At 37.3% G+C, this 121896-nt stretch overlaps 1 protein-coding gene across 3 annotated transcripts; it reads right to left on the bottom strand.

The window, feature by feature from the left end:
- Positions 1 to 5474: 5474 nt before the first annotated feature.
- LOC114149497 (leucine-rich repeat transmembrane neuronal protein 4-like) lies at positions 5475 to 84750 on the bottom strand. Of its 3 annotated transcripts, XM_028025423.1 has the most exons (4): positions 84044 to 84750; positions 47666 to 49296; positions 35231 to 35351; positions 5475 to 7869 (listed from the first exon to the last, which is right to left on the bottom strand). In XM_028025423.1, exons 1-4 carry the CDS (start codon positions 84045 to 84047, stop codon positions 7781 to 7783), a joined length of 1845 nt encoding a protein of 614 aa, XP_027881224.1. In that variant the 5' UTR covers positions 84048 to 84750; the 3' UTR covers positions 5475 to 7780. The 3 variants fall into 3 exon arrangements, 2 of the variants coding, with proteins under 2 accessions (XP_027881224.1, XP_027881226.1); XM_028025425.1 differs by lacking the exon at positions 35231 to 35351 and having other exon boundaries at positions 84044 to 84746; XR_003596518.1 differs by lacking the exon at positions 35231 to 35351 and having other exon boundaries at positions 7753 to 7869; positions 47602 to 49296; positions 84044 to 84748.
- Positions 84751 to 121896: the final 37146 nt, after the last annotated feature.

The following is a 121896-nucleotide window of genomic DNA, read 5'->3' as shown; positions in this document are numbered from 1 at the left end:
AATCTTTTGCAGTGTTCAGCAGTGCCTTTAAATTATCCCAGAGTGAAAACTCAATTTGGTAAAATAACTTTTTTCTCCTTTGGCCAATTCTTTGGTACAGGGTTCAGGATATCATCAATCTTCAGTGCTTAATATTTTCATGTCTTCTTAAATTTACTCTCAAGGACAAATTCTTTCAAAACCATTTTAACTTCATTTCATATTCTGTTAGCAAAACACTTCATCTCCATGTCCTTAAAATGCTCTGTATCAGTGCAGTTCTCTGGACAGGCAAGTATGTTTGACAAATTATGGGGAGAAATATTCTATCCAAATCTCACATATGATCAAAACTTAACAGTATAGCAGAAAAAATTGCATTTTCTGCGAAAATGCAACAGGAATGCTTTAAGTTGAAAACTTTCAATTAAAAAATCCCACCAAAAGATAACTAAAAATTGGTGCAGAGCACTGATTACAAAGCTAATCTGGACGCTTAAACTCATGAGCTAAGATTAGCTAAAAAGCTAAAGCTTGCTAACCTTAACCGGAACTACTGATGATACCCTCTAGCTTAGGACTAGCGTCTTAGCATTAACAATGGGGGGAAAAACCATGTAAACGCTAAAAATAGCTAAAAAGCTAAAACAAGCGACAATGATGTTGATAGCAGGTACATGGAATGATTGTTGGAATTAAGATTTTATTGTTTTAAAATATGAGTAAAACTTTCAAGAGTATTTTTATGAAATCTGTAAGAGGTAGGAAAAAATTTAAATCAGCAGATGTACGTCTACATTTTATATATTCATATATTCCACATAAATCTTCATAAAGTCTTGGGAATGGCCATTCTTTCACTCAGCCAGGTAGAAACGGTCATCTGCTGCTAGCCAACACCATGGATGTAATTTCATAAAAAGGATCTCCAAGGCTCCAAGGCTCGGGTCTTAGGAAGGCGTTGGATGATAATTATCAGCTGCTGCCACGCCGTACAGGCTGCTGCTTCCTCTCAGGTGGATTATATAGTTTGGATTTATCTTTTCCAGTTCATGGTGTCGCAGATAACATTTCCCCTGCAGCGGATGCTGTTGCTTTGTTGAGGCCATATGGAGGCTAGTGATGATGGTTCAAAGATAACTGATACAGTATGTGCTAACGTTGCTTTATCTTGATTCGACCAACTACATTATCTGTGTTAACCTTATCTTTTCAGTGAGAAGTTCCTATCTGATTTTTTTTATTGCTGCTGATATGGTATGTTAAGCCAAAAATAAACGTGACTTGATAAATCGTGCTGCTAACAGAGCAGCAGTTGGTTGGCAAATGGTCACCACACAAACCCCTCTGTCCGTGTTTTAGGAGCAGATGGAGGAAGCAGATGATCTGATGAACAGTTCTCCTGTCATGTGACTGGTTTTAAAAAATGACGAACGCTTACAGAAGGAGTAGCAGTTTGTTCTCTCCTGACATATCATGTTTGATAGAGGTGGGTAAAGTGTTTTGGATAAAGTGGAATCCGTACTCTAAAAATGGAGATGTGTTTAGGTAACATATAAAAAAAATATAAGAGGTGATTAGAAATGGCACCAACCTGGAGTGCTGTAGCAAATTTCTGCGGCTTCCATAAAAAGAATGAATCGGTTGTGAGTCAGCTGCAGAGATGCTGGGTAAAGTTATTAGAGGAACATTTTGTTTGAAGCGAAGGCCAGCAGGAGGGGGAGGAGTAGGAGGAGGAACACGGGGAATCGAAACGGGTTGCTTTGCTTTTTTCCTGCCAATCAGAAAAACCTTCCAGGAGATAAAACAATATACTTCAAGGTTTGCCTTCTCTTCCCACAAAGTCTGTAGGTCTGAAAGTTTGAATTTTTTTTCTGCTGACTTACTTTTTGTTCGTTTCAAATTTTTACTAATAAACTTCTGCTATCTGTCCTGCAAATTACCGTGTTAACTTCAAGGTCCCCGGAACGTCGTAAATCGTGCTTTTGTTGTCTTCCAAGAGACGCCGGATGACGATGGTATCTCGGTTGCTTTGTTTACAGAGTCGCAGGAGTGTCTTGATGAATCTTAGATTAGTTTATTTTCATTTTCAGTTAAACACCGTCTTCCTGGGGTCTATCTGTGCGAGTATTGTGGGCTGCCAACTGTTTGGACTCAGGTCAACTGGGAGCCTGAACGCCATGAATTATGCATGAGGTCCGCTCACAGGCAGACAACAGCGCTGTCTGTGCTGCCGCGGCTCAGCCACGCTGATTTGCAGAGATCATAGGGAACAGCGGAGGATAAGACAGATACAGGAGGAGGGAGGAGGAGGGAGACGTGGGAAACACGAGAAGATAAAAGGCACACATCGGGAAATATCTGAAGCACAGGTTCAGTCAACTTGTAAGAAAGAAGAAACCCTTTTTTTGCTCTGCAAAGCTGGCGTCCCATGAATATTTCTAATTCTGTCTTAATAACTTCTTGAGTTACCTGCTTTTTGTTAAGATTTCAAAACTAAAAATGTATTTTACAGTCAGAAACCTGGTCAGGGTGCATATGTGTGCGTCGACTTAGATGCCACAACCTAAGAATATTTGTGGAAACAAGAGATTCAACCATTTAAAGTGAATTCTCTTGCATGTATCATAATTGTTTGAGATGTGTTTTTCATTAGACAAAAATAACTTAAAAGTAAATTGTCAACAAAATAAAGGAGCTTTTTTTTATGTCAATAATTTCTTAATATTGATGAAAAAGTAGTTTCTAGTTCCATTGGTAGATAAATTTACTTTTAACAAGACAATTTCCTCATGTTATAAATGAAATACTCTGCCAGTGGAATTAGAACTGGGTTGCTAGGTGACGGCCTGGGCGTGGCTGGGGTTGCTAGGCAACGAGAAGTGGAATATTCTACCAATGGAACTCGAACCTTTTCATCAATATTAAGGGATTTTTGACTTAAAATAATATTTCTGTCTAATTTTAAGTGTATTGAGATATTTGCAGTAGAAGCCAAACAGAAACTACTTGGTAAGATTTTGTGTTTTTGCAGTGCTTCTGCTTATTTCCAATTTACTGGCTCGGAAAAACTAGTTTTAAGTTACTGAAATAATCTTTAAGTCAAATTAATTTTCTTTAATTCAATAAGACCAACACAGTTAACACTAAAAGTAGTGTTCAAGGTCAGCTTTTCTGAGAACAATGCAAAGTACAGTATGCACTTCTCTACTTTCACTCAAAGGATCTTGGAAGATCTGCTCACAAAAGCTAGGAAGAAAAGTTTCAGAAATGAGACATTTTTCCAGGAGCACATTCATGAGGTCAGACACTGATGTTGGACAATCTTTCATCCCAGAGGAGTTGCTCTGGATTGAAGTCAGCACTCTCTATAAGTTATTCCTCTGTAAACTTTCTCATTTATATTTTTATGGACTTTTTGAGTGCAGTTTGTCAGTCATGGAGCTCCGTACGCTTTGTGGCTAAGCTAATCTGAAGGCGACCTTCATGTACCATAATCCTCAGCTTTTTCAGACTCAGCTCTATGATTTTATTTAAATTAGGTGACTGAGGTCCTGTTATTTTTAGTTACCTCTCATTATCATTCTCGTAAAATTATGGCCATCATGCTTAGTCGCTGAATTTTTATGACTTAAGTAAAAAAACTTAATCATTCAGCATTACTTTTTACTACGGATACTTTAGGGTCACAAATTTTCAACTGAGCTAAATTTCTATCAAAGCACTTTGCAGCAAAAGTCAAAGAAATCCATTTATAGTGTTGTTCCAGTGTGGGAGCAGAACTTTATAACCTTGACACAAACAATAAGCTTCTGTCTGGCTTTTTAAAGTACTTTCAGCTCCAACTGCTGCAGTCTGACAGACCTGCAATAAAATGTACTTTTATTACACGTTTTATAGAAAATGTCCACGATTTTATAGGCAGCTGAGTCTAAAAGTGCAGCCATTTGCTCGGGTTGATGGAGAATCATGGCAAATTCTCTTTAGTAGCGTCGGTGAGCTGATACTTAAGGAGGGAAGAACGAGCGGAAAGAAATGATTTTATGAAATTAAAAAACTCAAGAGGAAACTACATTGTTTTCTTTTCCCGTTTTTCACATCACAAACACAAACTTTTGTGTATTTTATGCAATAAATCAACTCAAAGTTACAAAGTGTTTCTGTTTTCAGACGATGTATTGAAAAATGTTTTTTTATTTTGGGGAACTTTTCAGATCTTATTTTCCGTCCACCTCATAAACGCCTTTTTTGGTTTTGAAAACAAAAAAAATTTAATTATGAGAATAAAGTCAAAATTATACCGGAATAAAGTTTAAATAATATCAGAATAAAATCAAAATCATAACATTATGTTATTCTGATATGTTGACTTTATTCTCTAAATAATGACATTTTTCTCATTGTCTTGACTATTCATACGACTTTATTTTCAGAATATTACAACTTTTGTGTTATTTCAACTTTATTCTCATATTTTTACTAATCATACGACTTTATTCTTGTAACAAATATTTTGTAATGCTATGACTTTTTTCTCGTATTATTTCCACTTTATTCTTGTGCAACTTTATTCTCATAATGCTACGATCTTATTCTCAAGTAATTCTAATACAATAATACAAGTAACTCTTGTATTACTTTATTTTCGTAATACTGCAACATTCTACTTTAGTCTCATTTTTTGACTTTATTCTTGCAATACTATGTCTTTTTTCAGTTTTTGACTGTTTATATGACTATTTTTGTAACATTAGCACTTTCATATTATTTCTACCTTATTCTCATATATATATATGCTTGTAAAACTTAATACTACCACTTTATCATTTTTGACTTATTCTTGCAATAATACAACTATTACTTTGACTATTCAATACAAGTTTATTCTCGTAATTTGAATTTATCCTTGTATTAGTTCCACTTTATTCTTGTACAACTTTATTTTCATGATACTGCTTTATTTCTATATGTCGTTGTTTTAGTAATACTTTGACATTCTTATGATATTTTGAATTTATTCTCATAGTTTTAGAACATTCTTGTAATTTTATGTGCTTTATTCTCTTATCATTGTTGGAAAAGCACGCGAACCCACCTCCAACCCCCCAACAAAACACATTGTGGTTAAAACCTAAAAGGTGTGAATACTTTTGCAAGGCATTGTGGGTGGAGAGGAGCAAGCAAAGAGGGAGAGGTCGCTGGACAGACTGGCCATCTGGGCCTGTGAGCCGACAGCTTGACATGTTCCAAGAACAGCAAACATAGAGCAAACGATCCGAGCGCGGCTCCCTCCTGCGACCCGCGACACGGTACACGGGGAGCGTGATTAGAGGGGCCCGCCACGAGTGTCACCGTGAACAGGCCGGTCGAACAGAGATCAATGTTCTGCTCTCTAAATTAATGAGGCTAATGTGGATTTGACAGCCTCTTCATGGGAGATCTGCGTGGAAAACCCGACGAGAGAGAGAGACTCACAGAGAACAGAGACGTGTGGATCTGTAACACACAAAAGGGTCAATGGAGGTTTTTAATTTGACCAATTACTATTGCTCACCAGTAAAGTCATCATTTTAATTATAAAACATACTGTTGAAAGTGAACAAAGAATACCGCAACAAATCCAAATGGGGAGAAGAAGAAGAAGAAGAAGAAGAAGTAGAGATTTACATTAAAAAAGTATTCTTCTTCTTCTTCTTCTTGTGTAGAAAGAGTACAGGTTAAAACAATCCACAACTCAGTGGGTTTCAAATACAATAAAAACCAAAAAAATAAAGAGCAACACAAGCCCACGCAGAACCGTGCACAGCAACATTATGCAGTCTGTTGAAGGGGGGCGAGCAGGGTGATTGTTTTTGAAGTAAGCATGATTTTTACTTTTTTTAAATTAATTCTGGTTTAAGAAAAGTTTTACAATGTAAAGCAGTGCTGAGAGTTTTCTTTCCGACAAGATCTTCCTGCCGCTGCAAGGTCGTTTATTCACAAAGACACACACGTTGCACACATGATGGAAAGAAAAAAGGAGAAAGAAAAGAAAGAAAAGCAGCTTCAGCAGCAAAGCACTGCTGGACCTGCAGGGAGTCGAGGCCTTTTTTAATATTTAATCTGTAAAGAAAACAAATACCAGATTTGTCGTGAACTATAGGTGCATCTCATTTAAAGTTTATTTATTTCAGTAATACCGCTTAAGACATATTTAAAGCTTTTATTTCTGTTGATTTTGATAAATAAGCCTTATGACTAATTTGTTTTTTTACATGAAATCTCCCTTTAAAAAAGAAGTTATTACAGAAATGTCATAACATGGAGAAACTTCCCCATTGTCCCTTTACTTTCCTCTATAGACAGAAGATAAGCCACAATTTGTTATAAATGGCCGCTCAGAGTCATGTATCCAAGCATATTGGGGGAAAGTTTAGTGGAAGGAAAACATGCAGTGGGAAACAAATTGCACAAACAAAATGGATAACCAATTTCTTGGCAGGATTACAGTTATTTTTGTTAGTTTTCATAAATCTAACTTAGAAGTAAAAAAAGAATTTATATTTTAAACTAAATTAAAATATTTAATTAAATATTATTTAAATATATATGTATTTATATTTTAAGAAATAAATTATATATGAGCGAATAAACTAATTAAATATTTTGTTCTTAAATGCTTTTGGAACTTTTTCCACTACAGTTTTTCCTTTCACTAAACTTTAATTTGCTTGGATTCAAGGAGGATGCTGGATAACTGTCAAGTCACTAGTCTGATTCCATAGCATTTCTGTTTTAAATATATATTTCTCAAAGTTCCTGTGTAATATTTTAACTTTCTAGGAAACTGTTTATGTTTCGTTTAAATTTGGTTTAAGCTGTAATCATCACAACTAACAGAAATAAACGACTTTCTGAAGCTCCAGTTTCACTGAAGTAAATTAACTTTATGTTTGACACAGAAATGTTTTGAGATGCGCCTGTATGTTAAGGTGAGCCAAAAATAAAGAAGGATTCATTTGGCTCTTTGGTATCTGTTGCTCAAAACACACATTTTTGTTTCTTAAAAAATAAAATTAAAGAAAATAAAAACACAACATTAACAACAGCAGAACTTCTGGAAATCACAATTTTTCCTTGATTGGAGCATCTGTCCTCATTTCTGTTTTTTGTTGTTTTTTTTTGTCTCCCTTATTAAAAGTTGTCCTTGAAATTTCATTTTATTTGGAAAGAATTTAGAAAACTCTCCGAACAAAACAAAATACTTCAAAACAACCACAGCGGATTCCTCTTTTTGTACTTTCTGCGAGGAACCATCGCAGCTCATGATTAGTCTTTCTTTTTTTTTTAAAAATGTACTGAAAGATTATATAATGATGCTTCACAGGAGTTGAAAACATGGAAACCCATTTTAAATTACACACCCCCGTGTTGTAGGAACAGCTTGTCCTTTCTGTACGACGCCATGTTGTCCTGAAGGAGACAATAAGCCATTAGGGTCCCTGCAGTGGGCGGCCATCTTTATTGTATCCATCCCTTGGCTCTCATTAGTCCGCACAACAGGAATCCTCAACCATCGGTGCGTGTGTTTGTGAGGTGAGCATCATGAGAAATGCCAACGACCAAATGATAATAATAATAAAAAAAAGATGTTATAAAATCTTAAGAAAAAAGAGAGAAGCCACCACATTATCTCCTCTTTTTCTACTGGATCGATTGAATCCGTTTGCATGGAGGACGACTGAAGCGTCTCCTCCGATCTGAGCGATGAGAGAGGAATCCTGGCGGGCTCGCGGGACGGGCTTTGATTTGTTGCATCATCTCAAACAGTCCTTTCTCTGAGAGTTAATGGATTGTAGGCACATCTCCCAGCCAGGCACCAGGTAGGGGGCGTGGACACGTGTACTCGTTCTGCAGAGAACAGAAAAGAAAGAAAGAAAAACAGAACGCCGTTAAGGCCGCGCAGCTGGTGGTTACGAAGTGAAATTAATTGCAGTTCCAGGTGATGGGATAACAGCACAGTGGGCCTGTGACGGCGCCAGCAATGCAAATAAGGATAAGCAATTAAGTGGTTGATAAACTCCCATGTGGGCCGACATGATGTAAGAGAAAGCTGTAGATTAAATTTCAATTACACGACGTCATATCTGTTTAGAACAGCTGGAGTTTGATAAGCCACTGTTTCACTGTAACCCAGCATCTCCAACAGCATCGCCTGCGGGATTTACTGGTCAGACCAGCACAAAACAAAACGTAATAATCAAGAAGTTGGACATTTATTCATGACTTGACAAGTTTCCAAAGTGAAAAGTGGAAAAATTGTTGCTTATTGTTTATCACTTCCTCAAACTTCCAACTGTAGTTTGGTGAAACTTTTGGCGCTACTGAGTCAAAAGCGATGTTTGCACCCAATCATCATGCAAATTTTGAGACATGTTTAGAAATATTGCAGAAAAAACCATCAACAAATTTAAAGAAGGCAAACGCTGGTTCGGAGCGAATGCAATGCAGAGCGTAACTTTGTCAGGTGTTGCTTCTTCATATGGCTGTAGCAAACAAGATGTAAAGGTTGCAAACTAGAATGGGCCTCTCTTTGTTTGGTAATGAACTCTTTTTCCAGAAAGCCTCATGAGCATAAAAACGTTTCTGCAAAATTGAGGACGTTCTTTCAAATTTTGTTGTTTCCATCAACAATTTCTAATGGAATACTTCAAAATTGACATAAAACCATCACCACGGCTACATTAACCTTAGCAACTGACCACAAATACGCTAAGTGGCGTCAAACTCAATTTCATTTTGGGCCACATCGAAAAGCTGAATGTTCTTAAAGGGCCGGTTGTGCCAGAATGTATTAATAAAACCCAGGAAACTGTTAAAATATCATTAAATAGCTGTTTTTTCAGCATTCAATAAGTGTTTTTTTCAATCAAAATCACAGATTTTGTGGTGCTAATTTAGGAATATTTGTAAGGGATTTATTACAATATTTGTGTTCATTGTAACAGCCGTAGTGTTTGATGTTAAATGTGACTTTTTATTAATCGCTGTGTCACAGACATGACACCAAGTAAGGCTGAGGTAGCGGTCAATTAAACCCAATGATTTTGATCAAATTTGAGAAAGATTGGCAGTAAAAATCTGAAAAAATGTGGGGATCTCTTGATTTTGTGTGAATTTTGAGGATTTGTAGAACTTTGCTGACTTTAAGATGCACCAAATAATTTAGACGTATGATATGTTCGTTTCTGTGATAAAATGTCAATTTCCTTACAAAATATAATAATTATTGGACATTCTTTTCTGATATATTGTTTGAACAGATGAATGAATGATTGTACCATCTCTTAGCCAATTTCTCTAGTTTATTTTTTTCCAACATACCCTTTTTTTTTTAGGTTAAAGTGGTGTGAATATGTATTTGTGTCACTTTCCTTCCTCTTCTCAAATATGTGCCGTCAATTTTCTGTGTTTAAAATCCATTAAAACTACAAGGTGAAAATGTGTGAAAAGTGCAAAAGGCATAAAAAGTCAAAGTGTCACTGAGAGAGAGAAAGTATTTTCTGTTTTTACTGACAAAGCTTTAAAAATAAGAGCATCCATCAGCATTCCCTCACTCACTCTTAACAATCCCACATTCATGCTCCCTGCTCTGACCTCTTTTCTCTAATTTTTAATAATGTTGCTCTTCTCTACTCTCTCAATTAATTTTTCACCCATAACAGTTTTATAACGAGACACGTATTGTCACCGCGCCATGTTTTGGAAAAAATAGACCGCAGGCAGCTAAACGCAATAGATATAATGAAATACTTTGGGGAAATAATTATTTGATCCGCTACAATTTGGGGAGAGTTTGGGTTTTGTGTCCGTGTGGTAAATAAATCAGTCAGCTGCAGATAATCCTGAGCTCAACTCATTGCCTACACAAAGCACGCCTGTCTGAAAAATCCATTTTCTCCCATTCCAGCCGATCCTCCACCGAAAAGGAGGACCAAAGGTCAAAATGTGACCTCAGAATATGTCAGGAACAAAACAGTAGACCGGCGCCGGGGGCAATGGGCAAAAAGACGATCAGCAAGTAGCAGCAATCGAGCTCTCAAGGCAGCGACAGTTCAAAAAGAATAACCAGATCTGAATGGTTTAAATACTGCAGAGTGCCGTGAGAAAGTCTTCCTTGAGCAGATGGGCTATACAAAACATCTTTTGTACTAAATCATTCTTAGATAATGGGATTTTAACCTAATCTGTTCTGCCTATTTTGATCTGTTTTAGGGCTTCTTGTCATTTTAAATCTAAATAAGCTGCTGGTGACGCCCTCCTTCCCTCCCCTCCCACAAACTCAACGTTTACACTCGCACGTGAAAATGGCTGCAAACAGATGCACAATTATGCAACTGTGCGTCTTTGAAAAGCAGAAGTGGCGCCTCCTGCACAAAAAATAAGAAAACACTTGTCTTTTCCAGCAGCCATTGTACAGCGAATGTCAATTTGGGTTTTGGTTTTTTCTTTCCTGGAGTTACTTGGTGAGGGGCAGTGCCTGCTGAGATGTGATGCTACATTTAGGAAGCTTTTGAAACGGGTCATTTTTCCAGACACCAAAAATCATAAACTCAACGCCAAAAACTAGCTGGGTGGGGTTTTCTTTAAGCACTTTGGCTGTTTGTAGAACCAATGGAAAACCAAATGGAAGTACAAAAACGTGCAAAATGTAAACTTCGCATAATACCTCACCTTTAAGTGTATCAAATTTTTAAATACATTTTATTATAAAACAAAGATAATGAAGTAAAAACAAAATACACTTGCCTCTCTTGTGAAATCATGATTAATGTTCTTTTTTTTCCCTTGATAAGATCAACTTTATGTCACTAGACAAACTTTTACCTATAAAACAGTCGAGACGAACGTGAAACTTCATGTTTCTCATTACATCTGACATAAAAACAAGCAGCTTTTAGGAAAAGGACGGCTGCAATGTGTTGTTTTTGGGGGTTTTTGCAAACACAAACAAAACAATGGCATCTGCATTGAGCTGGAAAACATATAAACTCTTCACCTTCGTGAAAAGCTGTGCATATGTGGAGACAACAGAAAAATAAAAAGTTGTAGCACTTGATGAAATGAGCCTGTAGATGTTCAATGAAAGTGACCTGGAGATCTGAAGAGTTGGCAAATGACAGAAGTGCCAACAATACATACTGTGCACAAAATATTTAACAATTAAAAAACAAAGGAACTTTCCAAGTAAATCGATAAGTAGACAGAGCAGGTAATTTATGTACAGCATCAACTCCAGCAGCGTACAATGGATTGATTTGAGGAACTAATTTTCCAACAGAACATAATACATTCAGGAGAAAGAGTCAATTATGCATCTTGACGGGTGAGCAACCCCAACACATCTAAATGTCAAGGATTTCCCCACAGGACAAGTCACGCTTGTTAAAATGTTGTTGCAAATTAGTGCAACATTTTGACATTTTCCCCTCATTCAAGAGCTTGCAAGCCTCGAACTGTTCTGCACTCCAAAACAGACAGAGCGGCACTCAGCTCGCTTTCCGAGTGTTTTTAACCGTACTGTGACATGGCAACAAGTCCTTATTGATTTAGCAACACAAACGCTCAACTTAAGCAGTCTCAAAAGCTTTTCAAATATGCTCCAAACTGTCCCTGGCTCAGCTTTTTGCTGCTGAAGCTGAGATCGTTGTCAGTGCTGAAGCACATCTCTTCGGCGAACGGCTCAGGCGAACGCGCCCTGAGCAGAACTTTGATTTAGGCGTTATCAAATGGGCTGAGGAGTCTTCAATCAGCCCTTTATCTCCCTCTCAGGTAGAAGTGAGCGAGGAAAACTCTGCAGCACAAATTGTCATACAGAAGACAATTTGTGTGAGAGCAAATCACAGCAAATGCAGATGCACACAAAAACAGACAAAAGTTAAATCTGTAAAGGCAGATATCATAAAAAAAAGAAATCTTCCTGTCAGGTAATGAAAAATTTGTTATTTTAATTTTCTGCAGATGATTTATTAAAGTATTTGATCAGTTAGTTCTACATCTGATTGCTGAAACGTTCATTTCTTTTTTGTCTTGCGAGTCCTTGTGTCAGTGCTGCAAAAAAATATCATTTTTTAAAATACTTTCCATAAAATAAACAATTGTGTGCATTTATATTCAAAACATTTTGTTTGATACCTCTAAATAATCCAGTCAGCCAGTATATTGTCCTTAAAAGTCACCTAATTATTCAAAACCTGAATGGTGCTGAAAGCAACGGCTCACTTTCGCTGCAATAAGAGCTCCCACTCTTTCTGGGTTTGTTTTTAACAGCTTCGAACTTCTAAAGAATACAGATCTTTGCAAAATAGCTTGAGGTCAGTCAGGAAGAATAGAAAATGTCTATGAAAAGCAATTTTCTGCTCTTGCAACAGACTCTCAATTGAATTAGCGACTTTGATTGGGCCATTCTAACACGAGGCTCTAATTTGATTTAAGCCATTCCTTTGTGGCTCTGGCTGTATGTTCAGGGTCTTTGTCCCGCTGGAAGGTGAACCTCCACCACTGTTTAAAGTCTTCTCCAGCTTCTAACAGGTTTTTTTTCCATCTTTCACTTAATTGAGGAGGCAGCAACCTTTAGGGGCGTGCTGTGGTGGCGCAGGGGGTTAGCACGCCCCACATTTGGAGGCCTTAGACCCGCGGACGTCGCGGGTTCGACTCCCGACGACCTTTGCCGCATGTCCTCCTTCAAAAATGGTGCCGGCTCAGCTGGCTGCCTGCAGTCGCAGCTCCTGTCGTGTGTGTTAATCTGTGTATAAAAAATTCTGGCTGTAACTGCGAAATAATTTCCCTGCTGGGATGAATAAAGTAATTCTTCTTCTTCAACCTCCAGCTGCTTGGGCCTGCTCCTCCGGGGGCATCTCAAGGCATCTCTGGTCTCCTCCCAGTGCAAAGTGTCCAAAAGCCAATCTAGAACCCAGAAACTCACTTTGGTCTCTTGAATCCATGATCTTGTTCTTTCAGTCTCTACCCAGAGCTTTGGGGTCGTAGGTGAGGGCAATAGATTTCTTCACTATGACAGACCGGTACATTCCTCGCATCGCTGCAGCACTCCTCATATTCTCCCTCTCTGTTTTCCCCTTATTTCTGAATATTACAACAAGGTTCTTAACAACAAGGTTCTTCATCTGAACAGTTGACATGCAGTCACATGGTTTCGGCACGTGCAAGAGTTATTCATCATTCGCCTGTCTTGTTGATATGGTAGTTATTTAGTGAAGAATTGTACAAATGTACACAGTTCCTCACTGCGTAAGATACTCGTTCCTCAGAAGTATCCATGTCTCCTGCTGATACATAAACCAGATAGTGGGAGGCGACTAGTTTAAGAGAAATACTGACATTGCTTTCATATTTTGGCATTACGATGTCACCAGGTGACTCTGAACACATCCAATCAATGAACAGAGGCTTGGAATAGATAAATGAGTGGATGTGCCATAAACTTCTTCAACTGAACAGAAACAAAACTGAAGTTATCATCTTTGGACCTAAAGATGAACAATCTAGAGTCAACAAACAGCTTCAGTTATTACAACTGAAAACCAGCGATCAGCCCGAAACCTAGGATTAGTGATGGACTCTGACCTGAACCTCCAGAGTCACATAAAGACAGTTACAAAGTCGGCCTTCTAGCACCTGAAGAACATTTCCAGGATTAGATTAATGTTTCAGCAAGATCTGGAAAAACTCATCCATGCATTCATCTTTAGACGCATTGATTAATGCAACAGTGTCTTTACAAGCCTGTCTAAAAAAAATAAAAAATAAATCAGAGCCAGAACGCTGCTGCTCGCGTTCTGACTAAAACCAAGAAAACAGAGCACATCTCACCAGTTCTAACATCCTTAAACTGTTTCAGTTTTGTTCTGCTCAGAGAATGGACTTTAAAATACTGTTAGTTTATAAATCACCGAACACATCAGCACCACGATACATTAAAGATCTGCTGCTGCTGTTGTATCAACCTTCTGGACCTCTCAGGTCTTCTGGTTCTGCTCTGTATCCCCAGAACCAGAACCAAACATGGAGACGCAGCATTAAACTTCTACGCACCACAAATCTGGAACAAACTTCCAGAAAACTACAAAACAGCTGAAACACTGACTTCCTTTAAATCTAGACTAAAAACCCAGCTGTTTACAGTTACTTTTGAAACATCATAAATGAAACAATAATCAACAATCTGATGTGTAACGGTAGCACTTGACAAATATGCTATACAAATAAACTTAAAGTAAATAAATAAAACACAGCAACAAACTTCTGACCAATCACACGACACAGCACAGAAATAGTTCGAACTCACCGGGGGCCGAGTTCGGCAGGTGGATGACTCTCTACTGACAAAATTAGACTTAGACTTAGACTTAGACTGACTTTATTGTCATTTTGCATGCACAGGGTGAATACAGAACGAAATTTCGTTGCATATGGCTCAGGACAATGTTTTGAGCTTTCAATGTTGTGAGGTTACTCCAGAATAAAATAAAATACAGTATAAAATATGAATATAAATATAGAATATAAAGTGCAGTAATGACAGTAAAATAGAAGTTATTTAGCTCTGTACATGTGCAAGGTATAAAGTGGAGACCAGATTTTAAGTGCAGTCCAGTTAAGAGTTCAGCAGTCTGATGGCAAGTGGGAAAAAGCTGTTTCGGAACCTGGTGGTCCTGCACCGGATGCTGCGGAACCTCTTTCCAGAGGGCAGCAGGGAGAACAGTCCATGGTGGGGGTGTGTGTGACACAACAGTCATCACTAGTCAATAAAAGTTGATTTCAGCACTTTGGATGAAGTATGTAGAAACCTTTAAACTCCCCGATCTGAGGCAGGACCTTGTCTCCAAAACAGAGAAGGTAGTTCTTTTATAATTATACTCTACTTTGTGTTTATCTCTCAGAAAAATAAAAGTTAATGGCATACACTTTTGCGAGGCACTATACACTTACGAAAAGTAACTACTTTTTCACATTTTTGGGGTGAATAAAGAGCATTTTATTGTACATCTCTGCTTGCAGTTCTTTAAACACTAAACAGACAGTTGTTCAGTTGCTTGCCAAAACGCTTTAATGATGTTATAAGGTGTTTTACAAGAAGCGGTGAGTGGTTTAGGTCACAATGAGGTTTACAAGACTACAACAAAAACAAAGGCGTAATGAATATACAAGAAAAACCTTGAAAATGCAACATTGGAGACGCTGGAGCTGAATAATCACTAAGCTTGAGTTCAGTGGGCAGAGAGGCTTCGTGGAACGGCAGCTCTAAAAACCCGGTGTCGCAAACTGTGACCTGGGAATAGTTAGCAGAGCATTGTGTGGAGATGGTAGTGGTCAGGTTGGGTACGTTCCCGGTCAATAGGTCTGAGAGGCAGCCAGAGGCAAGACCATTACAGGCTGCGGATGTGTGCGAGGGTTCAGAATCACTGCCAAACAACAAGAAGCCTGCACAGGGAGGTGAGCACAGAGGTGACGGGTTCAGCGCTGGGTTCTGGTAATGAGCGTGGCTGCAACATTTTGTACCAATTGGAGATGGCTGAGGGTGCCTTCTTCCTCCCTAAACATTGAGTATAATCTAGACAACAATAGATTTTGTAAGAAGGTAGATTTAGAAATCTACTTCTCCATGCAGATTTTACAAGCATCTTACGTGACAAAAAAACGTCTGAGATGCACTAATGGGGTTAAGATAAATCTATTCGTAATAATAGTATGTAGAGTTACAGAGTGTCTATCTCCAGGGGTCAGAGGTCAAAATCTCATTACAGAGACAGTGCCCTGAGTTTAATGACGCTGGCTTTACTTGAAATCCTGGAGTTAATACTGGAAAAAAATGTGTCTAAATAGTTAAAAACGCTGTTAGGACCTGTTGCTATGCCAACCATGTAATGGTCATTTACAAGAATGGAAAAGTTTTAATCTGGCAACGTGCAATTAAATAACGCAATGTTTTTTCTTTAAGAAAGTGAAGTTGAAGAATGGTGAGACTGTTCACCTTCATTATTCCATCAGCTTTCTTTGGTGCATTGTTGCTTTTGGCAGTGAAACAGACACTCAGCATGATGCTGCCACCACCATGCTCCACACTTGGTACATTACACAGTTACTACACCCAAAGTAGATCTTATTTGTGACATCTAGTGCTAAATTTATGTAGTCTTTACACTTACAGAGCGTTGAAAGCTACAGTATCTAATAATAACAGTATCATTGTCTCAACACATAATGGTGTAAATTATATAAGCACGTCCAAAGTAGTTTTTTTCTTATCAGGTTAAAGAATATTTCCCCAAAGGTTTGGGCTCATCATGACATTGTTATCATTTTAGTGATCTTTGCCTTTAAACTCTCCCATAGATGTTCTTTTTGCTCATTTTCTCTTATTGTTGAATCATAAATACTCATCTTAACTAAGAGAAGTAAGGCCTGCAGTGCTTTAGATATTTTGTGACCTACTGAATGAATCATTCATGGAATAATTGTGGCAGGTTGACCACTCCTGGGTATATGTTGTCTTCTGAATCAACTAGGGTTTTGACCCCTTTTAAACTAATACATGTCAAAGGTTAATTCAAACCTTCCAGGAGTCAGTAATGCCCCACAACTTCCCAACATGTTCAAAATTGTAAAAGAGCTATATCTAGCTTATAACTGCCTACAGTTATGAGCTGCTCCTTAACGACGTTCGTAATGAGGTAAGAAGAACAGCACCTCTTCTCGCCTAAAGTGATTTCTTCACTCTGCGTGTCTGGCAGTAATCATAACTTGGATATATCAAAGTGAAGTTGAACCAAAAAGAGGTGATTAGTCAGTTAATTCATGATTCAACAAGGGAGGCAATTACGCATGAGTTTGGATAACGTTTTCCTTTCATAAAATACTAAGTCACGTGTAATCTTATTCAGATATTGTTTTAAATGTGGAAAAATAGAACAAATAATTTATACTGCAGTTAAAGGCTTAATTCATTTGTTCATTTGTCTGAAATGACATCAGTTTAAAGCAATTCGCACATCAATAAGTCCACGTTTAGACCGAATGCATCTAAATAAATGCTACTGCTTAGTGTCGTCTTCCTGCTACATAGAAAAAAGTACAGAGCAATTACTATCTGCCACAGGTTATACGTCCCTGTCTCTACTCTGTTCCACCCCCTCTAACATCTTTAATGTGCTTTTAATTAGGTTAGTAATTAGCATGAGCCCAAAGTTGATGTAATTAATCTCCTCTTTGTCCAGACAGCTGGAACGAACACAAACACAGTGCATGCCTGCCACTCTCACAGAGATCTCAAGCTTGTTCCTCCACTCAGAGACCCAATCACCCTGCTCCGATTCTCCGCCCCATCCGTGTGAAGTTGATGTTCCCCTTTTTTCTTTCTTTCCCACAGACCAAAAGAAAACACGCAGACAACAAGAGCTGGACTGATTATGTCAATTCTTTGTGAAATTTTTGGCTAATGAGACAAGCAAGACCCATCTTTGATCTGATGATATTAGCGTAGCATGTTCTGTGGTTGTGCTGAAATGATTACAGCGTCAAGGTGTATGTCTGATCTGAGGCTCTTTTATCTTCATCTGTCGCTGGCACAGCTCTCATCTTCATAAATATCACAGACAAGGAATTACAAAAATGAAACGCTATCTGAGGAGGCTAATTTATGCTCACAGACGAGAGAAATAATTAAAAAATGAAAACTTTTTTTTCATGGAAACTAATTCCTGCTTAAGCTCTTGATCCCTGCAAAACAGACCGACTTACAATTCATTTTAAGCTCTAGTTCTTTCTCAGAACACACATTTAATCCTATTATGACTTCAGACAGGGATTTTTTCTTGTTTCTCATTTTTTTTAAAAAGCCAATAAATGTTAATTTAGAGAAATTAGATTCTTTTGTTTTTAGATTGTAGAAACAAAAAAGTAAAATGTTGATCTCTTAGCTACAGCTAGGTCAAAGCCTGATGAATAATCCCACATCACCCATTATCTTGATTGCCCTTTTAAATAAAACCAGAGGCTTTAAGTGGTTACCACTGCAAACATCTGGAAGGTGATATGATAAAATGCAATGCACTGAATACTTTTCCTTATTTGGCACTTCCATTTCTTTTTCAAATGCATAAATAATAGTACCCAGATTAATATTTGTGCTGAGAGCATGAATACATGAATACGTAATCTTGACAGCATGGGCACTATTTTGCCTCCAGCAACGCTTTATACTGTATGACTTCGATTTGAAATGCTAACTTTCCAATTAAAGCATTTAGAAATTTTGGGGTTATCAATAATAAAATAATAAGATGTTACTGTATTGCTAACCCTTGTCTACAGGCTTTTTTAACAACCCTGGAAAAAAATTAAGAGACCACTGAACTGAATTGAAAACCTCATGGTTATTCCACCAAATATTGATATCTGAGTTAAAACATTAGTATTGTTGTTTCTAAATGAATATGAACTTGTTTTCTTTGCATTATTTGAGGTCTGAAAGCCCTGCATCCTTTTGTTATTTTGGTCATTTCTCCTTTTCTGCAAATAAATATTACATTTCTGTTTGGAAATTTCAGCCATGTCAGTAGTTCACAGAATAACAGAACAATGTTCATTTTACTCAAACATATAAATGTAAAATGTAAAATCAGATCATTTTATAAGATCTCAATTTTTTTCCAGAGCTTCCTTCCATTAATCTGAGTGAAGTGCATTTACATTTCAGTTTCAGCTTGTTCCTCCCACAGTTAAATACTGAAGTATCAGACTTAGGATAGCCCGAGTTAATACATAATGCGGATTTATGTGAAACAATATTCACCATCATCAATTAGCCATATTTTTCAATTAAGCTAATCCAGTTTCCGTGGCAACGCCCAGCCCTTATTGCTGTTTACAAGTTTACAATCAAGAAATATTTTTGACTGGAACCCGACATGGAGTAGACTCAAAAAGACATGAGAAAAAATGATCAAGTGGAAAGAGTCACAAAGACTTTTCTGGCATTGGGAAAACATAGCGAGAGACGTCATCCAGAGAGGAAGAGTTCCACGACTGCTAATCACAAACAAAACCAGAAACGTCTTCATGATTCCCAAGACTTTTATAAAAAAAAAATATTCTGTGGACAGATGAGAAAGAAGTAGAAATGTTTTGGAAGATGTTTGTCTTCCAAAACATGGTGGGTGTGGTGTAATAGTTTGCTTTGGTGGTTCAGGAACCTGGTTGACTCCAGTCTGTTTGTGTGGAAAGTCCAATCCGTTTGAGGAGCTGTGAATGCGAAATCAAACTCCGGTGAAGACCAAAAACGCAAAATCTGGTTTGCCTTTCAACCTCAATTCAGTTTAAATGAACTCTGGTTCGATTCAAACGCATATGTGAACGCCAAGCAGGAAGTAGACTACAATGCAGGGCATTCTGGGTAGATACAACCAAAACAAAGGCAGGAGTCTAGTCCTTGTGGGAGAAATGGTTTGTGGTATTTTGCCAAAAACAAAAGAGAAATCTTACAACCACTAAAATCTGATGCCACTCCCTTTCTGTTTACATTTTGTGAAGAAGGAAGTTTAACTCAATGTCTTCTTAAGAGCTTTTCGTGTCATTTCCTTCAGTGGTTTTTGGTGCAGAACCACCACAGGTGAGGGGAGAAAATGGTTTTGAAAGACTTTGGATCATTTGACACAATCCAGTGTGAAAGAGATTAACACCAGCTGAAAATGGACCAATGCTAATCTCAAATCAAACCGAATCTAGCGGAATATAAGGTATGAAAACATCCTTAGTCTTTTGATAGAACCATAAGTTCTGGTCTCAAGGAGAAAATCCATAAAGAGATCATCCAGTTCAGGCTATCTGAATAGCCTTCAGATTGTTGTTACAAACTCACCGCAAACCAAGGTGTTACCCCTAATGTCTATCGCTGCGTATTTAACACAAACCAAGAGCCATTTTGGAAGCACGTTTTCCACCATTTACTGGCAGAAGCTATCTAATATGATTTGCTAGAATCAAATAACTATATCTACCAAACTGAGGATGAATAATAACTTTGGTGTGAACTTATTTCAGGCATTAAGAGTTTAAACTCAAGAGCAGCATCACGATCATGTTTGAAAACTCTCCAAAACGGCTGAACTTGGGAGGCCAACATTCCTAAACAGGGACTCACTGCCAGTTATTACAGACACTCAAGCATAAAATGCCAGCTTTGTAAAAGCAGAATAATAGTTTATACGGTGGAATCCTATTTGGTCACATTTACCTCGATTTGCCTCCACAGTGCAGAGGGGTTAAAAACAGCAACGGTTTCTGTGGAGTAATGTGAGTTTTTATGCTCATCACTGCACATCAGAGTGAAAAAAAGAAACAAATTATTTGGCCTGAAGTGGGTTTGGCCTTTACACCTCCCCATCTATCTCTCTTGTAGCACTAAATGTGTTTCAGCAGCAAGGGGAGGATATACTCAACCACAACTAAGTGGGCCAGTGAGAGCACGCCGCTCTCTCGCCATTTGAAGTTAAAAAGAGAGCAATTTTCAGAGCCGATGCATTAAGCGAGACATGAACAGCGTGGTCCAAAGGTAGCGCACCGAGATCTCCCCGAGGAAATCTGGACCGGCGAATGAACACTGGGAGCAAACCGAGCACATCCCTGATGACACGTCTCAACACGCAAGTTTATTTATGGGCGTGCATGATCATGCATTCTTATCTGTGCTTGAGTGTTATGACTTATGATTGCTGTGATTTAGGTAGGTGATGGATGGCACCATTAGGAGCAGCAGATCCTTCCCCTTAAGTCACTCTCTGTGTATATCACCTTGGCTGCTACAAATTATGCTTGATGCATAAACAAAGTGTTTCTCACCATTTGTAAAGGACATCAGTTTCTTCACACTTCAGGTCTGCCGGGGACATAGAACCTAAATAATACCTGTTATACTTTATTTAGCTCTGGTTCTGGGGAATGCAGTATAAAGGACTCTGTGGGAACCAAAAGTATCATTTTAAATTGTATTCTTTGACAAACAGAGAGTCAGTGGAGAGATTTAATCTAGTCTTCTGTTTCTGGCAGCAGGGCTTTAAATGAGCTGCAGATGCATGCTAGATTTGTTTAGATTAGATCAGGAACCTAAACTAACTAAAATCACAAGATTTTCTGTGACATGCTCAGCAACAGTAGGATGTTGCATTTAAACAATGTTTAATTGCTACTAAAGTGCTTAAGGAAAAGAAGACCTAGCATAGCATTGTGCTATAGATTTTGGCATCTACAGCACGTGTCAAACTCAAGGTTTGTGGGCCAAATCTGGGCTGCCGTAGCTTTTCATGAGTCCCTTTAGTCTAGATTCTAGACTAAACACTAAGTGTGCTTAAATATTATGTTACCAATCAAATCAATATAGTTTTTATCTGTTTACTGCCAAATTATATCAATCAGTCCCTCCAGTTTCTTAAGAATTACGGTGGAAAGTCACGCAAAATCAAGAAATCCTCCACTTTTTTGCGCCAGTACTTAATTGGGAGTTTATTGCAGATTTTTCTCAGAAATTGTCAAAAATTTTCTTACTTGTTCTAATCAGCTGCCTCAGCCTTAACTGATGTCAGATTGTAGTCCATGCTCTATACAGTGAGTAATAAAAAGTGGCATTTACTGTCATAAATAGGGGCAAATATTTTAAATATTGGCTGCACAGTGGTGCAGTTGGTAGCGCTGTTGCCTTGCAGCAAGAAGGTCCTGGGTTCAATTCCCGGCCCGGGGGCTTTAAGACATTTGTTAAGAAGTAAATGTTGTAAATAGTACGCTGGTTGAGAATCTAGTAGCTTCAAGATCTGCACTAATTGTTCATTCTTGCCAACCCAAATAGGTAATTGTTTAAGCTTAGCAACAACTGAGGCAATTCATTAGCATAAAACAAAAACAAAGAACCATCATACATACAAATATAATTTGCTGATAAAGAACCACAAGAAAAATAATCCACTGAGTTTGTCATTATAGTAGAATGAGCCCTAAAAACAGTTCAGTAAACAGATTTTAACTATTATTCACCATAAAAGTGCAGCAAATATCTTCGATACACCTGTCTCAAAGAAAGAGCAGATTTAAGGAGCCTTGCCAAACTTATCCTAATTATCATATTATCTTCCAACATGCACAATATATGCCAATTGTGCTAAATAAGTGAAAACCTCCAATTAGGAAAAGAAAGTACAGCTATGCCAACATTTAGAGCTTTACTTATACATGTGTAGATTCAGGCTTTAGTGGTTTGCTCATCTTTTAAGAAAATTATGAGTTACTTTTCTCCAACAGTGGCACGGTTTTTCTTGTGAAGTAATTATTCTAAATCTGTCGAGCAAGGAGTGTGAAAAAGGGTGATTAACGCACCGGTACAGCCTGACAAACAGGAATTATTCCCAAACTATCGCCCTGGTTTAAACACAAAAATGTATAACGCTGAGAATAGCATGTTCTATAATTACAAATCTCATCAGATCAATGTTGTTAAAAATTGATTTTGCTCTTTGAGCAAAATATGCTCATTAGGCTCCTGAATATCTCAGAAAAAGCCCATTTCTTTCCCGTAAACTAAAGCGGCTTTAATGTGATGATGCATTCGAAACCAGTGCCAGGTGTTTTGCCGCTGGGGAGACTACAAATGAAGTCAGAGTTCAGTGTCGTCATCTCTTGCCCCATTTCTCGTGTGCATTCAGTTTTTCAACAGTCTTCAAAGTACAGTGCACAGAAGTAGTTTCAAACATTTCAGTGAATTTGGCTCAGCTCTTTAGAGAACTCCAGCTGTCTCTGCTGCTTCTGTCACTTCATGTGGTGTCAGACAGACTACATAATGTTCAGATCGGGTCTCTGTTGGTCGGAGCATCTGTTGCAGGATTTCTATCTGTAAAGTATCTATCAATGTCTGAACTGAAAGCTGTTCATTGTTGGGACCTGTGGGTTTATTCGCAGCAAAATTATTGGCTAAATTTTGCCAGAACAAACAAAATTACAGAATAATTTTAAAGAATCCCACATCTTACTGTTACAGGTTTTTTTTTACAGTAATTAGCTGTATTTACATGATATTTTATCGTACCCACATGTATAACGTGTCATAGTACAACATATTACATTATACTTTTGAAATGTGCTCCCTATTTACAGAAAATTACTAAAACAAAAACCTGAATATCTTCAAGAATAGATCTATTTTTACAACACTTTACAGTAGGACTGCATGAAATAAATGGTATACGGTAGAAATGATAGAAATTTGGCTTACGATAATAATCTGTAGTCTATCGGCTAACCACGGTAATGCTTGTCGATGACATAACTGGCTGATATCAAAACAGAGGAAGTGGGAAGCAGCATGGATGAGAGGGAAAAGGAAGAGCTCGTTAAAAAGTCAGATGCAAAAACGTAAATTATCTGGATCTGGTCTGGGTTTAACTTCCTGCGGTCTCAGCGCGTTGCTCAGGAGGAGCGCGGCAGGTGTCACAGTCAGACAGCGGGGAAATGAGGGGTAAAAAGCGCATGCGGGATTGATGCAACCTCCGCATGGACGTGCATGGAGTAAAGCTTGCTGAATCCAATGAACGCCATCTCTTAACCCTCCAGCAGCTGTAGCACGATGCTCAAGAGGAGCGCAGCAGATATCACGGTCGGAGCTGGGTGACAGCCTGACGGTCTTTCCGAAACTACAAAAAGAAAACCTTGACTCGTAAAAGCGCACATGGGTTCAGTGTGACCCCACTGTAACATGCATAAAGTGAAAAAGAATGTGGGGTTTAAATGACCCCGTCTTTTAAGACTAGAGGAGAGGTGAACACTCAGACCAGGAGCAGAAAAATTTTATTTGCAAAGTGCGAGGAAGGGAGGAAATACAAGCAGTTCTTTTTAACAACTGGAAACGAATCATCTGCTTGAATACCAGCAATGCTGCTGACTACAAGTTCCAGTCACAACACTGGGAAGAAAAGGCAGGATTTGATGCAGACATCCATTACATTAATGTTATTGTTTTCTATATAGAGATATATTTTTAGTTTCTTTATTTAAGTTTGATTTAACCATTATTGAGATCATGCTGCTGCCTATGATTGCCAATGATAGGCAGCATATTGCACATTCCTACTTTATAGTAAAATTCATTGTGAAAAACTGTGAAAGTATAAAAGTATAAAAGCTGTGCCTGGGTTCGGATTAGACGTTTCTGTGAACCCTGTAGAAAGCGGATCAACCCGGGGGTTCTGCCTGCAAGTTCCCTCCAGACATTTAGATTCTTCTGCTTCTGCACTTTTTAACAATAAATATTCAAAGTCTACAAATTACTTTCTGTGCCCCTTAAAAGAAGTTCTCCACCAGTCATTAGAACCACGTCACTTGCATTTTTATTTTCACATTTTTTAGATTTTTCTCTTACTCTTTCAACTAAACCAATACCACTGATGCAAGGCAAAGACTTTCTGCATGAAAAATAATCATGGAATTAAATAAGAAGTTGTCAAGGGAGGAGAAAGTCACCCTGAATTAGAGTTCACGGGCTGTAATTCTGCGGCCGGAGACTGTCCAATTAATCAACCTTCTGTGGGCATGAATAACTCATTATCAAAGTCCCACAGAGGAACCAAACATGTTATTAGTGATTTTATGTAATATTGAGCAAAACGGTGCAGTCCTCTGAGCATATGCTCGTTCCTATTTCTAATCCCACTGATGCGGGGAGCTGAAACTGTAATTTTTGGGGAGGTCGACTCTGGCTCATTAGATCTGTACAAGAAATCAAACCCCGCACTCGCTGACCTACTGAAATACAATTCAGTCTCGCTGTTCAAGAATACAATGTAGTGTGAAATGATGAAGTGTGATGGAGGTGCTATAAACACTTGGGAGGCAGTTTGGCCAATGAAGGGTTTGGCAACAGCTGGAAGGAAAGATTTAAATTAAAATGTTCCATTTGGCAATGTAATGGTCATAATAAAAACCTTCTTGGATGAATAATTACATTCTGTAAAGACATATATTAGTGCGGTCTTATTGTATTAAAAGTTAAATATAAGCCAAATTAGCAGAAGCCTTTTAAACTGGCAATTCTTCATCCATAATGTCTTTCTTCTGTGGGTTATAGAGTGTCTTAGTCATTTATGCGACTATGCCTGAACTGTGGGGAGGCATTTGGCCAGAGCAAAAAGCTAGATTGTATTTGGCAAACCTTGAATAAATATGATGCAGTAAGAAGAACACAAAACAGCTCTTTAAATATTGATTTAAAAACAGCAATTGATTGGCTGACTGGTCACTCATAGAGGAAGAAGCCATGACTCCAAAAGGTCAGAAAGACGTTAGATTTTTTGAGAAATGTCCTGTCGTCTTTTGAAACTAAAACCGAAGTGGTTGGAGAAAAAATAAGTTAAAAACTTGAGAAAACCAACAATTTGTGCACTCAACAGATTAGATGCAACATCTCAAGAAATCACTCAGGATGATAAAGCTTGAGTACAAATGGAAAATTATCCTAAGTTTATATTTTATGTAAAGATTGTCAAAAAAGTAGAAAAAAGATTTTTGTGAGTTGTACAGTGGACAGTTCAGAACTCGCAGGTGTTTCTGTGATTTTATTCACTGAAAATTCACCTTTTTCTGTAGAGAAAATCTGAGATATTCAACAATGTAACTCAGCTTGGGAAGCTACTTGACATGCTAGTGGCTGGGATTTGAAAAGCTGCCAATCCAAGAGCAGCATTTATTTTATTTGCAGCTGAAAAGTGAAGATTAGGAAGACTGTAGATGTTCTTCTCTAGAGCTAAGACGGTTTCCACAGTGTATAAATATTGAGGCATATTTGGTGTTTGAACAAATAAAATAGACACTTCTAAGTGTTTTATGCGGGATTTTAAGTATTCACCGACTTCAGCTGTTTGCTGTGGCTGTAATCGCTAAAATCTGTAAAACTGAAATCGGCTCAAATCGGCATTTCATTAGGACTGCAGAATAGGTTATCAGATATTTGCAGAAAAAGGACAAAATGTGAGTAAATCTAATGCAGTTGAATCTAATTTCAGGCTTCTTTAAAAGTCAACATTTTAAAAAAATGATTGTACTTGTATTTCTCATTCATCTTGCTCTTACCAGCTCCATTTTTTATGAATGTGCTTCCTGGCATCAAATTGCAGACTTATTTACACGTTTTTAAAAAAACCCCCTTCCCACGTAACACTCTTCCATCTCGTGAGATGGCTGGTGGTGGTGTCTCTACCTTTAATCATGATTTAGGCTAATGAAATGCAGCTCAGTCACATTGAAATCTAGTGATCGGGTCGTTTAAGTCGCACCCCCATTCGGTCTGAAAAGCCCCTGTGGGCGCCCTGGAGGCGTTCTGTCTTACTGACGGGTGAAAAATTGTTAGACACAGCTGGTTGAAGCTGAGCACACACCTCTGACTTCATTTTGTTGCTGCCCTCAGCACTGAAGTTTACAACAAATGCCAGCGTGCCACTTCCATTACAAGCCATGCATGTCTGTGCCATAATGGGAGCGCCTCCATGTTTGACAGATAAGGTGATCCAGGGCCATGTGCTCGTCATATTTATTCATTCATTCAGAGGATGGGCAGACCTTAACAGAACATTCCAGAATAATAATGTCGCTTTGCAGCTTTGAATGGCAAGATATGTCATTATTTACAATTATTATTTTACCAAATTCTGCTGTGAAGGGCAACTGATCTTCTGGTGTTTCTTGAAGACATTTCAGGTTTCATCCAATATGCTACTTCAGTTCTGATCCTGGTTTGGGAATTTCTGGCCTATAAATCTTTCAAAGTCCAAACGAATAAGTTACTGACCAACCCATCTGTCCTGTGAGTCATTTGGGTCGAGGGACGTCTTCAAGAGTAGAGTTAGGTAAAAACAAAACATCCCAATGGCTTGCTTTCTACTCTTAAACTAATCTGAAATGTCATTTTTAATATTTCTATTTGACAGTTAGTCTGGTTTTATCTCATAAATGATAAATATAAAGCTGTAAAATATCCCTATCTGGGTTTTGAAGAGTTTTGCAGCTAATCAAATGTATTCTTTCGAAATAGTTTTAATAATTTACAAGCAAGGACAAGGACTACATGGACTACATGTTCAGCATTGATACCTGAATGTTTTTTCCCCTCATAATCATAAAAACACAAACGTTAATTTAAATGGCGACTCTAAATGATCATTGGAAACGACTGTGTGCATGATTATGTCTTTCGTAGATTTCTAATTTACTGACAGCTTGTCCATGGTGTATCTTGACTTTTGAACATTGTCTACTTGTTTTGGCTTCAACATAACCATCCAAAAATTATGAATTCTGGTAGTCAAATGATCCCAAATTTTGATTAAAACCTTCCTGACCTCTAGAAAAAACATGAGCCAACAAAAGCTGAGTTACCTTCAGCTATACAGGCATGTTCTGCAAAAATGCAAAATCTTACCAAATATTTTTGATCTAATTTCTTGTGCAAATATTTTAGTACACATGAATTCAGGCTAAAGTAACTTTGAAGTAACATTTCAGCAAGATACAGAAGCTTGTTTTAAGTAAATAATTCCTTAATATTGATGAAAAACATGGGCAAATTGTCTTGTTTACTTAAAACAAGCTTCTATATACTTCTTACAAGTATGCTGAAAAGATACTTGTAAGTTAGTTTTGTCTTATTTTAAGATATTTGCACTAGAAATGAGGCCAAAAACACTTGGTAAAATTCTGTGTTTCTGCAGTGTAGGATTGTCATTTTCTCTGCGAATAAAAATCTACACCAATGTATCTTGAAAATCTACATTTCTAGTGGCTTTTTGTTCTTTTCTAGGGGTTTATGATAAACCATGATGTGGTTGCTAACGTACATTAGCAATGTGATTCCTGGTGTTGTCCCAACTTGTTTAGTTGTTGGGTGAGCTTTATTTGTTTAATATTTTTAATTTTCATTTACTTTGTCCATTCTTGCTATTCTAATTAATTCGATCTTGAAGAAAAAAATAGGACTTCTTCACACTTTCTGTCAATAGCTTTCCTCTTGCCACACTTCCAGAACTTGGTGAGGTGCTTAAACTTGGAATGTGAGTTTTACCTAACGCTACTCTAACTATATGTACTTAAGTTGTGTCTTTCTTAGGAGAAATAGTAGTTGAACCACCATGTGTTAATGTTAGCTTAAGACTAAATCTGGCCATTGAGGTCTCAAAAATGAGTTTTCAACTTTAAAATCGCAGATAAGTTCCATCAAATAGTTTGAGAAACAGAAGTTATCAACGCCACTGTTGCAGCATTTAGCCAAATCCTTAATCATTCCGGTTTCCTCGTTGAAACATGCATATTAATTTGAGGCTGTGAATAACAGCTTCACCTCATTTCCAGTCTACAAACACCATTTCTAGGTGTGAGTTTGCTCATTTAAAGGTATCTGACGGCTTGCAACCCTGATTAAACTTTAGCAGCTGTGATTACACTGCTGCAAAACAGGCCAGAGATTAAAAAAAGCTTAACACATTTTGGTATATTATCACCACATAGACAAACAGCATAGGGAGAGTGCGACTGCAAAGTGCAATAATATTGTGTGTGACTTTCATGTACATGAATCCCTGTTCAAATTTAGCTTCAAATTATTTGAATTTGGACTTCAGATTAGCTAATCAAGCAAGTAAACAACAGGAAATTCTGAAAATAAAGCTCTCCTTACAATAAATATGGTATTTACACTTTAAAACAATGCAAAAAGTTCAGTTAAATCCTTGAAGAAAACCTGCTATATAAAGTTTCTCTCTATTCTGAAAAAACTGGAAATTTGTGAGATACGACAAAAAAATTGTAGCTAAAGTTTCAGCAAACAGGTTTATTTATGGTGCATGTTACATTTTTAAGATATTTATTTCTAAAAAATAAGTTTCATTTTCCTTTTCTAACCAGTTCATCACATAAAATCCTGATAAAATGCTTTTGAGTTTCATGATTGCAATGTGTGAAAATGTTCAATGGTTCTGAACATTTCTGCAAAGTATGTCACACAGTATACAACAAAAGCAAAGGTGCTTTTCCCTTCTTTTTTTTACTATTTCTATACACCAACATCTTTGACATCTCAAAAAACGAGTCCTGATTTTATCTGACATAGGAATATATTCTCAATATTTAGTTCATGTTATCTAGATATTTGATGGATGCATGCAGAGATGTATATTTTGTGCATTACTGATTTTTCACCAATGTGTGATTTGCAGATTTGTTTGGATTTTAACTCTTTAGTTTGTTCCTTTTTCACTTTAGGAATTTAGTTGTGCAAAATTTTAGTTTTGCAATTAATTCTTTGCCAAATAAATTAACAGACCCGTTCAGTTGCCATGCTCCTGTGACGATGTTCAGTGTCTTTGAATGTCAATAAAGCCCGCAGGACAGATGAATATACATTTTAAGCCTTTTAAAATAGTTTGAGGCAATTTGCTCCTAATTAGTTGGGACTGTTTGACATAATACGATCTGATATTAAATAACTTGAAGAGACCTGCAGGAAACATTATTCTTATTTTCTTCTTACTCCTCATGGCTGGTTGCTGACAGTTGCCAGAGGGGGCATTTGTGCAACTGATGCCAGTGCTGTGTCTGCTGGTGACGGTGTCATATGCAGCTGTTGGTAAATGATGTTTGGGATGTGACATGCAACAGAAAGCTGAATGTAAACAATATGATGTCGGGGATTTGAACTCTAACACTGTGTTATTTTTAAACAAGACAAACTGGGAAAAACAAATAATTATATCGTAGAACTTTGTTCTAAGCTGTATTTTAAAAGTAATTATGGATAATCCTTGCAGTTCCTCAGATAGTTTGATGTAAATTTTGTCCTGTTCCTCCTGACAGGACTGGTTTGAGGGGCTCCTGCACCTGACCCACAAGAGCACAACCAAATTTCTTTTTCACAAATTACACTAAATAAAAAAGACAGGAATGCAAAGTCCTCCCCTCGCGTGATGCAAGACAAGTGGAGGATGGAGATTCCCAGGTTCATTAGGTATGTGTGAGACTTCCAGAGGAAGTGAAGCAACCATGTTTGCTTCATTTCTACTCATTCAGCAAACGTTTCGACTAGATTTAACCATTTAACCCGCAGTCTTAGCGCAACACTCAGGACGAGTGCAGCAGATGCCACGGTCAGCCAACCGGAAACATTATTCTTAGTTTCTTCTTACTCCTCAGCTCTTCAGTTCATGAAACCACAAGGGGAAAAAAAAAAAAGCTGACAAACCGGCGAGCCTACCAGCACTGCACACACTGTAAAAAGCTCTAACGGGGGTTTACGCAACCCCTCTTAGAACTACAAGAGGATTCAAACGCCACTTATTCGTTTTTAGCCATTTAGCTTACAGAAAGAGCGCCAAGCCGCCAAATAAACAAAAGTAAACTGAGCAATCAGATTTAGCTTTAGTATGTACACGTGTTCACCTTCACAGACTCACATGGCTGTGGGCTACATACAGGATGTAAAATTTTTTTAATGTAAAGAGAGTTAGATAATAAAAAGTCCAATAACTTTTTTACTCAAAGGAAGGTATGCACAGTGCGCACAGCCATACAGCAGCAGGCGTTGCTGACTGGCAGTGTATGGGACTTAGATCAGGGTTTTGGAACGGTCGCTTCAAAATATTAACTTAGTTGTTCTTTAGCCACTTTTTAGCTAATTAAGCAGTATGGTTAGCATCATGCCACATCTGGAAAACCTGTTTGCCTCCTAACTTTAACCTTGCATTGAAACAACACCCACATTACAAGATGCTGTCCAATTAAGTCAGGAAAAGAACCAATGTTTTTCCTACCAAGTCATAAACTGATGAATTTCTCAAAATTAAGTCGGAATAAATGGTTTGTTTGCATTTGTATATTTAGCCCCAGATTCGGTGTTAGTTTTGTGGAGATAATATGGCTTTGTTGGCTTCCTTAGATCGTGATCAAGTGAATCTTGAAGAGAATCAGCATCTTAAAACGAGGGTGGAACCTTTTGTTTTGTCTTGAGCCAGAAAAGGTAGAATCAGGGACGAAGTCCAGCCCAAAGTGCTCCAGTTCACGAAAGAGGGAAAAATAAAGGCATTGAAAAGCCTTCAGGTTCTCCCAGGAAAACTTAGTCTGTGAATAAACCACAATACTCCAGAAACCTCTGTTATGGTCAACCATGTTTGGAGAAAATCAGACCCAAAACAAAACCACAAAAAGCTGAGACCAAACGTTAGGCACAGTGACGGAGGAACTTCTTTGGACAGATAAATGAAGCCTTTAAAATATTTATCCTGTTTCCCTGCACAGTTTGAAGGTTCATTAAGTTGGGGGCCATAAGAAGACCTAAGGACTCTGGATGAAAGAGATTTAATAATAGTGCTTTTCGACTGAAACCGTGAGTCACAACCCTTTCAATAACGCATGCAGGTCTTGCAATGGCTTGCTTTCAAGTATCATTTCCACTGAGGCACGACACCTTTTCTGTTGTTTTACAGTCTAAATCTGAGCTTTTTTTAAACTCAGAAACACTGAAACTCATCTGAAATGTCATTTTGAATATTTCTATTTAACAGTTAGTCAGATTTTATCTCATAAATGATCAATTAAAGATGTAAAATATCTCTATCTGGGTTTTTAAAATGTTTTGCATTTCTTTTGAAATAGTTTTAATAATTTACAAGCCTTGGGCTACGTGTTTAGCATCGATACCTAAATGGGTTTTTTTCCCCTCATCTTCATAACACAAAGGTAAATTTAAATGGCGACTCTAAATGACCCTTAGGAATAAGTGTGTGTGCATAATTATGTCTCTGTTAGCCCTCTAATAGACTGCCAGCTTGTCCTGACTCTTGAACATTGCCTGCTTGTTTTGGTTTCATCTTTTCTGCAATCCTAAACATAACCACTGAAAAAGTATGTATAATTCTGGTAATCAAACGATCCAAAATTAAGATTAAAACCATTCCTAAACTCTAGAATAAAACACGAGCCAGCACTATAAAGTGCAGACTGATTCGGCTGCTACACGTTCTTCTGTCTTGAAACATTTTTAAGTCTCAATAAAATGAATTCAATGGACTGACATGCTTGTCCGCCTTTCGCCCAATAAACGCTGGAGATAGACACCAGCTCCCCTCGCGACCCTGCAAGGATAAACGTGTTCAGATAATGGATGGATGGATGGAAAATGCATGATGTTGAAAATAGAAGAGCCCAATCCATCACTCTTACTAAGATGACACTGTAAAGTAAAGTTGGTGTGCTTTGAGTGGCCTGTCTGTTAGGCAACTGACTGCAGACTATTAGACGTCCAGTCCATAAATCTGTCCTGAAGAAAGCCATAAGAAGATCCACCGACTGCTGAGCATAAACCATCTGAGGGGGACAGCAGATGTTGAAAAGGGCTTATTGCTCCTTATTTTAATAGTTCAAACAACAAATATACCTTAATATGCAGGAATACACACAGTGGAAACCGTCTTAGCATTGGCGCAGAAGCTACGCTCTAAGACTTTCTTATCTCCAATCTTTGGGGTTTAACCGAGGAAAGTTAATGTTTTTCCTGAATTGAAAGCATTGGAAACACCAGCTAATAGCGTCTCAGTTAGCACTGGATCTGCATTTTCACTGAAATATTTTACAAACATAAATCTGCAATCAGGTGAATTTTCCATGAATATTAAGCTTCTTGTGTTTTCCACAAAAAAATCTTTTACAAATCCAAAAATACCACACTGGGAATTGCAGAGGGTCGTCTGTACGTCATGCCATGCGTTTGGTGGAAAACTGCCAACACGCCAACCCAGTGGTCAAACCAGTGGTGGCAGCATCATGCTGTATTAGTCTGCTGTAACAGTGGAAGAAAACTTGCTGGAGGCTTTAAAATCTGGGAGAGTGAGAGATCCAAAGTCAAATCCTATTCATATGTTAAATCAAATTGATGATCTGCAGCCAGACTTAAAAATGATCTTCAAATATGACTGAAGTTAAGAGTAATGTGTCAAACTCCAGGGCTGGAGGCCAAATCTGGCCCACCGTAGATTTTCATGTGGCCCTCTGGACTCCAAATGACATCAATAAGTTGCTTCAGTTTTTCACAAATCCACAAAATCAGCAGATATACAAATTGTTTCTCCTTTTACTAAAATTTGTTTTTAATCAAAATTGGCCAAAATAACGCCTGGATGGACAGATCAGTGTGAGAAAATGTTCAATATTTAATTTTAAGAAGCAACTTATTTAATGTTGAAACAGCTATTTATTGATATTTAGTAACTTAATGAGTTTTATCAATACATTCTGGCACAACCGGCCCTTTAAGAGCATTCAGATTTTTGATGAGGCCCAAAATGAAAATGAGTTTGACACTCAACACAAAAAAACACTTGAATGGCGGTTCTGCAACAAACTGACTCATGAAGGATTAACAGATATTCCATCCAACTAGCAAACAAAACTTTCCAATCAGTCCTCTGTGATATAATTAATGAACACACCATGGGTGCTAATGTAACTAAATATGGCTGCCTTCAAAATAGCTAATATATTTGGATTACCATAAAGAAATCAATGCTTTTGAGTATTTTTAAGCAAACTTTTGACTGAATGTTTTATTTTATTTTGGACTGGAAATGAGATAAGATCCAACACAGGTCGCAAGGTCACTACATGGAAACATAGATACACACACACCCACACACACGCATTCATATCTAAGGGCAATTTTTGAGAAACCAATGAACCCATCAGTCAGGTTTTCATGCTGTGGGAGGAAGAGCACACACTCCTCGCAGAAAGACCCCAGGCTGCGATCCGAACCCAGGACCTGCTACCAACTGTTCCAACATGAAAGCAGTCGTTAAATACAACACAAATATCTTTAAAGTAAAATACAGTTTAATACAGCTCAAAAAATAGTGAAAGCTAAAGATCAGCTTATAAACACCAAGCCTCCTCACTTTAGCTGAAGTATGGAAAAAATATATGTCTTTTACACATTTGTTGAAGCTGTCACTATGATATATCAGTATGGTATGAGACAGTCTGTAAAAAAATAAAAATCTAGCTCTTCTGTCTTCTCCAGTGCTAATTAGAAACAACCAATCAGAGAAAGGAGGCTGGTCTTAGCGCTGTCAATCACCTGTAACTGTAATAAATGGTTTTCCTGGAACAGTAAGTTGTTTCTCCATCATCCGCACATTTAGCAGTGTGTACACAATGCTGATTGACAGTGCTAAGACCCTCCTTTGGGCTCTGATTGGTTGTTTTTGAATTGTGGATTTCTTCAGATGGTAGTAGCTCAGGGAGGAAGTGGAGGAAATCGCTCTATTCACAGATTATCTGTCACATACTAAACTAGACCCTTGAATATGTAAAACATATTTTTATAAGCATATGGCATGTAATAAAACACCAAATCTAACACTTTTCTTTTATATACGTCATAATCTAAAGCTGTGAATCCCAACATAGAAGTTTCTGCTCTTCATTAAAGCACTTATGAAGCTTAAAAGAAAATGTTTTTCCATGTCAGATCATTATAAACGAGTCTTTTCCATTCTGTGCCATGTGTTTACTGTAATAACCTAAACATCCTGCTGTACAGTTGGCAGGTTTGCTGCTCAGTTTAATTGTAATGTCATGACAAAGTGACTAATTTGTTCCCACATCCGCTACATGAATCTACATGAGCTTTGAAGTTATTAAAACTGTGGCAGATTTAAGTATTTCTGTTTTTCCAGGGCGAACAACTAAAGGTGGGTGGGTAGATGCCACTGTTATCAGAGGATAAAGTACACAGCGGCTGCCAAAGCCCACAGCAAGGGGAGCAACGGAGGAAAAGGGGGGCAAGTAGAAGATTAGAAAATTCAATTTAGGGCAAAAGAGGGGGCGGATCTTTTATATAAGGTGCCACTGAGATGTTTTTCCCTTCTCTGTCTAAGATGCACACACACATATACACACACATGCTTTTAAGAGTTTGTCATAGAATCTTTTCTCCGTATTTTGGTCGTGTTATCTGGTAGCACAGAGGATCCCTGTTTGTCTTAGCTGCAGGGCCAAAGCCAGCTCCGGATGCAGCTAATAATACGCAACTCACCGAGGTTCGGGTTGACTATGTATGACTGTATTTCAGTGTGGGAGACAAGGCGGTGTGCCTGGGGCAAAAAAAAAAAAAGAGCTATCTTACCATTTTTCAGTACATGCATCATCATCTGGCGCACCCTCGGTGGGATGCCGTTTGGAGAATGACCCAGCAGTCGAGGGAAGAGGGCATGAAATTGGACCTCTGAGAAAGTGAAAAGGTTGCGCTGTGGAAACAGAAGTAGCTCTCACTCAGGGCTGTTACTGACTCGGCGGTCAGTCCGAGTGGCTTTTCTGACCCTCCATACTTTTGAATCAATAAGGTACAGATTTGTTTTGTCAGCCTGAAAATAGCAGCTGCATCTCTGCTATATCAACGATTGGAATACATGGTATGTCGTATTGTAATATCACAGTAATGTATTAGATATAAAATTACTACAGTAATAATAAGTTAAAGCTAGCTCTCTTTTTATGGAGCTAGCTTGTTCTCCCTGTGCTTATCGAGGTTCTCTGCTTTCTTCCCTTAAAGAAATTTAAACTTCTTCCATCCTTATTATTACATTTATTAACCTCTACAATTTAAAGGTGCATTATTATGTGATTTGCAGGCATATTATAGCACAATCAAGTAATTATGCTACCATCAGTTGTTATAAAAATGCTATATATATAAAATATGACTTTTGAAATTGGGCCTCTGTATCTTTAAGAAACTCCGCCTTCAGGAAGTCATCACAACACTCCTTATTAACCCTTTAACAATGTTTTTACCAGAATTTCACTGAGAAGTAGCTCATATAATGAGCTCAACAATTCCACCAGAAGTCTGCTGATTACTGCTGACTAGTCTGAAGGAGCTGAGTGGGAGAGTCATGATGCGTTCACACCAATTGCGTCTTGAGCATCAGGTGTGTCTGGTTTACATTCAAAGTCTATGTGGAGGCACGTTGAGGGTCCATCGCGGTGCGTTTCACACGACAAGCAAGGTGCAATTTGAAGCGTTTGACGCGTTTTTGACAAGCGATGGATGTGAACGCACCAACACAGGGGATAGCCGCTCTGGAAGGTAAAACCTTGGAAAGCTCCCAGGAGGAGCTTCGTCCTGGGAGGCGGGGCTAGGTCCACCCAGGCATTTTGCACAGCTGCACGGTTGACATGGAGATTAAAGGATTCCTCAAGCATGCCTGAAAGAGTCAAGACAACACTCCAGGTATGTTTATTGAAGAGGGAACATCATTATAACGTATAGCTCAAAAACATCGATTTTACATACTACCGCCTTTTAACTGTAAAATAAACAAACCAGTCAGGGAGGCAAAGTCTAAAAATAAATACTAATAAAATTTTAAATGATCTATTTCTGGGTAGATGACCATCTGGTTTTGAGGACCAATAGTTAAAGTGACTAAATCCTATAACTACCCATTTTAAAAGTTCAAACAGCAAATATTTATTAATACGTACAGTGGAAACCGTCTTAGCGCTACCACAGAAGCTATCATCTACAGTCTTTCTTATCTCCACCAATCAGTAGCAAGGAAAACTGATGTTGCTGCTGGATTAGTTACAATTTAGTTACATTTCAGAAAAATCCACAAGTAGGTGAATCTGGAAACGCTGGACTGGACTAACTTTTCTGAAGCACTTTAGATTTACTCCCAGGATAATATCTGATTTTGTTAGGTTTTTTTTTTTAAGTGTCAAAGTTGTGGAAATTTACCCATACTGCATTTCTGTGAATTACTGTCTGCTTTCAGTTACCATGGCATCACTGTGCTTTAATGTTGGGCCCCTTGGATGTCTAGGAAAGACACTAGTCTTGAATTATTACTTTTCCGATAAACTCCCGATGTTACTGAGCCGCACTAGTTTATTCTCTGAAGGCAGGATGTCACTTCATGCCATCAGTACTGACGAGTTTCTGGTTTAAAAGCCAGATTTTATCATCACTGAATGGTTTCTAAAAGCCTTTTAATTACTCAAGCTTAAAAACTTGCTCCGTTTTTAGTGAGAAATTTACAATTCAGATTCCATTCAAGAGCGAATGAGTTGGGAAAAAAGAGAGCAAATGAAATAAGCAGCACCTGGAGTGTGAGACTCTTCGTGAAACATATTGTGTTTTCTTTTTCTCCTGAGTACGCCTTCCTGCGTTTAATCTCCTAATAGTTATGATGAGTTAGAGGGGAGCAGGAGCAGAAAATGGAAGTCTACCTCTAAATGGTTTTTGGAGCAACGCCTGTCAAGTGGAACAGGACTGAAGGGAAAATTTGCCAGAGGCTCATGCAAAGGGAGCACTGTGGGAGATTTCTGCAAACCCGTTTGGGGAAAACGGATACAGTTTAGTCTTCCAGAGAATTTCAGGGAACACCAAAGAGACACAGTGAACTGCCAATGCTACTTCTCCCTTTTTATCTCATAAGAAACAACCATGACAGGATTGACTTGAGGCTGACTTACAGAAATATACATATATTTATACTGTCAGGGGTTTTACTTCAATTTGGAGAAAGCCTTGCAGAAGTTTCCCTTTGAGATGTTTCCCATTTTGTCATATTGCAGCTACAAACTTTATAGTTTCATTTGGATGTTTTTGTGGCAAATTGAATGGTTTTAATAAGAAATATCAGTCAATTTTGCACAGAATTTGAATAAACATAATTTTTCTCTAATTAAACTAGCCAATTGTGACAAATGTGAAGCTTTTCTTGAGTTTTTACACGTGATTTAGTATAATCTAAATCAGATGTGTCAAACTCAAAGCCTGGGGGCCAAATTTGGCCCGCCATAGCTTTTTGTGTGGTCCTCAAGTTTCCAGGTGCCAAATTACATCAACCTATGGAAATTCTCATATTTTCTCACTAATGCGTAACTGCAAATTTTCCTTAAAAATGGTCGAAAACATTGGGTTTAACTGACCACTAACTCCCTCCAATAGGGGGCAGTATTGTGTACTTTCACAACACCCGGGCCTCAGCTTTATTTCATGTTATTAGTCTATGATTGATGTGACAATAAACAAAGTCATAGCTAAATGTAAATATTGCAAAATTCCTTGAGAATATTTCACAAAATTTGTGATTTTATTGTTAAAAAAAAATAAATCAATAAAAAAAATCCTAGAGGAACGCAACATTGTGAAAAGATGTTTAATTTTAATTACTTCTTATTTAGACAGATATTTATTCAGATTTTAATGGGTTTTATGAAAACATTCTGGCATTCATGGTCTTGATTTGGCCATTAAAACAAAAATTTGAATGGTTTTGCCTTTTCAAAAAAGTACCAACCACAAAATAAGACAAATAATTAGTTATTTTAAATCTTAAGGGTACTGTAACAATAGTATTACTGCTAAGTAGATTAATGTCCCATAATGTTCCCTCAGCAGCAGTAAACACAAGCAGTGGAGTATTTTGGAGCACAGCCTACCCACAGCTGTGACTTCTCTTATTTTGTATTTTAATAAATGTGTGGGTGTTGATAACGGAATATGTTAATAAATCGGAGCGCTGCTGATTGTTACTGTTTGGCAGGAAGTCAAAAACAAAGTTGATTTATGATGGTTACTTCCAATTCGGTCTCTCCGTTAAGACAATACAAACGGTGCCAAAGGTCGAAGGTTAAGACTGCTTTTAGTCAACGAGATAAATCACTTTTTTCTGTTTTAATACCTTCAAAGTGTTTCACAAACGTGTTCATACTTTTTATTGAAGCCGACTTACTGAAATAAGCATATGAGAGTAATGTGCACTGAACAAAAACTTCTTTAATTATTATTATTATTATTTCACATTAAACATCTGCAATCATATCAAACTTCTAGACCATCCAGGTGTCCTAGTTCAAGTTTAAACTTATTTTAATCAAATTAACTTAGATTAAGTTAATTTAAAATTAGCTTAAGTAAATATGTTTATTAATAAATGTAATAAATGTATACATTTACAAATACTTAATTTATTAAGTACATTTATTTACTTAAATAAATGTATTTATTTAATAAATGCATTTAAGTAAATTTATTTACTTATTAAATAAATGTAAGCAAATTTTTTTATTTAAATACATTCACTAAGTAAATTTTTAATTAATAAAAATTTACTTACATTTTTATTACAGTTTGTTGTAAATGTTTTATTTTTACCTAATGAAATCATCTAAGTAAAAGTTTACTTAATAAAATGTTACTTTTAAGTAAAAAATATTTTACTTAATAAATTAAGTTGGTTTAACTAAACTGAATTAGTTACCAAGTGAAGCAATTGAATTAAGTTGGTTCAACTAAATTTTTTCAGTGCAGCTTTCGGTTGTTGTGCTCCAATAATCTGTAACAAACTTCCAGAAAACTGCAAAGATGCTGAAACCCTGAGTTCCTTTGAGTAAAGGCCAAAATCCCATTTAGAGTTTTTTTTTACTAATATTAGCTGGAACATCATTAATTTCAGTCTGTCTTCCAATTTTTCATTACTTTCTGTAATTTTGCCACCATAATGTCATTGTTTTGGATTTGCAGCTGCATTTGCAACAAACTAAAGTCCTATGCATCCTGACTCTTTCCTCTGAGAACCATAATCCTATATTTCTGCAGATTTAAATTGAAAACATCCAGCAACATAATTTCCGTGTGGGTTAAATCAAGTTTTCTGATCAATCCTTTCACTGGTTTCTTTCTTTCTTGGTCCACTTTTAATAGAAACCGACAGCAGCTGCTTAAACGCAACTCTGTGCAACTCGAGGTGAATTTTAGAAAAAGTTTTGGATTTCGGTCACGTCGGCATCCTGTCAGTAAAGCAACACGTATCTGGATTTGCAGGGCGGCTTATGGGGGGATGTTTGTGTTCTTCCTGCTCTGAAAATCTTTTAGTAATGAAGCGAAAGTGAACAGTGAACTGTTTCTCGCTGTGCTCAGACACCATTGTGCGTCAGTCTCTTTCCGAACCTCTCAGAAGTCTTTCCGCAGCAGGGGAAATGTGTTCTGCTGGCTTTTGTTCCCTCACATTGCCATCCGCCGGGATTGATGGTGCTACGCTGAGCCGTAATGAAAAGCCACAAAGCCAGCTGTGCAGACCTGCAAAATGGCACTTTCATCAAACTAAACAAGGCTGGCGCCAGCTTCTCAATTATTTAAGGTTTGAAATAAGCAACGGCGTGGAACGCTTTTGAATCAATGCCTCTGACACCCATCAGTGATGTTAAAAAGACGGGAATGTTATTCAGAAGATGAGATTTGGCTTATGGTTATGTAGCGAGAGACAATCCTCCAACACTGATTGTTACTGAAATGTCAGAGCATTAACTTTTTTCCCCCTGACAAGCTGCCATTAAACTACGTATGTATGTCTGAGTATCACGCCAGGCTAAAACTCTCTTCACATTACTTCAGTCATCACTTGATCAGGTTTGAAGTGGTTTGGTCAATACGTTTAATTAAAAAGAGTTGGCACTGTAAAATAAAAACCTTGAATGGAGATATACTGTTAAAAAAAAATATCAACCAATCTATCAGTGAGACCAAACATTTTAAATCAATAAAATTATCTTTCTGCAAAGCAAAGTGGAGAAGAAAATATATAATTGATGTTACAAGCATCGCCATGGCGACTGGACATTTAACATATGATCCCGTCCTTTACTTAGAGAAGGGCACGTTCACACCAAAAGCGATTCGAGCGTCGAGTGCCTCAATGCGGAGGCGAATCGCGGTGAGCTTCGCACGTCTAGCGCTGAACCAATGAACCGTTTTGAGGGTTGCAGAGATTCAACCAATCAGAGAGACTCCGCTATGTGGTGTAGTGGCCTGTGGTTGGTGTCCTGCCAGGAGACACAGGTACTGGTCATCAAACTGGGATTGGGTGAGATGAAAACAGCACCTATAGTGACCGTCGTCAGCACCCAGCTAGCTTGTGAAACTCACAAACCTCCCACCACCTCTGAAATACCTAGGAAATTCAAACACGCCCGACGGCGACTTTCCGTTGATTCCAGTAAATAAAGCCTAGACACTCTCTCAATATTTCATCCGCCATTGTTCAAAGTAACAGGGAGAAGAAAAAAAAGCAAGAGGCTCCTGTTCATGTTGTGCCGTTATCAGCTGTCACCGTTGTTTGTTCAATAGAAACTGAACACAAAATGTCCAGCAAAGACATCTGAGCCTCCATTATGATTTCACCACATAATATTCTCTCTCTCAGGTTCATCCGCCATTGTACAAATAATAATAATAATAATAATTTTTACATTAAAGAGACCAGCAACAGAAAACAACGGCTCGTCAAGCATCTGACTTCAAAGTGCACACGCGTCAAACTTGAAGCGTCAGAAACGTTTTTGATGCACAAAATTAAGGATTTTGGGCGACCTCTGACCTCCATTCTAGAATGGAGCACATCTGACCTGAAGGCCTAAAGCTGGTTGGTTGATGCAAATGGACCTTTTGGACACTTTCATCTTTTATGGCTTCTTTTTTTGTTTTGTTTTTTTACAGAAAAACAACATCTTCAAAAAATAGGTGCAAAAAATAGATTCCCAGTTATTAAAGTTTTTTGGATTTATCTTTATTTATTTTGTTTTTGGTCAAAATAAATCTACCCAAAACATTTGAAACTGTGGGTTTGTCTTATACGAGATACGTTGTGTTTTCTGCAAAATCCAACTGTTTCGTTGCTTTCAATTGATAATTGTTTGGTTTATTATTGAGCAGATAAAATAAAAAGGCACCAAATATTATTTTAAAATCTGTTTTATAACATTTCAACATAATTTTGGCTCTGATGGCGAAAGGTATCAAGCATTGCACAGGAAATGGTCTGGAGAATACTGAGCTCTCAACTAGTATTAATACACGTTTCATTATGTATTTTCTCATGTTACTTTAAAGTTTTCCTTGAGGTTTTTCCTCTAACAGCCCAGAACAAAGTTGTAAAGAAAAGTGGAGGATTCAAATTTAAAATCTTGGGGTTAGTTTGTTCAAGGAGTCCTAATGTTTTTACTATATAAGCTTTTTTTTAAAGCACATAATAGGAATGTGTGATAATACATCTGGATTTTAAAAAGTAATCAAATATGCAGGTCCTGCTAGACAGATATAAACAAAATTTTAACTGCGTTACATTTACACAAAAGGTGAAAACCTTCTGGTTGAATATGCAAACATAAACCATCGTAACCGTTTTCAGTTTTGCCCTTTAACTACCCTGGACGGTGCATTTAAAGCACTATTTTACTAGAAGATTCAGGCACTGATTGCTTGATTACAGGCTTCTTTCATGAATCTTTTCCTTCACAGACTGAAGCAGAAATTGGGGGTTTTACTGCACAAATATTTCAGAGATCCAGAATTCGACACTCAGCTTCTTTGAAACAAGTCTAGTCTCATCATGTTTATCTTTATCACTATGTTTTTGAAATGTTTAAACATAATTCATTTCATAATAGAGCTCCATGCAACATCAATTTCACCTTAGCTTACATGAGTAAAGTAGCTGCATTTTTTATATTCAGTTTTAATGATGACGAATTGAAACTGAGGGCAGAATTTCCCCTACTGGCAGGAAAACAGCTTTAAACATGCAACTAAAGCTACAATGGAGTGGCTGTAAATTGTGTATTAGTGGGTTATGACGGCATATTTTGCATTTTTTGCATACTTTTCTAACACATCTGCTTGGATTTGATCGATTTTTGTAAGCACACTGCACTTTTCAGATTTTTTGACGCAAAAAAAATCGATGAAATCCATGTACCTTTTTCTATCCTCTTCAAAATTATCCACTAATTTATCTTTTTCTCCATACAACCCCAATGAAACACAAAAAAATGCCCCTAAAAAGCTTATTTTCCTGAATCTGTCTTATTTTTTTTGCTTCACCGTTGAAAGACGTCTTCAGTTTAAGCACCACTGAACTTTCAAATGCTCATTCAACTCTGTAATGAGAGGTTTATGCACTGGAGCCTCAATGTAATATCCTCTATGTGAGTGTCAGACTGTTCTTGTGGACACAATCTAATCATGTGCAGAACATTCTGTCTGAGCCATGTGTTTTGTTGCTTCTCTCTGCTTCTCACAAATTTCTCTTTATAACCTCAGCCAGACATCTGTGGAGACACGTATGCTGGACATTTACATATAATCTAGGGCAGGATTTTCCCCTGTGTGCAACAATCAAACATAATTGTAGCAGAAGCTCTAAACACTTCACACAAAGAAAGATTTAGGTAGCAAATACACCAATATTTCATTAACTTATGATAAACGCTTCTAAATCCAAGTCTGTATAAAATAACAGCAATTTGAATTGACGTATAACCAAGACCACAAAAAAACACAAAATCTTACCAAGTATTTTTGATCTAGTTTCAAGTGCAAATATCTGAGCACACTTGAAATAAGGCCTAAAAGTAACTTTTCAGCAAGATATAGACTTGTTTTAAGTAAATAATTCCTTAATGTTGATGAAAAGGTATTTGTTTCAGATAGATTAACTTCTAAAATGGAAAAAAAAAGTCTTGCTAGAAGTGAAATAATCTGTCAACCTGCATTAACATTAAGGTAAGGTAATTTTATTTATATAGGACATTTTCAGCAACAAAGTGCTTCACATGAATTAGAAGGAAATACAAGCAAAACAACAAAACCAAAAGAAAGACAAAAAGGTAAAAGTAGTATTATTCTTACATGGGGACCCCATGTAAGTCCATAACTTATAAACTAATTTCTCTCAATCTTAAATTTGTTCTGGATTAGAAAGTATAAAACTAGATGTTGGCTCCAGTTGTTCTGGGTTGAATTCTGGATTTATATAAAGCTAAATGTTGGTTCTTCTTGTTATAAGTAAACTAACATTAGTTTCTCTAGCTCTTGCTCTGATATTAAAAATATAAAGCTAAATGTTTGAAGTAATAAGTACTGCCCAATTTATAAAAGTAATAAACTAAAAAGTATCAAGCTAAATGTTGGTTTTCCATGTTTGATTCTTGTTCTGGGTTGCTAAGTAATGAACTAATTGGAGTTTCTCTACGTCTTGCTGCGATATTAAAAGTATAAAGCTAAATGTTGGTCTAAAATACTAAATTCCACAATTTAGTAAACTTAACAGACAGAAATGGAGCAAGCAGGGCGAAGGTGGGAAGGAGAGAGAAGAGAGCAAGAGAAAAAATGAATTATTTACTTAAAACAAATCTTTATATTTTTCTAAAAAGTTACTTTAATGTTTGTTTTGTCTTATTTCAAGTGTACAAAGAAATTTGCACTATAAATTAGACTAAAAATACTTGGTAAGACTTTGTGTTTTTGCAGAGACGATACGCAATCCAGGTGAAAAGTTTACATACATTTTCCATCAGCAAGAGCATCATTTATTTTGAGCCTTTAATGATTCATTCTTTTTCCCAGGGTGAAAAGTTTATAATAAAAACAAGAATTAAGTGTGAAAGTTTGGTCAAACTAATACTTGGTAAAAAAAAATTTAAAAAAATCCTGTTTTTTGTTAAAGAACACTTCAAATATCTTTACAGCCAAAAACAAATGACATTTGCACTTATAGAAAATGTACATAAACTTTGTAAGATTGATGTTTAGTCTGCACCGATCAAATTGCACGGCACATTTGATCCTAAAGAGTTTCCAAGCCACTAAGCTCACTCATTAGGGCTGCACAACAGACTTCGTCCAATTTCCAGTTTTCCACGACTTAAAGGCGTTTCTTTAAAGAACCCGTCAAGCATGTTTACTTTAGGATGGAAAGTCTGAATTGGACCCAGAAAACAGCCAAAGTTGCAAGTTTGGAACATCAGTCCACACATCTTCTTCAAAGTAAACGACACAGCACATAAACCAAACCAAAAAATAAAACACATGCTCATGTGGAGTAGGGAGCAAACAGTCAGACAGTATCCAATTATTCTGCTTTTTAAAAATCAGTAATTATGGATCGCTATTATTTCAAAAGGACATTTTTGAAAATAAACTACATTAAAAATGTTTGTGTTGGTTCAGCTAAACCCAAAATTATTCAAACCTCCAGCAGGTTGAGGTGTTTTTTTATGTTTAACAGTGACGTTAACGTAGATTTCTGAATCAAATCTGATTATTTTTTACATAGAGATGAAGATCAGGGTCAGAAAACATTTCCCAAAAATCTAGTCGGCAATTACGAGATTGTAACGTTTGATTGCTGTAACGTAAATAAATATTTTTTCATTCACAATAAAGGAGAATACACTGTTAAAATGTCAATATAGCAAGTAAACTACTCATTTTGCATATTAGTATTAAATTTTCAGGGTTGTATTACATCAGAAAAAAACATTTTAGTTGCCTGAAAATAATTTTAAATCACAATCTGTAAGGCAGATTGAATAACTTTGGGCTCAACTATATTTACAGGTGCATCTCAAAGTTAGAATTTAAACCAAAACTTATTTTGAGTAAATTTCAGTTCAGAAAGTTTCAACATACACAGACTTATGTATTTTGAGCGTATATGGCATAAAGCTAAAAAACCCAAAGTTCAGTTTCAGTTCAAAAGGAAAATAAACCAATAAAAATTATTTTGGCAAGAGAAATTTTATGTAATTGACATGTTGTGCCTTGCATGATCATAGAGAAGACTGCTAAAGAAGCGCATTGTATTTTAGCAGAGTAATAGAAAGTTGAGTGGAAGGAAACATGTGGTAGAAAACATAAAGGAGAAATAGGCCAGGATTGCTTCTCAGATGTCAAAAAGAAATGCATTTCATTTTCCAGCAGAACCTGGCTCATGTATACATGATCAAATCACCATGATACACTACTGTTACCACGGTTACAGCCATGTTGTAGTCTAAAAACTCATGAAAAATCTACTGACTCGACAGCTGTTCTGCAAGCAGTCACTCATTGTTCAAAAATCTAGATGTATAGACTCTTGCAATAGTGGAAATATTACTGGAAAGTAAAAGTTTAGAAGGATAAAAGAAATCTCCTCAAGAATCCCATCAGTGTTTATGTCGTTTACTGCAAAGTCAGCGCAAAAAAACGTTTAGGGCACGTCTCGGTTTCTACTGCTGTCAAAGTTTATAGATGCTGATTAAATTTTCTAGCAGGGCTTGGCATCTGCCCACACTGCCAAAGGTACCAATAACTCGTTTAATGACCGTGGTAATAACCCTGACCCGAGCCCCATAGAAAACCTTTGGAGCATTGATGGAGTAATTTATGCAAAAGGAGCCCTGACCAACTATAGGGTGCGGTGCAAATTTTTTCAGCACTAAGAGAAAAAGCAATTATATTAGCTCCTGCTTTTGCACCGTCTTTTTTAAACCACAAAAGTTACTTTAAAGTTACTTGTGCTTTTTTAACAGTTAGCTTTTGTGGCTAACTTGAGTGTTTAAATCAGCACACTTTCCAATCACCGTCTAAGTCAAAACATGAATCCGTATTAGGGCTAAATTGACAAAATGCAGTATTTTAAGTAGAGAAAGCCATATAGTTTCAGGAAGTAGATATAGGAAAAAAATGATCAGTATTGGTATCTGTAATCGTCCAAAAGAGTTTTAGTATATCGGTGTATTGGGTATCGACCAAAAATCCAATATCGTGCATCTCTTATACTTAGTTTTCTGAGAAACTGAATTCTGGGTTTCCATTAGCTTAGCCACTGTCATAAAAACTAACAAATGAAAGCTTGAAATTCATCCCTCTGTGCGAGTCTCCGTTTTAGAAATGAATTAGTAAAATTACTGGTCAACAGCCAAGAAACTGTCTCAGGTTTTTCAACTGTTTTAGGGTAATTTTGATGTGCTGAATCCAAAAATCACTTCGGTTTTGCTCAATTAGGTCAACTTCCTGAACTAAGCTACATAATTTGGGATTCTGGGATGCAGTCATGATGTTCTGGTTACTGTTGGACCCTAAAGGGAGACTTCCCTGCTGCTGAGCATACCATGCGTTCGGAGAAAAGGAAGTTCATTTCCTTAATTTTGCACAACGAAGACGTAATTTTCAACTTACATGTACTTACCCGTATCAGTGTTTATTACTCAATTTTGTTTTAATTAATACACTCTGTTAGAAAGTGATTTGTTTTTTTCCTAAAGCCTTTTTTGGATGGGAAATATTAATGGAAATGACTGATAACGTCACAAAAATGTAATCAGGTAGTTTGGATTTTTCTGAATCAAATCAGAACGAAAACCTGACTGAGAAAAATGGGTGTTATTTCTGAATTCAGCAGTGTAAAATAGTCCTAATTCAGTTGAAAAACAACTTCCAAAAAATATTTTTTGTAACCCAGTGTTATATTCCAACTTATTGACATGCACCAAGCATGTATTTCTCTGACCTCATTTTGCTCAGTAATTTCAGTTTTTTCTACCTTTGGAATAATTGGAGACATCCGACGTCTGAGGTTAAGGTGTGAATAGTGAGGAATTTAGGGTGTTACGGTGGAATTTCAAGGGTGTCTTTTCACAGGGCATACTTGGTGGATTATTTACCTCTCTGTTGAGCCTTGTGTTTGATTTAGACTTTTTATTTTTAGGCTGAGGTGATGGGTCATACCTCACACTCCCTGGAGCCAGAAATTGTGCAAGTGCAGGAACCAGTGCCATTGCCAAGCACCTCCAGTGCCTCTGGTGTGGCAGCGGGGTTGTAACTCATGTAATACTCTTGGAGTTGGGAGCTGAGGTTTTGTTCGGGCTCTGGGCTCTTTTTGCGCCGCTTCCGTCCCACCACTGGCCGCTGCTGCAGCAACCGCGTAGCGCCCGGGTAACGCCGCCACAGCACATAGATAATGGTCAAGATGAGTGACATGGTGAAGAAGAGCGCCACGCTGCCCACCACCACTTTGTGCAGCGCCATGTGCTCCATCACCGGGGGCGATATGAGGGTGGGCCGAGTGCGAATCGCTGTATTTCTAGTGTCTTTGCTCATGTGGCCTGGATAGGTTGGATGAGGAATTGGTCGAAGTCTGAAGGGTGGGAGGGGACCAAAGGTGCTGGTTGGTGGGGTCGTTGGCGAACAACTGGTGGAGGCAAAGGTTGGTTCAGCTGTGGCGTCAGAGATTAGCTCCGGCATCGGTGATGGCGTTTCAGTCATAAAGTAATCATTCTCCTCGCAAATGCCATGGTTCCGTGTGACCTCCATGATTTTCTCTCCCTGGAGATGCTTGGGGCTGCTGCAGATCATGGTGGTGTCTTTACTGCCCCGGAAATTTCTCAACCAGGCAACAAGGGGGCAAATGCCCACTCCACAGTCCCATATGTTGCCAGCCAGGCTAATAGTGGTCAGTGAGATCCAGGCCGTCACAGCCTCTTGGGACACGTTGGATAATTTGTTGGATTCCAAGTTCAGGACTTGAAGGTTGGGTAAGCAGTGGAAAACAGCCGGGTCTAGCGTCTGAATTTCATTCCCGGACAGATCCAGTTTCTGCAGAGTGTACCAAGTCCATGGAAGACCCTGGTTGACCACTCTGATGCGATTCCACTGCAAATAGAGGGATCTCAGATTGGCTAAGCGTGGAAACAGAAAAAAATTGATCCTGGAGAACTGGTTGTGCTCTAGATGCAACTCCATCAGCCTTTGCAATCCCAAGAAGGTGGTGCGAGTGAGAGCCTTGATTCGATTGTAGCCCAAATCCAGAAATTCCAAACTTCTGCATTCCAAAAACGCTCGAATCGGGATGTTGGAGAGACCGTTTGAGCGCAGGTGAAGGTTTTGTAGTTTTCGTAAGCCATGGAATTGACCCGGCTGCAGGATTTCCAGTTTGTTGTAGGACAAGTCAAGGCTACGAAGGTTGGGGACGCCATGGAATGTCGAGTTATGTAGAGACGCGATCCGGTTGGAGCTTAGTATCAACTCTTTAAGCCTTCGAACTCCCTGGAATGCTCGACTGTCGACGACTGAAATTTGATTATGGTCCAGGTAGATCCAAAGAAGCTGTCCCAGGTGAGCAAATTGGTAAGGTAGCAGGGTATGTAGTTCATTGTAGCGCAGGGAGAGACCCTGGCAGCCTACTGAGATGTTTTCCGGGACTTCTAAAAACCCAGAGGAGTCGCAGTGGATCGTTTTCCCCTCGCAGCGGCAGCTGTTGGGGCACGTGCGCTCACCAAAGCTGAACAGCAAAGGAGCTCGCAGGAGCAGGAGCAGAGGGAAAAGAAAGCATGTCAGCCTTCCATCACACAGTAGCGGACCTGTGAGCAAACAAAAACAAAATTAGGATTAATAAAATCAAGAAACAATAGTAGGACGGCGACAAAACAGCAACAAATATTGAAAAAAATTTTTTAATTGTTTTGAGAAACATGATCCTGGATCATGTTGAGCTGATCAAAATTTGTTTATTTCCAGTATCGGTTTGGTTTTTAAAAGTTAAATCAGAGGACACTTCCAGAAGAAAAACTATTCATTTGCTTACTTGGCAAGAAGGAAATCCTTAAAAACCAAGACATGAAATAAAAGAAGCCAAAACGAAACTAAGAATAACCCTGGAGAGAACAGAAGGATCTGACAAGGACTCAATGAATCAGGTGGAAAATAAGCAGGGATGGTGATTACTGCGGTAAGAGACAGGAAAGACTGATTAAATGGAGGCAGAACAGCTGTGCGAGAGGAGCATTAAAGAAAATAAATTCATTTTCATTTTAGTTTGGAACCATCTATTTCTTCTTTCAATAGATGTTGCAAAATGTTATTATTTTGATACGAGTTTTCTCTGCATAAATGCTGGAGGATTGTACAGCTCTAGTAGACTTCCAGTATTTTAGAGATCATCAAAAATTATTTTATTTTCAAAAATTTTCGAAAAGATTGTTAAATTTTTCTTTTTAGAAAAATTGTAGGGCGTGCTGTGGTGGCGTAGGGGATAGCGCGACATTTGGAGACCTTGAGTCCTCGCTGCGGCTGTCGCGGGTTCGATTCCCGGACCCGGCGACATTTGCCTCATGTCTTCCCCCTTTCCTGTCAGCCTACTTTCATATAAGGGACACTAGAGCCCACAAAAAGACCCCCTGGAGGGGAGAAAAAAAAAAAAATTGTAATCAGCTTCACAAAATCAGAGATTTGGAATAGGACACAGAAACTCTGATTGGTGAATTTTAAGTAAAAAATATTTTGTTCCCAGACTCCTGCAGTCACTTTTTATGTGGATTAATAAATTAAAACAAACCCGTCGTGTATGTAGCAAAAAGGTTAGTTTTTTATTTATAGCGTGGGGTACCTGTAGCACCGTTCTTGAATTCTTCACACAATATTTCTTGAAAATTAAGTTTCTTGACATTTACTGAGCATTTTATATTTTATGAGTCACGGAGCTGAAATTTGAGACAGTAGATTTCCCAGGAACCTTCCTGGAACAGGAGTAATGTCTGCTCCCTCCACAATGCACTAAACGGCAAAAGCGACTTTAAATGGCTGTGATTTACTGGCTGCTGGTTTCCTTCTGATTTATTTTTCTGTCCATGCAGGCAGGACACGGCACATTTCACATGATGTCCAAGCTAACAGAAAAAAATCTGCAAACATCTGTTTCAGGTAAGAATTCACTGCTGCTTAGAGAACAAAAATATATAATAGCACTAATAAAAGTAAATACAAAAGTCTGTTGATTGAAAATGATTCTTTGACACGCGTAGTGAGATTCTGATCATTCTTAGAAAACGTTAGAAACAACTTTGGGTTTCAGTTTATTATCTTCCTCCGTTTTCTAATCACAAGCCACTGAAATATTTCTTATGCCTCAAGCGGTTCAAGTCCAGCTGTCGACCTCCAGGAAACGTTAATTATACTATATTTTCTTGGAGATTTCAAACCCAGTAGAGATCTTATTTTAACATGCTTCAGCCTTACAGTAAATATTAATCTAAACGGATACTATAGCTAACTAGCTAGCCGGCTAGCTAGTTGGCTAGCTAAATCATAATGAAATACCTTTAACAACTGCTGTTGCAAGTTTCCATAGATTCTCTGAGATTTCACTCTGGACTCCAAATGTGTTTCTAACAGTGAGAATAAAGTGAAACGTTTATGAAACAAAAAAATAAGTTTAGATTCTGTTCATTATTTTACTCCGTTTTCGAATCAAGAGCCACTGAAATATTTTTATATCTCAGGATATGCACCACAAATCTGGAACAAACATCCAGAAAACTGCAAAGCAGCCAAAACACTGAGTTCCTTTAAATCTAGATTGAAATCCCACCTGCAATGTCTGATACTAGTTTTCACGATTGTTGACTGTACGCTGTGTTTATGTTTCCATGACGTAACGCACTCTGAACTGCAATGTTGCTAAAATGCTGGAAAAATAAACTTGATTGATTGGTTCAAACTCCCCATTTTAGATATTTATTCCTCTCTTTGTTTCCTCTCTTTTCTTTAATTTCCTTTTCTGGATGAAGACAAGTGAAGACTGCTTATTTCTGCATCACAATAATTCACCTCTGGTGAAAATTATTGCTCATTCCAGCTCTTCCGCTGATAGCTCAGGGCTTTTATGAGATGCTGCTTGCAGCAGTGGCTTTTTAAACCTCTTATCAATTTAAAAAATAAGAATCACAGGCACTTTATCCACCACAACATTTTGCAAAGGTTGTAATATTTGATCGGATGAGGGCTAATGGCAACAAAACGTCAATTGGATCTTCAGCATAATGCAGTTAGCAGGCTAGGCGAGGACAGGGGTCCTTTAACTTAACATGAGATGGAAATTGGATAGTTTTCATCCAAAGCTTCCCACAATCTCTCAGAAACTGCAAATGGTGAGGTCAAGAAGCGAAGACACGCTCGTCTCAAGAGTCAGAAATCCCTTAAAACGTGGTTTATTCATTATGCTGTTCAGAGGCTTACCACAGTGAAGACAGGTGAAGTTTTCAGTTCTGACACCAAATAGTAACACCGTCTGCGGTGATTTCCCACAGTATGAACTGTGCTTTTCAGGATGAATCAATGTCAGCAGAAAAATACACTCCAACAACCCTGGGCACCTTAAGAGAAATCCTCCATGTTCATGTGGATGCGTTTGTGGGGAGGGTCAAAGGTTCAGCAATCTCAGAGCTGGAGGGAAGACATCACTAAGGCTGCCAAAGATGTCGACAATTCATCCACCTCACAGCTAAAATGACATGAGCAGCAATTAAACAATGGACGGATAGAACTGGCAGAACTGTCACATGAAAAGAAAACTATAGCAGGGAACGATGCTGGGCTGAAACATGAAGATAAAACAATGAGATTCTAAAAAATTAGGCTTTGGTAACATTTTATTTTGAAGGGGCTGACATAATATAGACATAAACGTGATAAAACACCTGCTATGAACATGAAGGAGTCTGCATAAGTGGTTATGACTGTTGTCATTCAGTTAATAATGACACTTTTAATGCAACCTTTAGTGCAACTTTGCATCAAAAGTGTCATTATTTACCGTTTAATGCAAAGCTGACTAAAACTGTACTAACTTAACTAAGAGAATGCTGTACATTCAGCTACAACAATAAATACTGCAATAGACATGTGATCAATATCAATAGATAATACATCTGATAGAATATTCATTAATTTCACTGAACTCCGATCCAGAACCGCACAGCATTCTGGGGGATGTAGGCGGAAGAAAGACTTTGCCAACGTCAAGGCAAGCTAAGCAATGCTGGTTAACAATTCTACCTTTTCTTCAGGTGACAAATATAATAAATCTAATTATAATCATAACATTACATTTCTTTAAAAACTCAACTTTAATAATCAGAAACTTGTAAAAACGTCATCTCTACTTCAGAAATTTTACTTTGTCTCATAAGCAAATGCTTCTGTTATATTTTTGACTTTTATTTTTTATTTATATATGTATTTGAATGTGTTTGACACTTTTTGCTAAGAAAAAAGTATAGATGAAAATGTACACATTGTTTTATTTTACTCATTTATTTAGCTTTAGTTCCCTACATTGTAGATTGTCAATATCTGTAGTTATTCTTTCATTTTTCCGATAAAAATAAAGATATTGTGATATTTATCATTGCGTTGCAGATCCTCTATCTGAAATAAAAGAATTTTTAAAAAAAAGCTAAGCAAGGTTGGTGGAATCAACAAACTCACTCATTCTTCGGTTACCTAGCAACAACCTGCAGAGAGTGGTTGCCGAGCAACAACCTCGTTAAGTAACTTGTGCATCCAAAATAATAGCAAACAATTTCAAACACTATAGGAGTACCAGGCAAAGGCAGAGTAGCAGGGAGTGTGGTGTGGCCCCTTCCCCACCTGTTGCTGCTCACAGTCCTAATTTATTTTTTCGTTTGCTTGTATAAATCTTTTAGGTCTATAGTTTTACATTTAGTTTTCCACTGCAAGAGAAAAGCATAAGCATAATAAAATGTCTTATTATATATTTTTAGACTTGATATACAAGTTTCCACTTTCCTTTCTCAAACTTTAGTGACCTTCACGTTCACAATTTCAAGCATTAAAGCTAAAAGGACAATAATAATTACACCACTGGCCTGAGATTTAATTGTTTGACCTATTTTATAATGGCTACAGTTCAACAATTTCATTTTTATAATTATTTCTGAGTAATATCATCACATCTGACCATGGATGGCTTCAACTCTATCCTGTCCCATTGTGCAGGCGCATGAGTATACAGCTGCAGCTTCCAGGAAATACGAGTACAGATATTATGATGCACAATGTGTATTTCTGTGGAAAATATTCTGTAATTATGGCTTATATAAACACTTTGTGTAATCTTGTAGTCTCTAAACATCTAAAAGACTCCTATTACTGTGTATTTCAACAATGAAACCCATTTAAGAACTCTGACACATGCAGGGTAAATACATTCTTAAAAAAGAAATAATTCAAGAGGTTTACTTTTAATCTTGAATAAAACATCTGCTGTAAGAGTTTAGAGAGTTCTACAAGATTAATGCAAAAACTAACTGCATAATTTCTGGAACAGAAATCCAAACAACAGGGGTGCCATGGCTGAACAGTGCAGCCATCTGGACTGTAAGAACTGCAAATGAAACCTGACAGACACCAAGTCCTTACATGATCGTTTGATACAGATTCTAGCTGATGTGGGACAGAGCTGACATGTTAAAACAGTCCTAACGTATTCTAACGCCAAAATTAGTGAAGGAACACAAAGATGAACTCCTAATTGGTGTTTAATGAAACAGTGTAAATGTTTTGCTGTTGACATGACCTGGTTCTGCCAGAAATCTCAAATGTGCAGAACGCAGATGAGCTACAATGAAATGGTTCAGATCAGGGGTGTTAAACACATTTTTGTTTTGGGCGAAATCAAGATCATAAATGCTCTTAAAGGGCCGGTTGTGCCAGAATGTATTTATAAACCTGTTAAAATATCAATGAATTCTTAACATTAAATATTATTTAACATCTCTTCAGACCCTCCACGATTTCGTGATTCTTCTTGTGATTTTTTTGCAATAAAAATCAAAGTGTTTGTGATATTCATTTGGAAATATTTGCAATACTTGCACTTATTTATGACGGTAAATGCAACTCGCTGTATGGACTATAATGTGACATCAGTTAAGGCAGAGGCAACTGTTTACTACAAGTAAGAACGTTTTTGACACAAAAATCCACAATAAACTCTCAATAATGTTTTACCGCAAAAACGTTGCGGGGATTTGTTGATTTTGTGTGAATTTCCATGATAATCCTCAAGAAACTGGAGGGACTGACTGGTATAATTTGGCAGCAAACAGATAAAAAAATGTATTAACTTGATTGAAAACATAATATTTAAGCACATTTAGTGTTTAGTCTATAATGTAGAGGGCCACATAAAAAGCTATGGCGGGTCGGATTTGGCCCTCGGGCCTCGAGTTTGACACGTGGTTTAGATCTATATTTATTCAGCTGACTGAATGGCCCAGTCCAGTTGAGTCGGTTCAATTAGTGATCAAAGTTGTACAATTTGTTACATTTTCACATGCTGCAGTTTGCTTTCACACTGCACTGAGTCAAACAAACTAAACACCTTGAAAACTTGTTCATTCCCCTCACCAGTGGTGGCGCTGCACCAAGAAAAACTGAAGGAAGCGACAAAAGCCTCTGATGAAGAAAACCTTCACATAATGTAACCAAAAATATGAACAATAAAGGAACTTTAGCAGCTGTAGGATTTTTCTTTTGTCTTTGGTAAAAGACCATGAGTCATTTCTCCCACTAGCGCTGGACTTGCACACTTGTTTTGGTTGCATTTACCCAGAATTCATTGTGCTTCCTGCTTTGCACAGTCTCTGGTCCGCTTGGTGTTCACATTTGCATTAAAACCGCACCAGAGTTCACTTCATCCAAACCAAAGCTGAGGTTTGTAGACAAACCAAAGTTATTTTTTTGCTCTGCATCAGAGTTGGATTACGAATTCACTGCTCCCCAAACGAACCAGACTTTCTAGATTAACAAACTAGAGTTTGGACAAGTAGAAACTACAAGTCCAAAGTGTTGACTTTGGGAGGTTCTACTTCCTTCTGCTCTATCACATAAAATCCTAACAAACACATTAAAGCTTGTGGCTGTAACATGAACAGCATGTGGTAAACTGTTTGTGCAGGCTCCTTTTTGATATAAGTCACTGTTTTTACTTTAAGCTGGAAGAGGTAATCTTTTGAAAAGTTTTTCTCACAGAATCAAATGGAAGAGTGCAAAAAGGTAATCATTCAGCGATGGCATCAATACTTTCAGACGCTGTCCAAACGATGGAAAGCAGCTTTGAAAGCAGCACCAACAAGGTGAGGAGTGTCAGCTAAAATTTAGCTAAGATATGTTTTCATAGCAATTTGTCTGTCTTCCTGTCAGGAAAATAGGTAAGAAACAAAAGCAAGAGTTGATAAAATGCTGCAGAGGTGAATTATGGGTAAACTGAGGAAACTCATCATTTCTGGTCCAACTCAAAGTTACAGTTCATAAAATTTGCGCACCAAGCTGGAAAATCTCACTCTGTTTTGTTTTATAGTTTCTTTTTTTGTTGTTTACAATTTCAAAAGACGTTTTGGAGTTCTCTCATCTTCTGTTTGGTTGTAAATTTCTTTCTTCTCACGTAGAATAGTAAAGGTTGTTTCCTTCTCAAGTGAACCTTTTTCTCTTCCCTGAGGCTGAAAGTCTCCTCATGTATTAAACAAGTAATGACTTTGCCATTCACTTTTCTTACATATGGGTTTCTAAAATGTTCTGTGAGGGGATTAAAATGACTCACAAAAACATCATAATTCACAATTTACTATTGAAAAGTAGGACTTTAAGCTAAAGGTACAGAAGATCTGTAGGTAAGAACACATAAATCTCATATCGCACATCATAAAAAGTAAAATTAACCACCTCAATGGTGAATGTCCTGCACAATCCAAACGAATAAGTAGGCTACTGAAATGTAAGTAGAGCTGCAGCAGGAATACAGCATATTATTTGAGCTGTATGGCTTTTTACAATCCCATTTGATAAGAGATGGTAAAGCTACAGAACCAGGGGGAAACAGTCTGGGTACTGGGAATATACGTCGACCCAAAAGTGAACTTCTATAAATAAACCTGGCACAAGAAAGTAAGGACATTACTGTTTGGTTGGCTGGATTATTTCTTTTTTGTAGTGATTATTCTTGGTAATAAATCTTAAACTGTTAGACAGGCTATTTCCCTTTAAATGTCCAGCACCACATTTGGAGGAAAAATGGATTTGTGGGCCGAGCAGCAGAGTTGAGTGTGTGGGTTGTTGTGTGTATGAACAACTAGCCAAATCCTCTCTGTTAGTGCCAAACTGTTTATTTTGCGATTGACTTTTGGTTGGTGTCATTCACTGGATTGGATGATGTAAGTTTAGACAAACGAGACAAGTTAGCAGTTTAGTAATGCATTCATTTAGCAATCGGGGGCATAAACTGGTTCTAAACTGGTGGTTAGAGAATCTCATCTTGAGATATTTCCTTCACACTAAAAGACCATTTCCCTTTCAATTAGCATTCTGTTCTCCACACATTGACCTTATGATCCAAATGCCATTGGCAGAATCTGGACTCAATGCTGAACAAAACATTCTTCCACATGTTTGTTGGAATTGCAACAACTCATTGCATCAATGAGTCGATGCAACGAGTTTCATCAATTCATTGCATCAGTTGGTTCTCTAAAGTCTTTGCTGCAACTAAACATTTCATAATCTGGAGCAGCAAACTGCACAAGACTCAACAAACTACCAGCAATTAGCAATTTAACTTTTAAGTCCAAACTTAAGTTATCTGTGAAGTTCTTTGTCAAATTTAGCTTGAATTCACATTTTGATGAATATCAAGGTTTGTTGTGACCTTGTTCTAAGCTGTTGTGGCATAAATTCCTGCGTACAACGCGATCAGAAATGCTAAGTAAAAAGAACGGTTGATAATGACACTGGACAGTTCTCCCGAGACGCCGCGCCTCCCCCAGGCTACAACTGTGGTATTTGAGCAAAATGTCAAGAACTTATCAATGTACTTGCAGAAACTAAACATTAAATTGTTAATTAAAACATGGTAAAGTGACTCCTGAGGCTGTTCTTTAATAGGAACAATATGTTTCTTCAGTAAATTGTAAAGTTGCGGAAGATGTCAAAGGTCAAACATAAAAGTATATTTTTATAACAAGTAATTATTCTCATTATGAGATTAGTATATTCTCTATAAAATTTATTATTCTTGTAATATTCAACATTGCTGATTGATGGCAGATTATAATTTTTTTGTCCACAGGTTCTAGATAGAAAGAAAACTAGCTTGTTGTCAATTATAAGTAGAGATCATTACGCAACATTTTATTACCAAATATTTAATAAACAGCTTGCTGCATCTTTGTTCTCCCTGAAGGATTTAAAGTCATTATTTATGTTTTCCAGGTGATTATTCACCTGACACTTTTTGTCACTCAGTTGCTGTCATTGTGGTGTAAGCTCTGCACTGGTGGCAACATCCTCGAGAAAAAAAAAAAAAGACTTTATGACCACGTAAGGTTCTCCAGTTCTTTCCAACCAAAGAAATGTGTGAAAAATTGAAGCTTTCCCTCATTTTAACCTCATTTTCACTCTACTTAGATGCAGGACTATGTTTTCTTTCCTAAAAGAAAGCTGTTAATTTGGGGGAACAGCCACGTTGTTGCTCAGCAGAGCCTCTGTCCCTTCAACATCAAGACAATTATATTCATTTGCAGTATTCTAAGCAATAGTGTCCTGCAAAGTGACGGCTGAAGGCTGTTTTCTTTCCCTTGCAGCTCAAACAGATTTACTGAGTGATTTCAGGCTTTCAAGTTACATCAAGATTTTAAAAATTAACATTTTGCTATGCATGGCCAGTCAGTTGGCTAAAACAAAGCTACTACAGTTTACCTTTGCTCAAACAAAACATACGTTTAGCTAGCATTTGCAAACTGCTAGCCAGTAGTTTGTTAAACAGCTGATTGCAGGCTGGCCTGAGCTGACAGCCTGACTAATTCACCAGCTATTTTGCTCCACGTTTTACTCTACTGGCATCAAAAACATGCAATTATTTGGAAATTACAACCAAGTTTAGTTGGTGTTTTGTTCTGCAAGAGTGCATAAAAATAATAAATATGATAAATGTAAAAATATTTGACTAAAGTTCTCAATATGTCTTTTACATATGGCAGCAAATGCAGCGATTGATTCGATGTTCATCTTGTAAAATTTGTTGATTTATACAATTCCAACATATGTGCAGCAAAAAATAACTGTGTGTGTGTGTGTGTGTGTGTGTGTGGGGGGGGGTGTGTGTGTGTGTGTGTGTGTGTGTGTGCAGAGGGATAGTACTGCAACAACATGTAAAGACTACAGATGAAAACACTCGAACACCTCAAGCATCCCGCTCCTATCCTACAACTCTGACATTTGAGTAAAATGTCAAGAAAATTTTCTTCTGCGCCAGAGAAGATGAGCGTATAGTCGGTTAATATTCAACTTAACTTTCTTGATTTTAAATCCTAAAATGTACTCTACAGATAAGCATCTATTAGGCTTATATAAAAAAAGAAAAACTTAATTTATTGCAGTTTTTTAATTTAAAAGGTGAAACTCATTTGGTATGTAGGTTCATTCCACACAGAGGTATATTTCAAATGTTGATTTCTGATTAATTGCATGTATTTTTAGCATCTACATTTGCTGTTTAGCTATGACTACGTAGTTTTTTCCCATTTACATTTGTCACAACAGCCCAGTTTCTATTTTTATAAACGTTATTATTAATGTTGTCTTCCCTTTGCCGCTGAGATGCTGAAATTCCCCCAGTGAGTTACAAATAAAAGTCTGTCCTTTTCTATTGTTTGTATTGTATTGATTATGACTTATAGCCCAAAGAAATCCACAATTAGGATTGTAAGAAAATGTAACTATTACATAAGATTAATATGAAAAAAATAATTTTTGATTCAGAAATGTTAGGTTATGGTCTGAATAAACATGAGGAAGAGCGCTGACCTGATATATGGCAAACAGTCAATAACACAATCCTTAAGTCACAAAAGGTCATTGCTAAGAAATCTGATGTCTTTATACAAAGATGCTAATAGAAAGTTGAGTGGAAGGAAAAGTCCATTCTATGATTTAATGGAGTTTACATTTGGACCACTGATAAAAACATGCCTCATTCACATTTTCTGCAATAGTTTAAAAGTTTGCTCAAATTTCGAGTGGCGATTTGATGGAAACAAATTATAAAGAATCATCAAAGGAACAAAAAGATTGATCAGTTTTGAACATTTTTATTGGTCTTCTGTGACATGTATGTTTTTTTTTGGAGAAATGTAATTCTGGGGGTTTCACATAACATCTTTTAAATGCATAAATTATTTTTTATACTCTTTTTTAACAAAAATGTCTGTCACAAAGTCTGCACTTTTCTCCTCTGCAATTTTTCCTTCCACTAAACCTCCAACTGAAATTTTTTGCATGTAGCCCTCTGCTGAAGAAATGAGTCAGAAGTTTTCCTCATGATATCAGAAGTTATAACAAAGCATCTTTTATTTTAGCAGTAAGCTTTAATTATGTAATTAAACAGAAATAAACCAAATATATGCACTTTTTGACGTCAAAATTACTGAAACAAAATGTATTTTTGAGGATATTCTTTAGGAAAAAGAGAACATCTTAGCAAAAAATAATTGCACCAAAATGCAACCAAGAAGTAAAGCGGCTGAAGGGGAAAACTGGAGGTAAATGAGGTGTGATGGCGAGTATATGATGAACAGAACGCGAACACGGGAGCTATAAATAAATCCCAGAAGTCCTCCAAGCGATGGCTACACCGCCACTTCCATCACTTCCAATAACCGCTCCGCTAACACACCCAGAGATCCACCATCACAACTTCATTTCATCACTGCTAATCTAAATAAACCAGCCCATTCTGAGATAAAGAGAATTTTAACCAAACTCTCGCTGCGATTTATTTATTTTTTTGTTTATTTGTGTGTATGTGTGTGACAGCAGGGGGGTTGTTCACATTGATTTTAGATGACTGGAAACTCCAGGCTGCACACCCACAGAGCGCTCAGCCACTGGCTCTCTGACGCCTCCACATGACAGCACCTTTAAATTAGGACACATCGGTTCACTATGGATTTCTGTGCAGAATAATAACGACTGGCTGAATATCTGCACACTGGGGACCAAGCGGGACCTTTATTCAACACGGATTGATTAGCCGATCATTAAATGTGCAGGGGTGACTCAGCTTTTCCACTTTTATTCCTTAATTTTTCTTTGTTGTTATAATTTAAAAAAGGAATTACGAAAACTGGGAGGACGAGGTATTAAATACGGCCAACCTAAGAGCAGATGTGATCCGTTTACCTGGTTCCCTTCCCTGCGTGACGAATTGGAGACAAAAGGCTTTCAGAGATTTCATACTCTGCTCCTTCTTACATCTGGGATGTGTGAACAACAATGTAAACAATTAACAGGAACCAAAATCAAAACAAGCCTCAAAGAAATGAGAAAAATTAACCGAAACATTTAAAACAGTCGAAAGGATTTGAAGGATTTAGCTGAAAAGCTTGGCTTGAGTTAAAAACAACTTTCTATTATTTGTTTGAAGGCTTTTTACTATTGTTGTATGTGGGAAAAGTACAATACATTTTCCCAGAAGTTATTGCAATAAACGATAATATAGTTGTTTTGAGACCATTTTGAAGTAATAGCAGTAATGCAAAACCACATTCTCAAAGATGAATAAACTTAACACATAATTTAAATATCCCAAAAAATAAACAAAACAGAAACAACTAATAAAATCAATAATGAAGTCTCTCTAAACAAAATTTAGAGACACCAAACCATCAGACTGAAAAGTTTTATTGTTCCGCTTTTGGTAGAAAGAGAGAAAAAAATCTGGCAAATGGAAATGATTGAAGTTTGTTTTAGCTTATCATGTGATTGAGTTATTTTTTTATTGCAATAGACTAAAAATCTATTCAGCTGTTCAATAAGTGCTTTTATATGCAGATTTATGAAAAGTATTCTTACACCTTAAACTTTTTTTTTCACATTTTAAAGCATTACAACCACAATCTTCACTGTATTTTAAATGTATTTTAAGACTTCAGGCTTCACGGCGTGTGTGTGTGGGGTGTGTGTGTGTGTGTGTGTGTGTGTGTGTGTGTGTGTGTGTGTGTGTGTGTGTGTGTGTGTGTGTGTGTGTGTGTGTGTGTGTGTTAAATGACCTCTTCATCATGCCATTCAGTTTGGTCAAGGCCTGATAAGGAGTCTTTCATTTGACTCAGGAGCTGGGATGCATCCAATACCTGGAGGACAGCAGGATTCAAGGTGAATGGATGAATGTTCATTTATCATAGAACTCATTAACAAAAGTAAAAAAAATATGGTAAGTTTAATAGCAAATTGTCAACTAGCAATTTTTGTTTTTTATATAAAATTATGACAAAAAAGTGAAATTAAATTGTGCTACTTTTGCTTAAAGCTGCAGTAGATAACTTTTATTGTTATTTATTTTACATATTTGATAAAATTATGTCCTGACAGAAGAATAAGACACAGATTTATACACTTTAACTGTCTCATAATAAACACAGTGTCACATTTAAATAAGTTAAAAACACATTTTTATATAAGCTACATATTACAGCTTTAAGGTTTCCATCTCAATCAGGAACATAAAAGGATTTTTTGGGGTTCTATCTTCTTTCAGCGAAACCTTGAGAGTGAGAAACATTTTGGTGAGTGACTAAACTGAGTTGTTAAAAGTATTTGCCACAAAAAGAACAGGCTGCTTCATTCAGGGTAGTGAGTCAGTTGCAGACTGTTGCTGCAGATCGTGGTGACATGGACACTGTGTCGCAGATAAACATCCTTTGCCCTTTTTTGGCAAAACGGACAAAAATAAGCTCAATAAGGTACAGGAAAAGCTCAAGTTAAAAAACTACATGTTATTGTTTACATCTGGAAATGTTGCGCAATCACACAACGGAGAGCAAAAAGATTATTCTTTTTCATGCTATCCATAGCATGAGCACGGTAGAACGACGCCGTTAACTAAATGAAACCTGGAGATGTACCTATTATTAATTTAGTGAAAACAAAATAACGCAGAAAAACTGTTAAAGAACAACTCAAAACCACTTCTTTTTCTTTCCTGCTCTCTGTGTCGGGTACGCTTCGCTCAGACTCGTTGCCATAGCAACAACGGCACTTTATGTTTCAGGATTCAACACCAAAAAGACACCCCAACATAAAGAACAGAACATTCAGTCTGTTACAGTTTTATATTTTCAGGCTTGATGTTTATTATGCGATTAATAAGTGATTGCTGCAGTAGATTAGCTACCGATGCTATTAGCTAAGCTAATACTATGGTGGTTGATTAGCTATTTTAAACTCCTGCTCCTTACTGAATTGAAACACAGAATTCTACATCACATCTACACATTGCTGTTGTCATAGTCAAGCTAGCATAACTGAACCACTTCCCTCTCTCCCTCTGTATTTTTTCTCTTAACTTTTTCCTCACCTTGCTATCCATTTGTGACAATTAGTAGCAAAGCACTACGACTCTTTTTCTTTTATACACATGTAGTGTATTTAAAATTTAGCGCATTATGTAGACAACAGCTAAAACCAATGCTAATCATCGTTAGCCATCAGAAAAATGGAGGCGGGATCTTGCGTGCATGACATCTAATTGCAAGAGGTCCTTTGTTTCCTATTATCTATTAAAACTAAACAGAATTTGATAAAAGCTAATCTGAATTCATATTACATCTAAATAGAAAAATCCTATCCCAACATAACAATGCTTTCATTTAATTCCAGTTTAAGTTTTTTTAATTTAGGGAAACGTAATGCTACAGCATAGTTAATGCTGGATTACATGGTAACGGCAGCTAACACTGTGTTGCTCTTAAACCACAGGAATATTCAATGAAGAATAAATATATGAAACAGGAGGAGGAAAACAACAGGCTTTTATTGCGTACATAAATTAAAGCTCAGACTGGATTTTCATCTGTTGTGAGCAATAAATATCAATTAAAACCCAGAGCTTCTGTGCTCCACTTCCCTCAGGGCCCAATTACTCCCAAGAGAAAAGTTAGACTGAGCTTACACATTAAATGTCAACTAGAATTGGCTGAAAAACGAGGAACACATGAAATGTTATTACACAGAATATATAAGCATATCTTTTTCCCCAGTTACAGCCTTTAAGGTCAGCTTCCAGAGGAAAACTTCCCTAAAATGACTGTAAAAAGTGAAGTGGCTCCTCCCCTCAGGACAGAGCGCGCTCTGGCACACCCAACAAAGTCAGCTGTCGTCCTCCTTGGCCGAACGTCAACTTGGTATTTCATCTGAAAGCACCGATGCAAAAGCTATTACCCAGAGTGGCCATGTCGATTGGCCAGCGGTGGTATGGCCACACACTGGGGCACTTCAGGGAGATGAAAAGTGTCCAAAAAAAGTAAATATGTTTTCTATTTCTAATTAGATCGGCCACATTACCAGTCGGTAATGCATATTATAAAGAGAGAGGTGCTATGACAAGACCTGAAGGTGGCTAGCATAATAGTAAAATTACCTTTCATGTGACACCAAGCCAGAGATTTTAATATGAGAAAAAAATCTTCAATTGATTAAAAAAAAAGGAGTATTACATGTTTAGTGGTTGTCATGACTACTCATGTTAGGGCGAGTATGAAAAGTATCCACATGCGCAAAATAATGAGACTGAGATAAATCATTTTAGACATTTTTCTGCTCTATGTGACCTTGCTGCAGGCCGGTCTCTCTCACTAGTCATTTTCTTGACTTTTCTTTAGTTTGGAGAGAAGACGTTTTTTGCTAGTGTCACTATTGTCTTATGTTTTATTCAGTTGGCTATGACTGTTGCCTTCTTTCTCCGGAGCGATACCTTTTAAAAATGTTATCCTTGTGGAAGCTGGCCAAGACTTTAGCTATGAAAGTAAATGTCAGGAAACGCCTGAGTCATACATAACATGAGTTTGAATGTGATAGTTGATTCTGAACGCAGCCAAGCCACCAGATATGGACCTCCTGTATGGTATTGTTTATATATGGAAATTTTGCCCAAGCGCCCAACGCTGGAAGGGCAAAAAGACGATTCTTTTACATGCCGTTCATAGCCGCAATACTGCAGTAGAAAAATGCCGATAAAATTAAACCTGGAGATGTAGATATTATTAATTTAGTGCAAAAAAGAAAATAATAGCACAGAAAAGCTTAAATAATAACTAAAAACACTTTTTTTTCCCTCGCTCTCTGTGCCGGCTACCCTTCACGCAGACCCGTTGCCATAGCAACTAGGAACAACGCCACTTTATGTTTCAGTACTCAACACAAAAAACAACAGACAAACATTTCCCACACAAACAGAACTTTGCAGTCCGTTACAGTTTTATGTATTTAGCCTTGATGTTTATTTTTCCATTATTAATAAGTGATCACTGAGGTAGATTAGCTAACAATGCTATTAGCTAAGCTAACACAGCGGTGGTTGATAAGCTAATTTAAAAACCTCCTCAAGTGATGATCTGTCAGACTTAGTGTTTAGGTCATTTTTTTATTACTTTCTAACTGAACCAAAATACACCAAATTCCACAGCACATGTACATGTTACATATGTCATAGTCAAGCTAGCATAACTGACCAACTTACTTCTCACTTGCTATTTGTTTCTGACTTAAAACCTTTTTCTTTTTTTCTAGTTGTTGTAGTGTTGACAATTAGCAGCAGAGAACTGCGTCCCTGTTTCTTTTATAAGGCATATATTTAAGACTTAGCGCGTTACATTGACAACTTAACAGCTAAAACCAAAGCTACTCCTCGTTAGCCAGCAGCTTTTTGCTCTCCAGTAAGGAGATGGGGGTGGGATCTTGCACGTGACATCATGCTATAACGGGTCCACAGGATGGTGTACACTCCTAAAGCCATGATGCTTAGCGCAGGAAGTGGTAAGCGGATAGCAACTTCAATAAAACATTAGACTTAAGAAAATAACAGCAACAATCATATTTCATTATAGGAGATCCAGCACAAGATCGTTTAGACCTATGCTAAGTGCTAGGCTGCTAGCACTTAGCAACCTAGTAAGTGCTAAGTGCTAAGCAGTGCAGTGCTAACTCAGTTTCTGCATTTTGTTACAAAGTAGTGTTAGCATTGCTATGCAGCTGGATGCTAGAAGGAGAAAAGTAGCAATTTTACAAAAAAAATAAAGCAAAAAGTTATGTTTTTTTTTCTTTTTAGTTTGTAAGACGTCATGTACTATTTATAATTGGTGATATCAATTTTTTTTTTAGAGATGCACGATATATCAGTACCAACATTGGCATAGGTCGATATAAGTCGTTTTAACATGTCGGTATCAGAACAATAAAACTGAGTCAATATTGATATTTGATATGAATTTCCGTCTTGTTGCCATTTGTTTCTGGAAAACAAAGGAAGAAGGTTGGTCACAGGACAGAGCCGAAAGTGTATTAAAATAAATATAATGTATACAATATCAGTAAATATAGGTTATTAACAATCATAACAACAATATTAACATCGGCTCAGATTTTCTTATCAGTGCATCCTGATTTGTATAACCTTGTAACTGCTGAAATGTTTAAGCAAAATGTTTTTAATCAATAGAATTAGTATTATGCAATGGATTTTGATTGACTACAGTTACAAACTTATTTAATAAAATCCTATTTGCTGCTACAGCTCTCATCCCCTCTGACAAGAGCCAATTAAATGTGTGATGTATGCAAAGACCTAGGTCAGCAAAAAACCCAGAGTACTCCAGCCTGTGATAAGCTGCATTATTGAGTGACTTCATTCAGATTCAACACATCTGGAAACATAACCCAAAGCTTAAACTGTCATGATTTATCAGCAGCGAGCATCACAAATTGAAATGAACTACCTTTAGCGCATTCATATTCATTATTTTACGTCCATAGATTTCATTTTGAAACAATAAAAAGCTTCTTTTATTAAAACTTGGACTGCACATCCAGGAGGAGAAGCAAGTCCTAAATACACGCTGTTCCGAACATCAGAAACAAGATTGGAAAAGTGGAGCACGGATGGTTAATCACTGCAGGAATGGCAAAAATACAGCTTAAATGGGGCAGTAACCATTAAAAATTGAAATGAAATGAGAAGTCAATTCTGTTAGCTCAGTTTTTCCCGTCTGTCTGTAGTAGTGGAGGAATGTAGCAACCACGGTCAACTAAATCTGCTCAGGCAGAACTAAGGGAAGCGAATGAGAACGGACAGAGCTGCTCCTGCTGGGACTTTATACTTAAGCCTGACTAAAATAAAACTCAATAAATTACATAATTTTTCTCTAAGGTTTCTTGTTCTTCTGGGTTTGCTCCTGACTTTTGCTGTTCCACTAATTATCAGCTAGTAATGACATTTCCTACAATGGAAACTGTGAACCTGGAAACACTTGACATTCAGTTTCAGGTTTTCAGCCGCTTGCTAATAGGAAACCTAATTTGCTGAAAAATTACAACAAGGGTAAAAATGTAGAGAGAGAATTGGTGGAGGTACCAAACTGTTTTCTAATGAGCGGCTCAAAAAGTCCTGGCAGAGTGCAAAGATTTAATGATGGCAGCCGAATAAATCAGGTTTTCAACACGTTCAGGTCCTTTTTTGATGTTTACATTTTCAACTTTGCATCGGTTTGGTTGAACTTTTGAAACTTTATGCTAGTTCTGTCTTTATAAGCACAAACGCCTGGGTACCTTTGTTGGTGTTTCCACTACTACATTAAAAACGGTTCCTACAGAAAGAAAAGAAAACGATCAACAGGAAATAATTATTTGTGGAACAGAGCAAACACTGCAAAAACACAAAATCATAAGTATTTCTATCAGGTTTCTAGTACAAATATGTTACAACACTTGGAATAAGAAAACTGACTTAAACGTAACTTTTCAGCAAGTTGTAGAAGCTTGTTTAAAGTCAATAATTTCTTTATTTTGATTCAGAAGTTCTTATCCCATTGGTAGAATGTTCCGCTGTGCAGTAACCTAGCAACCTCAGTCAAGCCACGCCCGTCACCTAGCAACCCAGTTCTAGTTCTATTGGCAGATTATTTCACTTATGACAAGACATTTTTCCCATGTTATAAGTGAAACAATCTGCCAATGGAACTAGAACGTTTTCATCAATATTAATAAATTATTGACTTTAAGCAAACTCCTCCATCTTGCTGAAAAGTTACTTTTAAGTTAGTACACTTGAAAAAATACCAAACTAAGATACTTTCATTATAAACGAGACCAAAATGACTTGGTAAAATTTGGTGTTCTTGCAGTGAATTTGTTTTCTGAAATATTCTTCAGACATTGTTTATTTTAACTCCTTGAAGAAGCTTTGATAACTGTGAAAACAATTAATTTCCTTTTGGAATTAATAGCATGTTTTTAACCTAATTAAGCAGACCTCAATGTAATTATTACAGACTGAGGTAATTTCTGTATGAATCCACCCAAATGGTGCTATTTTGGATTAAAATCCTGTGATTGCGTAAGAAGTAAAGATTCCTCCGAAGTGGCAAATAATTCAATACTTAGATTCGTTTGCTAAAGAAAGAGATAGCATAGATTATAGTGATTCAGACAAAAATAAACAAAATCAGCTCTCTGAATCAGTTCAAAATTCAGAAAGCTGATTTAATGTCATTGGCTTATTCACCACTTGTCCTGTGATAAAAATATCAGCTTGCGAATTCACCGGACAGCTGTGGGTGAAACAAAGAAAATAATCTGAACAAAAATAAATGTTTCTGTATCAATTTCAGCATCCTGGGTCTGTCATCTTTTTCTAGACGGCTCATTTTAAGCCTTCAGCGCTCTTCGCTCTTCTATTTGTAAACTACAGAAGGAAAATGGGGGTGGAGGGGAGAGTCAAACTTAATATGGCTCCAAACTGGCAACCCAAGTTCCCGAAGTGAGTCGCTGCCCAATGTGAGTCACACCAACAGGAGCACAGAAAGCGTGGGCCAGACGGTGATAGAGATATGAAACTCAACTCCTGCCATCTTTAAAATAAGAAGCTGGATCAAGGAACATGAGAAATTATTCTAAATTGTATTCACAGGTTTGTTTTCCTTCCCAAAATTAGCATAATTGGCCATTTTTAAGTAATTGTTAAGCTGTAATTTGGATTGGATTATTGGTCATCCTTATATTTAAAAAAAATGTTCTTTTAATTTTTCTAAAACAAACAAAACTTTGGGTATGAAGCAGGAAAAAGAAATGGCAAAAATGATACAATTTAAATAAAAATTTCACTGCCCCTCTACATTTACAGAAAGAATCAAATAAAAAACATGACATAACAGCTTGAAATTAAACAGAAAATCAATTTAAAGCTGCAAAAACGACATATCATCATAATACGTTCATTTTATGTTATTTTTATGCTTAATTAATTAAACTAGCTATTTGCTCAAGCAGCCAGAGCAAATACAAATTAGCCAAATAAAACTTAAAGGTGTCGCTTCTTTAGTTGACCGGAAATATTTCAAGTTGCAAAAATCAATAAGAAAGAACTAAATTTGTCTTTGTCATCCAAAACGAAGCACTTTGCTCTATTTTGTTCGGCCTTCCTGTTACTCTTGTTCTCTCCTTTCTCACTGCAGATACGGCTGGACATGTAGAGATTAAAATTTACCAGAAATACTTCCTTACATCTCTTTGCTTTCTCTAATTTTACTCTAAACACCTCACTGATGATTTTAAAAAAACAAAAAACGTTAAGTTTAAAAAAAAGTTTCATTCAACAATCATGTCCACACTGAACTTAACATGATGTAGATTCACAATTACAACACAATTATGCATATCAACTGGAAAGTTTCTGAAAATACAACCTGAAAGTGTCGGTTTAGAAAATTTCTTCTTAAATTGTTTTTTCAAAATTGGCCAATTTTGTCCAGTCAGAAGAAATATGTTGATAAAATTGAAAGATTAATTTAAACCTAAATCTGTCAGGGATATGAATAATTTTGCACTTTACTATATGGTGTGTTTACTGACCTTTTAATGCATCTTTGCATTAAAAGTGTCCTTATTTACCAAAAAAGGCAAAGTTGACGCTTTTGATTGACTTGTAATGCAACTTTTAGTGCAACTTTGCACTAAAATGTAATTTATTGAATGACACTTCATGACAACAGTTGTAAACACTTATGAAGACTCAATCATTTAGGTGTTAGGTCATGTTTATGACAGCATCCCGTCAGTCTTATGCACACCTGCTCAAATAAAGTGTTACCAAGAAAAATATACAGCATTGTTTCAAACGAAGCAAAAAGAATCAGTTCAAACAAGGACAACGTGAAGACTAGGGAAGGAAAATGTCGTCTGTCTTTCGACCTTTATCTGCAGTGGATTCTCTCCCAGGTTGATCACCCATTCTGTTTACGATCCAGAGGAGCGCTCAGATGTAAAAACGAGTATATTAGTTTTTATGAAACAACCCTCTGAAGCCTAAAGTAGCACATCCAGAAACTTCTCAAACCATTTATTATCCATCTGTGCTTCTGGAAGCCCATTACTCATTCTAAAAAGGAAAGAGATGGGCCTCACCCAGGGACACATTACCAGTCCAATAAATGAATTTCATTAGAGTGCACCATCACACCTACAGTAATTTTGGTCAGTACAAACACTTAGACTGAGCTGTGGAAGAAAAGCCACATAAGCGCAGGAAGAAAATGTAAACCACGACTCACTAGCTACTCGTATAACGCACCATTTAAAATAGAAAAACAGGGAATCTGTCAAAAATAATCCAAACTTTAATAAGACTTATATCCTGCAAATGTCAACTTAAAAACACATTTAATAGAAGGAAAAATCACCACAAAACTGATGGAGCATCCTCCATTTATTGCTTTCAGGCACACCTTGGGATTTAATTTCAGGATTCGTTCTTTTGAAGTTCACAACTGCCACCAATTAAAATGGATCTGATGAGTCTGAAGCAAAGTTTAGCCGCTTTTGTGGGAATTTCCTTAAAGTTTCAACTTATAGGACAGTAAATAAAGAGTAGAGCGAATGACTGCATTGTTAAATTTTTAAAGGTAACATATTAAGGCAGGTCTATGGCCTATACAAAACATTTTTTTGCACAAAATCGTTCTTAAATAATGAGATTTTAGTCTGGTCAGTTCTTCCTATTTTGAGTTGTTTTAGGGCGTCTTGTCCCTTTAAATCCAAATAAGCTGCTGGCCACGCCCCCAAATCAACATGTGTCCTCACATGTGACAATAGCTTAAAACAAATGCACAATTATACAACCGTGCATCTTTGAGAAGCAGAAGTGGAGCCTACCGCACAGCCAACAAAAATGCAGCAAATGTTTTTTTAAATAAGTCAACAACAAAACACCTGTCTTTTCCAGCAGCCATTGTACAGCAGAAAAACCAGCTGACCCAACATGGTGGCGCTCAACAGGCTGGACTTCACTGGGGTTGCTAGGCAACGACGCAATGCCTGCTGATTTGTGACGTTACATTCCAGATGTTTTTGAAACTCGTCATTTTTCAGACACCAATTTACTGCCAAAAACTGGCTGGCTATTTTTTTAAAAAAAATTTAAGTGCTTGGGCTGTTTTTTAGAAGCAGCAGAAATCCAAATGGAAGAACAAAATGTGAATTTCACATGATATTTCCCCTTTAAGCATGTTTTAACTTGTTTTTTATGGTTGATAATATCGCAGGCAGTTCAAAATAGCAATCAGTTTAGACTAAAATCAAACCAACTAATATCCTTCAGACACCTGAGGATGAGATTTATTTTTAGCATACACCCAAATCGATAAAATAACTGCTTTGTCAGAAGAAATTTTAAATTTAGTAAAAATTTGACCCTGGTTTCAGTTTTGTAAATGTACAAAATTTGATATTTTTACCAATTTCCGTGAACTTTTGAGAGTGCAAAACACATTCACGGTCAGCAACGAGCACAGCATGAATTTCGGTCCTCCAGGGCTCACATTTTCAGCAGAAAGAGAGAGTTCACTTTAAAAAGGCACCATAATTAAATGACTAAAGGTTAAATTTTCATGAGGCACATCTGGCACTTTCGTCGACAAATCCTGACAGCATTTACCAGGTTTGTGCCTAAAACTAATTCTTGCTTTACATGTTAATTTTACATCAGCAGGTTTTGTGATAAAATGACAGTTCAGATGAAATTTCACTTGGAAAAGATAACGATTGGCTATTTATAGAAGCCACATTATTGTAACTGCCACAAGTATAAAGAAAAAAAGAACAAAAGAGAATATTTTTGTAGGTGTGGGTCCCCATTTTCTGCTTTAGCAGGGTATTTTTGTGCATCTGTAAAAGTTGCTCACTGGAGAAAACACCCACTGTTTAGGGAAAGTCATAAATTACAAATAAAAAACTAAATCTGCTTATAAACTTTACTTTTCACAGATGCTTCTGCCTGCCCATTCTGGTCATGTGCCTTTAGTTTTCCCTCTGCCATATGGCCTGAGTGATAATGCGATGACTTAAAACCTCATAAATATTCAGGAACATAAGCAAATTTGTTCAAGTACATTCATCCAAACTCCAACTTAAGAAGCCAGAAGCTGAAAAATGCCATCAGACATGCGAAATTGCAGAAAATCTCAGCTTTAAATGTGAGCGTACAAAAATGCACAGCCATAAAAGCTGTAATAAATTGTTATGTTGATGTAATGCTTTGAGAAAGAGTCAAAATACACTACTGGTATGAAATTTAAAACTGCTAAATTTAGAAAGTCTATTTTACCTTAAAACTATTTATCAAAGTAACAATAACTGTTATAAATATTCTAAATTTTTTGTGTAATGTTATATAACAACACCAGGAGGAATTGTTATGTTTCTGTTTGATCTATTCTGCTTTTTTAGCAAACTCAAGCATTAGTATTGTAGCACAGCTAGCAGCTGCGCTAGCAAATTCGTATCATCGTTTTGTGCCATTTACTAATATTTAGTATGTCGAGTCACTCTTGTTTGTGGTGAAGAATGAAGCAACTAAACTCAACAGAAGATAAATTTTTGCTTTTCTGTTTGAGCTAAACTTTTTTTTAGCAAACGTAAGTGTTAGCTAACACTAGTTAGCTGCAGCACAGCTAGCAGCCACGCAAGAAAATTCTACGTTTTGTGCAGTTTCCAAATTTTCAGTGTGTGGATTTTATTAAATCATACTTGTTTATGCTGAATAATGAAGCATATAAGGTCAACAAATTAATTTTTTTGCTAACTAGGATTGTTAGCTAAAATTAGGGGAGCTAGATACAGAAAGAGATATTCCTCAAAAGATTTCGGCTGTTAAAGGATTAATTTAAAACAAAACTTCCATGTAGAAACTCTGTTTAGATTGGTAAATATCCTGTGCTACAATACATGTTGAATTTTACTGAAAATCAAGCATAAATGTTTTGAAAAGGTGAGAAAATCCATTATTATCCAATGCACATTAAAGTAAACACAAATTAATTAAAAGAATTTGACACAAGCAGTAAAGGAGACATAGAAAAAAAATCTAGAAAAACAACAGTTACTTCATCTGAAGTTGAGCTAATTGTCCAAATTGGGGAAAACTAACAGCGCACTTCCTGTTAGACACAAAATATTTATCGCAACACATGGTGGAGGCAGCAAGATGTCTTCCTTTAGAAAGGGAAATGTCTGGTCAATTAAACACAGGGTAATCCTCTGAGACATCAGGTTTGCAGTTGAAATAAAGAGTCCAAATCTCAAGCCAATTGAGATTTTGTAACAAGACTTGAATATTTACTAACGCTCTTCATTAATTGTAACAGAACTTGAACAAGTTTAGAAGAGACATACTCTAAAAAATGCTGGTACTGCAGCTTAAAGGTGGTTATACAACATATTAACTAACTGGGTCTAATTAAAAATGAATGCCTCACATTTCAGACCTTCATTTATAAAAATAAATAAAATAGTAAAGCTAAGTTCCTTAATCATCCAGTTTCTGTGCTACATCAAGCAAAAATTCAGTAAATGCATGAATGTTTGTGGCTGTAACCTGATATGGGAAATAAAGTAAGTAAGATCAATACACGTCACTTTATTCATGAGGTTAAATAAATTATCGAGTACAAAGCCTTTATAATTATCGTAGTGACTGTCTCCAGTAGTTTTCCATATTGGTCTTGAAGTGCTGCAATTATAAAAAGTCGCTGCAGAAATGAGTCATAAGATGTTTCTATAGAAGTGGTAGTTCCCTCCTTTGGAGGAATATTATGATTATAGGACTTTGCTTCTTACTTTCAAATTTGAGGTGAAATAATTCAAGTTCTAACTCTGCTCTGACCTCTAAACCCAACAGTAAGCACAAACTAGATGGAGGAGTTGTTCAATTATCCACCTTTTGAGTCCTTTGCTCATGCGTGAACCACGAGGGACCACAACCCTCGCTGGGAACATTTTCCTTCACGTCTGCCCAGACTGCAACAAGTTTATTTCAATTATCTTCCATCTTTCTAACACCAAAAGTGCCAACACTATTCAAAGAAATGACATCTAGATGGTTTGTTGCTTCTTTAAAAGAAACATCTTTGTGCGTCGAGTCCCTGCAGTTCAACGTACCATGAATGTCTTTGACTTTTACTCCCACACCCCTTAACATCCAAACTGGAGCTGTCAGGAAGAGTCAGCTGAACCTCTTCACAGACCAATAACACATCTCACTGCCTTTTCCTTTGGACCACACCAAGAGGTGACAAGCTGATCAATATGAGCAGGAGATCATCTGCTAAGGCTGACATTTTGGAAGATGGGTGAAGTTCTTTTTGAACGAATGTGTTCACTCAAAGTCCCCAAGACAGTCAGGCGTCAGTGGCCTTATTTTCTCTTATAGTCATTAAGTTGCACATTTCCTAGCTGCATTCCCATTGCAGATGGCTGTTGGAAGTGATGGGCATATGGTTCTCACTCTGGAGAGTAAACTTCCAGATTAGTTCCTCAAAATAACTCAAAAAGCAAGCAACACAGAATATACAAATGTGTTCACTTGAGCAAACGTTTCCACCTTCACAAAAAGTACAGGCACAGAAAATAAGGCATGTTTTCTTGCCATGTTGAAAACATCAAATGGGAAAAAGATAATCAATTAAAATAGGACCAATTATGTCTATTTAATCCAGTGGATTACCCATATCAATCAAATCTATGCTGTAGATTTCCATTTCAGTGATCACATTAAGACAATGAATTTGAAACCTTCATCACAAATAATATTCATTAGACAAAATATACATTTCAAACAACTGAAAAGGATTTTGAGGCCAAGTTTTCAGAAAACAAATCACGTATGTAATTGGAAGCTAAAGTTCAAGAAACACTGGACTGAAACTTTTATCTAATTATTTAAAGCAAGTGCCTGTTAGGGATGTGCGACATGGCAAAAAATCACAATATATATTGTGATGAGTGGTGGTAACGAGGTTTTCTTTTTGTAGTTTCGTCATCGTTATGTCACTCACCCCCTACCGTGACATCTGCCGCGCTCCTCCTTAGCATCGCGCTAACACCGCTGAAGGGTTAAGAGACCGGATCCATTGGACTCGGCCAGCTTCACGCGTGTCCTGGCGTGAACTGCACCGATCCCACGTGCGCTTTTCCCTTCACTTCCCTGCTGTCTGACTGTGGCATCTGCCGCGCTCTTCCTGAGCATCGCGGTCTCACCGCAGGAAGTCCAGATAATTTACATTTTTGCACCTGCCTTTTTGACGAAATCTTTTTTAGCACCGGTAGCCATGCTGCTTCTCACTCCCTCCGTTTTGATACCGGTCGATTACGTCATCCACAAGCATTACCGCGGTTAGCCAGTAGATCTTTACCGTGGATTAAATTCCTGTCATTTCTACCATATATATCGTGCATTTCATTTCTAGTACCCATTATCATAATTCTTGGCATTATTTTGTAACATTACATGTTTTCTTCAGAAATGTATTAATGTGACTGCCCTGTCAGTGGCCTGAAAGTTATATATATATATATATATATTAGAGACACCGATATGTTTGACATTCTCTCCTCTTGTGCTTCTCACCCAGCGAGTCCTCACAGATGTTTCACGTCTGGCATCTGTGGATTCATCAATAGCTAATGAAATGCTTTCTGCATCATTTGCAATATTTCATATTTTCTGATCGTTGTCGTGGTCTACATAGGGGTTTGTTTGATTTTGCCACCGTTTAAAGTCTGATCTAATGATTTCATTGTTGAAGAAATCTTTTCAAGGACAGCAACGTAAAACAGAATATGCTGCAGGTTACTTCCATCCATCCATTTTCTGTTCTCCCTTTGTCCCTAATGGGGTCGGGAGGGTTGCTGGTGCCTATCTCCAGCTACGTTGCAGGCGAGAGGCGGGGTACACCCTGGACAGGTCGCCAGTCTGTCGCAGGGCACTGCAGGTTACTTGTTGGATGTAATTTTGAATTCAATGCAAAACGAATGAAAGAATCACAATATCATCCCTGCTTTATAATTTAAAGCATAATCACTGACCTTCATCTCTTTTAAGCCATTTTCTTTCAGAAAATAAAGAACGCGCTGCTGAAAACCGTGGGAGGTTTTTGATTGGATGCGTTCGAGGGAAAATGTACAGTTTCAATCTTTGGCTGATTGATTGGAGGATCTACAGGATTTTCTTTCAGCCATTTTCTGACTTATAAAGATCAATAAACATTCACCGTACGTGAACCGTCTGTCCTCTTGTCTTTTCCACTTTGAGGAGAGAAATCAGCATCTGCGTCCCAGAGAAACTGGAAGTCAATTGTTATCCAATTGAGAGTCCCTAAATGCTCATCAGTTTAAGGAGTAAAAAATAAACATTAAAAATAACATTTTTTATTCTCCTGCCATTTCTGAGTGGCTATGTCACAATATATTTATACTCCAGGGAATCTCTACTGTTTAAATGTTGATACACATTTAAGTGCAAATTTTAAAAAATGCTTCTGCTACATTTACTTAGTTATAAGATTTGTAGCATCAAGAATTTAGCATTTGAAGATTAAATTCTCCAGGCTTCTCGCTCTTCTAAGTTCATTTTGTCATTGACAGCAGATATTTATAACGCGGGCTGGGAAAAATGAGAAAAGGAAAAAAGTGGCAAAGACAGAAAGAAGGAAAGATGAAGACAAAAAGGACAGAAAGACATAAAAAAGAAAAAAGAGTCTGTCTTTCTGTCCTGTCTTTCAGAGAGAAACAAAGACTGGACAGAAAGACAAAGACAGAAAGAACGAAAAAAGACAAACAAGATGGACAGAATGAAGAAAGGAAACAAAAAAGAACAGAAAAGGATGTACAAGAAAGGACAGAAAGGAAGGGTAGAAGGAAGAAAAGACAAGGGCATGAAAAGGAAGAAAGGAATAAAAAAATCAAGAAAATAACAGAATTGAGGAAGAATAGAAAGAAAGAAGAAAGGGATGAGTGAACAGAGTAAAAAATAACATTTAGACGATGGGATGGAGAATAAAATCAGGAAATTTAAATATTTTATCCACACCTTAAATCCTGAAATCCAGTTCCAGACTTTTCCCGACTTTGTAGTCAAACCTGTTGACTCCTGTCTTATTCTTGGTATAAATAAAACAAACGAATCACTGAGCAATTTTCCCACGCACCGATAAATTGTCTTTCCCATTGATCAGGCTGGTAGTGGCCAAAGGTATGAAACCATGGCAACCAAACGCAGGCTGTGAAAACATCACGCCACGTCTCTCCCCGTCTCGCTCGCCGCGCTGCTCGTCTTCACGCTGCTTCGGGTTTGAGAGTTTCGGGTTTCATGGAGTCACAGACTTCAACATATCAAGGAGAAACTACACATGCTGCACAACAGGAGGGAGGAGGGAGACAGAAATTCAAACTACTGACCCTGAGATATAAGGAGAACAAATCAAAAGTGATATTCTCTGCCATATGACAGCTCAGAGTGGTGAGTGGGCTGTGATGGAGCGAATAAATCACTATACATGAACAGAAAATGGCTGGCAATATTCCACTCGTTTATTAAATTGCTCCCCATTGATGGGTTGAACCCAGAGCTTCTCAACCGTTTTCAGCTGACTACTTAACCTGGAAACATGAATGAAATATTAGTCTCTTGTTTTCTTTGTTCAGCTTAATGAGAAGAGTGGCGCTACTTGGGCATTTTGAGTTATTTACAGAATCTGAAAGTGTGGAGTCTAAGCTTTCCAATGATGTCAAAGACATGTAAATAAAAAAGATGTTCTTTTCTACCAAAGTAAAGAAAAATAGACTTGAGTTGCTATAGCAGAAACAAAAAGTCTTCTTCTGTACCATTAAATATAAAACTAATCCTCCCGTTTCTATCAATTGTATTTATTTATTGTATTTAATGTAATCATTTGAATTAAATAAAAACGGCTAATGACGTGTAAGCAAAGTTATAAAAAAGCAACGAACACTTCTCACTAACAGAACTGTTCATAGGAATCTAATCGCATCATATAAGCCGCGTGTCAAACTCGAGGCTGGGGGGCAAAATCTGGCTCGCCAAAGCTTTTTATGGGGGCCTCTAGACTCCAAATTACATCAATTAGTCCCTCCAGTTTTTCACAAATACGCAAAATTCACACAAAATCAACAGATCCCCACATCCTTTCTGATTTTCAATGCAAATTTTTCTCAAAATTGATCAAAAACATTAGGTTTACGTGACTGCTGCCTCAGCCTTACTTGATGTCAAGTTAATGTCCGTGATCAATACAGCGATTATTAAAAAGTCGCAAATTAATGTCATGCATTAGTGCAAATATCGTAAAAACTTCCTTACAAATATTACTAGAGTAGCATCACAAAATGTGTGATTTTGATTGCAAAAAACTACAAAAACAATCACAAACTCCTGGATGGACTAAAACGATTCTCAATATTTAATTTTAAGAAACACTTATTCAATGCTGAAAAAACAGCTAGTTAATGATGCTTTGACAAGTTAATGATTTTATCATTAGATTCTGGGACAACCGGCCCTTTAAGAACATTCAGATTTTTTATAGCCTAACACACAAAATAAAAATTAAATTTGACACTCCTTAATATAAGAAATCCTGGAGTTGTTTTCTTTCCACTTATATCTGCACATTTCGTTTGAAACATTAAGCCAGTTTTCCATTAGTATTATTATTATTAACACAATCCTTTGGTAAGCTAGCGGTAGCGTCGCACTTTGAGATGACGTCACAGCAAATAAACGGTTGTTTACATGCAGTACCTTGCGCACCACTAGGGGGCGCCCAGGGACTGCAGTTAACCATTTCATTCTTGAGGACAGACCTTATTTTGTCGCCTAAATCTATGCCTACATGCTAACGCTAATTAAATCCTCCATTATGAGCAGATAGGTGATCTTCGCCGCATAATGGGCCAGTTCTAGTAATTGTTTACACCGCAGGCAGCCCATTATAATCTTTAAATTGGGGAAAGAAAACGAAAACATGCCACTTATTTTAAAAGATTTTCAAGTTTATGTTGGGGTTTTTTTTAGGGGGGGGGGATTGGTACTCAGTGGGATAATTATTGTTTCAGCCTGATGGAGGAAGCTGACGGATTATTGAACAAATGGGACATTATTTGTGCCTAATTGCCTTGTTGCTCCTGCAGAAGCAGTTCCACCACAGAAGATTAGCATGCTCCATCAGACTGGAGACCATCAGGCCACTGTGCAGCTCTTGTATTATTTATGCCTGTGCTGGTGTGTGTGTGTGTGTGTGTGTGTGGGTGTGTGTGTGTGCTGCTGGAAATGTGGCTTCTTTGTGTTGTTTGTTATTGTGGGAGGCAGGAATGAATATAAATTCCACGGATTAGGATACAAGTAGGTGATTCGCATTCATCACTCCCGGGCTGTTATGCATCCACGCTTGGCAGCTATTGATGAAGACGAAGGGAAAAAAATGATGTTTCTGCACTGTTGTTGACTAGTTTCGAAATTAAACTTGTATTGTTGTTTTTTTTTTGATTGCCGTGCAATCACTGTGATCATTCAATTATGAGCTATACAGAAAAAAAGTGCGAGAACTCTCTGGTTACAGCACGTCCAATGTGACACTTGTTTTGATTGCTGTTGTCATACTGGTATTTTTTAATCATCTTTCAAAGAAAATATTAGTACTTATTCTCATGGTAAATGAAATAGTCATAAAAAATTAAGTTGTTTTTCCATTTTTCAAGCCAACTTGTTTTGATGCATCAATGAATTGAAAGGTTTTTGACAAGATCAAAGTTTTCTATGTTCACTAAACACTCATGTCCTGAATAGGCAAATGATGTTACAGCAAGCATGTAAATATATATATAAATCTAAGAAATGTGAAAGATGTACCCATGTAATCATTACACTAAATAAAAAACTAAATCTCAAGAAAAAGAAACCAATTATAGCTAAATCTACACTTATTTCATGTGACACATAACTTGTGTTCACAGCCAAATGGACTTTAAAAAGAAACTGGGAGAGTTAAAAGGAAATAAATTATGTAAAAAAAAAAAGTGTATATACCTAAGAAATAAGTGGCAACAAATTATTCAAAAGATAGTTCAAACAAACCACTATTATTATTAATATTAACCTTTTAAAAAACAAAGAAAATGTCACATCCAAAAATTTGAATAACTATAAAAACTCAAAATAAGTCTAATTTATATGGGCAGGTGTCCAAAATAAAGGTTTTCTTGAAGCTTCTTGAATTTCTAATTTATAATAAATTTGATCATTTCTTTAATTAGTACTTTGTTATGTGTAAAATAAAACTGCACATCCTTCAGCAGGGAGTAATGAAACACGTTTCCCCTGAGGTATAGCTGCCATACTTCAAATTTAATTAAAGTTCATTTTAAACGTTGTTTTGGGAATCAAAATAGATGCACCAACATATTTCTGAATTATATTAACGAGCCTCAGGCTATGAACGTAAAGGCTTTAACACCCTGACACTATGTTTGAGACTTTTATTTTGAAAGGCAGGAAGTACTTCTACATATTGCACTGATTCTAAAAACGTAAAAACTGTGAGAATAACCCAACTGAATAACTATTAGCCACCAATAGTTGTGCAAAAATTAGCAAATTGTGAAAACAGAAGGCACATTTGCTTTTACCCAAAATATTCAATGTTTTTATGATCTTGTTTAACTCAATATTTTCGTCTTTTGAATGTGTTGTACTACTGAAATCCTAATGCAGACCCATTACTGACATTTAAAAACATTTATGAAGCATCAACAATGAAAGGAAACGTTTTTAGCAGCAATTCTTTTTCAATTACCGCAACTGCAACTCACTCATGTTGATTGTTTAGAGTATGGTTACCTTTTAAGTCAAACCACAAGTATTAATAGATTTATTATAACCTACAAAGATGGTAGATTTTATGTTAAACAGGAAAAACAGGCTATAAAGATCCAAATGAATCAGTTCTCTTAGTCACATGTTGAATTGTTACAGATTCTTTGTTCGTAAAAACTGCAGTGTCCATTTAAGGGGGGAAAAATAAGCACTGTAAAAATAATATCACACCCAAGACAAATGCAGGCACTTATTTTGGGTAATTGTGGTGACATAATTAAAAGTGTATCAGTATCTGCTCATTAGCTGCACCAAGCTGCTTATTACTTGGGGAAATGCCACAGTTCTGCACAGATGTGTGGGTTGCATGGATTCTTAAAGACTATTAGTCTAATTCAAATCAACTAGATTTATTTATTTTTTATCTTTATATTACTTCTAATTTGAATCAGCTGGATGTGAAATAGGAGGAATATAAAGCGGAATCTGCAGAATTAAAAATCCATGTAGAAATGAGTGGAACGCATGCAGTTTGATTTTCTATTCTTTTCTAGCGGTGCTACAAATGGTCTAGATGATGTAGATCTGTGCTATTAAACACAACCCATTACTGCAATTTAATTAAAGTGCTGCATATTAGTTTGTCATAGTAATGTGCAATAATTGTTTAACTACTTTATTATGGCAACAAATTTAGTCTAAACATTTTGATTAGAAACTTAGAGTCAACAGATAGCTAGCTAGCTTGCTAGCTATTCTCGTTTATTCTGTCCTATTTCTAAGGTTCATGTGGGTTATATTCAGTAATATATATCTAATAAGTAAATCTCAGAGTTTTCTTAAGACTTGTGGTTCAGAAAAATTGCTGCAAGAATTTAGATTCGCATCCAGTTTTAGCTTGTTTATCAACAAGGCTACTTGCTAGCATGCTACAGCGTTAGCATTAACTGTGGATTGTCACTTCCAATTACTGACTTAGCTTTGGTTTTCAAGAAAAAGAAATTATTAACCGACTAATTGAGGTTAAAGGTTTAATTCTCCATCAGACCCCCCATATATTCAAATATCGATTAATCTATTTTATTAAGAATGCTATCAGTTCAAGAGTTCAGGAGGTGAGATGTACAGTACTGACTCTTTATGATCACAGAGAGCATTTGCATATCTTATCCTATTATTACTGGTTCACTGCTGCAAACTTTGATAGTTCTTTCATACATTTCATATAAGGGTGAATATATAGAAAATTCTCCAACATCATACTGCAGGATTTTCCAAAAATGTCAAAGAAAACTACATAACTAAAGTACATTTTAAAATTTATTTGGCGTGTCCCCAATTTAGAGACCAAATAGTATATTTTAGAAGCAAAAAACATACAGGCTTTTAAAGTATGAAACAAATAGATTACAACTCAAACTTTCCATTATATTTACAAGTGGAAAATAATTATGTACTTCCATAAACAGAGAATTATGTTAACAGAAACCAGATTGTTTTATTGACAAAAGAAGACATGATTGATTGTAATGTTAATCAGCAGCCCACAGACAATCCATGTGGTAAAAACAACTAGCGCAGACATCTTGACCAGGAAGTCAAAGTCAGACCACAGTTTATATTTTTGCTCCGTTTCAGTACAAAACATAAACCAATTATAGAAAAAGTTTTCTCCAAACGTTGCATGTTTTGCCTCCATAATTCAAGCACAACACAAACTGAAGAGTTAGCATTTTTGGTGGAAAATAGAAACGCGATGCTTGATTACAAAAAAGTAGCAATGCTGGTCAGAATTGGAGCAGGAAAGATTTGAATTAGAGACCGTCAAAAGTGGTGAAGTCCAGATAGACTGGGCTGACTGCAGAACCTTTTAGATTACTCTTAGACAACAAATATGGAAAATAAATCTCAACTCGCTTCTTAATTTTTTGTTGTTTTTTTAAGAAAAATGTTTTTCTAAAAGTTTAAGAAAAAAATTCTTTAAAACTTACAATTTTTTAAAATAAATTTTTTTTTATTTTTCTCTTTAAAAGTTTAAAAAAGTATTTTTTTCTTTAAACAAGTTTAAGAATTTTTTTCAAACATTTTTTAAAGAAATTTAATTTTCTTAAGAAAAAAATATCCGTCACCTAGAAGGACTTTAGAAACAGAGCTATTACTCAATTTCTTTTTCTCCTTTGTTCAGTGTGGGGGTTTTTTAAAGCAAGGCTGAACATGAAAAAATAAAATAAATATGACATTCAATTCCATACTAAGTCCTTAATTTGCGCAATTTCTACTCAAAAACATTGAATCCAAATGAAATCTATGGCAATAAAAGTTTGGGAGGGGATCTAACAGTTTGGTTTATGTAGAAAGTTGCTTTAAAAGAGCCTGTGAAGCTGCTCAGCGTCGCTTAATTATTTCCCAAGCAGCTCAACTGATAAGCCTCAAAATGCATAGAGAACAAAAATAAATAAATAAATAAATAAATGAAATAAAAATTGGAGCAGCTGAGCCCAAAACCACAGAGACGCGCAGAACCGATGCGTGTGGGTTTGCGGGGTTGAGCGGTGAATTTAGCTCTGGAGCAGCCAGTCAGTAAAATGGAGGAGGTGATAGGCAGTGTGGGATGAGATTGTAGGTGCCCAGAGCTGTCAGGAGGAAGAGGAGGAAGAAGAAGAAGAGGAGGAGGGGGGGGGGGGGGGGGGGTTGGGGTTGAGTCAAAACATGTCAGGGCTCTGGAGGGAGAGACGGGAGGGATAGTAGGACGCAATTAGCCAGTCACATCTCTACATTTTGACCGTTTTAAGGTCAGGTTCAGGCGGTGTTAATAAACTTGTCACAGCAGCTTTATTAGCAATGACAAACAGAAGAAACGGCTCTGACTCTCTGTGCACAGCCACTGATTCTAGATTTTTATTTATTTATTCCAAATCTGTCCCTAAAAAGGATTTAGTAGGAAACGCATCCAGACAGAACCGCTGCTCACACCGCGGATAAATACGTGGATTTCTTCAGAATATAAAGAAAAATGTTTTCCAAAACCCCCTTTTCCCTCCACTTACCCATGTTGTCTCATCGGTCCAGTTCCCCGGTCCTCCGCATGCAGCACGACTCCCTCCGTGTCGCCTTTCCCAGCCCAGTCTACTTGAGGAGCGCCGCGGGTGATTCACCTGCCTTCATTGTGAAATAACTCTCTCATCAGAAGAAGAAGAAGAAGAAGAAGAAGAAGAAGAAGAAGAAAGGGGGGAAAAGCTCTTAAAGTTTGCGCTGTTGGTCCATGACGCAGCGCAACTTTCCCAAATAAAGCCGAAAGGATCCGTCACCCAGAAAGCGCCATGGTGTCGGAACCGGAGCGCCTCCAAGTTCAGAGGTGATGAAGAGCGGCGGCTCTCTGCGCAAACATCCAGCGGGAAGGCAGAGAGGGACCGCCGACAGCCGGGATGCTCCTGTGCAGCAGCAGCGCAGGTTGATTATTGGCGATGTGCGCGCGCCTGAGTGAGGAGGAGGAGGAGGAGGAAGGTGAGAGGGGGGGCGGGCAGGCAGGCAGACACGCGCGCACGTGTGGGTTCAATTAAAACGAATCAGACGCCAAATCCCCGACTGGACTCCGCATATCCGGAGAGTTTAATGTCATCACCATCATCATCATCTGATCGGCGCAGTCAAAGTAAAGCGGTGCGGACGCAGCAGCCGCGCGCCTCACTCCTGACGCTGCGTGCTGCAGGTGTGGTGGAGGACGGCTGTATGTGGTCATCATCATCCTCATTACATCGTGAGTAGGCAGCCCGCCTGATCCCACCTCGTGTTGCATAATTACTGCAGATGGGAAGGTTCAGTTCATGCATTCATGTAAGAAGCTTTCAAGCAGAGGCGGTCCTAGCCTGTTTGGCGCCCCGGGCGAACCACACTGTGTAAAGTAGACTCAGACTGTACTCAATATTAATTTACTAAATTGTAACGTTTGAGGACTTCAGCACTTAAATCTTGGTTTTGCTTTCACTCTGGGATTAAACAAATCACTTTGCAAACATTAAAGTGATCCAAGAATAGTTGAACATTTTGGCCTAAATATGCTGCAATTCTCCTATTAACTAAAAAGTTGCTGTTTGTGATATGAAAAAACTCATAATTACTTTAAAAAGAACGTACATCTTTTGTTATATTTTTCACCCATGGAGGTCACCATTTTTTCACCTTACTGGAATCTACAGAGTAAACAAAGGAAGGTTAACTTTACCCAAGTAGTTGTTTATCATATTGTGTTTGGCTGGTGTAATTTTAGATAATGCCACACTGTGTCACTGTTGGGTGTATTTAAAAATAAATAAAAAAATAGAAAAAATTTAAAAACAGTGAGGTGAATCTGGATCACGTCCCACACACAAAGAAAGAAAAGCGCAGTTGGAGAGAGCTGGAGACAAACAAGATCTGAATTACATACATTTATGCCCTCAACATTTCTCTCCAGAAGACTTCGAGTCATTTGTAAGAGCAAAACTGACAAAGGCTCTAACTGTCATGAAGTGCGGTGGTGAAAGCGGTGAAGGAGACGCAGCAGACCCAGATGAGATGAATGATGGAAGTTTAATGATGACAATATACTTAAATAAGTCCAAAAGTCCACAAAACCTGGCAGCACAGTAGAGCATTAGGCTAGGGCTCAACACTGGTAGCAACAGGCTACACGCATGGAACAGACACATTGACAAGGACCCGACAACACACAGAGACACAGGTGAGACTAAATACACAGGAGGTAATTAGGGAACGAGAAACACCTGGGAGTAATCAAGGGGAAGACAGGACAACTCAGAGACACAGGAAACTCAAAATAAACACACAGAAAAACACGGAACATGACACTAACAGGTGACCTTAAAGAGGTAAAAATAAATGCCCTGCCGACAATTTGTATTCACAAAGCGCCTACATCAGCCTGACCACACTGGAAGCTCTGTTAAACACTAATGGAGCTCTGTGGCCGACGGCACAACTAATTGTGGATCCCTTTAATTTTTTAAGTTTTAATAGTTCATTCCTAGTTTAGTTCAGTTTTATTTAATTCCTTTTCAATCCGATTTATTCTCTGAGTTTCTAATTAGTTTGCTGGTTGTCAGTTATAAGTAAATACTTCACACCACCAAATATAACCCAACAAGTAAATATGCAGAAGCTACATGCACAGTCTTCCTTATTTTCACTCTCTCAGCCAATCAACTTCAAGGAAACGGAAGAACCCCTCCTTTCAAAATGCCGCCCTATATTTCAGATTCATGTTCAGCATTTACAGAATATGTTATGTATACTATACAAAAAAGTGCAAAAGATAAATTTTTCACTAATAATTGGGAGTTGAAAATTAGCAAATAGCTGACTGCTGCTTCCATTGAAACATCATTAAAAAAAATTCCAGCTACTCTTGTACTGCTTTGGTGTGGAGTGCTTTATATACGTGAACATTTGTGACTATGACACTTAGCAGTATTTTATTGCCACAAATATCAGATTTCTTAATATTACATTTTCAATAAAACAAGCAGACCCAACGTTTAGCCAATATTTTGCAAGTGTAATACCTTGAAAAGCAAAATCCAGAAAATTAGAGATAACTTTGGTTCAGATAAAACTTTTTAGATATTTACATGCAAGAGATTAGAGAAAATCTTCCACTGAGAAAATATGTAATGTTTTTTTTGTTGTTGTTTTTAAACAGAAACAAAAAAAACTAACATTGTCCTTAGATGCATTCTGGACAGATTCTGCTGCAGCAAAATCAATTAAAAATTGTTTTATTTATCCCGAAGAGAAATTCAATATTATCATAACTCAGATATTCCAAACAGGAAGGATCTCTGGGAGCAGTCAGTCTTGCAGTAAATCAGAAGAAGCCCCTGACTGAAGACAGTTGCTGTATGGAAATCTAATGAATCTCATAACATCAGCTGTTGAAAATAATTCATAAAAGTAACAAAAGAAAGCTGTGTGTTTTGTTTTTATTATTAAGTAGATAGAAAAATCCAGAAAGAGTAGAAATACACCTAAAGTAAACTTAAAAATACTCTGGCTGTTGGTAGGCGCTGCTAATCTACCTCCTTTGCTTTTGCAGCTCCACTTTAAATCTCATCCGTCTCTATGGATAGAGTAAACTCCCCAATCCTCGCTCTGATTTTTGGACTAGCTCTACCCGGTGTTGTAGTCAAGACCACCTAACCAGAGACCGAGTCAAGACCAAGACCAGCGCCCCGTGCTACATGACACAATAAAATGTGAAATATAATCAAAATTGCTAATCAAATTGATCTGAAAGATTCACATTCCCATAAAACACCTAGATATTAAATACTTAGAGCTGAAATAAATTTAACCAATACTAAAAGCAGAACAAACTCTTTGTTCTGCTAATCTAAAAAGATAACGCCCTGGGCATTTGCCCTTATCATTCCTGTCAGAAATCACCTCTGTCTGCACCATTAAACATAGCAGTTGAGGCAATGCCCTAGTAAACAGGGTATCATGGCAGACATTACAGCTGCCACTGGGCATGCCATGCTTGCTTTTTTGTTCTTGTGTTTTATTTATTTGCTAATAAATATCAAAGTATATAATTAAATAAAATAATGATAGCTACTGCAGTGTACGCAGAGCATTACAAGAACAAAGAACGGCTCTCAGTGAGGCTCCGGTCGTATCTTCTTAGTAAAGAGAAGTTCAGGAGACTCGGATCGTTCGTGAATGTCACATCACTATATTGCAGACTTTTGGACAGTGTTGTCCCATATATGCGACACGTTATGCGACATAATTCAGCGAAGTGAGTGACTTTTTTTCCATCACATCATCAAGACCGAGACCAAATGCGGTCGAGTCCGAGACGAGACCACCGGAGTCAACACTGACTCTATCTCCATAAAAAACAAACATATTCAACTTTACAAGCTCAGAAAATTTACCGGTTTTTTCTAGAAAATATGTCAAAAGAGTTTTTTGGGGTTTTTTTGTTGCCATTTCTGAATTTTTGGAGCTAGGAATATTTTTTCTAGAAGATTTCTGAGGTTAATCCAAAAATGTTTGAGTTTTTGGCAGAAATTTACTCTTTTAAATACTCTATTGTACATTTTCTATAAGAAACAAACATTCTAGGTTGAAGATCAATCAAAATATTTCATATATTAGATCTATTTAAATATATATTATATACTAAATATACATATTATATTGATATACAACTAATATTGTATATTAATACATATACTTAAATATAATATTTACAATTAAATGTATTTTATTCAAAAGATTATTAAAACATATTCTAAATATTTTTAATATTTACAATTAAATATTTTCTAAATATTTTTCATATGTAGAATGGTTTAAATATTCTAAATATTTCAAATATTTATTTTAAATCTATATATCAGGTGTATTAATAGTAGTAAAAAAAAATGTTGGTGATATAAAGAGGTCATTTCATCCTTTTGGGTTTGTGCCTCAAGTGTGTTATGCAACATTGTGTTCATGTAAAAAGGTCGGCTCAGTTACAAAGCCCGAAACCCACACCAAAGGGAGTTATTCTCTCCCACGGAAGACACAGCGCCTGAACTAACCGGCTTATCTTCCCTCACTTGTCCACATAACCAAGAGCTGGCGAAGAAATACGTAACATCACCAAAATTATACGTTTAAAAACTCATGTGGATATGTGGTAACAGAGCGAGCCAGAGTTAGAACGCATGTTTTTATCATTAGTGGACAGAAAAACAAAATGCTGCTTAACATGTACGTCACCAACCAGGTGTTGCTAATCAAAGACAATTACGTCACATTAGTGTTTTACTGACCACCTAACTGACCCCGAGTTCATTTGTTGCAGTCTTTGCCATACATTTCTGAATTTCTCCAGGGATTAAATATGTTAAATGTTTCAGCTCTTGTCAGGAAAATTAGAAAAACACACAAAGGAAAATATTCTGAGGATTGAGTTGATGTTACATCTGGTGTTAATCACAAAATAAAATAAAATAAGAAAAAAGAAAGAACTACAAAGCAGCAGTCAAGCAAGGTGGTGGTTAGGGATGGGCATTTATTTGATCATTTATTGTTTGTGATAAATTTCTTAGCATGATTTCATGACAAATTCAAATTAATTACGTTTTAACCCCTTAAAAACTGTCTGTATGATCAGTTTTACTATTTTCTCCAGTTTGTTCAATGAAAGTATGAAAAAAAGATTAATTTAAAAATATGATTAAATGAAGTTACAGTGTGCAGCTCAATAATAAAAATCCCACATTTTTTTAAAGAAGCTCATCACAAATAAAATAATATTTATTATTACCACAATAGTAACACAAAATATTGTGATAAAACTTGGAGTCCATATTGCTTACCCTTATTGGTGGTAGTGGGATGTTCTGGGCTATCTTCAAACCTGGCAACCTAACTTTGTTGACCGCTGAAACAACAAAAAACCCAAACAGAATAAACCTTTAAAAGTGGCCTAGTCAAAGTCTGGCTTTAAACTAAATTGAAACTCTTACCAGCTCAAATATGGCTGACCTCCAAAAATGTCTCCACAGTAAAATAAAAACTTGTCGTCAGACAGAAATCACTTAATGGGAGCTGAAGTTGCAGATTATTATTATTATTATTATTATTATTATTATCCCTGAAGGGAAATAAAACAGACAGAATCACTAAAATAGTCGCATAAACTGTACAGAAAACTCAAGAGAATACACCTGTTAAAATATGAAACACCACCAAGTCTTTTCGGGGTTTTTTCTAATTTAATAAATGAAATAATTGCTAGAAAACTACTGTTTATCTTCATTCAATAACACAATTTGATGATTTCAAACATTTTCAGACCAACCAGTGAAACTTGTACCTTTTGATCGATAATCAAGAATTATTGACTTAAATAAAGCTTATATTGTACTGAAAAGTTATTTGTAAGTTAGTTTAGTCTAATTTCAAGTGTACTTTACACTAGAAACTACACAAAAATACTTGGTAAGATTTGATGTTTTCCTACTTTCCACTGGTCTGTCTCTGAAAAACAATTCAAGATGGATGAATTTAAATTGTCATCACATTAATTTAACTTTTGGGCAAAATATTAAAATAAGGGATTCTGTCATCTAATCACCGGTGACAACATTTACTCATATCTGGGACGACAAACAGTTGTACTGTGAATAAATCTTGAACTTCTGAATTAGACAGCCATCCGTCTCTCTTTATCTCGTCACTCAGCTTGTTGTGTCTCAAAATTATCATGAGAGATTTACTCTGAAGAGGAGAACGAGAGACGTTTACATTATTAATGCACAGCCAGACTTTGAATTTAACTCCAACTGATAATGTTTGTAAATAGTGATGCAAAGTGTTTCCTCTAAATAATGCAAAAGATGGGAGTTGATTTAGAAAGCAGTATGCAAAGCAGAACTTCTCAGTGCTGTATATATATATATATATATATATATATATATATATATAAAGATACTAGAATATATATATTTAATCATATTGATGATTTCATTTAACAGGAGAGTCCAGTCACATCAAAAATAAAACAATTTATTACCAGTGAAGCAGTTAGGATATGTTATGTTATGCCAACAATTTAGACAAAATTAAGATTTTCAACCAGCCTTTCCATCAAAAAATACAAACAAACGCTAAATTATTGTAGCAGTACTTTTAACATTTCACAACAGTTCTTCACCTTGCAGCCTTGCTCTTTTTGATGCTCTTTTGTTTCTGATTTTACTAAATACGTGACCATAATTACTTTTTCAGCGGTTGCCATGGTGACTCGTTTTCTCAGGTCTCCGCCGATTGTCTCCCTTTACAGGACCGGAGAACGAGCTAAACTCAGGCACTCGGTCTATTGAACGTCACCCATCGGGGTTCCTCAGTTTGTGATCCACTTGGGTTCCTCTTTCACAAAAAAAAAAGACTCTTGAAAAGATTTTAATTTAAATATTGCGCGTTAAAATACTGATTTCATTGTTTTTTGTTTGTGAAAGCCAAAAGTCCCATGAGCTCTCACCACAAATGTTCAACAACTTTCAGTAATTTTAACCGTTAATATGTTACTGAATAATTTGAATTAAAGATCCCTTTGGGATCCATTAAGTAAGGTTGAATTTTAATTGTTTTGAATTTGATGAGACCCAAATGCAGGCAGGACTGAGGCAGCCCCATGGCGAAAGATGTGTTTAGAAAAATAAAAGTCCAAATAACAGAAAAGCGGGCCGGACTCAGAAATGTAACTGAACTATTCAACACATCAGGATTCATTAGCAGACTCTCTGCTCAACACAGCTGATTCAAAGTGTCCAATTTCCTCCAATGCATGTCAAAGGTCAAGTTTGTGGAACCAGGGAACAATTCAGGACCCAAAAGACTGGTTTTGAACTCAACTGTCCTAATCAGCAAATAACCGACTTACAAGTAAGAGCCAAAAAATAATAATAAAAAGAAGTGAAGTAGACATCGTAAGTGACAAATCCCAAAAATAACACAACTACTAAAGGTTTGCGACATTTAAACATCAGTTTTAGCAATTAAAATTTCTCAAAAGAGGGATCATAACATACGGAAGAAAATTAGGGCCATGTTACAAATAAAAGAATTCAGACTTTTTTTAGCCAGAATTGCTACTTTTGATTTCAGTAGAATCAAGTTTGAATTTTGGGACGATTGATAACTGTCTTAGGGTTATCAATCATGTTTAATCAAACTTTAGTTCGCTTGCTGAGAAAGTTTGGTTCGTTTGGGGAGGTGAGAATGGTAATCGAACTCTGGTCCGCTTAAAAACCTTGGCCTCGGTTAGATTAAAGTGAACTCTGGTTGGTTTTGAATGCATATGTGAATGCAAGCCAACTGGAGACCGCTCCAAAACCAGTAAGTGGACTACAGCGCAAGGCATTCTGGGTAAATAAAACCAAAACAAAGGCAGGAGTCTAGCATTAGCCGGAGAAATGGCTCATGATTTTTTATTAGAAACGAAAGAGAAATCCTACAACTGTTAAAATCTAACTCTAGTCCATCTTCGTTTGGATTTTGTAAAGAAAGAAGTTGTGTTAAGTGTTTCTTTGGAGGTTTTCATGTTGTTTCCGTCAGTGGATTTTGGTGCAGCGCCCCCACAGGTAAGGAGGCGAACAGGTTTTTCAATTAGTTTGGTTCATTTGGCACAGAGCAGTAGGAAAGCAAACCACACCAGCTGAAAATGTAAAAAAAAAGAAAAAAAGTTTTAATTTTGGTTCCCAATTGAACCGAGTCCACAGGACGATCAGGTGAAAACAGTCATAGGTTTTCCTCTCTCAGTTCCAGGATTTATGGACAGGATTTAACATTCGTTAAAGTCAGTGTCAGTCAGTAACCAGCTGATATTTGCTTAACTGAATCCAATAATCAGCCTCCACTTTCCTATATGGAAGCAACAAGCATGTACATCCCATTTCTCCAACTGTAAATATTATCCAATCCTAACCAGAGACTGCGTTCTCCTGTGTCGCTCTGCTAGAAGTAAGACGCAGTAATTGCAGGAGAGGCATAGATAAAAGCATCAGGATCTGGACACCGTGTGACAACGATCATATCCCCGTGCTCAAACTGTTGACTTCCTGGGTGTATTCACATTTCCACGCTCCCACCTTTTTATTGAACACAGCTTGTGCGTGTTGGTTCTTGCAGAATTGAAAGAAATCGATATGTGAAGCGGAATTAAAAAGCAAAAACAAAAAAGGAGGAAAGGCTGCGGTGAGAAAAATGAAACGTATTGAATTCTGCTATGGTACAAATGCCTGAATGGTTTTTTAAATGAATGCAAATTACCTTGATAAATAATTTATACAAGCACACAAAAACAGGAAAGGTGTTACATAACGAAAAATACAGAAACAGGAGTAGAAAAAAATTTACTTTTGATGAATATTTTGGCTCCTGCATCTATTCGGTTGCACAACTTTTGGCAACAAAAAATATTCCTAAATGTTTCTCGTAGCCGTTTAGAGTCTGCTGGCACTTCCTTCCCCTCTTCTGCTGCTCACTCTATTTTAAGTTTGCAGTCATTTTGCGGAGGGGCAGGTCTCAGGTCTCTCCGAAGCTTTCCAGTGGGATTCGGGTCAGGACTTAACGCTGGGCCGTTTAGAGCAGCGCTTTTCAGCTGCTCCTTTGTGCAGCTGGGGGTGTTCTTTGAGTCATTGTTCTGCCAAAAGAGGCCTTTCTGCTCCGGGTCTTTGTTGCTGATTAACACGTTTCTCTCTAAACTGCCTTTGTAATATTGAGATTTCATCGTTTCCCTTCACATAAAATCAGACGTGCATAATGACCATGTTGAACCGTGTGCAGGCGTAATGGTTTTCTTCCTTTCATCCACTGCAAAACTAACAGAGTAAGGAATTATTTTATGTCCTTTACAAAGGAGCAAAATATAAATGAAAGCCTTTCCATTTCATTTTGGACATTACTTCAATCAAAGTCAAAATACAGACTACATTTAACACCCAGTTTATTAGGTACACCTTGCTAGTACCGGGTTGGACACCATTTTGCCTTCAGAATGCCTTAATCCTTGAGGGTATAGATTCAACAAGGTACTGGAACATTTCTCAGAGTCTGCTCCATATTGACATGATAGCATCACGCAGTGGCTGCAGATTTGTCGACTGCATGTCCTTGATGCGAATTTCCTGTTCCACCACATCCCAAAGGTTCCCTATTGGACTAAGATCTGGTGACTGGAGGCCATTTGAGTTCAGTGAACTCACTGTGTGCTCAAGAAACCAGCAGCCTGAGATGATGCCGTGTTGTCCTGCTGGAGTAGCCATCAGAAGATGGCTACACTCTGGTCATTAAGGGATGGACATGGTCAGCAACAATACTCAGGGAGGCTGTATGTGGTGTTGACACCAGCGGTTGCGTTAACCGAATATTTTCCGTATTTGACCGGTTGTTTTTTTAAACAACGGGGAAAATTTAAAGCCCGTCGGTCATTTTGCCAGTTTATAATTAACACCTTTGACTGGTGCACACGGGCAGACATTATAGACTTCACGCAAAGAGTTCATCGTAGAGGCAACTAAAAATCAATCAATAAAAAAACTTCTTTCTGAATATCATCTCATGGACACTGAGCTAAATGCGTCTTTCTGACCGGAAGCTCAAAGCGTGTTGAAGAGTCATGGACCGGACGCTTTGGAGCGTCTGGTTAGGAAGCGCATTCAAAACTTTTGGTAGAAATGGCGCGTTTAATTCCGGTCTCCATTACACGCAGAATAGAGAAAACTAAAGAGTTTTCAATGTTGTTAATCCGTTTATAGTCTAAACAGAAGAGCTGGAGGTTTGTCTTGAGGAAATAATTGACAGTGCAGAAGTTAATTAGACCGTAACTTGAGCAGTGCGCTGCACAACCAATGAGGGCTCCGCCACTGCAAAGAATTAAACTAAATTAATTCTTACCTCATTCAATAAAAGGAGCCTTCTTTGTTCACGTTACCCTCCAGCACCCAGAAGGAGAGCGGCAGATGTAACTTCTGTCCGTTTCGGGGAAGCGAAATCACGCAAAAAGATCATCGTAAAAGCACACGTCCGAACTATAGGGTATTACCACATAGGGTAAAAAAACTTGCAGAGTTCAATTGATTGGTTGGGATCAGACGGATCCAACTGACTGATGAACCAGCAGATTTCTCTGTAGATATGACCAGGAGGAATTTGTGAGGCTCTGCGTTCAGACCCCAGCAGTTGAAATGACCGTAATTTAAGTGGAGTCTATAATTTCATTTATTCTAAGTTATTGGGGCCACAGTCAGTGATTTATGTCACTATGGAGAAAAAGCATGCATTTATCTGATTTATGTGTGATGGGATCTGGATTCATGGTTCTACTAGGTGAATATTAACCAAACCGCATAAAAATTCTAAATAGCCTATGTTAATAAGGTTAGAATTTGATGGGTAAAAATAGTACATGACCGATTTTTTAAAATGCTGTCGGTCAAGATGACGGAGAACAAAAAAGTCTATAGCGCGACCTCTGGTTGACACGATGCTCAGTTGGTACTAATGGGCCTCAGGTGTGCCAGGAAAGTATCCCCCACACCATTATTTCACCGCCAGCCTGAACAGTTGATACCAAGCAGGATGGATCCACGCTTTTACGTTGATGTCAAATTCTGACCCTAACATCCAAATGTCGCAGCAGAAATCCAGACTCAGACCAGGCAACGTTTTCCAATCTTCTATTGTCCAATTTTGGTGAGCCTGTGCGAACTGTGGTTCTTGTGGTTCTTCTGCTGCTGCTGTAGCCCATCCGCCTCAAGGTTCGACGTGTTGTGTGTTCAGAGATGCTCTTCTGCATACCTCGGTTGTAACGAGAGGTATGTTATTTGAATTACTGTTCTATCAAACCAGTTTGGCCATCCTCCTCTGACCTCTGGCATCAACAAGGCATTTGCGCCCACAGAACTGCGGATCGCTGGATACTTTTTCTTTTACAAACCATTCTCCGCAAACCCTAGAGATGGTTGTGCGTGAAAATACCAGTAGATCTGCAGTTTCTGAAATGCTCAGACCAATAACCACGTCATGTTTAAAGTCACTTCACATGGAGTTGCTGCCATGTGACTGGCTGATTCCACATTTGCGTTAACGAGCAGTTGGACGGGTGTACCTAATAAAGTGGCCAGTGAGTGTAAGTTGACATAAAACATCAGTTTGGTCAAAGCGGGACTCCAGGCATGTGGACTAACTAGAGCATGTACAATTTGACACGAACTCTAAAAATATGCATCAATTGTTTAGATGAAAATTAAAGGTCAATCAGGCGTATAAGGTCACATTAACATATCGCTTCCAGAGATGTTTCATCGATAACTACGAGAGCCAACAATGATCTCAGATTGATGTTTAATGTAATACAGCAAAAAAACAAAACAAAAAAAATTCTAGCTAATGCAAGAGATTGTTTACCATCTGGTACAAGCCTCATCAATCACTGGGCGAGACGGTTTAACATGAATCCTCTGTCAGTCACAGCTGGAAAAATAAACATTTTGTAATATTTAGAAATGCCTCAGTTGTTGTTTTGAAAGACGTTGGGTCAAAAAGGAGCCACCATGTTTTCAACATCATTTAGTTTGTATCTTTTCTGCAGTTTTAATTATTAATAGACTCCGAAGGTCTGTTAAAAAAAGATTTATTTTAGTTGTAGCTGCTAAATGTACAACTCAGGAAAAAATTAAGGAAACGCTTGACATGATCAGTTTCTCTGATTTTACTTTTCATAGGTTTATGTTTGAGTAAAATGAACATTGTTCTTTCATTCTATGAACTACTGACAACATGTATCCGAAATTTAAAAGCAAAAACTTAGCATTTATTTGCAGAAAATGAGAAATGGTCAAAGTAACAAAAAAGATGCAGTGATTTCTGACCTCAAATAATGCAAAGACAACGAGTTTATATCCATTTGGTTGAGTTCTGAAGAGTGTGACGTCACATGCAAAGGGTCAATACCACAAACAACCTGATCAAGTTGTAAAACACGTTTTTATAGACCTAAAAGCAACTAAATATATCAGGAATAATTAAAAAATAAGGAGAAGGTCGGTGAAAACTTGAGTAACAGCTTTTTGCTTTTTCTTTCTTTCTAAACGTTCTCCAATAATAGGTTGCAGCAGGTTGACAGGTTTTTCTCAAGACCTGTCAAAATGCAAATGCAATTAATGTATGCATTCTTTCTTCATCTGGGGTGATTGAAAGCAAGACAATAGTGGCATTCATAACAGCAAACAAATCCCTGATTAGGTAGGAACAGATGTAAATGTGAGTGGGGGCTGTGATTTAGATCATGATGCGAAACCTGCTAGGATTTAGCTGCAAGTTTTTATATGTTTAGTTCGGCTGCAGCCAAAATCAAACATTTCGTTCACCTCTGAAGCTCAATTTAAAAATAAAAACCTTTGTGTTAGAGCAGAGGTGACAGAAACAAAAGCAAAACTAACAATCAAAAGCATTGCAGTCTGAGAAGCAGCAGCAAGAAAAAAACCCGCAGTAAATAGGTGAGACCCGTAAAGTTAAAAAGCTGTTTGATCAAAGACTGCAGCGTGAGAAACAACTTTTCTGTTATCAAAAAGGTTGGAAGTATGCTCGTCTCTTTCATAAATGTCAAAAGCTTATTCTTTAACAAATATTTTAATTGCAAAAAACATATATGCTTTGCTTTCTCTTCCATTTATTCCGAATAACATCTTTGCTTTGAATTAGGAAGGTACTTCTCATGATTGAGTTAATTGTTAGTAATTAAATCAAACTTGTTTCCTGGATAGAATTTCCAGAGAGGTTTGCAAGCGGATATTTGATCTGAGCAGTTTTGAGCACGAGGAGAAAGGTTTGAGAAGATACGGTGGACATTTGAAAGAGCGCAGATATTTTGAGTCTGCACTCAAAATGTCTGCAAAAACTTGTAAAAGTTTTTGTTCTCAAAAGACATGAAATCCTGCTTTCAAACTGAAAATTTGTGCTCTTGAATTATGGCAGAAAAATTCCCCCATAATGATAATGATCCTCCATTTTTGCTTATATTTTGTGAAGAAAATTGCGCTCATGTTTTCTTTAGAGGTTTTCATGTTGCTTCCTTCAGTGGTTCTTGGTGCAGCGCCCCTACTAGCAAGGAGGGGAACAGATTTTTCAACAAGTTCGGTTTATTTGACAGTGCAATGTGAAAGCGAACAGCAGATGAAAATGAAGCTTAGAATGTAGTTTAGTCCCTGATTGTGTTGAAGTCAGGTGTGAAAACATAAAAAATCTCAATCTTAACTGCAGGTTTTGGAGTTGCTCTTTTTTTTTAATTTTATCCTGTCCATTGCCTTCCTATGTAATTCTGATTCTCATGTCCCTCTAAGAAGCTGTTTGGGATTTCTGCCATTGAACTCAATTTCTCAGGTTAAATTTCATCCGGGCCAATCAGCAAACAGGAAAAAGAATTGTGAGCGATGATTTTCTGCGCCGTTTTAGAAGGATTGTGGCGTATCCCGGGGCACTTTCAGGCCAGATGGAATATATCAAGAATTAATCCATCATAAATAACTTAGTCTTATCGGATAATATAATAAACTTTAATCCATTAGAACAGTCTCTTCTACCTTCATCTTGAGGCTTGTCAAAGTTTTCCAATCTAGCGCTCTAAACAAGTGATGACATTTTGGAAATGAACGGAGCAAACAGAAATGAACATTTGAGGTGTTTACTACGTTAGCAAGGGTAATGATATTTAGTTGTTACATTGCGATAATTTTACTACAGTACACAGTGTGTGAAGTTTGTTCAGTAATTACCTACCAAAGCAAATAAATTACTTATTTCTACTCCTCCTTTAACGAGTTGCAACTGGTTCACTCATACGCCCACAATCCTCAGACGGATGATTGATTCTTTTTTTTTTCCTGTCAACGGTAAAAAAAATTTATTTTCCACAGCCTGATAAGACCAGAACCCATGGTTTCATCTCTTTTAAAGACAAAGATGAAGTTTCACTTTTTTCAATTTGTGCAATTTCATACTGGTAATCTTAATTGAATCTCGGGTGTGCGTGTGCCTCTCAGTGATTGTTTGTTTAGCAGAGATGGAGACAGACAGAAACAGGAAGACGAAGAGAGAAAAGGCTGCACCACATCAATTGAGCAGACAGTCATCAGTATCCATTTGTATGATTCAGCAGGGGGAAAATATCTGACTCTAGTTTCTGTGTCAAGTAAACACAGTGGAGAAAAAAAAGGCTATTATTGTGCATCTGCCAGATTCGGATTTATCTGATCATTTTAATGCTCATCGTGAAAGAACACCTGCATCCGACTGGCTGTTTCTTATTCACACGGAAAGAAATGCAACATTGTTGTCAAAGCCTGAAGCGTATCAGATGTTTTGAAAGCACGTCTTCTGACCCACTGGCTAACTTATGAAGAACCTAAGGAAAATTGACAGCTTTGCGCACGTTCAAGAAATCCTTGAATCTCCAATGGCAACCGTTTGAGCAGGATCGCATCTACAGTATGTCACTTAATCACTCAAGGCATAGTGTTGAACAGATTGTTTTCCAAAGTTGTTTTTGCGCCATTTATTAATGGCTTCTACTTGTTCGAGTCAAGCTAATCCGTCTGTGAACGTAACACACCTGGTTGGGGCTCAAAGACGGCGTTATTTCCAAAAGTTGGAAATAGCTAGCTTAGAAACCGACCCATATCTCCTCCCTCAGGACGCAGAATAGGGACATTTGTCGAGTATCAGGTTGATCAATATCCCACCAGACCAAACTTGGAAACTGGATATTATGCTGCTAGCAGTTAGAAACAACTTATAGAGCGTTGTGCAACATAAATAATCACTTGACCGGAACACGGTGCGCAAAATAATAAAACAATTTAACAAAGCCTCGAGGCAGGTAATTTTCCTAGAGGAATTTTAATAACTGAGGTACTCAAACCATTGAAGGAATCGCTACAACCCTAAAATTTACTAACTGTACTCACTGAAGGATAGATTAATGATTCCCAGTATGTTAGAGTGACTTCATGTCTTCCAGTGAGAGTTAGACCAATACCAGCTTGTTCTGTCAACAAACTATTACGCCGGCAACCGCTTATCGTTCTTTGGCAGTACGCATTTGCAAAAGGGACAAAGAAACTTCAATACAATGATGTTTTTGATTCTCTCAAGTTGAGTTCGCCTCTGAGTGAGTGCAAGGAAGGATGTAAAGCTGGGAGCTGCAGATTCGGTTGCTAGGCTGCAGAGTCATGGACGCAGAAAAAAAAAAGACAGAAAAGAGCCAGTGACAGAGAGTGCCTTTGAACACTGTTATTTTCCAGAGACTGCACACTGACATCTTCCAGTCCCGCTGCAGCCACTGCGCCACACATTAACCAATTGTCTACCCCATTATTTGCTTATACATAGATAATATGATAAAAGGGAAAGTGATCATTTTTAGACATACCTGTTTTGGTTGACTAATATGGTAAAGTGAAGACACATTTAATGATGATGCCTTGGAAAAGTAGGCATTCCTACAAACTGACAGTATTTTAAAACAGAAGTGCATAACTGAATTTCACAAATAAATACTAAAGTGCAGTGAATTGGTTCCTACAACCTTCCTCTAAGTGTTTCTCTGCCTATTATGCACTTCTATACCACATAGATTGAAACCCATCTATGTGGTACAATCTAAACCATGCCATCAAACCTCCTACCGTTCAACTGTTGGCAACTCAGCTTGAATAAATGACCATTTTCTGGTAGCAGCGGTGCACCAATTGCATTTTTCTGGCAAGTCACCGATTACCAAGCTCAGATTTTGGCTGATACCAATTTTGTTTGTCTGAAATATTGCTAAATGTAGCAAGAAAATCACCAAGATGGCAACGGTGAGGTGATTATTTTTAACTGTGAATGTGTAGACTTGACCTCTCATGGGAGAGCAGAAAAGGACAGTGGTTGATTTTTAGACCTTTGCTGAAGTACATAAGATCAGCTTCATATGCAAGTATTGGCCGATCACTGATCTCCAAAAAGTAAGAAAATCAGTGCACTCTTACTGGGTCGCTTTTGAATGGCCATATTTTTTCCTGTTACGGCTGATGAACTAAACATTTCTCTGACATTTAAAGCTTTACCTCCAACCTCTAAAGTGGGTAGTAAAGTTTATTTTTATAACATTTCAGCAGCAAAGCCATTCAAAGCCCTTCAGATGATTAAAAAGACAACTCAAACAAAAAAATGTTACATTACAAGGGCAAAATAAAAAGTAGGGGAAATTTCCATTAAGGCTAGAATTGTTCAGTTTTTTAAATAACCAAAGACTTGTGGTAAATAGAAGCTGAATGCAGCTTCTCAATGTTTGGTTCTCAGGATGCAGAGCAAACCAGATCCAGAAGACCTGAGGGGTCTGGAAGGTTGATACAGCAACAGCAGATCTTTAATGCGGTGCTCAGTGATTTATAAACTAACAGAATTATTTTAAAGTCTATTTTCTGAGCCAGTGTAGGGACTTTAGAGCTGGGGAGATGTGCTCCATCTTCCACGATCAGCTGACATTAATCCTTTAATCCTAGAAATGTTCTTCAGGTGATAGAAGGCCAACTTTGTAATTATTTTATGCGTCTTTGAAGGTTCAGGTCTAATCCATCACTACACTCAGATTTTGCTCATATCTAGTTACTATCAGCTGAAATAACTGAATCTGTCAACCTGAAACTTCTCAACAACTTCATCCCTGACTTGTTTGCTGTGTGCCTTGATCTTCATGAAGTTATTTTAGCAAAAGGATCGCCCTTCACAAAATATCTGCTAAATTACACACAGCTGGACTCAACACATTTCTCACATAAATGATAGCAAACAGAATTCGGTGGTTGTAAAGTATTAAATTTTAAAAAGTTTAACATGGGTGAAGTGCAATCACAGGGTCTTGATTTTGGCAAAGCAGTTCAACAAGATCAATGCATTTAATTTGAACTGTCTGAATCATCTTCCATTGTCATGTAAAACAGCACTTTCTTAACTCAAGTCTTAGTCTAATGAACAAACTGGGAGCATAACAATTAATTTATTAGCTGTAAAACACTGAGGCTAATGTTGACGGCTCAAGAAGGTGATTTAAACTGGCTATAATGTGTTAGCCTTGACGCGAATGACAAAGAAAACAAACTGAAGGATTTTTACTCCGCTCTGATTTTGTGAAAAATAAATCACTGGGAAAGGAAATGTATTGGAGTGGAAACTCATGGAAACGGGTTAATCCAGAGGCAAGGTCGGGTTGGCGCTGGAAGCAGAACGTAACGAGTCGCCAAGTTCAGCCTAATATCAGACGAGTAATCAGAGCACAACTGTGGCAAGTCTCCCAGAATGCTAGCATGCCAAAAAACAAAAGAAAAACAACATGAAAATTGTGATCTGGTGCTCTCCAAGGGCAAATTTGTTTTTACTTTTACTGAACTTTGAAGTTAACAGGCGTGGGGGAAAAAAACACAAATGTTTTTGTTTGAGTTTTTACAGTAAATGTCCTCTTGAGATATTTTACAATTCATAAATACATAATCTATCAAATCAATCCAGTAAAGTGGAAATATTCAAATAAATTTGCATACAAGTTAATTAGATAAGTCATCTAAAGAATCCCAGTTTCTTAGCAGGCATACGGTGACAGTGGAGAGCAACACCTCACTTTTAACAGGAAGAAACATCCACCTGTCAAATGGATTGAGGCGTCTTATCTGGTTTCAGTCTCTTGGTAGGAACCGCATATGTTTAATCGCTCAGATTTTGGACCCATGAATCAATGGCCAAGCAAAGACCTTCCCAACACATGCATACCAAATATGCTAACCCTGCATTTACTCCCACTTCAGGCTGACAAAACGGTTCACCAGCAGCTATTTGCAAAACAAATGAGTTTATATTGCAGCCTTCAGAGCATGCTCAGTATGTTTTCTAAGATTTAAATAAATGTCTACATTATGTACACATTAGTATTTGCTTGTTAAATCTTGTCTCAGGAATTCTGCAAATTGTTAGCACTGAATGGAATTTTCCATAGACATTAGCATTAAGCTAGCTGTCTTGGCAACGAGTAATACTTTAAACAATTAAGCTATATGTATTATGTTGTGATATTTAAAACAAGATACTGTCTCATATGTTTGTGTAAACCATGTTTTATTTAAAATATGTTTAAATTGCTTATTAGATCGTCTACACAGGAATTCTGAAAACTGTTAGCACTGAATGGGATTTTCCATAGACATTAGCCTTAAGCTAGCTGTTTTGCCAACTTTAAACAAGAAGCTACTGTACATTCAATTTGTTTTTATATTCACAACATTAAACTGTCTCACATGGTTGTGTAAACCTACATGTTTATTTAAAATATGTTTATGTAGCCTTTTCTTTGTGTGTTCACAATAAATAGCCTAAACCTGAAAGTGTTTACATTTCACAAACTGTTCAGGAACACCAGGGAGAGCAGAATTACCACCATGTTCTGTTTATTTGCATAACTTGGTAATTAGATTTATGTTTTATTTTAGCAGCAGCGCTTCTGAGAATTGCATTACTGAGACGTTAATTAGTACTGTTAGTAGTTAATTATTTCTCCGAAATGGTAAAGGGACTCTTCTAGACATAATGTGAGAAGCACTATTCTAAAACAGCTGGAGTTTCTATGCAAAGAATAGAAAAATTATTTGTAGAAACTACTCAGAAAAGTCGTTTTTCCCTGGAAAATAAACCAAACAGTGTCAAGTGAATATTAAAAGCTCAATCTTTGGTTAACTGCGGTCAAGATGAATGTGTCTGAGTGACTTTTGCAGTTAACATTCCTAGCATCATAATGATCAGTGCTGACATCTGGGTGTCAAGGATGGACTTAAATACAGAGACTGTAAAAATCCACTCCATTAGTTCAGAAAGCTGAGCATCATATTAGGCAACAGTCACCACTGAGAGGGATCAGGACATCACAGTAAGGGTTCAAAGAAATCGGAGAGTATTGCTCATTAAAACCTCTAACATCACTTCTACTCAACGGCTGAAAGGTAGATGATACAAAACAATGATTTTAATCAAAATTTCTTAGCATTTTTGCAACTTTTATTACCCTCTTGATTTATTTTTGTTATGTCTTTACCATAATCTAGGGCTGGATGATATGGCTGAAAAACATCGACATATGAGCATCTCATGTCAGTCGATATTAATAATTATTGCTTAGTTTTTGTGTTTTAAATATCTTAAATAAACTGGTGAGTGACCTTTCTACTTTTATCCACAGTTTTCACTCCACGCTGTTGATTTTTAAGCAGTTATGAGGCACGGTGACGAAACTTTAAACTGCTGCTGCGCAAGTTACTCAACAGGTCGTTGCTGGGTAGCCAAAGAGTGAGCAAGTTGCTAGATAACCAAAGAGTGAGTGAGTAGTTGATGCCACCAACCTTACTTAGACGGCCATGAGAAGTTGAAGCCTTTCGCAATATGGACCCCTGGCAGGGTGATGCCACGCGTGCAAAATCCTGCCACCATCTCCCTGCTGGAGGACAAAAAGCTGCTCGCTAACAATGACTAGCATTGGTTTTAGCTGTCAAGTTGTCAATATAATGTACTAAATCTCAAATAAACGGCTAATATGTAAAATAAAAAGGGATGCAGTGTTTTGCTACTAATTGTCAACACTGCAACAGCTAGATAACAAGGTCAGAATAAAGTTTTAATGAAATATTTTCAGGCGAGAGAGAAGTAGTTCAGTTATGCTAGCTTGACTTTGACAAAATTAACATTAGGATGTGATGTGGAATTCTGTGTTTCAGTTCAGTTAAAAAGTAAAACAAAAGAAAAAAAGGTGATCAAAACACCAACTGACAGATCATCAGTAGAGCAGGGGTTTAAATTAGCTATTCAACTACCACTGTGTTAGCTAAGCTAATAGCAGCGGTAGCTAATCTACCACAGCAATCAATTATTAATAGTTGCAAAATAAACATGAAGCCTAAAAACTGTAACAGACTGAATGTTCTGTTCTTTGTGTGGGAAATATTTGAGTGTTTTTGGTATTGAATCCTGAAACAAAGTGGCAATGTTATCAGTTGCTATGGAAACGAGTCTGTGGTCTGTGTGTACCGTAGCCGATACAGAGAGCAAGAAAAGCGGTTTTGAATTGTTACTTAACGGTTTTTCTGCATTATTTTTTTCTCTTTCCTGTGGCGCATTGCATTAAATTAATAATACCTCCGTCTCCAGGTTTCACTTTGTTAACGAAATCGTCCCATCTCAGCAGCGCGGCTACAGATGTCATGTGAATGAATCGTCTTTTTGCCTCCCAGCACTGTCTGCATGCACAGCATTTCTGGATGCAAACAATAGCCTGCAGAGGGTCCATATATTGTTATCGATTTATTGGTCAGCCCTACCATAAACTGCTAATTATTGATTCCCTAAATTTCTTTCTCTGCTCAGGTAATCTGGCAATTCAACGATAATTTAGCCATTAAGCTTCAGTACAATTAGTTGGAAATGGAAATCAGAAATTAATAAACACCAAGTTGTAGAATAGTTTTTTCAGCTGTTTTCTGAAAGTTTGTTTAGATGAGAAAACATCTAAACAAAGTGTAGAATAAGTTGATGTGTATGAATAGGAGAGCATTAAGTACACTTACAGCCAAGGTTAGCAGAAGATTTTCAGAAAGAACGAAGCTAAATTTCTCCATTATAGATGCACAAAGATTAAAGTTTGAGAATAATGCCAAAGCAGTTCTATAGGTTGATATATCCATACATAGGAGGCTTAAAGATGGAAACAGATTGCAATAACGGTTTAAACTATTGTTGGTAAGTATTGATAGAGGTCACCAACGAAAGTTAAAATCTAGATAGCTTGTTGCCTGAATATTCCATCAGTTTTTCTGTTTTCTTTGACTGCAGCGCTCATAGAGGTTACAGAATAATGGAGTAGTAGTTGTTTTTGGTCCAATTTTGGGTTTTTGTTGGTACTGTACGTAACATGGAAAAATCTTAAAAAGCTTAAGGATACTTTGTTTTTTTCCATTCAAAGCAGCAGAGACTGTGAAAAAGCTTAATTAGCATTTTTCAATACATACTTTTAATGATATCCAATAACTTCCTTACTAAAGAGGCTCTTTTTATTGACAGTCCCCTCGTTTTCAATGAAAGAACCATTTTGTTTGGAAAAAAAAAAGCTAAATGTCGAGGTTGGAGAACAAGACTTTACATCTGTTACTTTTCACTGAACACAATCCACCCTTGCAGTCCAGTGTCTGGGTCCATTAACACATGTCACTACCACTGTGTGGACAGTGACCTTTAAAGAAACACTCACACAGGAGAAATACCTCTGCAGACTTTCCAGACAAACACCGAAATCCACTTTAAAGGTGCAAACGTATGACCCGAACCTTTTTGTTCGCTCAGAGAATGAACAGCTTTTTGTTTCAATCTGCAGTTAGCTTAAATGATTGGTAATGCTAGTTTGTGTATTTTTAATTAATGGGTGAGATTTTACAATGGTGTATAATTTTAGTAATAAACGAACCAAATTCACACACATAAAGTCACTTAGCTTTTTCTTGTCCTTCTTTTGGTACCCCAGCTTGCTTACGCTAACTGCTAATTGCTAACCTGTCAGACTTCGTTTACAGCTCGACTGAAGTTCCCTGTAGATAAATATAGCTACATAAAAAGTACTTTAAGATCATCTGGGGATTTTTCCAGCAGGCAAAAACCAACTAATCAGTACTTCAGAGTACATGTATTTATATTTTTCTCTTCTTACTAGCATTGCTATTGCTATTAGTATCCAGCTTAACTAAAATGTAAGTTCAAGGCAGTTGGGAATAATTCAGGCCATATTTTCACCTGTCAAAGCATTTAAGTTATTAAAATGAAGGAGTATTATATAGTCTATATAAGGGGTGGCCAAAGGGCGGCCCGAGGGCCATTTACAGCCGTTGGTGTGATTTTGTGCGGTCTCTGACATTGGGCATTTTCACGTGGAGATGAAAACACTGACTTCATTGTATCAAAGTGTCATGTTTTCTAATGAAAAGGAATTTAAAAAAAGTGATGGGTGAACTCACTTATATTATCTTTGTACTCCAGATTTAACTGCGACTAATTTGACCAGTGTGGTCAATATGACTGCTATGAGATCTGTTCCAAAATGAGAAGCTGAAATAAGTAATGGCAAAGGAAAAAAAAGCTTAAATGAAGCATTTTGCTCAGGTTTTTACATTTCCCTCGTATTTATTTTGAATTTTAAAGCCTAACTGCTACCTACAGTTGAACTAAATGCTTTCCTTTTCTCCACCAAACCAGCACATATGGATTCTTTTCTAAACCCTGTCACTCAGGTTGAAGTGTTTCAGGTGAACAATCGTTCGTAGCAGTTAGTGAGTCGGATAGTTTCCATTACTGGAATTGTTGTGCCAAAGAACAAGCAAGACATTTTTCGTACAACCCAGCATAAACCTTCACATTCTGCTGTGTTCTTCCAAATATCTGGGCTGTCAAAGAGACTTTGATTCGTGCTGATAACCCACTGATGTGTAACATCCGGAGCCGTTTCCCACAGACGGATGATTTTCTACCTTCTGGATATTGCTGACACTCGTTTTAGTTTGTCATTGGTCTTCCATCTCTTTAAAGCTATGCTTTTTTGGGGTGTTTCAAACTTTTTACTCCTAATGTTGTGCAGTTCATGGGATTTAAACTGCAGGGATCCCTCAGGTCAGAAAGGTGCAGTGCTGGAGGGACAGTGCTTTATTAGATCTGCTGCTAATAGGGGATGAACAATGTCTGATTCACATTTACTACTACTTCAGCCTACTTGACTTAACCTTTTCCACAAATTGTTGCATTACAGGCATAGGTGTTCATCCTAAAATAGCCAATGTTCAGTCCAACAACCTTTCACTGTAATTACATCCATTTTCTCTACCAGCCCAGCAAATACAGACCAAGGAGGGTGTGGATTCTTCTTTCCAGAACTGCTTAGACATGATGGAGTGTGTCTATAAATATCAATTTAAACCTTGCCTTCCATTTGGATGAAGATTTTTGGTCTGGACCATTTCTAAAATCACCCTTTTATAGCTTTTACTGTACATTTATATAAGCTACAACCATCTCCCTATCATCTCTGATGATAGGGTTCCACAACAATGCTTTTCTTCAAGTGACGCTTCCAAAAAAAACCCTTATTTTTAGAGTGAATATATCTGAATCTGTTGCTGAACAGTGTCTGTCAGTGGTACACAAAGTAGCATTAACATAGATCCTTCCTGTTAGACTTTAGAGCCATCACTGCCCTCAACAAAACTGAATAAAAGTTTAAATCCCTGCTGTTATTTGCACTATTGAAGTCGTGTTTCTTGGTCTTTTGATGCTATTTGTTCACCTTTAACGAACCTCAAAGGTCTTCATATGACAGCTGTGTTTATATTGAAATCAAGGTGGATTCTATACCAATTAGATCCTTTCTGAAGTCACTGGTTACTCCAGATTGTAAGGGTAACAATACAGGAACATCTTTGTAAGGACTTAGTTTTAGCTTTCCGTCATGTTTCCAAGTAATTTTATGACCCAAATGCAGAATCATTCACAGTACAGAGAATAAAAAGATTTGTCCCACCGTTTCAAAGGAGGAATAGATGGAGGAAAAGGAGATCAGTTGACGGGATGAGGAGACAAGTTCCAGAAGAAGAGGACCTCAGAACAAATCTGACAAATCAGGGAAAACCAGGTGTTGATTGGACAGTTTCAGAGCAGGAAGGAGAGTTCTGACCAAGGGACTGGTGTGGAAACCAAACCAAACTTCAATCAGGAAAAGCTGATCATCAGGCATCAGTGCCACCCAACAGCTCCTTAAATCTCCAGACACTTCTGCAATCATCTCACTGATAAGGTGACTGTAGACAGGTGTGTAATCTGCTGCAAGCCAGTTTGCCCTCCAACAGAGATCTTCTGTTCAAGAAAATAACTCACACATACAGAAAAAACTTATCCTCGCTTTGGATTAACTATTTGAGGCCATTTTAGCACTTGAACAACCAGGTGAATGTACAGAACTAATCAATAAATTACAAAAGTTTGGGAAAGTCAATTTACTTTAATAACTCCATCACCAAGAGGAACACATTACATAGATTAATTAAAGACTGATGTTTTAATACCTTATGTATCTTAATCATGATGGTTTTCTAACAGCTAATGAAAACACAGCAATTAAAAATAAAATATTACTCCAGATTGATTAAAAAAAAAAGCTTTTGCTGGAAACCGAAATGTGGGTTTAAAGGGACAGTGTTGTGTGTTTTCCAGACACAGAATATTTTCTAGCACAATCAAGTAACTGTTACCTCCAGTTGTTAGAAAAATGCTTCATATATACATATATTCAGCACTGGACTGAATTCTATTGAAAACCTCGTGGTTATTCCACCAAATATTGATTTCTGAACTCTTCCTGGGTTAAAACATTAATGTTGTTGTTTCTAAATGAACATGAACTTGTTTTCTTTGCATTATTTGAGGTCTGAAAGTCCTGCATCTTTTTCACTATCTTAACCGTTTCTCATTTTCTGCTAGCAAATACAACATTTTAGCTTAGCATTTCAGAAACATGTTGTCAGAAGTTCACAGAATAAAAGAACAATGTTCATTTTACTCAAATATATACCTATAAAGAGTAAAATCAGAAAAAGTGGTCTCTTAATTTTGACTTAGTAATTTAACTCTTTTGAAATTGGGCGTCTGTCTCTTTAAGAAGCTCTTACTCTTTCTGAAACTCCTCCTACAGGTGGTCATCACAACATCGCTCCTCTATTAAGCCTTTAACATTTTTGCCAGTGTTTCACTGAGCAATAGCTGATGCAAAGTTCCACCAGATGTTTGCTAATTTCTCCTGGCTAGTCTGAAGGATCTGAGTGGGGAAGTTATGAAGGAAGCTCAGGAACTGCAGCTTTGTCTTTAAGGTGGAGCTAAGCCCGTTTTGCATACTTTTTACATTTTATAAACACAATCAAGTAACTTGATTATGAGCGTTATGAAATGCTAAAATGCCTTAAAATTGGGTCTCTGTCCTTTTAAAAACTCCGCCTCAGGAAGTCATCACAACATGGCTCCTCTATTAGACCTTCACCAACCATTTTACCGAGGTTCCACTGGGAAGTAGCTCCTTTAACGAGCTCAGCTGATGCACAGTTCCACCAGGTGTTTGCTAATTGCTACTAGCTAGTCTGAAGGAGCCAATCTCTGAGGCAGAACGCCGGAAACTTGAAAACTGCAACTTTGAGGAGGGGCTCCATCCTCGAAGGCGGAGCAAGGTCCACTCAGGCGTTTTGCACAGTTGAATGGTTGCCATGGAGACTAAAGGATCTCTCAAACAGGGATGGGAGAATCAAAAAAACACTCCAGGACATAAAATCATAACATGATGTAAAGCTCAAAATTGCCGGTTTAATGGGAAGTACATTTAACACCTGCTAGCAGGTTGTTTTCAAAAGGTAATTTTAATCTGAAAATGAAACTCATCTTGACATATTTTCCAATTTATTGAATATAACAGTCACAGGACATCAACGCTGAACTGATTCAAATAAATGCGGAAATCCGGACCTTCAGCAGGCGTCTTGTGTCTCGCTGAGCAACACGCCAGCTGACCCCATCAAACACACTTCGCCCTGCATCGCCGTCCTCCTCGCCTGCTTTTCATCACTTGTTGAAAGCAAGGCTGTGTGCGTTTGAACAGAAACAGAGCTGCGCATTAACAGGAGCCGCAAATACTTTCCGTGCGGCGCGCGTTGTTGCTCATGCATGATGCAATTCATCTAAAAAGTGGTTGCTGTGCTGTGCTTGTCTGCTAAAAAAATAAATAAATGCCATTTTAAAATAAACTGTAGCACTCACTTCATTACTTCTGCACCATTGTGAAGACTGGAGATTATTGAAGGATTTTGAGTCGGTGAATTTTAATTGCCTGCAACTGCAGAAGTCACCTCTTGAGCGCACTTCATCTCTGTCTGCTTTGAAAGTGTCCCTTTAGATCTCAGAGATGTGGCTGTAAAAGAAAAAACAACCAGCATTTTATCAGGCAAACACAAAGTGCCGCGAGGTGATAAACAACGCAGAGGTTAGACAGATGTTGTCCAGATGCCAGTGACGCTGGCTGTTTGTCTAGCACGGAACAGTGTGCGATTTCATGCCGCACCGAGATCACACTCTGTGTGTGGGAGGAAGCACGAGTGGGTTTCTGATTATAACCAGAGGGAAGACAGCTTGCATAGATGATGCTCATTATTTTAAATATCCCTGTTTCTGTGCGAACGCTTGGTGTGCGCTGCGGCTGTGAAATGCCAGTTAATTGTCAGCGCGGATGCTTTCGGTTAACACTCTGCCCACAGGTCAACTCTCCGCTGTCACCTAAGCTAGCACTGCCTCGTTGCATTTGCCCTAAATAACATCAGATTCATGGTTGCATGATGCTTTTTCCTTTTTTTATTTTTTCCTGGACTCCCTGCTAAGCAGGAATGACATTGTTCCAATTCCCTCATTAGCATAAACCCTGAATGCCTTCAGAAAATGTGCAGCACCGAGTTGATTTTCTGACCAGGCACCGAAAAGCAGAAAATTCCCAGCATGCTTATGAATCGCTCCTGACATCTGTGAGGAGAAGCACACTCCAAGCTGCTGTTCAGTCATGTGACAGCTGACAAGATAAGAGAGCATTGATTTTCAGCTCTTTGGCATTGCCTGAAAAGGAGAATCCTATATGCTGATAAAGCTGCACTCTGAGTTTTTTATTTATTTTCTTTCCTACAGGTGAAGAGCATGTGAGCTTTCATATGGAAAACAAATGAATAGAAAAGATTAGAAGAAGAATATTGAATCTGCAGGCTGAGTACAGATTAACTGCACCGGTTGGTGATCTGCAGCCTTCAACTATTCAATGATAACTTCAATGATAACATTAACATAAAGAAACTAAAGCAAAGTGTTTTTCATCTAAATATGGAAAAAATGGTTGTGACATATTACTGCATGTCAGTGTGTTTCACAGTGTGTGTATCCATCTAATTCACAATGACGACGAGTTTGCTCCTCAAAATATTACAATCATATGTTTAGTTCTGCTTAGTTTAGTATAAACTTTAGTTTAGAGTACCCGGGTACTCTGGGTTCTCCAGCTTCCTCCCACAGTCCAAAAACATGACTGTCAGGTTAATTGGTCTTTCTAAATTCTCCCTAGGTGTGTGTGTGTGTGTGCATGGTTGTGTGTCCTGTCTGTCTCTGTGTTGCCCTGCGACAGACTGGTGACCTGTCCAGGGTGACCCCGCCTCTCGCCTGAAACGTTAGCTGGAAATAGGCACCAGCACCTCCCGACCCCACTGGGATCAAGGGGGTTAGAAAATGGATGAATGTTTAGTTGTAGTGCTGTAACGATTCCTCGAATGATTCCAGTATCTCGATTATTAAAATTCCTCGAGAAAAATTCATCTGCTTCGAAGTTTATGTTTTATTATTTAGCGCACCGTGTTCCGAGTGGGTGACTGATTATGTTACGCAGCACTGTCACTTCCGCCTAGGGTTGTTGCTAAGTGCTAGCAGCATAACGTCCAATTTTCAAGTTCGGTCTGGGGATATTTTACTGGTTGATGATAATGTCCATATTTTTATCATTTTCGCGGACCAATAACTTCCCAGAACTGCTGCTTGGGGGCGGTGAAGAGCGCGGCGGGTGTATTTATACAGGTGAGCAGATGGACCGAACATGGCGGGCGGCTGCGCTGTAGTTGATGCTTAACGTAAGTGTAGCTTTACGGACGAACCAGAAAATAAATTTCATATCATCCCGGTCTCAACAAATGGGTGGCGGTACATAGCTGGTGTGTAGCGAACCAAGGTGTCAAATCCCGTCGCTAACATGGACACAAAAGCTGTAAATAGCTGGACAAAGTCAGAGTCCATCATGTTTTAAGGTAAGATAAGGTAAGGTAATTTTATTTATATAGCACATTTTCATGTAACTTTTCTGTATGATGGTGAATTTATGTGTTTTTATTGTTCAGAAAATGATTTTAAAGGGTCAGAAAATGAAAGTTTTACGGTAAGGATGACCCGGTGTTTCCTCTCCTGGAAACACCCGAGAGCCCCCAGGAGACCCTCGTTCCCATCGGCTTTGCTGGATCTCACTGAACCGATATTTCTCTTGTTTCGATGCATGACACTGCACAGACCTGCAGCCGACAGCTTTTAGAGCAGATTCAATAATGTCGATATCAATGAGGCGCAGTTGTGGGGCCGCTTTTCATTCTCTCATTTACAGTTTTGATCAACCACAAGAAAAAAAATAACAAAAGCCATTGTGTGGTTTTTTTTCTCTCTCTCTGCCAGGGTTTATCGATTCGGCCTGGACACGAAGACATGAAGGCTTTTTGTTCTGAATCTCCCAAGGCTGTTAAGTTTCACTTTTGAAACTGAATGAAAAGATAAAACTGCTGGACACGATTATGAGAAAACCTTGGTTTGGATCACGTTAAACAACTGTAAGGTTTCTTTTTAGAATTGCTGTAAATTTGCCCATTTACATAAATTTGCTTGGTGATGAAAACACAGCTTTCAGAAACCTTCACTTAATGAGAACGTTTAATAAATAAGACAATTATTAATCATACCTCTGACTGCAACCTTTGTGAAGAGCACTACTTGCTTTAACAACTCTATCACGGTTGGTTTTGAAGTATCTACTGGGCATGTTCATTATTTAAATAGAAATTAGAACATTTATTTCACTCAATCTGCTGCAGAACATTCATAAATAAACAGAAAATATGTGCTCAATTGCATCTTGTAATGTGCAACATAACAAGGGTGCTGTAGACTTAAGAAGTTTGAGGTAATTCATTTCAACTCATAAATTGTGGCAGGCTACATAATTATACACAGGCTCATGTTTTCAGAGCTTAATTATTTTTCCACTTACAGAAAAAAAAAACATGCTGTTTAAGATTAGAGTATTACATCCAGACCAATAAAAATATATATTTTCAAAACAGAAATGTGGGTAAAAGTATGTTTAATACCTGCTTAAAGGCAAGCCTCATTGGAACCCAAACTCTAATCTTTAATTTGTCAATTTCTCTGTTGAATGTAATGAAGTTTTTACTTGTTTTGCTAAAAAAAAAAAAGAAAAAGGAAAAAAACACAGCCAACGCTGGGCAAGAGAAACCAAAGAGCCTTTTATTTATGTAGTAAGAACGACAAGATTAAATGATGAAAATGAAAAAGTGCAGAAAGAAAAATGAGCTTTGGAAAATTCAGAGCAGGTAAATTAAACAGAAAGTTTGCTTCCCCTCCCCCAGCCAAAACCAATAATTTCACCTGAAAAAGAGGTGAAAATAAATTACTTAAGATTTCTCTTTCCAGCTGCTATTGTTAATGTTGAGAGCACTGCAAAACACAAAATCTTACCAAGTAATTTTAGTCTAGTTTCTAGCCAAAGCAGACACATGACACGGATGATGCGTGAAATTCAAATGGGGGTCAGGAAGTGGATTTCTCCGGTTCAAAACAGCAAAATGGATCACAGCAAGTACGGTAATGCCCTAAAAGTATTTGTATATTTAGGATATGATCCGTATTGTCTTGATAAAAAACGGCTTGTTGCATAACCTTGAGGATTTATGCAGCGTCGAGGCGATCCATATAACTAACTATCTGGTGCTGCAGAGTTCATATTATACGACGAGCCAGAAGAAAGTTTTAAAAATTACTTTGTTTCAGGTTGGGTCAGCCAAGCATTAAATGGCTGTTGACATGTTTCTGCCTAGTTGAAGAAAGAGTTGTGCCATTTTAAGTAATTAGTCTATGAGAACAATGCTATCGCTAACGCGAATAAGCTAACTCATGTTATTTCTATGTGCTTGGATCTACTTGTAAGTAATTTATTTAGCTTTTGTAAACCAAACTTCATGCTAGAGTTGTATGTTAAGTCTGCATGTCTGCAATGTAGGTCAACCATTCAAAGCGATCTGCAGAAAACCAATTAAAAACATGGTATCTTTATCATATACATCTTACCTTACATATGGACGCTTGTCTTTCTATGTTACTGTTCAATAAAACATCTGAAAATACAGTTTAAACGATCGTTACCTGTCAGAAAGTGGGCGCTGCAAACTTCGGCAATGTCAGTTTCCACACCTCCTGTTTTTAGACGTAGATTGTTGATCTTCTTTCCTCATCTTTTTTCGGTAATTTTTTTAAAATTAACTCCCTTGAGATCAATTACCTTCGAAACCCGAAAATTTACATTTACCTTTCTCTCTGTTGGAACTGTTGGAAAGAAACAATAATGATTTACTTAAAACAAGCTCTTCCCAAAAAGTTACCTTTACGTTAGTTTTGTCTTAAGACATTTGCATTAGAAACTAAAATACAAATAATTCTTGGTAAAATGTTGTGTTTGTGCAGTGAGAGCTTTGGATATATTATAACGTGAAACTTTGGATTTTATTGTCTTCTTTGTAAATTTGAAAGGAAGAAGTAGTTAAAAGAATTATAAGAAGTATATACTTTACAGTAAAATTCTTTGTGGCATTTTTTGTTTTATGACCCGTAACTTTTCAAAAACCTTACTTTGGCCCAGTCACCTTTTATTACACACACATTATCATGAACTAACTACAAAAACGCAGCTTTTCTGAACTCCTCAAAGCCTAATTCTTGTTTTTGTGGGCAGGTGTGGTCTTTGGCCAATCAATGCTCATATTCAGACATACAGAAATCTATACACCTGAGATTGGTAGTGATAATAAAAAAGTGAAACGTTGCATCGAATGATGTTGTAAGCACATCAGTTTCCTCTCTCTAACAGGGAAATGCAGTAAATGTTCTCATAAACAAACACATACACAAAGTTATTGATCGTAGAGATGGAGAGGTTTGGAATTTTGAATGTTTACACGGTTTTCGACCTGAGGCAGCAGTCGGGTTGTTCTTCCAGACGGCAGCATAAAAATAACAAAAAAAAACATTTCACCTGATGACCCATCTCAGTTTCTGTCTCTTTATGCCACACAGAACTTTATTTCTCACTCATTTCATTGTGTTTAACTCAGAAAAGTGTCTGGACATGAAGTCATTTTTATCATCAATGTGGTTCAGCAATTTAGAAAAAGAGAAATGCAATCTGTTTGATCCAGGTGATTTAAACGTCACTGGACTCTAGAGAGTATTTTATAACTGAAAAATGTTCTGGAAATGTTTTTGATGAAGATCCTGCCCCCATGTCCCTGCTTGCTAACAGTGACTAGCATTGGTTTTAGCTGTTAAGTTGTTAATGTAACACGCTTGGTCTTAAATGTAAAAGGTATAAGGTATTGGCCTGATATGTAAAAGAAAAAGGGAAGCAGTTACTTTGCTACTAATTGTCAACACTACAACAAACAGATAAGAAGGTCAGAAAAAGTTTTAATTCAGACAAAATAGTGAGAAAGAGGGTCAGTTATGCTAACTAGACTATGAAAACCTTAGCATGTAGATGTGTTGTGGAATTTGGTGTGTTTCGGTTCAGTAAAAACAAATGAGGAAGACAGAAACACCAACAATGACAGATCATAGGTAGGTGTTTGAATTAGCTAATCAACTGCCGCTGGGTTAGCTTAGCTAACGGCAGCGGCAGCTAATCTACAATAGTGATCACTTGTTAATAATCAGAGAATAAACATCAAATCTAAAAACATAAAACTGTAACAGACTGAATGTTCTGTTCATTGTGTGGGAAATATTTGAGTGTTTTTTTTTTTGGTGTTGAATCCTGAAACATAAAGTGGTGTTGTTATCAGTTGCTATGGAAACGAGTCTGCGTGTAGCGTACAAAAAAACGTAGCTTTGAGTTGTTCTTCAACCGTTTTTCTGTGTTATTTCTGCATTATAACAACAGTAACTGCGTCTCCAGGTTTCATTTAGTTAACTGGATCGTTCTGCCGGCAGCACGGCTATGATTAAAGAATCGTCCTTTTTCTCTCCAGTGTTGTGCGGATGTGTAAAATTTCTGGATGTAAACAATAACATGCAGGGGATCCATACTATGTTCCTCTTGTCTTTTTAATTAGGCTGCTATATTCTACAGATGTTGTTGACCAACTTGTACCTCTAATAATTTGTGCATGGCGACCCTGTTTCATTTTATAGATAATTTCTGGGAGCTGCCACTCTCCACACTTCGTACTGTGCGAGTCTTCACAGAATCATGAACTTTCGCACGTGTGAAGTCCAGACTTCTCCCCTGCATGTCTCCACAGAGCGTGTAGGTTAGAGATATCTGAAATACCAACAAGAGAGTGAGAAGCAGCGCACAGAGCAACAGATAGCAGCAGGAAATAGAAGATTTTTGTGGAAGATAATTCGCTCAGCTTGATATCAAGAAAACTGCTGTTTTCTTCTTGGGTGTAAATGCGTCTACACTGTGTCACGGGAAACTGGTTTTTATGTAAATGTTTTACTTTCCTTCCACTCGATAATTGTCAAATTCATTCTGAGCTGAAAGAATAGTGGGAGAAAAATGACACAGTTGCAGACAAAGAAAAGTCGTATGCTTCTGACAAATTCAAACAAAAAAAAAGACATTTTGTACAGTGTCATCCAAACAAACATTTTAAAACCACCACATGTAACCCTTATTACAAACCCAATCTCCCTTCTTCAAAGGACGTTTATCTATGAAGAGTTTCATATCAGAGACTCAGGAATATCGTATTTTGCACTAAAGTGTCAGCCATGATGGATTATTTGAGATATATTTAAGAACTGGTACAAACTGTCCAATAATAAGCGGCTCATACTACTGTGGACATCCAAGAGACGATCTGAGTAACTGATGCTGCAAGCTCTTTGCAATAAAAACACGACGGTATCAATATCTATTGGTGACATTAATAGATGGTTTGACATTCAGTCTAAACACTGAAGCACATATTAAATGCACCAGCAGTGTTTCTGTAAGACTGGGCATTGGTTAGAAGTTGCTGTTGGGGTTTTTGTTGTTGCTTCTTCAGATTTGCTGAGATACAGAGCGAGACAAGAGATCTGGCCTCCAAACCGCCATTACTGTCGACAAAAACTCTGAAGGATCTGAATTAATATGAGTTACAACATTTATGTCCATTTTAAAATCAAGAAAGTATTATTGAATTTGATTAAATTTTGTTGTGGCTTGTCTTTTTGTCAAGTTGTGGCTGTTTGCTGTTGCGTTATGGCATTATGTTGTTGCATTGCAGGTTTTTGCTGTTGTGCTGCAGCTTTGTTGTTCCGTTCTGACTTTTTGGTGCTGAAATGGAGCTTTTCTGGTTTGGCTTTTGCTGTTGCATTGGGGCTTTTGCATATTGTTAGCCCTTCTGGGCCACTGTAATAATGAATGTGCAGGAAGATGAGAAGAAAACAAAAAGGATTGTGGACTTTAGGTGATGTAGGAATAAGCTATTTCTATTCTGGAGAGAAAAAGAAGAGGTGGCGTAGGACTATAAATACTTGAGTTCTGATTTTAACGACACAGACACCAAACACAAAGGGAACTATTCCCATTTCTTCTTTATATGTTTAAGTTATTTTTTTCTTTGTTTGCACAGATCTAGTACAACACTCTTCAACATCTCAGGTTTGAAACCAATTCCTGCTACACTGAAAATATTAGCACCACTATGAGCAGAAATTCATATTTGACCAAAAACACCTGAAAGAAATTGAATGCCTTGCTGGTATTTTCTCATTTGATCCAATTTAGATGACGTACAGCAGCTAATGTTAGCTCTGAGGCAAAAGAAAATTCATCTCAGCCAGCAGCTATTCAGTCAGAAAAAAATGGAGGAATATGTGGTAAGAAGGAATGGATATGTTACAACACCTTGGTCGCCTGCATACGCTGTTGATGCTTTAGATGATCGACTGATAACGTTACTAATATCAAGTCTACATTCAACAAAGTGTTTTTAAAACTTATTCAAACTGTTTTGTCTTTTCCAGGGTGTTGTGATCATACAATATGCAGAGTTGGCCATGGCAGCTGGTGTTTGCTGCTGCTGTCTTCAGCTTCATAAATGAAACAATGAATGACAGGTGCCTCTGGTCGGACTGTGTGACCAGAGGACACACAGTTCTAGCGCTGTGTGTCCTGTACGATAGCAGCTGTTTAGGGTTTGACCTCCTGGTCCAGATGTAAACGGGGCAGCAGTAGTGCCGCCAGTACTATTGGCGAAGATCTACGTTAGCGTTTAAAAGAGCTTCTGTATCGGTACAATCTTAATATACCAGATATATGCACGAAATGTTTAGAAGAAAAGGGGACTTTGTTTCATTGTATTTGGGAATGCATGGAAATTCTAAAATTTTGGAAAGCAATAAAAAGAACTGTAGAACATCTTGTGTCAAAAGATGTTGCACTAGACCCGGTTTTTCTAATTTTAGGCTTGTATCCAAAAAATACCTTGTTTACCAAATGTGAGGTACTATTGATTGATATGTGTCTACTACAAGCTAAAAGACTGATAGCATTATTCTGGAAGAGAACAACAGGACCAGGCATCTTACAATGGATCAGACAAATGCTGAAGACTTTACTTCTGGAACGCATAACATATCTCCAAAAAGGGAAAAGCGAATTATTTGAAAACATTTGGAGACCCTTCAGGAATTTTGTTGAAGGAGAGGACTTGTCACAAGACGAAGAAACCATCTAATGACGAGATTAATGTCAAACCATAATGTTAAACAAGGGAGCCTCAGCAGTGGACTATTATCTCCTGTATATTTAAAGGAATGTATGCAGATATGTATCTAAGAGGGCGTTTGTTGGTCTTGTTTATTGTATTGGTTATATGGCAGGTATATCTGTAAAAAACACAATAAAAATATTGTTGGAAAAAAAAGAGCTTCTGTCCAATGTTTCACCCAGTGACATCAAGGTTTAGGCGCTTTGTGGATAAAACTGTTGGCACAACATTTATTTTTAGCTTGGTAAGGTAACAATCACCTGTTAAGAGTCTTTGTCAGTTTTGCTCCTTCAAATAACTCAAAGTCTTCTGGAGAGAAATGTTGAGAGTACTTTGGAAGTTGTGTTCGGATTCAGCTCTTTCCCATTGAGCTCTTCATTTTTTTAATGTGGGAAGCGATCCAGATTCACCTCACTGTTCTGTTTTTATTTATTTATTTTTTTAATACAACAATAGTGACACTAAAATTACACCAGTCAAAAGCAAAATGATAACTTAGGTAAAGTTAGCCTTCCTGTGTTCACTCTGTAGTTTCCAGTACAGAATGGACCCATCCGGAAAAAATGGTGACCTCCATAACAAAAGATAGACATTTTTGAAGTAATTATGGGTTTTGGCGTTTCACAAACAGAAATTTTTTAGTTAATAGTAAAATTACAACATATTTAGGCTAACGTGTTCAGCTAATCTTGGATCCCTTTAAGATGAAGACCTGACTGCTGATCAGGTTTAGTCTTCTTGTGTACAGTTGACGTATTTACCTGGACACTCAGAGGTTTTAGCGCCAGCGGGCGGATTGCCGTTCAGGCTGAACATGCTGCTATTCAGGCTGCTGCTGAGCTCCGGCTTGTTTGGCTTGTTAATATTGTTATCACGTCTGTAATACAAGGAGTTTTTTTTTTTTTTTACTACAGGATATTCAAGGCGATTTAGCTTCCTGTAATTACAGATCTTGATGAAGGGCTGTCAGTGAGCAGCCATTACTGCACGCCAGGTGTTATGAACTCATGAGTTTTAAAACCGGATGGATTTTTTACACTGGCTATGTTGTTAATAAAGCGTTACACCATGACATGCAGTTTCCTGAGCAGGAGTTTCATCCAACCCTGATAAGAACAAGGCGATACGTGCATCAGACTTAGAAAGCATGTCTGCAAGGAACACAGATTTTAATGTTCTAGATTATTATCTGATGTCCTGCTAATTATACAATCCACATAACAGCCCAAAGCTGTTTTACAAACTTGCTAATCTGAGGAAGTTTTTTTTTTTCCTTGTCAGAAAACTTTGAGGATTTTCCTGCCTCTGATTCCAAGTTTTGTCCGTTTAAGTGTGAGCGCCTTCTTATTTAAAGAAATGTTCTTTGCCTGCCTTCATGTGCCAATTACAAATTATTCCAGCTGAATGAACTCTAAAAATATATTTAATGAACAAAACGTCTTCTCTGACACCATGTGATGTTGCTGCGTGACATCTTAAGATGTTTAATTTGCTTCCCTTTGTGTTATGTAAATTTGTTTGACTGACAAGTGCAATTAAGGCAGAGTTATGGCAGTCTGTGCATGCAGCTGACTGGTTGGTGAACTTAGAAAAAGCGAATGACAAAGCAGTTTCTCCTAGAGAGTTTCTGCAAAACTTTCTCCCAACGCCTCACATATATTCTGCACGAGTCAGCCGCTGTCGTTTCTTATTCCTGACATCTAATTCCTGTAAGATAATAAGAGATGCAAACAAAAGAGCTTCTGGCTATCAGAGTGGCAAATTCTTATATTTTCTTCTTTATTACAACCTCAGAGCAACACACCAACAAATAGATTATAGATTAACTGTGTTTACCGTCAACTTTTAAAACCCAGAATATAGGGGTCCACCAATGTGGGATTTTATCTCCGTATAAATCTAGCGGTTGTGTGAAAGCCTCAGGGGTTTGTGGGTGAACATTAGACGAAGACTAAAAAAAATCTGGGAGAAACTTGTGAAGTTTAACTCAAAGTTAGGTTAGAGGAGAATATCCCAATATGGCTGGTGTTTTTAGTTATTTACAAATTCAAAAAGTGTGGATTTTAAGCTTTCCAATAATGTCAAACACATGGAAATCAAACATTTTCATGTGTTTTTAGGACTATTTGTGATTTGAAAGCAGAATAAAAGAAAAATAGACTCGAAAACAAAAATTCTCTAAAAATTACCCACCCATTTCTACCAGTTGCATTTAAATAATTTAATAATTTTTAATTAAATAGAAACAACAATAGCTGACGTGTGAGAAGAGCATCATAAGCAAGCAAAGTTATAAAAAACAAAGAGACTGGAGTCCTACATTTTACAGCACAGATCTGTAGAAAAGAATCAATCTCTAGCAAACGACACATCAAAAATCTCAGTAGGTAATACTTGGCTGGACCAATATTAGTTGAATTTACAAAAAAGTTCTCAATACTGACGTTTTGTCAGACAAAGGAAAGAGTAATATGTGAGTTGTATAGATACTTTATCTGGTTCATGGTCACGGAGTGGATAATGTGATCTGGTATAATGCACAACTTGTTCCTTGTGTTTGTTTGCAGTTTGGGGCA

Source organism: Xiphophorus couchianus, chromosome 8 (assembly GCF_001444195.1).
Source record: "Xiphophorus couchianus chromosome 8, X_couchianus-1.0, whole genome shotgun sequence".
Taxonomy (NCBI): Eukaryota; Metazoa; Chordata; class Actinopteri; order Cyprinodontiformes; family Poeciliidae; genus Xiphophorus; species Xiphophorus couchianus.
This window is presented reverse-complemented; position numbering and strand designations above follow the sequence as displayed.

Bases quoted from the DNA above. Each gene is read 5' to 3' on its own strand.
- LOC114149497 (XM_028025423.1), bottom strand. The intron at 35,352-47,665 runs GTATGACCCATC...CTGTTTCCACAG, and splicing joins CTGGCTCCAGGGAGTGTGAG to CGCAACCTTTTCACTTTCTC. The intron at 7,870-35,230 runs GTAAGATAGCTC...TGTTCTCTGCAG, and splicing joins GATGCATGTACTGAAAAATG to AACGAGTACACGTGTCCACG.